Source organism: Anopheles coustani, chromosome 3 (genome assembly GCF_943734705.1).
Source record: "Anopheles coustani chromosome 3, idAnoCousDA_361_x.2, whole genome shotgun sequence".
NCBI classification, from domain to species: Eukaryota; Metazoa; Arthropoda; class Insecta; order Diptera; family Culicidae; genus Anopheles; species Anopheles coustani.
The window spans coordinates 67,817,155-67,939,394 of record NC_071288.1 but is presented as its reverse complement, the minus strand read 5'-3'; the positions used below and the strand labels follow the sequence as shown (position 1 = coordinate 67,939,394).

The following is a 122,240-nucleotide window of genomic DNA, read 5'->3' as shown; positions in this document are numbered from 1 at the left end:
CTCGTTCCTTTCATACAACGGCCCCGAGCAATCACCTCGAAAGGTAAATCGCCGAGTCCCCCAAGGTTAACGAGGCACCACCTCAGGAGTGTAAAAGAATATTTTGGCTCTGTTTGTAGTTCCCCCCGTCAATTACCATTGCACTATGGAGCGAAAAGAGCAAATTGCCGGGATAAAATTCGGAATCATATGTTTTGCAATTTTTTCATTGTAATATCGTGTAATACTATTATATTACACAAAATTATGATGTTTCTGGACAATCCCGCCAGGTGGCGCTGCAAAAATCACACATTTTTGGACTTTTTTATGGGTGCATTATTTTTTCAATCTTTTTTTTATTTTAACTTAAAGATTTTTTTTAGTTTTATGTAAAACAAACTAAATTTACAACAAAATTTTCTTTCAAAATATTGTTATCTGGAAAATAACTGATATTTAAAGCATCTAAAGCGGACATAACGTCTCCCAACAAAGAGATACTATCTGAATATTATGAACTTGTACCATCATCTACTTGGTTTTGAATTGGCAAGGGTCTGTTATTATTTGAGGAGCTGTAATCTACGAACAATGTTTTAACTGCGTCTGGGTATCGGATTTGTTTTATATTTTTCAACGATTTAGCCAGGGATATTGTTGAAATGTATGGATTGGATGATTATAATGCTCTCATAAAAATGTCTTTAACATTTCTACATTTTACGGGCGTGTTCTCTTCTATCCCTTCCCTTCTGTATATTTTATTTCTACATTCTGCTGCTTCCTCTCCTTAGGATACCAATGGTGCTGGGGCATTTAAAATTATTTCACCTACATGCGCAAGAACTTTATGGGCAGTAGAAGGCATTTTGTACCAATTGTAATGATGTTTGTAAAACATGTATGTGTCTTTGCAATATAGACTAATAGTTTTTGGATTTAAAGGCTGTGAACATTTGATGGCTATTAAAATATTTTGAAACCTTTCTATAAGTTCTGTTTCTATTTGCAAAATATCGCTCAATTTTTCTATGCTTGGAAAAGCCCGACGACAAACATTTTCCGTCGTTCTATTTCTACCCATTTGCCTTGTCTCATCTACTTTAACACCAAATTTTTGTACATCTTTTCCAATACAATTTTTTTCGATCATTGTACTTGTTTTTATAATTTTTAGTAACCTTCCATTTTTTAAATTCAAATCTGTACGAAATGTGAAGCAAGCATTCGAAAAATATCACCCAACAGTGCAGTGGAGATATTCCATAAGATAAATTCTCAGGATTTGGAATAAATCCATTTTCTAAGTGCTCTACACTGTTCATTTCTGTTGGTTTTGCACCACATATACAACATGTTTGCATAGACAGAGTGTCGGTTAAATATACCAAAATTTTTACATCAATTAAACTCATGTAATCGGCCCATGAGCGCCGGGGCTCACCACCTCGACGGCGTGGGATCGAATCCCAACCGAGACCGGACCCTCCCGAAAGTCCCGTAAGCCCTTAACCAAGAGGTCGTTACGCCAAGAAGAAGAGAAGAAACTCATAAAATATGAATAGTTTACTGCCGCATAATTTGTTTCATTTAGCTGAATTGTGTAAGGGATCAACCTGGTTATTTGGCTTTTGATTTCGTCTACTGTTTGTATAACTTTATCTTTTGATAACAAACTTTCGCAAACTCGATAACAATTGGCATGCAAATCCTAACAATTTGGTGCATCAAGTTTACCCAGTTGATATCTGAATCGTCACTAATGAACGAAAGACGGAGAGGCGTTAATGCCGATACTAGTAAATCTGTCTGATGCAGTATTTTTGCCGGAACCATGAAACGGTTGATTGTAAATGCTGTGTCCACTAGATCCGTCAATGCCCCACGAGCAAAATAATACGACGCTTAGTGAATCACACAAAGAAGATCAAAGGTGTCGCAAGATTTCTGCTTTTTGTATTTCAATTATTCTACACGCAGTGTGATTGATGCTTACTTTACTTTCAATGAACTCTAACGCATACCTAATGTTTTTCAAAACGTTTATGACATCAAAACGTATATGATGTGTAAGGGTACAAACAGAATAAAGTGTAAGTGTAGGGTACATTATTCCGAGGAGTTTTGGGTATAAAAAGATGGGTTTGTGAGCTGTAGAACAAGTAAAAGCGACCTGATACATTCAAAGCAAACCAAACCAAATTTCATTCTTTGCCAGTGATTTGGCTTGTCTTTCCCCTTTTACGTGATGTTCAACCATTACCCTGCTTCACATTTTTCATTGCATGAGAATTTCAAATATTTCTTACCACACATGATGCTGCATATGGCATGATGGAGACGCCTAGTAGGTGATAAACTATAAGCCTCACATACGAAATTCAAAAAAACAGGTAAAGTTCGCGCGTATATGCAAAAAAAAACAATAATTTATTGTTACAAAACATTCTAGACTATAAGTGGGTATGCAACATATTACAATCTTTTACGATCCTTAGCGATGGCGGAAGGTTAAAAACAGAAAATTGAAAAAATTTCCAGGAGTTTTGCGAAACAATTCTTAATATTTTGTGACATTCAATTTCAATTTACTTAAACTGTCAACAATTTTAAAGCAGGACAATATGTCTTTCCAAAATTGTTCTTGAAATTTGATTCCCGCCATTATTATAGGAGTTACAGACCTTCAAAGTTGATGGATTTTTTTCAATTTTTCACGCAATATTTTCACAAATCTTGACTTTGACGGGCTGTTTCTCAGAATCTGGAAGAACAAAGGCTCTAGTTTTTGGATCATTTCTTAGTTTCATCTTGTAGTCTTGTAAGAAAACATATTTCATTTTTCTGAAATCCAAAAATGAATTTTTGATTTTTATCCCGGCTTCGCTCCATCGTGCATTGGTTGATAATGTGGTGCCACTATCAAGCACAGAAAGGGACCCAACTACAGCGAAATGTGTTGATACTATTAGTTCTTTTCGTACAGCCATGACCACCAATTGTCCTCATTTACACGAGCGTGTCTCAAAACTATGTAGACTCATTCATTCTATTAAGTTAAATTAAATAATAAAAATAATAAGTCCCTGTTCATTTTTTTACTCATCATCATCATAGTCAAAGACCGTGTTGACAAATGCAATACTACGGGCTCAAAAACTACAACATTTACTAAATACATTGCAAGCACAGCGTCAGACTACCCGCTTTACGTATACGGCGCATAGGCGTTTGAACTCCCTAAGATTTCACGCTTGTTTAATCTCTCTCGGCATCCTGTTGTACTATTGTACTCCTTTGCAAAACAACGAATTTCTGGCGTTTCCAGACAGATAGCCGGGAAGTCTTGGCTCACCGGTATTACGAGTGTGAGTCCTAACTACTATCCTTTCTCCCAAATACATTGGTACCAGGCCTTTCAAAATTTTGTACACAAAGACCACAGTTCCAAAGGAACACTATCCGCTGCTTGGACCGACTGTTTCTTGGATTGGATTCGGATTTGGGGATTCGGTGTACCCACCACTAGAATAATACTGCAGCGCGCCAACAATTGCTTAAGCTTCAAAAAGGTCACGGCTTGAAATAATAACTGAAATAGCCAAATTGCTAATAACTTTTTAGTGCCTTGGTCAATTTCACCAACATACACCTCAAATGAAAGGTCTTTTGAAGGCAAACAACTTGATACAACAAATATTTTACCTCGATTCTTATTTTATGAAATAAACATTTGAATGGAATTTAGATACAGATACCTTCAAGGTATTTTCTGCTGAAATAACAAATTTGTAAATAATGTTTGATTCTTTCCACCGATTTGTACATGTAACTCCATAAATGAAAAGGATGGACAATCGGAACATTAGGCTGATGAACATTTTTTCCATACTTACAGGCCTGGCAGCGATGGCAGTTAACATCCAAAGAAGGACCTGAAGATCGTGTATGTCGGTCCATAAGAACTTTGCGGAACCAATGTACGTAATCGTAGTAACATAGTTTCATGAAGTAAGGAAATGTTTCTGCATTTGGATTTCTATCTTTGATCGCCCCGGAAGGGTTTGAAACAAAATTGTCGAAAATCGAAGCTTGTTCAACCAGGCCAGCTCAAAATGGTGACCAAGCCCCGTAAATCAGCCAATCGTAAAGCGGTCAGCAAAAGAACGAATTCCAGCCGAAAAACAGTTTCTTTTAAATCAAAATCTATAAATGCTCGACAACCGAAACGAATTAAGTTCTCTGGTAGGAAAAAAACAATAACAGTTGCGGAGGCAAACCAGCCTTCGACATCCGGCCTCACGCGAAATCCCGTTCCAACACGCCTCGACATCACGGCTATCAACATACCGCCAGAGGAGCGCCGGCCAGTCATAATAGATGGTGAAAACTTGGCGTACGATCACGTCTATAAACAATTCACTTTAGCAAGAATTAAATCAGCCATTCGATGGTTTAAAAATATCGGGCATCTGGGCAAAGTACTCTGTCCGGAGTACATGGTCCAAAAACTACCGGACCTTTCCAATTTCTCGGACGTTGTGGAGCTAGTGCCGAATTGTTCAGAAAATCCTACAGAAAACTACGATTTTGAAATCGTACTACTGCAACGAGCAAAAGAAATGGAGGCAGCAATCGTTTCGGAGCGAACATTTCAGAACAGTTATTCGATGTATCACGACATTGTAACCCAAAGAATCATTGGATTCACGGTGTTTATGGACACCATTTTCATACCCGTTGATCCCTACGGACGAGCTGGCCCTTGGTTGCGCACCATTTTGCGTAAATAAATTTTTTCGTTTAACCGCTCAACGATTATGTTAGCGAATAAATAAATAAATCAAACGTAGGAAGCACCAACCGACAATTCGTTTTATTTTTACTCTACCACTATATGTTCACATTCCTGGAGAAGGTCACATGAATTAATAATTTCCTTGTCCACATTGCCCACTGTTGCTGTAGCTTTTTCCATCCCACCTGGGTACATCCTTTGCCCGGTTTCTTCTAATGCCACACTGAAACAAAACACTGTGTTATAGTTGTTTTGAGTACTAATTTCTCTACTTATTACCACTTTTTCGGACTAACATACAAAGAAAGATACATTGAGGTGTGGTTCACAGTGGAGGAGCCTGTTAGAAGAGTGTAGCCTGTAAATCAATCCACCCGTCTAGGATCACATACCTTCCGTAAAAATGCTACCAAAATAAGAAATACAAAAATACGTAGTTTCTATCAGGTGTTATATGTGTCTGTTCAGATACACCTGCGTATAAGGATCCGGTATAATGCCAAGGGGATGTCTGACGGAAAGAAAAATGTAAAGGATGGAAGTTCTCAGTTCCCAGTAGCCACCACTTCTAAGCTGTATTCAATAAACGATAAACATTTAGTATAATTTGCAAAACGGACGTTAGACAAAGAGTCATGCTTGACGCTTTCGGCAGTATACTACCGCTTGATAGCATAGAAAGCTTTAAATTCGTTATTTCAAGTAATAATATCTAGCTTCTTTTCGTTCCACTCACTATCTTGCTTTTGCTCTTTTTTCACTTTTGTTCTGATGACGCTTAGCGCCTAAAGGTCGTCATCTCCGATCCACTCAAACGCCTCATTGTGCACAGAATCCTTGCCATTCTTGAAACGGACTGTCGTGTTAAACTCCTTCAGTTTGCGCCGGATAAAGGAAGACCCATTGGTAGTGGTATGTTGACTCGATGGTTGGTTCGATGTACCGTTGTTGCTACTAATATCATTCTAGGGATTGCAGATAGAAGAAAAGATTATACCACATGTGTTCGCCAAGTTCACATTCAGTGTGTCACTTACATTTACTAGATTGCAAAGAGTATCGGTTGAGCTGGAATCTGTAATGCAATGGTTGGAGCCATCACGTCGGATATAGGAAAGAGGCGTATATTCCACATGCTGCACACTCTGCAAAACAAAACCAAACGATTAATAGAAACGGTCATTGAGTAAAAAAATACCAAACATACCTGTAAATGGACTGGATCGGAACCGTTCTTCTGATTCAGCAGTTCGTCGACGATCGACTGAAGGCACACGGACATAAGCATCGACTGCTCGCTGTAGATGGTAATCCACTTGAGTTGGTTCTTCGCCATCAAGTACTCGAACGATAGCTCCAGGCTGATCTTGGATTGATGTGATGTTTGCGGCTCCATCGAGGAGTGTTCATCGTTCTAACAGAAATTTTGCGTAATTGAAAAATAACTGATGTTTAGTACCTCAATTCCCACCACTAGCCTCACGCATACTTACAATATGAATAGGAGTGACGCGCCAGCAGCGAATACGAGTCACCTTGAACTTGATCTCCTGCATCTCCTTCCCGTCGAAGGTGAGCAGATTCAGCTCCTTATTGCCCAGCACTACCGTTGCGACGGTGTTCGGTTCGGGATAGTCGACGCTGGCCCGGGGAAACTGTAGGCACCCGTACAGAGGCAGCTTCCGTACGATCTCCAGATACTCTGTTTTGTTGCCGCGTGCCTGTAGGTTCGTTAGCTGCTCGCTTAGGTCGCGCGTCGTCACGATCCAGCCACGATCGACGTCGCTCAGTGCTTGGATGTAGAGCAGATTGAGCGCGATCCGGTCACGCATCAGCTCCAGATCGTGGCAAGCATCCCAGTAGCCGGTGCGCAGGACAAGCTTGCACTCGTCCCAGCGTTTCTGCGAGATGTACGGAGCTTCAAAGTCCATCAAACGCTTCACGATCGTCAGCACACCGGACGCCTCCTTTCGCATCAGGTAAAGCGCAAAGTAGCCGACCCGCTCCTTGGACAGTTCGATTAAGGCGCATGCCTTCTCCAGCACCTTACTCGTGCAGTCCGTCGTATAAACGTTGGCCACTATTCGGTAGCCATTCATAAGATACACGTCCAGCGAAACCTCACTCGATTCGGTGAACGAGGACTCCTGCTGTGCATTCAGTAGAAACGCACGCAACAGCTCCGAACGACATAGTACCGGATCTTGGCCCACTAAAATGTACGCGGTAGGAAAAAGAATATATTCAGTTGCAGACACCATAAAAAAAACAACAGATGTCCACTCACCCAACTGAATGTATCGTTCTAAGCTCAAACGTCTTTGCTCGATTTGGTTCGGAGTAAGTGAGAGTAGTTTTTTTGGCGGAAAGCTTGGCAGTGCAATCGACGGCAGGGACCGCTTCAGCTGCTCGTGCAGGCTGTGCAACTGTTTGTACCGAAGGCAACAGTGAAAGCTGCCATTGATGTGGATGTTGAAGCCCTGCAAAAATAATCGAATGAAAATTAATTAACCGATGGAATTAATTAAGTATTATTTGCAATAGTATAAAAAGTAGTATTAGTACACTCATGAAGCAATGAAAGTATACACCTAAAGCACAATTGGTTTTTCTATCGTAACTCGAGGAAACATTGAAATATTGCAATATTTTAAAATTACTTGTGTAGTAATGACATAAGTGACAAACGAAATGTACATATTGCCTTATTTAACTCGCTTAATTTATTTTATCTCAGCTTAGCATGACTTGAACAAGTTGGATAAAAAAAGTAGAAACAAATGGACAAGTTAAAAAATGAAGTTATTGCTAACATTAACCGGTGAATTTCTTACACGAACAATCTGTGAGGTCTTATTGCCTCAAACAAGCCTATCTTTTCAAAATTACAATTTTTTATATCACAATATATTACATATTACAATTCGATATGCAAAGGAGTATGTTGTGAAATCAAAAGTGTTCTGAAATAATGTTTTGTTCGTCTAATAATACTGAATTGATCTATTTGAGTCTCACAGACGGTGGAAACCTGATTCTATGCCGGAGATTCACCATTTTTTCCACACCAGTCAATTGCGCTGAAGGATATCTACGATACATCGACGATTGTAACAAGTGGTAAAGTGTATAACGTGGAAATATAATAAAGAATTATGTTTGATTCAATTTGACACCACCTTGCACAAAAGAGAAGAACATACAAACTAACTGTTTTCTCAATTTTGCACTTTTTTCATATTAAAATATCGCGTCTGGTTTTGCTGTGTAATTATTGGTAGAAGTAATCAACTTGCATTAAACTTTCAGATGCCAAATGAAAACATAAATGTGATATTCCAAAATCCGTAAGTTTTGCAATGGTTTGTTTGTTTTCTCCACATAAACTAAAACTCGTGAAAAAGTTGTAGTCCTACGCTCGATTTTTTGGCCAAGTGTATAAATAAAGCAATCAACAAATAATGCAGCAAATAGCAAGAGTGACGATTTTATCATATCCAAGGAAACTGAAGGCTTGTACATGACGAATGCTTCTCTTTAAAAAAACCCACGAGCGATGGCTTCTATAACAACTACAAAAATCTAAAAAGTGATATGTCAACTCGTTGTATAAGGAGCATTTGACGGAATCCCCGGTGATTCAAATGATAGAATCCACTCGAATGCCCTCACATGTATTTTTGGATAGGCTGATAAGATGCACACACATATTGAAGTTAGTCTTGTAACAGAATATGCTGATGGAACAGATCTTGTTCAATATGGTCCGGCGTACAAACTTATTCATGAAAATTAATCATCACGAAAATACGAACAAACCGCCGCGTGCTCAAAGGGTAAGCTAAGGTAAGATTATACTCATACAACGAGTATTTAGCTTTGATTCCGGGTGTCTGGGTGCTCTTTGTTTCTCGTTGGGTGTTCTTATCAACGAAAATTAAATCCTACACGTACTCCAAGGGGAAGCCGCTATAGCTAGGGTTTACTCATCGGGGTACCAGTTTTAGAGTAATCCTAATCGAACCCGTGAACCGCACGAGTCGCGGATCATGCTGGTCGTTCCAACGAAGAACTGGGTGTTAGAATTGTCTCAAAGGGGAAGGCAATGCTGCCTGACGACAGCAGCAAAGCAAAGCGGCGCCAACTAGGATCTTGCAATGTATTATTTAGTCATGTCTATTTATTTCATACTAACAGCGATGATTCTTATCGCAAAGGCTGGAGTCATTGGCCGATTCAAGAAAAGTTTACTCTATTTCTATGTATGAAAGCTTTAATCAATACCCGTGGAGTTGCAAGGCTACCAAATGAGGGCATCATAGAGAGAGTTTGCATTGAAAATAAGAATAGAAATTGAATAGTTATAACCGTAAGCTAATTTTATCCATTAAACGCCTGATTAAGTACAATTTCCATGCATAGCTATGGTTGAGCCAAAGCCATGCAACAGCATATCCAAAAGCATAATTTATCGAAAATATGGGAGAAGGGCAGACGAGCGCGACCAGCTGAAAGATTGAAATGAAATGAAAAAAAAAGTGGAGATCGATTTATGTTCATTAAAGATTCGGTGCGCCATTGCGTGAGGTGCGGTGCTATCTGGACCGTTGTTTATTCATTTCTACTTCGCTCCAAAGTCGGTCCGAAAATAGAACACAGTGTATGCTATATGATACGGGACCGGCGAACTGTTGCCGGCCCGTTCGAACCATCGAACAAACAAACGTCGACTGTTGGGAAAAAGTGTTTTAAAAAATCAACCTGGCAGTCAAAGAGGGGCTTGTCTACTCGCAGTGCACGGGAGCATAAAAGCATTTTGTATTGTTATCTTTGTCGAACTGTATTATTTTTATCGAAAAGAACGCCTAAAACCGCCAGATGTCATGTTTAGTATGCAGCTAAACGTACATTTTTATGGTATGTTTAAATATCCCCCGCAAATATCCCTGTCTAGCATACTTTGATCCAGTTATGATATTGTGTACCACCAGCGAATAAACAGCAAACCAAAAGGAAACCGAAACATATGGAAATAAAAGGCCGTGAACTGATTCTGCTCACGAGAGCTTGTCCATTTGCCCATGCCAACACACTTCTGTTTGAAGCATGTGCTGCATGAAGTATGTGGTTCCGTGGTGCGATCTGAAGGAGATTTGTCTGTGGTGCAATTTATCGCCACTTGCTTGCACCATTACACTTCTTGGCGTACCGAGAGGGTCATTTAATGAACGATCACTTGAACGTTGGAAGAGGGTGATATACGCCGCTGGGTGGGGGGATGCGACGGAGTAACAAACAGTGTTGATGACCGATATGCCTGCACTAGATGCTGACGAAAACGCAAAATATATCGCACGCCGGTACTGGACGTTCGCATTCTTGCAGTAGGAAGGAGGTGAGGAGCTTTTCAAGAGGACACGCTCCATCGGTCCATTTCTTTGCGTATGATGGACAGAAAACGCAAAATCCGTACGCTCCCCTGTACGGTGATACCGGCGCCCCACAGCAGTTCCGCACAAGGAAGCAAGCAGACCAAATGATGATCAATTGTGGAGCGTTTGTATGCTATGTGGGGAAATTTAATTGGATAAACCTCGATACACGCTTGGCGTTATACTGACTGAGGCACGATCCGAGGTATGCTACGGGCGACTTGGTGCGATCTCGGTGCGGATCGGTGGGAACATCTTCAAGATAAAAACGCAATTAGGCTGCAAAACTGAAGAGCAACACTCACCGTAAACGATGATCCGCTGCCATCGGAACCGAACTCTTGCGTGCTCGGTATGGAAAAGTGCATTCTTTCCAGCGAACTTTGGCCGTCCGTAGGTTGGAAGGCCGAGACTTTTTAACTCCTGCACACGCAGAGACAAACTTGACGAACGCACCACCGCTGTACGACCCTGGAAGATTGCTGTGGCTCGTTCCGATGTATGCTAACCTTTCGCGTTTGTCATCGAATTACCACTCGGTCGGAGCGCTGGTGGGGTCAACAGTCGCCTTTGGTCGGTGCCTCTGCTTTTAATGCTGACTTAATGCCTATTAGTGCAGAGTGGTGTAATGTTGTCAGCAGCGGCTTACGAATGCTATTCATTACGGGTTTCTCTGTTTCTTGCGAGCGTTTGAGCTGGAGCTCCAGTATGCGTCGGAAGTTGATCACTTTGGTTGTTTTTCGACGAAATAAGCTGCACTAGTTGGGTTACACTACGGTTTTGTACGACTGCACCGGGTGGTGATGACGAGAATAATATTGCAAACCTTGTTTACAACATATTCATACAGTATTCAAACATTTCAACTAAACTAGTTACACATCTGGGGATAGTGACCATACTATCTCATTCCCGTCTTCCTACGCACAAACTTAAACGACTAGAAAAATCCGACTCCTCCTAAAGTCGCTAGGGGATACAGGCAAAAAAACAGGCCTGTATGCTGTAGCACTGTTGCACTTGCACTACGGTTTCTTGTGGACGTTGCGGGAGAAGCAGGCAAAAGTTGCGATCTTGGGCGCCCCCTTCCGAATGATTTGCAAGTAAGCAGGAAGAATTCTGTGAGCATGAAACGCCCAGCTGTGCGGTGTGTCTGTACAACAAATTCCAGACTTGGGTTGCAAATTTAACCCAAACTACGCTCACTTTCCCCGAGGACTTGCATCGTCTGCAAGAAAAAATCAACTGAGGCTATAATTTTCATCAAAGTCAGAAGTTCATAACAAAATTTGACAATTGCCGATTTCGAATATCGAACCCGAATGGTTAAGCACGACCCTGAATTCGAAAGCCAAATCGGGTGTTCCATACTGGTGACCGATTTGTAATGCGTTTTAGTAATGTGTTTATTACATAAATTGCATGTTAATTTCAGGAAAACTTTCTGAACCACATTAATTTTTCGTTAGGGCCTCTTCGGTGTCGGTCAGAAATTGATTTGACAGTCCCCTTTACATCCATTCAATATGGTGGTTTAGTGCGCAACCTTGTGATATAAAGATCTTTGGTGTTTTGGATGCTCCGCTCTCGGCTGTCATACGGGAAAGTTCGTCGATGCATTTACTGTGCAATTTTGTGTAGTTTTTTGACATGTGCGGAGCATTTCTCGAAGCATTACAATTGCCGACGCGTTTAGTTTAGAGAAAACATAAACATTCATGCGAAAAATCATGAAACTAGTATGAGCATAGGAAAGTGTTCCGGTGTACGAGTTGGCAAGCGTCATTCGAGCTAGTACTATTTGATCCGTACGCACAGTTTGCTGGGGGACGTTTTGTTTCTTGACACACACAGAGCAGCACCTAGTGGAACGAACACCCGTCATGGAACCGGACCGGATGCTGGCCGCCGACATGGGGCCCTCCTCCGGGGCGGTGCTGGTCGTCGAGGAGGAAGGTGACGAAGCGGTCGAAATACCGCTCGAGGACGACGGTACGCTGCTGCTGTCGACACTGCAGGCCCAGTTCTATGGTGCGTGCGGGCTGAAATATCGCAATCCGGAGACGAAGGCGATCCGCGGCGTGCGGCTCAGTGACAACAAGCTGCACCCATTTTCACCGGATTTTGGCTGGGGAAATTTTGTGTACATCTGCGTGTTCCCCAAGGAGAACAAGCGTAAGAGCGACGACAAGCTGGAAAACTCTACTCCCAAGACGAAGCGCATCGAGAGCCGCAACCGCACGACGACGGATCTGATCGTGCTGGGACTGCCGTGGAAAACGTCCGAGGAGGGACTGCGTGAGTACTTCGAGACGTTCGGTGAGCTGCTGGTGGTGCAGATCAAGAAGGACGCCAAAACGGGCCAATCGAAGGGCTACGGGTTTATCCGCTTCGCACGGTTCGAGTGCCAGATGAAGGCACTCTCCAAGCGGCACCTGATCGATAGCCGCTGGTGTGACGTGAAGGTACCGAGCAGCAAGGACCAGATGCAGCACCAGATGCCGAGCAAGATCTTTCTGGGGCGCGTAACCGAAAACATCGGCGCAGAGGACATCCGGGACTACTTCAGCAAGTACGGCGAGGTGACGGACGTGTTCATACCGAAGCCGTTCCGGGCGTTCGCGTTCGTCACGTTCATCGACCCGCACGTGGCGCAGAGTTTGTGCGGGGAGGACCATCTGATCAAGGGCACGTCGGTGTACGTGTCGACGGCCTCGCCCCGGCCGGAGCACGGAAGGCACCACAGTAAGGCGCAGCAAATGAGTGGCAACTTCGCAAACTACGATGGCCGTGGCCGGGGTGCCGGCGGTGCTGGTGGTGGTGCGGTTGGTGTCGGCGGCGTTCCAGGCGGAGGTGTTGGTAACGGGAATGGTCCCGTTGGTGGAGCCAACGAGTATTGCGGTGGTGGACCACCAGTTGGACCGCATTCGAATGCCGGCTATCATCACGGCGGGGGCGGTGGGGGTGGACCCAGTGGCTACAATATGCCCACGGGAGCCGGTGGAAACCAGCAGCCGATCTGGAACTACAACGAGTACACCGCCCAGAACCGTCAGAACAGCAATAGCATTGATTCGATGCCGAATCTGCAAGCACTCGGACTCAACTCGAATGGCCCGAATGGCCCGAACGGTGGCGGCGGAGGAAGCATGCACGGCGGTGCCGGCCATCATGCGGGGATGGGAAATCATCTCAGTGGCAGCGGGGCCGCGGCAGCAGCAGCAGCAGCGGCAGCCGCCGCCGGATCGGGTAATAATGGGGCGGGCGTCATCGGAGGAGCGCACGGTGGACCAGGGGCAGGCAACATGAACCTCAACCAGATGCCCATCAATCCGGCCATCATAGCGGCCGCTTTGAGCCAGTGGAGTCTTATCGGCAATCAGATGCACAATGCCGTCCCGGGCGGTCCAGGTGGTCCCGGTGGTCCCGGTGTACCCGGAGGGCCAGGACAGGCCAATCCGGGTGTTCCCGGGGGACCGAACGGCGGTCCGCCCGGTGGTCCCGGTGGAGCGCCCAGTGGAGGGCCAGGACCGGGGGGTGCCGGGCCGACTGGTCAGGAGTATCTGGCTTGGAATGGGACTGGCAATGGAGCGCCTGGAGCTGGCGGACCTGGAGCAGGACGAGGTGTTGAACCGAATCGACAGTAAAAGAGATTAATGATGCTCCAATAAGGAGCAAGAAGATTGACCCTCCACCCCTTCACCAAAGACAGATTGAGGAACGCCACCTCCAGGCCGAACGGGAAGCGGTGGCGACACACGAACTATCTTAATCTGCCACAAGGACTCCTTGTAAACTCTACGAAGATCCTTCTATCTTTTTTTTTTTGATCTTCAAAAAGTGGTTTGTCAGTGGAGGAGGGGGTGGAGACGATGTGGAAAGCGAGGAACAGGGAGAGAACCGAGTTAGATGGTTTGCTTGTGACACAATAACAATTTCTATTTTGTTATTATTTTATTTTGTAAATTAATATAAAGCAGACTTCGGTTCTCAACGCTCTCCCTCCTCCCGCGTGCTCGTTTTGTGTTTTTGCGTGTGTGTGTGTGTGTGTGTGTTAGTGTGCGTGTGCGAGTGTGTATGTGTGTGCGCGTGTGTGCCTGCGACGGAACAGTTGGAACGCGAGGTCCTTTGGCGAGAAACTAAATTCGAAACAAATCGGTTCCAGCTGGAAAGCTGTAGGGGTTTTAGGTTCAACTCCCGCGTCGCCAGCGCCGCCGCCGGAAAGTAGTAGGGAAGTGGTCGGACCGGACGACTACAGCAGGACTAGGTACGGTTGCGTAAATTTACAATGGATAAAGAATGCGTACGAAAGTGTGGAACAGCGGATATTGTAACGCTAATAAATATAAGTAATAATAATTATGATACGAGCAGTGTATTTCTTTTCCTTGCGAAATGTCCTTCATGACACATACTCCTTTTTCCTTTGCTTCATGTCAACTTGCTTTTCAGACCGACCTCATTTTGATAAAAAATTGCTCTTCTACACAATCGTTGCACTCGCTATAGTATTGCACATCTTATGCACATCGAAGTTAAATAAGTGGCAGTATATTGGTTTAATTCAGCATATTTAACGATTATTAGCGGTTAATCATATAATTATATTGATTGGAACAAAATGCCTTGCGATAGGATAAATATCCGCTCTAGAAGAAAAGGATAACCAAAAACAATCATCATCTTAATACAATTTATTTAAATCGTTTTAAAAAAAAACTCTGAGAAACACTTTAAAAACATTTTCTATACTTTATAATACACAACAGAGCCTCCGTATATCGGTATGCCACAACTACCGGTGCCTTCGGCTGGTCGACGCCCTTGTGCATAACAAGGTGGCAAGCGTGAGACCGCCAAGAATTGCTGCCAATCCGCACCCGTACGACAGCACACCCCGATAGTACTCGGGACATTCGGTTCGATCACGGCATTTGCTAGGGAAAGGAAGGAAAATCAATTATTATTTCATGATGTATTTTTGCATTTCGATTCGAGAATCTATGGGCATGAACTTACACCGACTCGATGATTACCACGACCACCCCGGTGATGAGCTTGTCCGCGAACGTGACGGCCGAGTAGATGAAGCCGCCTTGCTCGGCATGCTTCCCGATCATGTCGGCCGTAATGCAAAGGCTGCTGATCATGGTGATGGAACTTCCGGCCCCGAACAGTGAAGCGATCACGTACAGGGACACCGTACTGAAGGTGCCCGCCTGTGGCGTCAGAGCGATCCAAAGACACACGCTGATACTGATGACGGACCCGACGAAGTATACCAGACTATTGCCCACGAAACGGTTGCCGTACTTCAGGGCCAGCGAGGCCACGAACGAGGCCAGAAAGGATACGAGCGGGACGGTTGCGAGATGCTCCACGCTGGCATCACTTGCTGGTTGGCCGTCGGCACCGTTCGGCTGGTAAGATCGTTCGTCCAGCCAGAGGGGCATGTAAACGAGCGAGGTCGTCATGAAGAGCCTGGAAAAAACGTACCTACGGCGACAAGGAAAAAAGGAGATCTTAAAGTTCAAACTAATCGACGAATCAAACCCCTTTTCCCTGGACTTACAACAACGCGTTCTGGTAAAGCAGTGGAGATTTGAAGAAGTTTTTCTTTGGTTTGCGCATAACCGTCGTCACCGCATCGAGGTCAGCCAATGGACCGCCATTTCTGTGTTCGGAACCGAGCAAACTCTCCCGCTCGATATCCGTCTCGGCCGGGGCGCTCAAAGACGGTCGGATGATGTTGTGCTGCAGGGCCGTATTTCGACGATTCTCGTAGCCGCTAAATGTGAGTGAAAAATTGAACAGCACCGACATGGAGACACCCACTAGGGTTAGAATGAGGGAAATGTCCTACAAAAAAGGAAACAAATTGATTAAGTTATAAAAACAATGGCACTCGGGTGGCACTTACCCGAAACCGGTACGCATCGGTTGGGCCAATTTGATTTTCGGCCGTGGAACGATTCGCCCTCAGGACGGCCCACGTCACGATGTACACGATCACGTTGGACACGATCGAGACGGAGTAGCGGACGGCGGTCAGATCGGACCGATCCTTTTGCGTGCGCGACAACTCCGGTATCATGGCGAGGTGGGTCACCTGCACGATCGGCCATCCGAACTGGAACGCCAGTATCACAGCCGTGAAGTATACAATCTCCCACCAGTGTGGCGCAACCGAGCACCACGGGCAGAGCGAGAAGATCATCGGAAAGGTGAGGAATACTATAAAGGTACCTAAAGTAACCAAAAAGCAACATTATTTTTCAGCACAAATACCAAAACAAAAATGATGTTTATCAAACAAAAGGAAACTTCTTGGTGAATTCAGCATTTCTTTACGCTATCTTTAATTCATCTCTAATTTACCTTTTTTTGCGCAAATACTTCCCCGCAAATTTAAGCTGGAATGTTTCATGACCGAAGGAGGTGATGAAAGGCTCCAAAAAGATTTCCGGTGCCAGGAATTCACTGCACGCTAAATTCCCTCATCATTTTCCACTAATCTCATTTTCCACTAATATTCCGCCGGGCTTTGCAAAAAAAAAAACCCCGATGTTCCCTCCGGGACCCGTTTTCATAATCACCCTCGATTATTGCTTCGAAAACATTGGTGGGTGTTATACTCGGAATTTTTTAAGTTTTTTGAAAAAAAAAACTGCATTTCCATCGCTGCAAACTTATGCTTCAAAAATTTGAAGTGGTAAGAAGAGAGTTGCAAAATATTTTAAATAAATTATATGATGTGATCGAAACCATCCATTGTGCAACTAGTAGCGATAAGGATAATGGATGTCTTTTATTTTTCACAATTAAATTTAAATTCAACCTAACGCGTAAATCAACCATTGTTCTACATTTTAAAACTCTTTAAAAAGAATAATTGTGATTAAAAACTCGTTTTGACTACCACCCCGGGTCAAAAGCACTATGACGATAATTTTATACAGGCAAATATGCAATAATGGCCTACAAACAAGTATTAAAGGGATGAATCAGCCACAGTGAAAGTACAACACATTTTCTATGCTCAGATGTATAATCATGGAATTATTGCTATTCAAAATTTGCTTTATAATCAAAAAGCAGCTTATTGCAAAAAGATAGAAACGATATGGTGACTTTTTACAATTGATCTAACTCAACGTGTTGTTATTTTTGTAAAGTTAAAACTCCCAAGGAGTGTAATGGTAACGACATTCCTTACCTACAATATGCCACTGGCGTTTGGTGCCGTATCGATCGGTCAGAAGACCCACAATCGGCGTCGCGATGGCATCACCGACCTGCCCAAGCATGACCATGGCACCGGCTTCCGCCGCCGGCATCCCCAGGGCGCCCTGCATGAACAGCAGCGTATAGCTGAACCACACGCCGGCGCACAGATCGTTGTACACGTGGCCGAGTCCGTAACCGATCTTCTCGCACAGTTTCAGCGTGGAGCGTTTGTCGAGCTGCTCGCGCTCTTCATCGACCGTCGTCGTCTGGCCGGGTACTGCACCGTTTCCCGCTGGCGTCACCGTATGGTCGTACGGTTCGCCGATGTTTCCATTCACCGCCGCCACCACAGCCGCCCGTGTCTCCGTCGTCGCTCCATAGCGATGGTGGGCGGTGGTCCTTCCGTTTGCCAGCGGCGTTCTACTTCCCGTGCCGGCCATTTTACAATCCGCGTGCTCACTCACGCTGTATCACGAAGTGACTGGCTATGCGGGCGCTGTTCAGACGCATGTAAACCGTTTGATCACAGAAGGCAAAATTTATCTAAAAAGATCACAAAAAAACGATAATTGAATAATAATACCAACCCAACAAATTGTACCGGTTGAGTTTCTATGTGGAAAAACGTGCGCCCAATTAAATGAAGTAATTTTTATTTCTTTTTCCTTAACAAATACAATCTAGTATTGCAAAACTTGTTCTCGTCTATTCGTGGGAATTACCTTTACTTGTGTAGGCAAGTTTTACGATAACTATAGCGATAAAAGATCATGCCAACGTTCAGTACCAAGTTCCTAGCAATATTGTACTTATTTTAAAATTGTTGTGGGCTACATTTTAGACCAAAGTATGGGTTTTGGTTTATACAAAATCAAACGAAACATTTTTTTACAATTTTAATATCTTCAATATTTTTTAAAGAAGGGGTTGTTACCCCTTGTCTACGTTCGTAATCACTGCCAACAGACAGTCCCGTCAGTAAGGCCATATAAAAACTGGGAAATCTTGGGAACAACTCAAGCGTTCTATTCTCGTAGCCTTTGTTTGAGCTGACGCATGTTTTTCCTTTAGTACGCCAAAATCGCAAGATGCAGTTTCTTTTGTTCGTATTCAAAACCATTGGCCAAAAATTTGGCGCGTGTCGTCCGCTATTCTTGATAAGGCTTACTACAAAAACTTTGTGATGATTAGCGAAAACATGATTTGCATACAAAACAATTAAAAGAGAGCAATCCATTAATCATACAAATGGTGACTTAATTGAAATCCCCACGAGAAAATGATACACTGAAAATTTGATTTTTTTTTTAGTTTTCTGCTTAAGTTGTGAAATGAAAAGCGCTAATTTAAAAGGCAAAACACTTAATCCGTCGTTTATACAACTGACTTCAAAATGAAAATTCCTCGTCATCAACGACGTTCTTTTCGTATTTTACTTACACTCGATGTTGGTTTATTTTTCGGCTAATAATGTTGTGCTTTATGCATACTGAACTTTTAAACGGGACGATTTGTTTCACGTTCGCGCACAACACCGTGCACAACGAGCGATTCTATGAAACCGCTCTGCTACTTTCGTCGTACACAAACAGCTGATAAACACAAATTCAATATGTAAACAACTAATCGGTTCGTGCCGCTGCTAGGTGGATAACGCAATTTTCTTTCCGATGACGATATGAGTAATATGGGGCTTATAAGCTCTAATGGAGCACTTGAGTAAACACACAGTTTTAAGCACACGTGTACCGCCGAGGATGGAAAATCTGTTGCGAACCGATTTACTGTAGTTCCGTAGCCAAAACGGTGAAACAAAAACAAAACCAGCTGTTACTTATCCACGCACACTACTGTTGCTAAACAGTCGAGAAAGCCAAGTTGGTGGGTGGATATTTTGCCACAAATCTGCTGATGCTGGCAATGCCGGGATTTACGTGTCGCGTCGTTTCCTATCCATTACATCAAACTACGATTAGACATCGTTAAAAGCACTGACACTAGTAGAGATTTTCCCACGAAATTCACGCGAACTCTATTGCGCCAAGCTGCGTTTTGTGTGGTTTGAAGAGGAAGTTGTCTCCAATGGGCGACAAAGATCGTAGCATGCACTGAGGAGGGGGGATATCTACCACACCGATTATGGAACAAACTGTCACTGCACGGAATGTTTATCAATACTGATAGGAAGTTAAAGCGTAACTGGCCCCAACAAGCCAAGCTGCGCCACACTCGCCCCAGAGATGTTTATCCGACGGAACGATGGGGGATGATGGGAAGCGATACAACTACATCCAACTGCCACGATTACTCAGCGCGTCGAAGGCAGACAAAAGCACGACAAATCTCTCACGCTCACTACGTTTCGGTACACTCTCTTTGTCAGTAGGATATAGCAGCAGCTTTTGTACGGGCCACTGTGATTCGACTTGAAGTCTCCACCACAGCAAAGTTTTGGAGCTTTCAACTAAAACGTGGTACGCACCCCCTAAGAACAGGCAATAGAACAAGTTTGGGGTTTCGCGAAATTGCCCCACTTGATGAAATCTGTACAACGTGAACCGGTTTTACGGAAGAAGCTCCGAGGTTTATACGTGTATCGAAACAGCAACGTCTTTCCACGACGGCGATCCAACGGTAACTGATCGCGTTCGCTTGCAGCATGTGCAATGCTGCCATTAAGCTGCCACCCCGGAGTCGGCCGGTGTCCGGATCTTAATCACATGGTGGCGCATATATGGCTTCAAACCGATGTTCATCGACCTCGTGCCGGAATGGACGAAGGGAGGCTTCAGAACGCAACTCAACTCATGCATGCCCTAGGACAACGCTTCACTTTGCGGGATGGTCGCGACATCGGGCCGTTTGATGTACCTACCCTCTGCTGTATCTTTTTTTGCGTGACACTAATCATAAGGTCACCCCCCCGGGTGCATTTGTCTCTCGTTTGAAAGGTTTTTTAATTTCCATAATTTTTAATTTGTCTTATCAAATGTACCGTCTGGACCGGCGGTGGCTCAAGTTGAAAGCTAGCACTAGATTAATGTTGAAAAATAGGAAAAGTCACAATGCCATTTCCGGGCATTTGGAAGGATTCTTTTGTCGGTGTCTGATTCCACTAACCGAACCCGCCGATTTTAGTTCGTAATGCTTTTGTCTATTGGGCACGTGTTGATAATGCACCGCAAAAAGTTCCCGCCGATACCAGTTGAATAGGTCACACATGTTAATTATAAATTATAACAAAATAACGTTAATCATTCTTAATCATGGAGCAGCTGCATTATAAATCATTTGAATCGAGAAAATTACTCTGCAACCAAACCGGTAGAATGAACTGTGAAAAAACTGGGGTTTTTCTTCATGGGATTTGAGCCCACGCGGTATGTTTTTCAGCCCCAACGCGGTTTGTCCGTTTGCCGGCGTGAAGAAGTTGTAATCGACACTGTAACGAATTTTGAAACTAATGACATTTATGGGACAAGCGAAAGCCGTAGAAGTGTTTCATGTTGCTGCCTGTACCATGTTCTAAACAGAGGATAAGAGAAAACAGTTTGGTTAATGATAAGGAAAGGAATTAGCTTTCTTACTGCAAAGGTGACACAAATAAATTGTCCTGACACAAATCATATCTTCATGAAACTGCGACCAAAAGAACTGCTGGTGGAAAAATGTGTACAAACGTGAAAAAGTGTATGCTAAAGAAACCATTCACCGGCTTTACTAAGTCATCCTTTGAGGGTACCGGCCGGAGTATTTTGGTTATGCAACGTGCCGTAACGTGCGCCGCTTCGTGGCACAGAACTGCACCAGACACAACAGCAAGGGCTGATGCAGGCGCTTGCCGTAAAACCTGATTGTCGTACGAGGCCAAACGGCCGATCTTTGGAACTTTCATTTTCCTTCTTCCGTAATAGGCCCTTTGGGTAGCAGTGAAACGGTGGAAAGTACAACCACGTGGGTATTACTTTTCTTCCTCGAGGTGTATGAAAAAGCGTCCCGAGAAAATGTGTTAAAACGACGTAATCTTCTGAAAGATTAAGCCTCAGATAGATTCTAACCAACATAGTCTCCAGCACAGCTGTACCGCCCATAAACCTTTCGCTGTACGCGTCACTACTAAATGCACGTTGAACTTTTGACGCTTCAGCCTCGTTTAAGTAGATCAATAGCTGATGATGGTGGTCATAGGGAAACGGATTCTATAGCGGCATCGGAAGGAAGTTGTTCGGTTATCAAGTGTTTTTGTTTACACTAGGGCAGCACGTTCCTTCCCGGCGTTATCATCAGGAGGCGTTAAATGGTTCATAAGAACTGATTGGCGAAGGGTTGAGGAAAGTCCATCATCCTTCGATGCGCAAATACAATTCCCACGGGTGGGTGATGAGGGGAAGTCTTCAAAAGTTCGTTAATAACATTCTACAAAATTGAAAAAAATGAGTTGAAAGGAATCTTCCGGAGTTTATTTTTACAAAGCCTTGTTCCCTGACGACGGTAGCTAGTTGTTTTTAAACCAAGTTAGAACTGAGGTGTAAGCTACAAACATAAAAAAAAAATTTAAATTCAGTATTTTTTCTTTGTGGCACAATTAATTAGCCCTACGTAGCAGACAGGTATCCTACGATTTGTTTGTTATGCTGTCAGTAGGCTGTCAGAAGCTCGAATGTCTGAAATATTTCCACCTTCCCGCTTGACAGCTGTTTATTTATATATACGGCATTTTGTGTTTCACTCTTGCGGCCATCGGGACGCACTTGTGTTGTTTGCGTGTTTTGCCGTCTAAAATGAGTTGCCAACGAGTACAAATAGACACGAAACTGTTACCCAATATCGGCCTTGACCATAGAACAAGTTTTCAATCCCATTCATCATTACTTTTAGAAACGAGTTTTAGCTAGCCCGTGTTAGTGTACTTTATCTATCGTTGGACCCGCCACGAGACAGTGTTCCTGTTCCGCTCCACCGTATTCCTTGCCAGCACCCCCCTCTGTACTGCCACAACGAAGGGAGTGACTTTCATCTTTACAATCATCAAATATTGACCAGCACAAAGCACGCTGGCAATGATTAGCTAAAACGAGACGGGCCGCGTAAAAAGGCACACCAGCACACAACCCGCAAATCACGATGACCGTAACTGATACCATTGCGTCCTCCTCGGAATATTCGTTGCCGGTCCGCCGTTCCGAGCGTGTGTGCATTGGAGCAGCCGCGAAGATTTCGCTGTGATCATTGCCTCCCCGTTTGTCTCGTGGTGGTTAAGTGTTTCGGCGCAAGCTCGCTGCAAAGGAACGCGGAACAGTCGACGTAGCGGCTAGCGGCCACCAAACTGGTTTCGGTTTTCGGGCCCCACAAAAAAAGAAATAGAGAAAAAGGTAAAAGCTGCTTCAAGAAACAAAGCGAGCAGCAGAAGGGAAAGGTGTCCAAGGTGTTGGCATTCGAGTTGCGGTTTTCTTACCCCGGTCTCTCATTCCATCGGCACGAACGTAGTGTGACAGGTGCGTGCCGGAGCCGACCAGCGCGAGTAGATAAACGCTGAACTTGATATTGAAACGCCTGCCGCGATCATTGCGAGGTCCGAAAGTTCGAAGCGCAGCAGTATTACTAGAAGCGGTGCAAAAGTGATTTAACTCCACCTCTGGCCAACCAAGGGCCAGGAAGAAGATACGTTATTTCTCTTACTATACGGAGTACACGGTGTCAGCGGCCACGATGGTTAACATGAAGGCCGCCCTGGCCATAGTGATGGTGTTCGTCGGTTGCTGTAGCAACGTGGTGTTTCTCGAGCTGCTGGTTAAGTAAGTTTTTGCTGAAATCGGATGGAATTATGTAACGGCCCATCGGGGTTTTCGTTGTTTCTAGTGTGGCGTGGTCGTCTTCGCGAGCTCCGGTAAGCAGGTTAAGGTCAAATTGATATCAAAACGATCCCGCGAACATCGTTGCGTGACTCGCGACACACATGCGTGTATGAGTGTGTGTTTTAGCGCATCGGAAATATCAGCTGTTTTATCCCGAACAACCGAGCATGAAATCGCGACGCGCTTATCATAGTCCGCGATCTTGTTTTCCTTCACTATTTTTTTGCCATCGAAATCAGGTGGAATATACTTCTTTACACACGCACACGCACAAATCACATGAAAAACGTGGTACACTACGAGGTATAATATTTACCAACATCTCATCGTTGTCGTCCTATTGCCACATAGGGCTGCATGGTTGTTCGTTATTTATCTGTTTTCAATACGTCATCAACCGCGCCTAGCACTTCATTTGCCCCGCCAACAGGGGAATATTTTGCGTGAAAAAAAAATTTATTTTTGGATTTTAATGACACGTCGTTTGGGTAACAAGAGTGCGATTGACGGTCTCGTTTTCTGCAAAAGGCTGGAGTAATTCGCCGCATCCATTCTTATCAAAGAAGGCTTTTATTCGATGCTGCCAACAAACAGAAGGACTGTTGTCATCAGATTGAAATAATGTTGATAAAGTTAATACTTTGAACGATTTTCCTATAAGAAAATGGTGCATCAATCCCTTTAACTTTAAATTTAATGACGAACGTGAACGTTACGTTCGTTTCCGATTTTTAATTGACCTGCCACCTTGCGGTATGTTACCTTCAACCTGTATGTTTTTTTTTACCAGCTGTCGACTTAATGGTCACATCAGTTCTTTGGACAATTTTTGTTGTGAGCCTTCCAAGCGATTGTGGATTTCCTTTTTGCGATAAGTGGGTAAAGCGTGAAATAGTTTTTGAACCAGACATGCGTATCACTACAACTATTCATACTTGAAAGATATCGTTTCACATCAAGCACACATTTCAGCTTCGGGATGGCAACCTTTTCTTAAAAAAGGTTTAATGCCGTTTTTAAAATTATTTATAGATTTTTAGATAAAAAAGACACATAAAATAGACAGAATAAGACAGGGAACATCTCTGTCTTACAAGGCTAAATGTAATATTAGTCATTTGGTATCAGATAGAAATCATTGTTGGTAATCGCCATCTGACACGTGCTTGTAACATGACTTAATGAGGATGATAATGCAATAAAACGAACGAACCGAGCACATGTGTTTGTTTGAAGAACTGAGCACCATTTACCACTGGATTCTTTGATGTTTTTAGTACACAAACAAAATGTGTGAATTTAAAATTGTTTACCCATCCACTACAAAACGGGTTATTGGCGCATAATGTGTAGTCAAATAACCGGGGTAGGGACGATAAAGACTGAGGTGGTTTTTGATATGGCGGACCTCATTAACATGGAAAACGCCAAAATGGTGTAACTCGACCTACTTTTTTTGAGCAATAAACAACCTTCGCTAATTAACATATGGATTAAATTACCGGCAATTAATTATGTCCCTGCTAAGACCAGTATGAGCCATAACAAATATTCCAGCTCAAGAACTAAACACAGAAAAAAAGATTGTAACAAGAGCAGTTTTTGTAACAAGAAACAGTTATTTAAAATAGAAATTAAAATAGAATTTCCTTTGGTTCGTTGAACATTGCGCGGCATTAAAGTGTAATTGAACTGAAACTGTAAAGCAAGTATATAAGAAGGCACAAAGGAATAGAAAAAGTGATTGCAAAAAGTGAAGAATTGAGTGATTGATGTGATAAGAGTGATAAGATATGAACGAATTCCCTCTGCTGGACAGTGCACATTATTCTTACCATACCCGTTTGTATTTTCTCCCCCTGTAGGATTGATCCCGGCTCTGGCAACCTCATTACCTTCCTACAGTTTCTGCTGATCGCGCTCGAGGGTTTCCTGTTCACGTCGAAATGCGGCACGGTGCGGCCTCGGATCGGGCTGAAGGACTACACCATCCTTGTGGTGATGTTTTTCGTCGCCAGCGTGTGCAACAACTACGCGTTCGACTTCAACATTCCCATGCCGCTGCACATGATCTTCCGCGCCGGCTCGCTGATCGCGAACATGGTCATGGGCATACTGATTCTGAAGAAGCGCTACGATTTCTCCAAGTACCTCTCCGTCGGCATGATCACGCTCGGTATCGTCATCTGCACGATCGTGTCCGGCACGAAGGTCCAGAGCACGCAGGTGCTGAAGAACGCCGCCGACGAGGACCCGGTGGCGGTGTTCTTCTGGTGGACACTCGGTATCGCCCTTCTGACACTGGCGCTCTTCGTGTCCGCCCGGATGGGCCTGTACCAGGAGGTGCTCTACAAGCGGTACGGCAAGTATCCGAAGGAGGCCCTCTTCTACACGCACCTGTTGCCCCTGCCCTTCTTTGCGCTGCTCGCCGGCAATATCTGGGAACACATTCAGCTGGCTAATGCCAGCGAACCGCACCATATCGCCGCACTGGGCGTTTCCGTGCCCATCACCTGGCTGTACCTGTTGGGCAACGTGCTGACGCAGTACGTGTGCATCAGCTCCGTGTACGTGCTGACGACCGAGTGCTCCTCGCTGACGGTGACGCTCGTCGTGACGCTGCGCAAGTTCGTCTCGCTGCTGTTCTCGATCGTGTACTTCAGCAATCCGTTCACCGTGCAGCACTGGATCGGCACGCTGCTGGTGTTCGTCGGTACGATCATCTTCACCGAGGTGGTGGGTAAGGTGCGGACAGCCCTCAGTCCCGCCGTCACCACCGAGAAGCAGAAGAAAGTGAACTGAATCTTTCGCGAGGTGCCGGTTTGCTATAAAACCATTAGATTTGTGTAGCGAGTGTTCCTACCTTCAAAGACTCGACGACGAATTTTAAGCTTCAGCTCCGACTGCGCGGAAAGAAAATACAAAGTGTGTGTGTTTATGACAAAAGTCGAGTTCAAGGTGTTAAAAGTTGTTAGGGCCTAACTCAGACCGGTAGCTAGACTAGTTTAGTTTGTAAACTGGATACTTTCACTTCCTTCAGTATTTTTGGAGAAGGTAGAGGAGAGTCATCGATAAGACGTGTTTGTGCAGGATGCGTACATGTGACACCTTACGAACCCAATCGACACGTGTGCTGCTCTGAAACGATCAAATCAATCCAGAGAGATGCCCGTTAAGTATACAATTGATTACATTTGGAGAAAGATTTCGCGTGCAATTAAGAGAAAGATAAGCGATGGTGAATTTTGTGTAAATTACGATATTTTTTTAAATTAGAGATCGACGCAACGTTTGGCTTGTTCAGCTTTTTTTTTTAAATTGACCTTTTTCTTTACAATAAATAAACATGAAAAATACAATCGTGTTTTTTGTAGCTACGGAATATTGTTGTTAATTTCAGCAACTGTGGTTTCCGAGCCAACCCGTAATCCACCGAATTTGTTTGTACCGTCGGAAGTTCGGAATACATACTTGCTTCCATTACTATTCCATAAATATTCCACTAGATATTTTCAAATAGATCATTTTGGTTTTGAAATCGTTTGAAATTACGACATAATGTTAAATCATTTTAGCTCTTGCATTTTGTAATTAAATTTCTTGAATTTCATATTTTCTATCATGAATAAATTTAATAACTTGTGAATAACGAACATGTATTGAACATGAAACAAACCATGGAATTATTTCAATGAGACTGAATCAAATTGCAAGCAGCACTGAATAGCCAACAGGTATAACAGTTTTCGCCTGTTTTGCTGTCAGTTGGCCGTCAATATCACCCAAATGACATACTTTGTTGTTGTTTTGAACGTGCGGCGTCTATTTCAGTGCATCATTTGTGAAGAAAATACTACATTTTCACGTAAATAAACTATAATGCCCAAACGTAAAGCGGAGTACGTAGTGGAGGAGGATAATTATCTCGACGATTTGGTTCAAGACAAGCAGAACAATCAACCTTCCACCAGTAAGCACACACTCGATTCGGACGAGGAAGACGACAGCGGCGACGATGCACCGTGAGTTATAAAATGCTGCCCCTCTTTGGAGAAGCATCTTATAGGTCGTATAGAAAATGATGTTTTATTTTACCATCCCCCACTCCTATGAAGATACAACGTTCTGGATGACAACGAAATCGATGGCGAGGAGGATGGAATCGCACGCACGGACGGTGAAGTTAAGATAACGCCGTTCAACATGAAGGAGGAGATGGAGGAAGGCCACTTCGATGTCGACGGTCACTATCTGTGGAAGAAGACGGCCGAAGTGAAGGACCACTGGCTGGACAACATCGATTGGGTGAAGCTGAAGAACGATCCGACCTACAAGGAGCGTCCGTCGGGTTCGGGCGAGGGTGAGCGCGGACTGGCGGATTCCGACTCGGACGACGAGGACGGAGAGCCGGGCGCAAAGTTTGACGATATTGGCACCTACCGGCAGATGCTGGAGCTGATGGAACCGAAGGAAACGGTCAAGCGGGCCCTCCAACGGTTGGGTAAGGGTACGGCGAGGTTAACCACGGCCCAGCGGTGGAAGCTGAAAAAGGAAGGCAAATCGCCGGAGGAAGCGAGCGGTAAGATAACGAAGTTGACCGCGCTATCGAACGACATTCTTACCAACAGTGGCAACATGGACGTGTACGAGGAAACGTTCGAAATGATACAGAAGAAAGTGACCGATGGGGAGCGCAGGCAGGGTCGGTCGGCGGGAGGGGGTGCCGCCAACGAAGAGGAACTCGACATGTACGCCGATGACTTCGATAGCCGGGAAAAGAATAAACTGGGCACCGACGGTAAAGTTCAGCAAGCGGACACTTCTAAAACATCCCCCGGCACCGATGGAGGCGGAAAAACGACTGAACAGAAGACGAAAGAGGAGGAGGAAGAGGATGGTGAGAAACCGAAAGCGCCGCTCATGTGGGAATACAAGGAACAGCAGGACGCGGAAGCGGTGCATGGCCCATTCACGACGGAACAGATGCAAAAGTACGCCGACGAGGGCCGATTTAGCAGTGGTGCTTTCGTTCGCAAGGTTGCCGACGATGACGCACGGTTCTATTCTGCTGCTCGAATCGATTTCGATTTGTACCTGTAATGCAACAAATATAAACATTAATAAACCATTCATCTAAAACATGCCGTTCTTTACTGTGTACCAAAATTATGTCCATCGTCAAACTGCCATAATACGGAGAAGGAAAGGTTTCAAACAAATACCGTATTTTCGCGTTTATTAATACATTACCCAGTTTTAAATTATTAAAAAACATTGCAATTTTATCCGAAAACAGTAAAAAAAGCTTTAAATTATCCAAAAATATTGCATTTTATCCGAAAACAGTGAGTTAGGTAAGTAAAACTGCTTTAGATCCATCGCTTTTGGTAAAAAAAAAAGAAAATTTTCATCCCCAAAAATCGGCCCAAAATTACCAGTTTAGGTCGAAAAATGAATAAAAATTTTGCTTCTGCTACCTCCTGAAAATCCTGCGCTCCTGTTACAAAAGTTGAAATTTTCAGCCCCAAAAATCGACCCAAAATGGGCGAAAAATCGATAAAAATGTTGCTCCTGCTACCTCCTGAAAATCCTGCGCTCCTGTTACAAAAGTTGAAATTTTCAGCCCCAAAAATCGACCCAAAATGGGCGAAAAATCGATAAAAATGTTGCTCCTGCTACCTCCTGAAAATCCTGCGCTCCTGTTACAAAAGTTGAAATTTTCAGCTCGAAAATGTTCGGGCCCGCTCGCAGTGTCGGGCCCAAAAAGTGGCAAAATTTGGCCGAAAAGTAACAGGAGCGAAGGATTCGCAGTTTCGTAGGAGGTAGCATCACCGGTCGAACCGGTACAACTGGTAACCGGTACAAGCGGTAATTTAGCCGAGACACTTGCTCACAAGTCTTGCATACAAGATTTTGAGAAGAGCGCAGGATTTTCAAGAGGTAGCAGGAGCAACATTTTTATCGATTTTTCGACCTAAACTGGTAATTTTCCGCCGATTTTTGGGGATGAAAATTTCCCTTTTTTTACCAAAAGCAATGGATTTAAAGCAGTTTAACTTACCTAACTCACTGTTTTCGGATAAAATGCAGTATTTCCGGATAATTTAAAGCTTTTTTACTGTTTTCGGATAAAATTGCAATGTTTTCGAATAACTAAAAACTGTTTAACTTACCTACATAAATTTTGTTGCATAAAATGATATATTTTCGGATTATTAAAAGTTGTTCTGCTTAACAAAATAACTCTTTTCGGATAATTAAACGTTGGTTAAAAATTGGCACAGAAAAATGATGTAAAACAAATTCCCTCACATAACACCGTCCCTGTGTTGTTTCCGATGGAAAAATCGTAGATAAACACGAAGCCTAGTACACCGTGCGAAAATACAGTATTTTTGCCCAATTGGTCTAACGTTCACTCCACACTTGTATGCGCTTGTTTGGATTCGTAAACAAATAACTTTATTTAAAAAAAATCGTTTATCAAAAACTTCACAATAATGTTTCGGTGATGTGTTCTTATAGTAAAAAGGATATGGGGCGCGTTTCGATCGTTGTCTCGGCAGAGCTACGGCACGAGCACAACCCAAGGGCGGCAAGCCCTGACTTCACTCGACAGTCTTTTTCATAGCTCTATTTTCCTAAAACACCCTTTTCAAAAGAATTCGATTCCGATACTATCCCTAGGTGGCTCCTGATGGTGCTCTGATGGGTTAAAATTGAAAACGGTGGCCGCGGGTGTAGATGTTTCGAACTGCAATTGCAAACGAGCGCAGCCCTTCCCGGGGTTTCTCCTACCCTAATCTATCCTATTATGTCGACCTTCTCAGTCACCCTCTTTACCCTTGAGGAGGAGGTATTTACGCAATCGAATAGGCAAGAGGAAAATTTACTGGTCGTTGAGCATATGTTCAGGGCGTTTAGAGATACGTTAAGAGTGGCTACCAAAATGCCATAAGACTTGCGAGCCATTTAACACTACCGTTATAATACTAAAAAAAAGTCGTAGTCATGATCGTCTGAATCTCAATTATACCCGGGTGATCCGATGATCGGTCTTACGTCGCTATCATTTTCCTGTTCTCTTCACACACACACACGCGCACACCGCAATTTTCCGTCACAACACATTTTTCCAACCTTTCCTCAATTTTCTACGTTTTCCCTGCCAATCTAGCTATCCTAGCATGCCATTTATTACTTTTTTTTATTAAATCATACGTTCAGTGCTTCCTTTGATGTACTCTACTCCTACAGCAGCTTTGTCAAACCATTACAATTACTCGCAAAGAAAAAGTTGATAAGCTGTAGAGATACTCTAGAGAGCGAGACGGAGTGAACAAACGATGAAAAATGATAGAAATTAAGAAGAAACACTTACACGAAAAAGTTGATATGATACTTGTAATACATACTAAGAAATAGAACGCATATAAATGGTAGTAGAAAATAAAGCCACATTAAAACGTACATAGATTCGAACGGAACTGGAATGACTGGAATCATTTTCCGGCGCGCGCACGCTTATAACTAACTACTGAGAGGTACTGGGGTATGCTTGTCACTGTAACGGTAGGATTTCCACACGTCCCGCACGGAATGAGCCTGCCATCGGATTTGCTTTTGTGTGTTTGCCTTAAATCAAGAGAAAAACGCCCACTGGTGGCCAAGGATAACAATTAAGGTGCCATTGCTTGGTGTCTACGACCTTTTGCACAAACGCTGCAGCGAACGGCGGCTCTGGCGACTACAGGCAACATTCCGCTGGCCGCGTTCCTCCTCCTTGCTCGGCGAGTTCGGTGCCAGATCGAGACATACCGTGTCCGGGTGGAACTGGCACCGACATTTGATGCAGAAATGAAACTCGCAGCTGCTACAGATGGCATAGTCGCACTTGGATTGCAGTAGGTCGACCGAGTTCGCTCCACTAACCGGGACGCTGCTCGGAACCGTCACATAATCGACGCTTTTTGTACCATTGCGCAGCTTCCTAGGGTTGTTGTCTCGCCCTGTGCCAACGAGAGGCGTCGTTTCGGCCGTCGGTTTCGTTACCGACGCAGATCTAATCAGTTGTCCACGACTGCTGTTGCTGCTGCTGCCGCCGTTGATGCTGTCCTTGAACAGATTCTTCCTCACACGGTCTGGCGAATCATTTGTCGGCTTGTGGCCACTGGCGTTCGCTGAATAATCATTGTTGTTCCGGCTGGCTTCACCGAAACCAGCCAAAGGAAGAGTATTTTGTTTCGACCCGGTAAATTCGTTGTTGATGTCCGGGTCCGGCAGTGTGTACGATTTCTCTAGGCGAGCAGCGACGGCGGCACCACGGGCGCGAGTTTTGTTTTGCCCGTTTTTGGAACTGGTCGCAAAAATCACTCGGCTCGGTTTGCCGCAGCGTGGGCACGACCGTATCTGCTCCGATGGTTTCAAAAGCGATGCAACCTAAAATAAGGAAAATTCATTTTAATAATGGTTCAACGTTCGAAACACAATGTTTTTGTTAAAACATATAAAGCATCCCATAACGGGTTTTGCAAAGAAAAACAAATCATTTGAATTTATGCTGGCAGTTAGCTGTCAAACCAAACTGCGACTGTAGTGGTGCGAGCGATCGCACGCGTTGAATGTTTTTCGATTCCAAACAGATCTTCGTTTCGAGATAAATCATAATGCAGCATCATTTTAAATATTTTGATTGCAAACAGAAGGAATATTGGTATAATTTCGATGGGCTACACAATGTTGTTTGAAATTATCGATAGGCAAATACATAATTTCAATTTTCCCAGATAAACCTGTCTTGGAGAACTGAACCCAGCTTTCGTAAACGAAAGTGCGCAGTCACAACTACCGGCATTTTGAACTGCATTTTCGTTCGCAGTAGGCAAGAGCGTCGCCGTGTGGCGTTTTTTAAACAACCAAAGCATATTTTAGCTGTCGTATCGTTATTTGTTGTCTGTTTTCAAACCCCCAATTGATGTGTGACTCGGTGGAAGTAAAAGTGTAGTAATTAGCAACATCTTTACAGTGATACCTTCTTGCCAATGTCACGGACCGAACTGTACCTGGCGTTGTGTTTGATCGATGCAATCGAAGATGCAAGTCTGGACGCCATGCGCCTGTTGCTTACAAAACACAAGGCGAACCCTAATACGATGCTGGTGGAGAAGGACGTCGCACCGATGCACCTCGTCGTTGGAGCCGAGGAGCTTGTTTTTGCGGAAAAAGCCACGGATCTAATGCTGCAACATGGTGGTGATCCCAATTTGCCGACGGTGGATCAGCTGCTGACGCCATTGCATGCAGCGGCCAGTATAGGGCGAGTCGGGGTCGTTCGGTTGCTGCTGAAGGCCGGTGGCAATGTCGAACAGTTGGACGAGGACGATAGGACACCGATTCAGCATGCGATCGAGGAGGGCCATTTCGCCGTGGTTCGGTTGATACAGGATCATGTGTTTGAGAGAAAGATTGAAAAAAAGCGAAAACAATTGTTGCTCGAACAGCAGCAGCAGCAGAACAACCACAACTCGGGACATACGGTTCTATCACCAAGTGTGCTACACATGAAATCTTTCGGTGGATTTCTTCCCAATACGCAATCGACCCGGTTGCAAGCAAGCACCGTTTCCGCTCTACAGATGCTCGAGGAACGTTCGTTAACTCCGAACAAAATACACTACAATTTCGATGTGACCAGTCCGTATTACGTGAACATAACGCACAGGCGAAAAGATCGACACAAACCGCTTAAAAACAGTCCCGTTTCCCAAGAACTTTTCCCGGTTGAACCTGATGCCCCGGATCAAGAGAACGTTTGCCCATCGTTGGTGGAAACGGTCCAGCAGGAGGAAGCGTTGGAAAAGGAGGAAGAAACGGTGATCGAGAAACGGACAAATCTGTTCGAACTTACCGAGCGTAATTTGGAAAATTTCACTCGAAACGACGAAACGATTGGACGGCGCACTTCGTTCATCGAGAGTTGGCGAGAAAAGATAGCGGACATACGGGACCGGGGTAGTGTCAGCCGGCGGCTCGATGACATCGACCGGATTCTGAACAGTTTTTCAGAGTCCAAGCACGCCTCGTTCGCGGACGAGATGGAGGAAACATTCGTGACGGCCGCGGAAGAGCTGGAGAAGGAAACTGTGATAATACAGCTGAGTGAAGAGTACCTTCACACGGACGACGAGGCGGGCGTTGTGTTTAGAGAGAAGAAAATGACGACGGCTCCGGTATTTGCCGTGCCTGCGGTTCCCATTCCGAAGCTGCAGGTTATTTCCGAGACCGGACAGCTGATCTTCGACCAGTCGCTGGAGGCTAGGAACGGCCGGACCGGACCTCCTCCGTCTGTTGTCATAAATCAATCACTTACGAGCCAATCGACGGCAGTGACCTTGCCACCCATGGACTACGATACCGACGTGCTGCGAGCGGAGCTGACCAACTACGGCGAACCGCCCGGTCCGATTACGAAGCACACGAAAAAGCTTTACCTGAGGAAGCTTATCAAATTTCGTCGCCATCCGGAGCGGTTAGCAGCGGCCAGCGCCAAAGGATCCAACACCGCCATACCCAGTGAGTATAGGAGATTAAACCATGACGACACGAGGTTGACTTAAAATACCATTTTAGATTATTCCGTTGAACTCATGGCTACGGTACGCAAGGAAGAGGCTTTCCAGAACATCGTCGACCAGCAGAGCCTAGAGCACGAGATGACCACCGAGTTCCTGTCGAACAACTCCAAAGCGGTACGCAACTTCCGCGAGGGCCACTTGAAAAAGAGCTTCATCTATCTTCTGCTCGATCCGCGCGTTAGCGATAATTTGCCGGCGCAGCAGAAACATCTGACCCCGCACGATCTTTGGAAGCGCTTTCTGAGCTCGATCTTTTACGTCGGGAAGGGCAAAAGTAGCCGCCCGTACTGTCACCTGTACGATGCAATGAAACTTTACCACCAGCGGGATATCGCCACGACCGGGGAACGTAACAATGTCGAGGGAGAAAATATTTCGGCGGGCGGCAATTTGATGGTGGAGGAGGAGAAGATTATCTTCGAAAGCAGCGAAGAACGGAACCCGCGTGGCGAGCAGCAGCAGCAGCAACAGCACATCCGTCGATACTGCTCGTCGAGGATCGTCAACCGGACGCAGTTGGCAGCGGACAGCCAGAAGCTGAACCGTATCATCGACGTGTGGTGCGCCGGAAAGGGGGTCGTGTGTCTGCACGTGTTCCACAACATCATGCCGGCGGAGGCGTACACGCGCGAGGCGGCCATCATCGATGCGCTCGGTTTGCAGTGTTTGACCAACCTTAAGCGGGGAGACTACTACGGTCAGTGTGTGGCCTGGCCGATGAAGAAGCGTAAACTGTTGGGCATTCTGCTGCTCTACAAAGCGATGCTGATGTTTTTGGCCGAAGGCGAAACTCAGCTACTGCCAAGTGACTTAATTTAGAGACCGGTTCGATGTTGTTCCACCGTTTAGTTTAACGTTTTGTGATAGTTCCTTACATCTTGCGTACTTGCCAAACCTGCCCTTCTCTTTTCGTTTGTCTATTTTACCAAATAAACCAACTAGAAGCTGTAGTCTTTTAAAAGCTCCGAAGTTTTGTTTTTTGGTGGGAAAGAAAATTTCAATTGGGGAAGAAAATCGAAATGCGCGCCAAAAATGAATCAGTTTGTATCGTTTACTTCCCGTCGGCTTCTTCTACATCGGTCGTCGATCAACAATTTCGAAGCCCAAAATAGACCCAACCAAGCGGAACCGTCTCCGGCAAGTACGTACACTTTCACGCCTTCCATCACGCGGAGGAGGATCTTCTTGCTTGCGGTGTGTCGTGTCGCGCGCAATTAGACTCCTTCCTCCATGGGATTCGGTTAGGGGAACCAATCGGAGAGGCACAACACCAATGGACAACAAGAAACACTGCGAGTAACAGAAGAACAACGCGCGGACCGCATTGGTCGCAAGTGAGAGTTCATCGAATCCATATTCCCTCAACCATGCACCGTGACTTTCCACCGGGCCTTGGCAAAGGAGGAGTAGTTATGCGAAAAACAATCCGATCATCCGAGGTTCTACTGGAGGTGTAGGGAATACGTGCGCACTTCAACAACATTTACCCGGGGTTTAATGAGGAAGGACAGGGGGACTGACTTGGAAGTTAGAGCCAAAACCTCCCTTTTTCGTTTATGACACGAGCGATCATAAATCCAGCACAAAACTCTCGGCGTTCGCAACAAGTTCCGAACCATCCCGGGTAGATTTCGGCGCTAAAACCATAGGATGAAAAAGGCCGTTCGCAGGTAGAAGGTAGCACGGATTCAAATGAATGGTTCCCGCGAAGGCGGGAAATCACGCCGCACTTTCGAGCGGGGTTTTGGGATATGAGTGATCCCAATAAATGAACGAACAAGCTTACATGTGGTAATGATTATGAATGCAGTAAATCTAGTTTTATGGACGGGAAAAAGCGCGTTGCTATTGGAGCAAGGTTAAAGGGAATTTGGGAACGCCAAAACCCGGAGGAGAATTCGGTAAAATACTTAGAAGAAGCAAAAGTTAATCGCAAATAATTGTGCAGAGCAACTCAATAATTAACTAACTTGCTAAACGGGTTGTTAAATATCTTAGTAACTTTCCTATTGCCTAAAAGTGTCATATAGGATGCAAATTTACTAGTGATAACTTTTAAACTACACATTTGAAAGCACCAGTTTCAAGGATGCTTTTACAAATAACGTAAAACAACTTGGAATGTCAATCTACCAAGTGTGGGTTAACGCCAGACAATATACATGTCAAATTGAAATTTAAATTTATATACAATTACCCTGAATCAAAACAGTAGTACAAATTCCGGTAAAAGAGTAAATGAGTAAGTTCATTGATTTTTAAGTAATTTTGCAGCAATGGGTCAGGTACAGTATCGCTTCAGCAAAACTGACCACGATGAAGCCCTTTGCTCCATGAAAACCGGTCTGGTGACATACCATAGGTTCGGCTCATGAAACATGCAGGTAACGTCGGCCACAAGGCCTAACGTGGGTGCAAAGCCCAGCTTAAGATTATAGATAAGTGAATAATTTGTCAATAATCAGTAAAGATTAGTACTGCATTCTTTATAAAACGCAGCATAGAAGCAAAGTAGATGATTCTTATGTGCTATCGTACTAACCTTCTGATTGGCGACAAACTTGATCTTCGATGGGCTGACCGGTGGTGAGTGAATCGCAGTTGCGCTTGCCCGTCGGCGCCGTTCTGGCATCGTAACATTTCCATAGCCTTCGGACCCGAACGAGGTGTAAAGAGTGCTACAGTTGCCAATGCTAATGCTGGTGTCCCGCGAGTTGCAGATCTTGAACGGTTGGCGCTTCACGACGGAGGACTCGTCCTGGGGCTGGGCAGCCCCTGGGAGACGCTCGACTAAGGGAGTGAGGTTAACGAGATCGGCGGCTTTGGTTCCATCGCACGATCCCGACCTGTGGCTTGCTATCAACAGTCCCGGTGAGGGCACGCCTAGTTTGACCTGTGGCAAAATCGGTAGACTACACCTGGCCCGATAGTTTTCCTTGTCCTCCGTCTGGAGCGCTTGAAATTTCAGCAGCCGCTGCCAATGCTTCGGTGGTTCGAGGTCCCGAATGATCTTCTTCCAGTTGTTCGAAACCTTGACCACCTGAACCAAATCCTCGTCGGTCAGATAGTCGAGCAGGATGTGCAGGGAGTCCTGATTTTTCTCGTACAGTCGCTTCAGCACGTTCAGGTGCTCCCGGCCGCAGTACATGCCCGGGTAGTAGTTCGGTTGTAAGCTGGTGTTCGGTTTGCTCTGCGCTTCCGGTGAAGCGGCAACGCGGGTGCCCTTCGACAGCGGGGATTTGAGACTTCCACTGCTGCTGTTCGTACCGAGGCGCTTCGGTATGCGACCGGAAGAAGACTTGCAGCTCGACGGAGGTGTTCTGGGGAATTTAGCACCGATGCCACCATCCTGCGCCCGGGTTGGCGATTCTTCCTCTATAATCGAATTCAGCGTCGGCCCGTAGGAGAAGTTGGAGGCACGGCGTGCCACGCAGTCATCGGAAGGGAACGATAGGGACGATTCATCACACGACGACTGTTCCGGATCGTTCAGGTTCACCTTCGCGGGTGTAATGCTAAAGTCTTCGCACGTGGGAACAGTGATAACGGCATGCTCGAGCTGCTCGTCAGCGGGCGGTAGCTGCTGTGTGGTGGGATCCTCCAGTATTGGGCCATTTATTAATCCGGCCAGATTCATCGGAGCTTGCGGGTCGAGTTCAACCAGCACCCGCTGTACCTTCGAGGGTGTAACGTACCCGTCTATCGGGTGGACATCGATTCTTTTCGTCGGGGTTAGTTCGAGCGGTAAATCCTTGCGCATCATCGGGACATCACCCCTGCGCCCTACCAGCCGATTTCCCACGGGCGACCCACGAGCATCCTCTTGTCTTAAGCGGAATGAGGATTTATGACGGTTGTATTGAATCTTACTCGGACTGAAGCTTTGAAACTTTCGAAGGGGCAGCTTGCGTGCGGGTGCAATGTCCCTATTGCCTGGGGCCTCCGAATCAATATTCTCCACCGACAGGGTCCGAGGCTTGGAGCTCGCAGTCTTGGGAGTGCTGGAGCGCATCACATGGCTGATGTGTTCGTTTGGCTTATGGCGCTTCACCTTCGGTATCGGCGAGATGTCCAAGCGCTTGCAGTCGAGAGAATCGTTCAGCTCATTCTCGTTGCGGTTCTCGTCGCTGGCTTCTTCCGGCAACGCGTCGCCATCGGAGTAGAGCTTCCCGCGGTTGCTGGACAGCTTGCGCTTTATCGAGTGGCCACTTTTGGGTTTATGCGGCGTCAGTTGAAGTTGTTGGTTCGAGCGGTTGCCGGTCCGCAGCGGCGTGTCGTTGGACTCGAACGAAACCGACCGGGACAGTGGCAACCGTTCCGGGGTGCATGGAGCCAGGAAAGAACTCTCCGAACTACCGCCCGCCCCTCCGCCCGTGCAATCGCTAAAATCGAATGGCCCACGCCGAAGGCGTCGGTTGGGACGCATCGGAACGCTTTCCGGCGTCGTGAGATGAAAGTTGGAGATCTGATCGATACTGGCGGCCGTCTTCGGCGTGAGAATGTTCGAACCGATCGGTCCCAGCGCGGAGGAGCCACCGCTGTCGTTCATGCTGCAGTCCCCCTCGTTGGCCTCATCGATGGTGGCCAGCGTACCGGAGGCACCATGGCGGGTGGACAGATTGAACGTGTTGTTTGGGGTCGTCGAATGGTACGAGGTGTAACCACTGTCCTGCCCGAACGAGTTTCCTCCTTCGCCACCGCTCGCATTGAAAGGCCACTTCGCCCCAGCCGGGGGAAAAGAGGGCCGTAACGGTTGCTGCTGCGCTTCCTCCATTGGGTGCTGCGATAGATCCTTGCGCCTTTTTGCCTCCTTTCGTCCGTCAACCGTCGTTTCTACGCCAGCTGCGATCTCAGTGTAGCTCTCTTTTTCATTCACTCTCTGCACTTCGCTCGAACTAACTTTCTCCCTCACTCGCTCGAACTGACGGACAAACACATACACAAACTTATACACAATACGCTGCTGAACATAAAACGACGACGACGACGAAGACAAAATTGAGGCAAAATGTCTTTCACAAATAAATGTTTTTCAACCGGTCATTTTTGCTACAAGATACACTAATTTCCTGAATCCTCTGTCACTTGACTAATTTACTGCAAGTGCGCGTAGCTGAGCATCTTGCGCATTGACACTTTCGCTCCGTACGACGCTATTCCATTTCAGTTGTTCGACGATACACACACACGCACACACTCAAACATTTACGCGGAACAAATTGTTGATCGTCAAATTACGAGATTTCATTTCACCGAAATTGCCATCAAATCGTAGAGGCATGCGATTGGAGATTGTTATTTCGCAACACGCGGTGGACAATGGATTACACTAAACATCAAACGAACTGGACATTCTTGCAGCAGCGGACGACGAGCGAAGGCACGACTTTCTGCTTCAAGCCGCTGCAATCCACAAACATTCGTTTCTCGAGGCTCCTATGGTTCATGGGGCGGGAATAAACGGAAGGCGGGAAGGAACGGCGGGGAATGACAAGGAACGAACAACTGTCAAAGGACAAGTTGACAGCATTGTGCTGTCAGTAGCAAGCTGACAGCATCGCTGCGGAATCTGTCGACGAGATATTCGATGTAAACAAACTGTCTTTGAAGTTGTTTTGGTTTTTTAGGACAATTTTGCATTTTTACTAAGTAAGCCGTACGGAACAAATCTAGAATAGTGTAAAGTTTACCGATGGGTGCATTCGAGTGGCCATGGCAATATTCGTTTCCTCCGTTTTTCACGTAGGTTGTGGGGTTTTCGGGATGGGTTAATTACATACTGATCGAGAAACCATTGCGATGTGTTTTCAGGGTGCAGGTGCACGCGAAAACCAAAGAACAACAGCTAGCCACATGGAAGGAACTGGTGTTAAACTATCAGAAGCACATGTGCCAGGCGCTGCTGAACATTGCCGAAGATACACCACTGTTTGACAACAAGGAAATATCGCGCAAGCTTTCCCCGGACGGTCGACTATGGGTGATGGAGGAGCTGGCTAAAACGGGTCACGCGGCCACCGTCGATAAGCGGAAGCAGCAGTGGGAAGTGTACTGGCACACGCTGGACGAGTGGAGCAACATCCTGTACGATTGGGCCGTCGCGAACGGAATGACCAATACGGTTTGCACAACGTTTGAGCTGGTAGCGGGAGACACTACGGTTGGCGAAGAGTTCCACGGTCTGGACGAGGGGGTGTTGACGAAAGCGCTGAAGGTGCTCGAATCACGGGGAAAGTGCGAAATTATCGTGCTGGATGACGGTTCAGGGGTAAAGTTTTTCTAAGAGGAGTTCTAAAACACGCAGCTTCAGGGAGACAACGTGAAATGTGATTACAATACAACCGCAATACGTTCGGAATCTAACCAACATATAATGGGCAGATGCATTTACTCAAGTTGGGAAAGAAAAACAAACGGACAACATTTCAAATTCCAAATTTTATTAATCTCTTTCTCTTGGTAGATGTTCGAATTTGCTTTCTCCTTGGGTTTGATAAGTTGAGCTCAATCCTTTTTTTCGGTGTCAGCGTTTCCCTTTTCCCTTCAGGCGTTCCTCAAGAAGGTTCCTTCTACGCTCGACGTTCACCGTGTCCTTCCTTTTCCCGTTTGCTTCGGATACAGGATTACACTTCTCGTCAGGATTAGCCTGCACGCCTGCCGCTTTCACTTGGGAGAAGTTATAATATCGCCTTAATGCTCCCGGCCAAGTTGAATATCGGTATCGATCTTATTCTATCCGTTGCGGTCCTATGTAAGGATGGTACATTACGTGTTTGCTATGCTGTAGTTTTTGTTTTGGTTTTGTTGCAACACCAATCTAAGAAACGGTTTCGAGAAATTTTGTTGTGGTGTTATACTGAGTTTTACTTGTATGAGTTTGGTTTTCCCCTTTGTTTTTTGTTGTTTTGTTTTATTAGATACACAATTCTACAACGGTTGTGAATATTATTTGTTTGGTTAATCATTCGTTTTGCATTTGGTTGCTCGTTTGTTACTTTTTGTTTGTTTGTGTTTTTTTTTCGTTTCGTCGCGTTAGATTGCGCCTCTCCTAAACTAAACATGCTTGCCAGCATTAGAAATAGAATGTATCGAAAGATAGACCTTTACCGTCCTCTGAACTATGGTTGTCTACTTGTTATCTCTTTCATTTTACTCCAGTTGAAACAGAGCACGTTTGCCGGTCGTTTGTTGGTTTTGTTCTACTTGCTATTGTGCATCGTTTTCGTTCATATGTTTTTGCGTGTGTATTGTGTGTGGTTGCAGATTTGTAACTATTTTCAATTCATCTATTCTTTGCGTTTCGACTGGCTCACGGGCTAGTTTCCAGCCCACGTGCCATCATGTCGATTAATGATTGTATTGAATGTCGGAAAACAGGCAGAATGTATCCGTTTTTGCTGTGGACTGTCCTACTACTTCCGGTCTGTTTCTCGAACTGGTCAGCAGAGGATTCCGTAGGAATAAAACCGAACCGTCGCTGGGAAATAAATCCGAATCTACCGATTTGTGTTACCATTTCACATCCAACCCGCCCTCTTCCAATCGCTTAAAGCGCATTGGCTGTAACGTTTTACATCCGTTTTGACGCCATCGTCCGGTAACGGAAATAAATAGATCGCTCAACCTGGCGCTCGATTGCCTGTCTCTACTTTACTGGTTACAATAGTTATAGTAGAAAAAATAAAATCTGCTTTGCATTTTCACAATAAATATGGAAATAATAGTATATCAATCATTGCATCATCATTTAACAACAACAAAGTGCGTCATTAGCTCATATTTATAAATTACTCTGATTCTCAAAGGTTTTTGTTTGTTTGTTTGTTTAATGTTTCAACCCAGCTCCGGGCTTTCACTAACTTATAGCTTGTGAATCGTTGCTGTAGTGTGTGTTGTTGGCGGCTTTTAGTCACTGCCCTACTACGTTGAGTTGGTTTCTGCATTATATAGAATTTGCCTATCGACCTGAAGTTAGACTCGATCGTAATAACAATTATACACTACGCATGTGTTACTGAAGGTCTTCGCTTTGCATTTTAGCTCAGGTTTGTTTATGTTTGATTACGGGTTGCTTCCTAGTTCTCTGTCACGTGTTCACACACGTGGTCGAATGTTGCCGCTGCAGCTGGCAGGATGCGCTTGGTGCAACGGAAATTGATGCAGGACGCAGTGAGGTTCATTTTTTTCGCATAACAACCCAACAAGGAATATCATTCTTTTTAATTGCACAGCGCGAAAGTCGTATGAAGTCGCTCAGCTTTCGTAATTGGAAGTAGCTTAGAAAAGAATCAACAAATAAAAACAAATGAAGTTACAAATGCTTTATATACTTTCCCCTCGTTTTATGGTTAAATTAGCTCGATCGTTATATTGAATTTATTTGATCGTGTGAGATTAAGGTTTTCGTTGGGCGAATGATTTTAGACAATAAAGCTCACGTCTTCCATTTCCTGCTCGAAGAAAAAAACGGTTCTTTTCGGCTCGATTGATTCATATTTCCAGAGGGTCTTGTGCCGGCAGAACTACATTTTATGTATGGCATGTGTTTTAAAAGGTACATATGTTTTAGTCCCGCCCATTCCATGGTGCAAAGTCACGTTCTTTTAAGTTCATCGCATCGAGCGGAAAACGCAAATCGATCGGCTAAAGCGCACCGAAAATTTACTAATGATTGGATAAAGTAACCGAGAAAACAAAATTAGTTAGAAATCGGCAGTGTTTAGGCCCAACCTTTTTTATCGGAAGGCTCGAGAAAAGCACGTACAATGCATGTATACGATGCAGAATAAAGCCAAATACACTAATCTATGTGATTTTTAAGTCAAATTAGCTAGAAGATTTTTCATACGCTTAACGTAAACTAACGCAAAAAAAATATAGCAAACTTCATAAATATAAAAAACAACGATGTGATGAATTGATAAGAAAAATAGAACATACAAAACAAATTATATACATTGAACATCTTCTGACCTAACGGACACTACTGCCCGGGAAAACTACCACACTATTCGTTTCGGTGCGCACAGTGTTCGGTCAGTAATTGTCCACTCCGGTTAGCAGCTCTTCTCTCAGTTTGCTCATTTAGTTCACTTGTTTTGCCATCAGTTTGTCTGTTGCGTCCTAAAACCTACTACTATAATTTGACTTTATCATTTTCACCATTGTTTGTAGTTTCTTGTTTCTATTTTGTATCTGTTTTGTTTTTCGCGTCGCATTATCCATCCGTTCCTTGCTATGCAGGGTTATTTTTTCTATTTCAAAATTTCTGTTTTCCAACCCAGCAAATGGAAATTTGCAGGGCGATGTGTGAGTGTGTGCGTTTTTTTGCTACCGTCCGTCGTTAATGTCTGCTTGTCCTCTATTCCGGAAGGTTTCACAATTGGTTTTCCTTTATACTTCTGTTCAGCTACCGATCCTTAATGGTTTTGATTAGCATTTTGCCTATCCTCCGTACATCAGACCACCTTTTCTTTGACTGTTCGTTAACATTTTACCTACGTGTTTTTCTTTTATTGCTTTAAGAGATTTCATGCAGTTTCGGTGTAGAGTGTCGGTGTTGCTCATGTGGGGATGTGTTTGTTTTTCGTGTTCATTTGTCCCGTGTGCTGGCACTAAAATCGGTGCCGTAGGTTGGTGTTGGGCGTAAAGAAACGAGGGTGTTTGTTCACCCGGTTTCGGTGGAAAATGTTTATGCGTTACATGCGGTCTATAACTGGTTTAAAACGGGTATTTGCAATACGGAGGGCCCGCAGTGGTTGGCATTGAAGACTACTCTTCTAGCCTTTTTCTTGCCCACCAGGGAGACCATAAATACTTGTGTTTTTCTCACCTCGTTTCAAAAACGGATTAGAGATAGAGAGTGTTTTCGTTAGATATAAAAAGAGTTAGCTTGGATTAAGAAGTTGATTCTAGTAGGATGAAGGATTAATAGTAGGGTCCGGCAAAAACGATGTAATTTTGCTCCGGTCTGGTTTGGTAATTGCTGCCTGCGTTTAGTTGGCCAGTTCCTTGTTGTTTTGATAAAGAGTGGCATCTTCGAGTGTAATATACCCTCGAGAAGGTAGGAAGGAGCGATGTGTTGGAAATTAGTCGGATGCTGCATTCCATCCGGTACACTAAAGTTTTCCGTTTGCACCGGAAATATGGCAATTAGTACCAGTTGGACCTTCGTGAGTGCAATTGCAGATATCCTGATGTTTTCGAGTTCGAATCTATTCGAGTTAAATGCTACTTGTTTTTTCGTGCCACTTTCTCCCGTTACTTCTAATGTTGTCTTGTGTTTTTTTTCTTCTCTTTGCTAATCAGCTATGCTTACAGTGGATAAGGTTGCTGAAGTGTGGATAGACTCTAGACACATTAACCTACATATTAAATAGCACTTCCTCCTTCCTCTTTCACTTTCTCTAGGTTTTTTTCCGATATCATCTCAAGCTACCGGGACCGTTGTATTTCTCATTTCTTTTTGTAACTTTCAGATTTTTTCCTCTATCTCTTGACTCTGATGCTTTTTATCGTTTTTTTCCTTTGAATTATAATTTGATTTCAATGTTTGTTTGTCTTGTTTCACAGTAAATGAGCTATAACTTCCCATACATCCCATGCACCGCTGAAGGTATCCCGAAAGGCGCCAAACGTGTCCTTTGGCAAAGACTTTCTCGTTTTTCCTTCCCATAATTTGTCCTGCGTAGTTTCAATTCAATTCAATTTACCATTCGTGTTTTCCAATGCTACACTTAGCCTAACGCTAGCGCCCTCGGGATACCTGCGAGCGTTCTGGAGTGGAACAGTTTGGTTTTTGTATTTTTCTCCCTCTCTTTCCATTTACTCCAGCTTTTTCATATGAATTATCCTTTTCATGGTTGTTTTACCTGTTTTAACGTCTTCACGTGTTGATTTTCTTTTTTCTGTATGTTCTCTTTTCATCCGAGAAGTGAACAGAGAGAGAGGGAACAATTTACTACTACCTTTTCTAACTTTAATATAAACAGTTACAATTATCTAAAAATGGGAGCGTGTAAGTGTGTTTACTTAGTTATGTGTATTTTCGTTTTTCTTCCTTTTCTTTTACTGTATTTCTCCTAACGCACAACTTTATTACTTCAGTTACTAGGGTTGTTGGTTGTTTTTTTATACTTATCTTATATAAAGGTTATTTTCTCCTTTCTTCCGACACTGGGCTCCTCGTCCTTCCTTCCAGCGTGTTTTCCATTCCACTCCATCGTCCTGGCCGCTTTGCGTTTCTTGGCACGCACCGACGCACGCCCACACCTTCACTTGTTAGTGGCTTTCCATTGTATCTTTTTCCCCCTTTTTGGCGGTACCTTTCCCGGTCCATCTGACTACAGTTTTGCTGCGCGCTTCCGAAAATTAACCTATGCAATAAAATTATGTTAATTTCATGAGTGTGTCCTTGCCCTTCCTGACCACCATCGCGATCGTTACAATCGCGCATGGCTCGGAAAGAGATTTGTTTGTTTAAATTTAGTTTAGAAGTTATCATTTTCATAGGTTACAATCTACGATACACCCTACGGTAGGATTAATTTTCATCGCCCCATGCCATGAGCTGATTTCTCCCACACGACTTTGCGCCATGCCTGCTGTGATCTCGCTGCCTCCACACGTTTTACGTACACGAAGCCTTGTCAGCATACAATATCATTTATCGGATGACAGATAAAGTGGTAAATATATCGAAACAAATCTGAAGATCCATACAAAATGGGTTTTTTACGTTTTGGATGAAAGAGAAATTGCACAAATTTGTTGCAAATTCTAAAAAGAAGAAAAACAATGTTTTAGGTTAAAATAAAACAGAAGAAAAATGTAAGACGTAAAAATAATCAAAGGCCATGCACAGACTTTCGTAAACTTTGAAAGATTTCCGATGTAAGGTGTCCCTCTGCGAATGTCTTCTGCATCGGATCGCTCGCTCCCTAGTTCGCTTCTATGTTTTTAGTTACTCTTAAATACATTGTGGTTTACTTGGTAAGTGTATCCTAGATGTATGCATGTATATGTATATATATGTATATATGAAATTCAAGAAGTTGAGATTTGTATATTATTGTTGTTCTGTTTTGTTTGTTCGCCCGCACTCGCCACTTTTCACGCCGTTTGCCAAAGAGAAGCACCGGCATGTGCAAACTTTTTCCAAGTTTTCCCAGTTCGGCACCGACCGGCAACCTACCGTCAATATTACTATAGTTATTATTATAATATCCGCAAAGTTGGTAAATGTTAAACTGTTACTCGCCAGTCCTCCGTTCGGTGTGTCTGTGTGTGTTTTTTTTTGTGGATGTGGGTGTAGGGGTGGAGGATTTGGCTTTTTCTTTTTTTTGTTCTTTTTCAAATTTGTTGGAGCTCGCATAAACTCTCTTCGTAGGCTCATAATGTATAAATGGAGAGTAAAATAAAACAATAACTATAAACCCAGTCTCAAATATGTTAATATCATTTCTGTTTGGTTTTTTTGTTGTCGTCGATACTCCACTTCATACTGTTCCGCACCAAGATTAGCCTGAGCGTGTTATAGAAACAATTTTAACGGTGCTCCAATATTTCTGTTCTACTAACTGCTAACAGTGTTTGTTCACTTCTAGTACCGATGGTTGCATTTACTATTTTACCCTTTTTTCTAAGGTTTTCTTACCATTATTTCTTTTGTGTTTATCGAATTTCCGTTAAACTAACATAGAGAGATTGCTGCTAGTTGTCCTTTCTTTAACCAACCGTTAAGTAGAAGTGTTTCCTGGTTTTATGATTCATTTCATTATTCGCATAAGGGAATGTGTTTGCTCGTGGGTTTGTTCGTAGGCCGAGGAATCTTGCACTATTCACCCTCCGATGAGATTCAGATTCAGCGTCGACCTTCTTGGTGGCAAGCTGGTCTCAAGACGGAAAGTGTAAAGTACGAAAAGGAAACGTAGGGAGAAAAAAAAACCTAAGCGAGTAGAATTGCGTCCTTACCTGCATGTTGCGCCACGTGCTACTAAACCGATGGGCATGCAACAACGTCCGGTTCGTTTCTTTCAACACAATCTATCAACCAATAAAAGAAAGAAAAGTAAACTTCAACCGGTGGCACCAGCGCGCTGGCACGGAAAAAAAATATCTATAACTCATTCGCTATAACAAAATAATAACACTAACTTAATTGTAATTATTCAAGTTAAAAAATCGAACAAAAAATTTACCAACGTAAATCTGGGATTGACAAACACAACGATGTCCGGGTTTGTGTTTTTTGGCGAGAGGAGACGTTTTCCTCAGGGAACAAGAAGGGCGCTCTGCGTGGTTTTCCTTTTGTCGCGATGTACGCATAATTTCCTCCGTGTCAACATTTTAAGTCTTTCTATTTGGTATCGATTGGGGAATAGTTTTTGCTCATCTTCTTTTGCATTACTCTTTTTCTCTCTCTTTGTCTCTTTCGCTTTCTGTTTTGTTTTGTTTCTATGCGTTTGCTTTTGGTTCGAGTTAACAGACTATAGGCACATAAGAGTTCTACTATACTGTATGGTTGACAGAAAGCAAACGATTTTTCTTTCCATTCATTTCCACCTTCCACCTGACTTTCGCTGCATTTAACATTCCTTCCTCTGCTTCTTTTAAGATATAACGCTAGTCTCCGGTTGCCTTAGTGAAGACCGTGTGTGCCACCGTTGGGCGGGATGCTGTTGTACCGTTCGCCACCGCCACATCCTTACAGCGAGCGGAAAATTCAACCATGCACCGCCGCCAGCCGGAGCGAGCGAGCTATAATTTATTTGATTGCGTGTGTGTGCTATTCGCATCTTCGAAACGGTTCGCGTTCGAAAGAAATAGAACACTTAAACGAGCTGAACTTATCACATCGAATGTAAATCTATCGCTCACTTTTGGCCCTCCTTAAGGTGTTGGACCTTGGCGGATTTTCGATACACTACACGGTACCAGTTTCGGTCACGTGTGCTTTTTTGTTTTTTAGTTTGCTTCCATTTCCATTAATCCTCTCTCTGTTCGCACTTCGTGAAGCCGGCTCGATCTTTCGGGTGTAGCATTAACATTTGATAAGGTTTTGTCTTTATTTGTCATGCGTGTGAGTAGTTTGCTGGTTTACCTCTTCGCGCCCCTTTCTTTTCGGGGTTGCTTATACTTGATGGTGAATGGGATCAATTTTGTACTTTGCTTACATACAGTAACACCAGCCGGTTAAATCTGCATGCCTTAACTCATCCTCTAACAACTCAAATCAGAATACAGTACAACAATAGCTTGGCGCATCTGGTTTCGCGGAGGAGCGCTTTTCTCATTTTCAGAAAACAGGCAGAAGAACAAACAAACCCGAAAACAATTGTATAATGATAATACAAAACAACAAAATACGGACATGACGACAATTTTCGTGTCGATCGAATTGGCCTAAGGTAATACTATCCGTTGTCGTGGACGCACCATGCGGAGTGTTGGTTTTGTTTTACTGTATGGGGGGGTGTTTCGCTTACTTTGCTGGTTCGTTTGTTCGGGGATTTTAAAGTCGGTGGTTCGAACGCCGATGTACAGTGTTTTCTTCTCATTATAAATTAGTTAACCAAAGTGTAACATTCACTCAGGACGTGGCGTAGGAGAGCAAGACGTTGACCTAAAACCTTTGCAATCATCGCAGGAAAATAGTATCAAAGGGAACCGCACGTCAATTAATAAAAAAAATCATCATCTAATTCTTCTGTTTTCCGACACGTTTCGCGTTTGTCGAAGTTTCGAGCGCATGCATGTTAACGATATATTTATATTTATATATATATTCTCTCTTCTCCGAAATGTTCTCATGTGTCGCGATGCGGGCTCTAGGGCCCGGTGGAAACTTTGGTGGAAATTCAATGTACTTAGGCTACAAGATGACGCCCTTTCGACGCTAGATCGACGGCTTACGCAGACCGAATGGCTCCCCGGGATGCGTCCGTAATATCGGTTTCGTTTAAGCGTACTTTCTGGGGAGCTGCCGTCGTCCCGGGTGAAGGGGGAAAACTGGGTTGGCTGGAAAAATTGATTGCGTAGCGTACGGGCCGTCCGCAAATGAACTGTTGTCCGTTTGTATGTGTAGGTGTATGTATGTATGTTCGGTTTGTTTCGCCAGCTTAAGAGTAGATCGTGATGACTTCCCGTCCGCCGCCCCGTACCATCAGGACACGCTCCAGACCCTCGGTTAGTACCTCCAAGAACTCCATATCTGTGTGGCGCAGGTAGGTGGGGTTCCGTAGTTAAGGAAATTTGCGAAAAGATTTGCTGAATTGTGAGTAATAAAATCAATAACATTAAAATAATAACTGGTGTGACAATGCAACATGTGAATGCTATCATAATTACATTGCATTCCTAAAGGCGAAAAACTTCAACTCCACCAAGGCTCAATGTAAAGAAACATTGGTGAATTCAAAGCTTTAAGACTTTACACAAACAGAACTTTAAGAAACACAGACAAAAATAGTTTGAGGAAATGATAAGGTTTTGCTAAAAGGATACAGTTACTCTCCCGCTCCAGGTACGTTTCCTTCGGTGGGCCGGGCAAGTTGAGTATGACCAGTTGAGCATCGTGCGATTTGTTGACTATAACTTCGTTCAATTTCACAGCCGTGTGCATCCGCCTGACGTTGCCCTCGTCTCTGCAAAAGCAACGGAAATCATTATGAAGGGAAACCAGTATGGCTTAACGTCCGTTTTTAATGCTGTGAAACTTACGGCCTGAAGGCAGACTTCACGTCGTCCGCCGCCTTCGATCCGTCACCGCCGGCCTTCTTGTCTGCGGCCGGCGGGAGGGTGACGTTGTTGCCCAGCTTCTCGGCGCTGTCCCCTTCCTTGCCGTTCTCGGTGGCTTCTTTGGTGTCCTTGTCCTTCTCGGATTCAGTCTGGAAGCAGAGAGCATGGAAAGTATCGTTGCATAAGCATCAAAAGCACATTTTTTTTATTATTTTCATTATAAAAAAGATCCTCAGAGGGTTTTTACTTATTAATGGGTTTTCTTTCACATTTATTAAGGTGTTTCAAATTTAATTGATTCTATATATCATCAGTAAAGAAAGTATTACTGAAATAAAGGCATTTCTTCTTTTTTGTAAAAAGTTTAAAGTTAGTTTTCTTTACAGTACAACAATACCACTGCACAATCATGAAGATAAACAGAACATAAAAAAACAACTATATCACTTGTACAGAAATTTAAACTATTTAACATTAACCATCTTGAGATTCCTTCCGTTTATTTTTGTACCAAAAGGTTTCTAATTTGCTTTTGTATTTCAAAGTGAAAGAAGAAGCAAAAGTAAATTTTTCTTCTTTTCAAGTAGTGATTCAATTGTTGTTGTAGGCTATTTTCACTCAAGTGTAAACTCTAATAAATGGCAATTGGCATTTTTTCACAAACAGTTGTCACCAAAACCAACAAGAAAGCCAGACTTAATCCAGTAACGTTAGGAGCTAAATCAGTCCTTTGAACTTTTTTTCGTTTCGCTGAGGATGTTCAGTTAAGGTCTATAAATTGCAAAATATACAAGGAATAATACTGGCACGATAAGATCAACAGTCTAGTTTGTTTGCGTGACAAAAAAACACATTTAAATCACAAGTTAGGGAATTTTTTTGATAAGATGCATGTTTAATAACTAAAATGCAAGTAGACTTTCTAAACCAAAGAAAAACAAAACCAGCAAAATAGGAGGATGCAACGAATGTACAACACGTTACCTCATGCTTTTCCTCCCGGTCACCGTCCTCGTTGCCATTTTCCTTGTTCTCCGCTGGGTCGGCGAATCGCACCTTGGATGCTGTCTTGGTATTGTTGTCGTTGTGGTGGTGATGGTCGACGATGGCTTGCACCTGATGGCGAGAGCGTTCCGGATTGGGAAAGAAGATAACGGATAACCAAACAATGCGAAAGGCGCAGAAAGAGAAAGAGACAGAGAGTGTGTGTTAATAAAATTATCAGCTTCTCAAGAACGAATCGCAGATTCGTCGGTAGTTAAAAATAAAGATATCTTAGCAAACACTAGGTCGTCATTTTGAAAATTGCGTGCAGTGATTTGTGGCGTTGGGACTGAAACTGAATGTTTCTATCGAACTGGACGAAAGAAAATAATGTGTCAACACAATGCCACAAAACCCCACAGCAGAAACAAAATGACCGACAGTCTAGCGCTGAGAGGAGGTAAGATGAGCAACAGCTAAACATATTAGAAAAGAGCTTTAAAGGGTAACCAAAAAGGACACTGGTAAATAAACAAGCACACCCTCACACGCACACACACACACACGGAAATTCATACAATAACACAGTTCCAGAAGTGCACATGTGAGCCGCTTTTTTCGCCTTCTTCTGATACCGTCCAATGTTTATTTGAAGCATAAATCATCGCTAATAGCAATAAATGGCTTTGCGTGATGGCAATGATGATGGCGTAGCATATTTGCATGTGCATGTGGCTTGTGTGTGTGTGTAGAGAGAGATGTGCCGCCCAACATGAAATAACATCAAATATGAATGGAATGATTATTATTTATATCTAAGCGGCGGATGATGATGGATTTCTTTTAGTGTTTTTGTTTTTGTACACACGCGAGAGTTCGAGATCGTACCAAAGCGAACAGATCGTAAATGATAATGTTGACTTGATAATGATAAACTGTTCACTGCCGATGGAATGGAATGGAAAAATCGTTCCCCTATTGAAAACGGGGTGATTATGGACGATGCAACGAACAAGGCTGATGCTTGCGATCGATATGACGAATGGGTCGTGCATGTTTTGCAAATGGCGATGCGACCGATGGAAAATGATAAAAAAGGTGAGAGTTGTCAGGAAGAAACCAATTTAAAATTATTATTTGCATGCGTTTGTTTGCGTTTAACAGGTATCCTATGATATGGAGGGATTACAATGATTGCGTGAAAATGAAACGCACACCGTCTACGGTTTATTTAAATGTGAAAAAATGATTGATGTGCCGTTCATCCACGAAAAAGAAGCAAGCCCTACAACAGTTGAATATTAAACACTTTAAAAACGTGAATTTAAAATGTCCAACAAACAGCAAAGCATTTACGAAAGTGGAAAAAAGTAGTAAAAAACAGAGTAGCAAAAATCGGTTGCAAGTAAAAAACACAGGGAAAGGGAGAAAAACGAAAGACCAACAGCAAACAGCTAGTCTGCGGGGGGTTTTGGTTTTTCTACGGCAACAGGGCAATAGAATGAGAGAAAAATAAAAATTAAAAAAACAACACTCAATGTGGGAACACAATCGGCTTTTTTTTGTTGTTCTAAACATCAGCATCACAATCATCGTCATTACCAGCGGCGTTCGATCCTCTCCGTTAGCGGTAGCCTGAGAGAACTCCACCATATTCTCCACCTTTATAGTGTTTTGGTTTTGTTGTTGAGTGTTTGTGTGCGAATTTGGAGTTTTTTTTACAACAGACAAATTTCGTTTTACATTTGGAACGTTACATTGTTGTTTTATTTTACACGAGAGCAAAAAAAGGGAGAGTTGCCATAACAGTTTCGTTATGCATGTTGTTTACGGGTGCATCGGTTAACATTCCGTTTTGTTATGGTTGATTTTTGGGGAGGGAGTGATAAGAAAGAGAAGAAAAAAGGATTCGTTTTAGTTTCCGTTGAACAAAACGTTGCAGGCGATCGCTTTGTCGACTGATGGTAAAAACTGCTTGTGTTGTAGATTTGTATCTAGTTTTAGATTCATTTGTTTGGGAAGCAATCATCAAAAATTAGTTCCCGTACCGTTATGTAGTTAAAACGTTTCAAAATTGACCCTGTGCTGAAAAAATACGGTACAAACGACTAGGCGCCTCCATCACACAATTGTGCGCTCATCCCAAACCTATTTTCAAAGCTAACGTTACGATGAGAATTTGGTTCCTGTTGCAAAATTTTCAAGCTGTAAAATTTCTCTAACTGACTGGAAAGCCTCTGGCGGTCGTTTTGTTAACACTTTCCAATTTTTCCGAACTGGGTCACGTACGGTGAGAACAATTTGAACCCTCCACCAACAACACCAGCACCACCAGCACCGTTCACCCGTCACCGAAATAACCTTACCTCCCGAGAGGCAAGGTGCTGCCCACCGTTAAACGAAAATAATAACCATTTGCCCGATACGTACCACATTTTCCTGCTCGCGTTTGTTCAAGCGAAGTTTTCTCAGCATCTGGTTGCGCTGCTCCATCATGAGCGTCCGCTCGTAGGTGTACGCCGAAATATCGCTGTCCATCTGGGGGGGAAAGGAAAAGAAAACGGCGGTGGCCGATGGCAGAATCAGTCAAATCAAGCGAGTTGCGGGAGAAGAAAATATTTATGTTTCAATATGCACACCCCAAGCGCGTTTGGGTGGAAAAGGGCTTTCGCCGACGAAAAGGTTCGTCGGTTGTGTGTTGTAATGAAAACATATTTCAAATCGTTCACGCCCCCCTCGCCCTCTCCATTTGATTTTAGTCCCTTAAAGGAAAGTAAAACGAACGCTTTCGATGCACAGGTTCCACGAAGGGAAGGACCCAACTTTATCCGTGACCGCGTTACGCCGATTTGTTGAGTTTCGTGTGTGAAACGTGTAGCAAGGGTGGTGAAAAATTTAGATTCCTTCCAAATACACACGGACGGAGCACGTACCTTAAGGGTGGATGAGAAAATTAAAAAAGTTTACGTTGAGGGTAATTCGAACTTAAATTATAGCCCATTTGGATTGACATTACATTTAATGCACATCTGAGCAATAATCTGACAAAAAGAGTAAAAAACTCTTCGAAGAAGTATTAAACTCTTGACTCGTGTTAAAGAGAAGCCCAATAACCGGGGAACAGTCGATTCCACAAAATAATGCAACAAAATCGTTTAAATAAATACTTGGCAAAGATGAAAATTAAAACAATGAGTTCAAAGAATCTCTTTTAAGTTTAAAAGAAAATAAGAATGATTTTGAAACCGTATTTGCAATAGGAAAGCATACGGAATTGGAAAAATGAGGTAAAGCTGTACGATTCGCGCTTAATCGCGGAAACATTCGTTGTTACTAACTAACCCACCAATGTTTAAAATAGTGGCAATGTTTTTGTCTTTAATCTCGACATCTGTGTTTTAAATAACCTATCAACTTCTTTCTCTAAGGTATCGATTTTTGCCTCTAAGTTATAGTTTTTGTTCATTAATTTCGATGTCGTTCCTATGTAAAATTTTAATAAGAAGTTTAAATGTTTATTGTTTTATCTTTAATACTTATAAAAACCAAAATTCTATCATGACGGGGAAACAGATGGCGTAAAGGTAAAAATAAATATGCAATTTCAAAAAGAGAATTCTTAAAGACAATAAAACTGAATTTCGATGGTAAATTAAATGGTAACAGTTGTAAACAAAAATTTATTATATTTAACATCAATTTCTTTCATCGAAACCCTTTTCCAACAGTCCAAAAATTGTTTTAAATGTTTTGATTTTCTTTCGTACATTGCAACGAACATTTTGTATGATTAAACACCCAACCTTTGCTTCAGGTGCAAAGATTGTTATCCAACGGGGTGGATTAAAATATGTACAAAATGGGTATATCTTGAGAATTCCTTCCACCATCCGATCTGGAGGAATGAAATGGAATGATTTACGGCAGGTCGAGAGTATGATTTATGAAAGCATATTCATGTTTAAATCCCACCAGAGCTGATGCAACATTTTCCCCTCCGAGAGCGGAAATGGAAAGACTTCGACTAGAAGAGTCCATCTCCTCCACCGTATCGGAGGTCCGTATGGGGGTAGGGAGTTGGATCATAATCGTACCCGTCGTCCCGATTGCCGGACGGGATAACTGGACCGGTGACCTTCGGCCAAAGGCCTCCGCCTTCTGCCGATTGAATGTGCTCGGGAGGGTTTTAATCGCTACATTCGCCATCCGCAGCGAAGGTCCAGCGAAGCGAACCGCAGAAAGCGAATGTAAAAAAAAACCGGAGCGTTCCTTCGTTAGCGACTGCTGAACGGACACGTGCGCATAAACACGTGAGCAAATATAAAAGAGTGAAACAAATAAATTATCTTTAAAACACGCTCACGGCCCGGCTGGCCAGCGTTTTCTCCCCCCCCGGGTGGGGGGCGAATTGGAGCCTGCCCGGGCGAGCACCACCGACGCAAAACACAACTACAAAATAGGGCGCATGCATAGCAAAACAATGGGGGTTTGCAGATTTCCTGGGTGAAAAGCTCGCCGCTTTTCTATGAATGGAATAGCAGAGCGGAGGAGAAAAAGTACGAATGATTAAAGTTCCTCTCGGTTCGCCTTAGCTGTGTGTGGGGGGATATACGAAACAAAAACCGTTGCAGATGATGTTTTGGAGCTGAGAGGGAGGGGGGGCTGCTTGGGATGAGGAGCGGATGAAAACGCAATCCGAGAAAAATCTTTTAGCAGTAAAACAAACAAAGTGTGATACAGCGCAACGATGCAAACCGTTCTCATTTCGCTTCCACTTTAACTCCCTTCCGGAAAAGGGGGTGAGGCCGACGTGAGATGCTGGCCCGGAAAAACGAGGTCAGAGAGTCGGTTGTTCACGGCAGGTCACCGTAGCGTGGTATCATAAAATAGAGACATAAAACGTTTAAAGCGCCATTTTATAATGAATCTATTCGTTCGTTTCACTCTGCAGGCGAATCGAGCTGCGCCTGAGGGGGTGAAGTGGATAAAGTGAACAACGATATGATTACCAGAGAACGACATGTGAACTTAGGGCGAGACTCGCAAAGCTCTCAAGACTTTCGAAAAGATCCTATCGCAAAACGCTTAACTTCATACAGTTGAATGTGACGTTTTCCGAGATATCTTAACGAAGAAAGAATATCGAAAAAGTTGTTAAAAATTATCTAAATCTGACAACTTTTCTCCGAGAAGCTTCTCAGATTGTTCTCCACGGGGTTAACGTACCATTTCAACGACCTCCACCTCCGCTTCGATACGCAGATGGTACAGGAACATCTTGAGATCCTTCTTAATCTGGATGGAGTTGTCCTCCATCTGGGCGACGGTGAAGATGCGCATCTTGCAGTTCTTCCACGAGCGGTGCTGCTTCAGCAGGAACGGCAGCAGCATCAGCAGGCCTCCGTCGTGCACGATCCACCAGATGTCAATGTTGCCGGCAATCTGGGACAGGTGTAAAAACAAAAAATGGGAGTCAGAAAACATTCACCACATCCTTCACCGGTGAACGGCTTGCGCTACTCACCTTGTCACCCACGGCTGGGAAGAAGTTGATTCCTTTCGGGACGAGCAGGGCCATGCGGGCGGCACTGACGTGGCGTACCGTCTGCAGGAACACGTGCCAGGTGCGGTCGTCCTCGCTCTGACGCCATCCGTACGGCCAGCCGATGATAACGGTGTTCGGCTTCATGCCTCCCAGACCGATGGTTTGTACACTGCGAGGATGAAAGAATTGAGAAAATCGTTTTTTGGTGAGATTAAAATTGAAATAGTTCTCAGTTGTTAACATTACAAAGTTAAAAAATAACCCTTTGATGGATAATGTTTATCTTCAAATTAATTTAAGGAAAACAAGGCTGTACACGGAATTTAAATCTCTTCAGCTAATATTTGTCTTATTGTTTGGTATGAGTTCTTGAAAAATCTTATGATCATATTGATAAACTTAGTTTGTTTGCTAGTAGTTATCTGATATACTCGTAAACCCTTTGTTATTTTATATTTAAAAAAGAACTGGATTCATTTAATTATTAAATGTTCTTTTGAGAACATAAAAACTTTCATTTTCATTCTTTTTTGTTGCTTTTTTTCAATCTTCTCTTCAGAGAACAATTCTTTTTTCCTCTTCTTATAAGTGTCTGTCTTCAATGATAAAATAAACATTTTACTATTCACATTAGCCTGACACGGGCAAGCGGATGGAATTTGTACTGCTTTACCCAGTTTTTTGTCGCATTGTCGTGTTGTTTTTACTTTCATTGCGCATCGTTTATTTCGAGTGCACCTTCAAAAACACGTTCTTATGTGTTTGTAAACTTTTAATTCGTATATTTGCCAAACCAAATGTTTGCTTATTATCGGCAAATCATTACTGATCACAATCACAAATAACACGTATGCAAACTGACCATCACTTAATCAATAAATTCCTAACATCCATAACGAACAGGAAAAAAATATTTTTTCTTCTGCTCCACACAAAAAAATGTTTAAAAATCAGTGTGACAACTTTTGGAGTCATTTTCCCAACTTGGCAGGACTGTTCTCTAAAATAAAGTAAGAAGAGATAAGTTTAAATTCGGAAAGCTCTTTGATATGAACATATGACCAACAATTATATATCAGCAAAATAACTCTCTAAGTTTCTCAGTGTTAAGCTGGTGTACTTTAATCTAGTAGATTTAAATCAAAGGACGTCAGTATTTGTCATGAAGGCAATAGACAACAGTTAACATTGCTGCCATCTTGATCATGCAATGTAGCAGAAAGGATATTAAGCAACGAAACTTTGCACATAATCCATCCTAACGGGACGATCAGCAGAGACCAACCCAGCACGACCGACGCCAAAACTTGGCTAGCGCACGTGGGCCAAGAAGTTTACTTTATTTATCGCCCCCATCTGTATCGTATTTCGCTCAAGTTTAGCGTGTAATTCCTTTCGTATTCCCAGCCCGGTGGATGATGCTTGCCAAATCCCGCCATTTGCTCGGGCGTGGAATTGATTGAACCGTCCTCGGCTCTCCTGAGGGAAATCGTTCGCCATCGACCGTGAGAAGCGATAAGCTTGGGGGGCTTAGTGGCACGGGAGGGTATGGAAAATTGATAAATTATGATGAAATAACGGACCGCACGAAGAACAAAGTGAAAGGAATAACTCCTCTCGGGCGAGAAAGGATCATTTTGAAGGTCGCCAGAAGAAACTAATCCGAAGTGGTGTTGAAGTTTTGAATCCCCAAAACGGTTCCCCGTATCCTAACCTTCTCTTTAGGGAATTGAAAAGGTCTGCAGTGTAAGGTTGTAGTGCGAATACTTACGCGTGTGACAGACCGTCAGCAATGTTGGACGCGACCAGCACATCGCAGAAACCCTTCACCTTCTCGTCGTCCATGACCTTGCGGAGCGCTTGCTTGGCGGCGGCGGCCTCCCCGGCCCGCTTGGTGAAGTCGCCCGGAATGAGCGACACCACCACGGCCAACCCCTTGCCCGCCTTCAGCTGCGACACGAACGCGAACAGCTTGCGGTACTTGGGCGTGAAATCGTCGTTCAGCTTGGCCAGCATCAGGATCTGCGGGCGCCAGTTCTTCGTGTGCGGCGGTCCCTCCTCGAGGCGGAGCAGCGAGTAGCGGGCGGCGGACAGGGCAATACCACGGATACCGTCACCCCATTCCTTCTCGGCCCTGTACGTGATGAAGAGAGAGCGAGAGGTAGTGAAGTGGTTAGACAGCGATGTGGAACAGAGCGTTATTGGCGTGTTCTACTTACCCTCGGTACTCGATGTACTTGTATATTACGATAGCCATTCCCATGGCCAGCAGGGCAAAGTACCACGAAGTCATGAACATGATCGAGATGCAGAGCGTCAGGCCAATCAGCGACAGACACCTGGGAAATAGAGGAATAACATAGCACACGGATTTGAGGTTAGTTCCCGCGAATTTTATTGCGAGTTCTGCTCGTTCTCGAACCTACCAGTGATAGTACTTGAAGCGCGGACGCCAGTTGGGCGTACGCAGCAGGGTCTGGAGGGCGCAGGCCAGATTGACGAAGCCGTAGCACATCAGGAAGAACATGGACAGCAGCGGGGCGAGCAGATCGACGTTGCCGAGCAGGATGCCGCACTGGCAGATCAGCAGCGTGAGGATGAGGGCGCGCGTAGGTTCGCCACGCTTTGACGAGACGGCGAACGGTTCGAGGAACGGAATGATGCCGTCCTTCGCAATGGCCTGCAGCAGTCGCGGAGCGCCGGTCAAACTTTGCAGTCCCGCGCCGAGCGTCGACAGGAAGGACCCGATCAGGATGACCCACTGGTTCGGCCAGGCCATGTTCGCCACCACCAGCTTACCACCGATGGACTGTCCGAATCTGATGGACGGGCGGGAGTTAGAGAGCGTGACCTTTTGACCCGAATTGACCGGTGACTTACTTGTCTCGCAGCAGCAGGTTGTCGACGGTGCCCGCGAACAGCAGCACACAGGACAGGTACACGGTCGACGTCGTCAGGATGGCTCCGATCGTACCGATGGGAATGCTCTTTTGTGCGTCCGCCAAATCACCGGAACGGTTCGAGCCGGCCATAATACCTGCGGACGATGAGTGATTCGGAGTTGGGATTAGCTATATCTGACGTTCCTAAGCCATGCACAGAGTGATGCGGTTATTTCGAGTATCAGAAAACATATTCAGTCCTTCTGGATTAAAGTGTTCGTTCTAGTGTTGTGCCTTATGCATCTTTAGGCGACATTCATTCACATGAATCTTTTTTACCTAAAATTAATTCAGATTGATTTATGAATCTTTTAGGATTCGGCTCTCCAAACTTTGATAAATCTTCATGAATCTTTCATGGATCTTTGGATAAAAAGGAGATCTCACTACCTATTTTGCGGCCGTTAGTTTTCAGTTCTTTTAACATTAATCAATCTTTGGGATTCATGAATCTCTCATTGAAATATTCACGAATCTCTATAACGACACAAAGATTCGTGAATCTGAATCGGAATTACACAAACCTAGTTCGTTCCCAAGAGCTTTATATGCAGCTTCTCGTCATTGATTCAAGACATTGTCGGTGTACTTGACTTTAAGACAAAATATGGGGTCTCAAAAATGCTCGTTTTTCTAATCTGCTAAAACCAAAACAAGATAAGTAGCGGCGAAACATTTCAAGAATTGAAAATCGATAGAAGTGGAATTTTATCGTCATTTTCTTTGGACTCATCTGGTTTCTGGGATAAATGTTCTTGGCAAAAAGTGACCGTTGTTTATTGAACGATGAAAAAAGCACTTTAAAGCCACACCGGCGGAACGGAACGGCAGCATTCCCGGTCCACTACAAGCATTAATCCTTTCTTTTTTCTTCTCTTACAAAGCCAAGGTGGCGCTGGTATTGGTAACCTTCGCAGAAGGAACGGGTCGTGATGCTTTTAGGAAAAACTGGAAAAACTTATTCAGTTCCGTCACTCAATCACGCCGAGGAGAATCGAAAGAAAAGAATTAGAAGCACGGGGACATTCCCGAGTGGCGTAACGACTTTTGCAATTATCTTCCATCGCGCCACTATAGGTATTGCGTGCCCTTTTTCGTCCGGATTCATCCACCTGATGACCTGATCCTCCGGATGACTGTTCTGCACCGCCGAGCGCTAGTTTGAAGTGGCTTCTCGCCCCGGTTTCACGTTCCACCCCTTTTAAACCTTCATCAAAATGACTTGCCGATGGGTAACACCACCGAAACATTATGGCACACATACACGCCGCATAGCCTAGTCTCGGTGATGATGCTAGCGGGAGGCAAGCTTATCTACGCGAACGCGAATCATGCCAAACGCGAGTCAGCAGTTTTCCACGATGACCAGCAGCTGGTTACCGGTTGTTTGAAAAACGTGGAATCAAGTTTTTGCCTTTAAAATGATTGTCCTCAAGCTGTCACGTCTGAACCATAATTCGACAGATATGACGGATCGCTTGCCTGCTTAATGGCATGGGTAGCGAAACAAAAGCTGGTAAATGGTAAATTGTTTTTAAGCACAAACAGCAAAAGGATGAGGAAGGTCCTCCCGCCTGAGAGATAGGGTTTGTTAAAGGATTAACCATTGTCCATTCTATAAAATAAGTAAAATAAATTAAAACTTGAACCAAAAACAGAAGTATGTAATTTAATTTTACGTCTAATGCAGACACCGAATAAGAAAATAAAAAAAAAATATCCTAAACACGAATGCTAATTATTCAAACTATTTTATAACTTTCCTGTTTCTTTAATTGTTTGGAGAAGATAAATCGTCTGCTTATAATACGTTTGGTAATGTGCATTTCTTCCTCTCAACACATTTATTATTTATTTTCGTTGAAATGAAGTTCTTTTATCATTTGAAGTGAGCGTAAATTAATGTCTTCTGATAGAAACATGACTATGATTTATCTTTTTTTTATTTTTAAATCAAAATAGTTATTTGAATGATTTTTCCCAGCTTTACGAATTGAAAGCCATTTGTTTTGTTGTTTTTCGAGCCTAATCAATAATGAGCTTTAGTCAGTTGTTTTTCGAGCTTAAAATTAAAAAAAAATCTCATGACCTTAAGTACGTTTAAGTAATTTTGAATGAAAGTTGTTAGAATATTGAGTGTAAGCTAAAAAAGTCGGTTTATACTATGCTGTTTTTTCTTTTAATACTTCGAAAACCTTATGTCATTTTTAAAACATCAATTTCAATTGATCCATAAAAAGATGGAATCAATTACTACTCTTACTTTTTCACTCCACAGACGTTAATTGCTTTAAATGGCATACACATGAAGATATTTGAAACCCTATTGGCGTTTTTTCTCTTCAGGCAACTTGCACATGTTTTCAAAGTCGAAGAAAATGCTTTCAATTCTGTTCAATCGATCCTTCAATGCTTACCGGTTACCGACGGGAAGAAGATACCGATCAGAATCGTGAAGGCAGTCGTAAGGTCAGCATACACCTGGTTGTACGATGGACGGTCGAGCGGTTCGATGTGGTCCGGATCCATGCCGTACGCAATGTACTGTCCTTGCTGTGAGTGAAATAAAAAATGAACAAAAACGAATTAGTCTCCAGCAGGCATTCGACTGAGTGCACATGTACGAAAAAAAGGGCAGATGCAATCGATAGCTCACCTGCAGGAACGATGGGAACAAGTTGTCGAAGAAAACACCACTCTTCAAACCTTTGATGCCACGGACCAGCGATACGTTTTGCTCTGCAACGATACGGGAGGGGGAAGAAGAAGAAGGAAGGATGTCAATCAAGCGGCCAGGGGTGGGTCGATGCGGGTGTGTGAAGCACCTTTGAAGTACGGATCACATTCGCCGGCCTCGCAGAAGTAGTTCCACAGCACGCCACCCTCGTCCTTGGTGCAGTTCGGGACGGCTACATCCTTCAGGAGTCGTTTTCCGAGTACGCACATGCTGGTTGGGGGATGTGAAATGGAAGGATACACGTAAGTAAAATGAAGGTACAGGAGGGAGGTGACGAGACCTGACCCACACCGGAGCGGTACTCACAATAGCTTGTCGTTGCCGTCGATGTTATCGAAAATGCCAGCGTAGACCGCGATGATCGAGAAGATGACACAAGCCAGGGCGACGGTGGCGAATTTGTTCACGAACTTCACGCCGACGTACACAATCAGGCCTGCGTGGAGAAGGTAGGAAACATAATGTAGCGTTAGTGGCATCGAAATTACATCATCAGGTGCATCGGAAGTGCAGCGCGTATGGTCAAGGCGAGCCAAAATCCGTGCCAATGCAAACCACGAATGGTCCTATGCGGATGGCTTCGGTTACTCTAGTCTTTGGAGGCCTGGATAGAGAAGAGGAGCTCTACCAGAGGAGCACTCGGAACAAATTGGACGAATTGGACGTGATTTATCACTGACTTTTCACTGGCCAACCAGTTCGCTGGTTCGTTTCAAGGCCGGGCGAGCTGGTTGGATAGAAAGCATTCCAGGGCGAATGATTTACGACCAGAAGCGTTTATCACCGGCGTGGGTCTGGCCGTGGTGTGTTTTTCAAAACAAAGCACGAGCAATAGAAAGTCCAAAAGGTGCAATTTGTCTTGCATACATCCTTCATATATTATTTAGAAGAAGTGTGATAAATAAGTTCACCTAAAAGATTCCTTATATTCAATAAAGAATGCTTTAAGTAAGCCTAAAAGATTTTAAACCAACTTCTATTGAATTTCAATGGAATCTTTGAGGGGCTTTAAAATACTTCATTTTCAACAAGAACTAATGAAAGAAGATCCCCAAAAGGTAATCTTCGAAACCGTCTAATATAACTAAGGCAGACTTTGCGTTATCGTTTGCATTAAAAAATAGACAAATTTTAACAACTCTTCATACGAAAACGGAAAACGTTAGTAACCTTCCTTCTTTTAATTTCTTTTAAGTTCAGGTCAAGTTTGACAACTTTATCATTTAAATTGAATCCGCTGTGGCCAAAATATTAAACCAACTAAGTTTAATTATATGTTAAAACTTCCAGCTTTATATTACAACGAATAAAGTTTATTATAATTGTTTATTGTTGTGAGACATTTCCTGTACGACAAACTCAACTGATTTGGATTTTTGACTATTAAGTCACTTAGGAGCTCTAGGACCCCAAATTAAAGCAGAGGCCTTAAAGACAGGTAGAATGAAAAATGACTTTTTTATAGTTAATAAAAACTTAGACAAGATAGACATTGTTATACAGATGTGTCGATCGAGGCCAGTTACTCAAACAAAACGACCCAAAGGTCCTATCAAACGTGTTTTCGGAAAATCGCGACAACGTGACCATCATGGATGTTGTAGTTTTTTTTCAAGCCAGACTTGCTTGCTTTGTTGGCTGTCGGAATATTTTTTTAAGATATTTAAGTAATGTAACTTTACAATAAAATTTATTTCATTCAATTAGCTTGGTTAACTCTTTTCTTATGGCCGATGAAAATTTGTCCATTTTTTATCCAATACATTATTTATTGTGAAACCACTATGGAGTTGTAAGCATGCAATTTTCATCGTCCGTTTATTGGAAAATAAGATAAAACACTGTCACGGAAGAAAATCTACCGTGGTACTCACCCATAACGCACAGCAGACCGGTACCGTAGACGCGGAAGTTGTTGTACATCGCCGACGCGTCCTTGGTGAAGTCACCGAATATCGAAAGCCAGGGCGCCATGTACGTCTGCAAAAGGGGTAAAAGAGTGGCGTGAGAGAGCGGGGCGAGGGAAAAACCATGTGGACATGTGAACAGCAACGCGTCAGACAAAATCAAAAATGGTAGCACCGGCAACATATGCAAACGCATCTGCCGAACCGAGTGTGCCGATTCGGATTGGAAATTAATCAATCTCAATTACCGTCGGCCGACGCCGCCACATCGCGTGCGGACATGGCTGTCATCCGCGGCGTGTTTCGGGGCGGGCGGACGAAAAACGATTTGGAAGTGTCGCGCGAGTGGCGGACGATGAACGGGGTTGGACATCGGACATCGATCATGGATTGATTTCAAGTGTCAAGATTGTCTTGTTGAGTTAGCCTGTAATGTAATATGTCGCTCACGGTATCAGCTGACCCGATGGGGTTGGTTCCGCTGATTGCGATTTGAACGATCTATGATAAGATCATGTTGATAGGTTTGACAAAAATTTGAGTGTTTCAATTATTAAAACAGAATACATGACACTGATAAAATATATATTGATGCTTTTATATTGATGCAAACATTTGGAGTTGCATAAGTCAATCAATTTGTTCGTTAAAAGTGTGTAGCTTTTTCTCGAATGATGGTAAAGTTTTTTAACGAGAACCCTGTTTCATCCTTACCGAACCATGTAAGAGTTAAATCAGAAGTCAAATTAAGAGTATGAGCAAAAGGAAAAGTTGTAACACTTCTTTGTAAAAGAATTACAAGAATTTACTTTTCCCTTATTTCCCAAACAATCTTTTCCGTGTTTGTGCTTTTGTTTGTGGAGCGTGCAACTATAATTGCTATTAAAACAAACAAAATTGCGATAAACTGACTGACATGAAGTTTTAATTTTAAAGTGTTTTGTCATTTTTTATGTCCTTTAATTGCGCCCGACTTTCATTCTTTTAATTTTGAATCATTTAGTGTTCTTTTTGTCAACTTTATCTACTCAATTTTCATATTGCATATTTCATATGTTTTGTTTGTTAATTCATCGAACACAAGTTATACATTAATGTTGTAGTGTAAATTTTAATAGCAGCCACCAGTTCTGGAAGTTATTACAATCAATGACATAAAATACATCCATTTTGATATAATTGTTGACTAGTTGTTCGATTTTCTGGATAGCAAATGAAATCTTTTGTTTCGAAAGCCTAAATTTGTTAATATACTAGACACGATTAATTGGTAGATAGTATCTTTAAAATAAAAAAGGTTTACCGAAATTCTTAGTGAAAAAGCTTTTGTTTTTCATTTGTCTCAGCCGTCCATATAGTTAGAGCTAAAAACCTAGCGTACGGAAAGCAAACCGAGTACAGAATCATCCATTTGTAAAATGGCAAAACTCTCGTCCGAGCGTGGAAAAGGTCCTCGGAGGTGCGTTTAAGCCTATGTCAATCCACCAGCTGCTACACTTTACCGGGAAGCGGGTTCGTTGTGCGCAATCATCTTCCGGGGCCCGATGACGGATCGGTCGTCGGAAGAAGTGTCAAAAGTCTCACGTAATTGCGTGCTGCAAAACCATGGCAAATCCGAAGGAGCTCGCATTCCTGTGAAAATTCCCTTTTCTCGGAACCCTCGAAAAGGGCAAAGGTCTTCCAAGTGGTTCGGGGATCGAAACAACCACCTCCCAAAAGGTTGCCGTTTATGCCCATTTTACTACCCCCTCCGGTGGATGGAGGCTGGAACCTTCGGTGCTCATCAAAAACCGGTACCCAACTCCACCCGACGTCCGCTCGGAGTCGGGTTTGTGGGTGGAAAAAAGCATAAGGTAAATTAAGCAGTTCGTGTGAACCCTTCTTCGATTCCCTTTTTTTGGCCCGGTGAACATTATTAGAAAATAAAAGAATAAAGGGCGAGACGCGAGTGGCCTTTCTTGCAACAAACTTCAATTAACGGAAGGACTCCGACTCGACGTCCACCCTGAGAGGACGTGGCGCTTCCCAGGGGGTTGTTTCGGGTGATTTAAAAATGACATTTCCCGGGGCAACATTCCGAAGCGTGGGAGCTGTTGAAGAAATGAAAACAACAACGAACCGGGTGGACCGCAAACCGAAACTACCTGGCACTCCATTATCCCCGTCGTGCTGGGAACGGTTTGAACCGTTGAGGAGTAAAGTAAAGTACTCGCAAAACGATGAAGCCGAGGGCTTAGCGAAAGAAGTTAAAATTTTAATAACAGTTACCCACTCCGACGTTCGGATGATTTTTCTTGCATTTGCGAGGCGAAGATCCGTGGCTGGCAATGGCGGCGATCTGTCCCCGAGGGGTCCGTAATGCTTATTAGTATTGTTTCCTGTCGGCCATCGCTGTGCGCGATGTGAAGTGTAATTTCAACCGTAGCGTGTGGAAGGGCTTTTCCCGCGGAACGCGAAGAAAGCGTTGCAGTTATGGCGGTTAATGATGTGGGCTAATTTTTCTCCTCCTTCGGCGCGTTGACGAACTTTTTATTTGGTTTTTCCCGTCTGCTCCATTTCAATCCTGATTTCCTGTTTTTTCCTTTCACCGTATGGCTCTGGGAAACATGTTATTATCTAATACGCAATTTTCGAGGCTCATTTTCCGGTCGACGGCACCAACTTTGGGATGGGATGGAGAAGGAGCAAACGGATGACACACCGCAGCACCGAAACCAAACACTGCCGACGCAACATTTGGTATCGTGATTTCCATGCGTTGGTTGGAGAGAAAATTCGGAAAAAAGACAAACAATTTCCAGCCAACGGAGCTCATTAGCGAAAAAATGTTTGCGAGGAGTGTATGCAGTTTCGCGGTGGTTTTATTTTACAGATTTCTATTTTCTGATTTCAACCATTTTCAATCATCAACCAGCACACGCATGCAGCTTCGACGAGAAAGCTGGGAGATGTATGTAATCGGAAAATTATTTATTAAACCGCCGTTCATTTAACGGCGAAAAGGTTGTTTTGCTCTCCCCCCCCCCCCCCCCCTTTCCTTAGCACTCGGTTTGCACACAAACGCACCAACATTTGGGTTTTACTGGCAGAATGAAAAGACAAAAAGTCGGGCTGTATTTTCCGGAATACGGTAGCGAGCGATGAAAAGCCCCGATCATGGCGATGAAGTACATCCTTTCCGGCGCATGGTCTTGTTGGGCCGGGAAAAAAGGGCCGCCGCCATCGCCTTTTTCCTTTCGCAACGCCAAAAAAAGACGGCGAAGCAGTTAAGATTTCCGTCGGTAATCGGATTAACTTTTGGGGCGAGGGTGACGGCTTACCCGGGACGTTCGAAAATACGAGTGAAGGAAGAAAATATAAAACCGGTGAAAGTAAGCGGGTGGGAAAATACGCCCGTTCACAATTGCGCTCTTTCAACGAGGCGTCCAGGGTGGGAGAAAAACGGGTGCACCACACCACCCCCTTGCAGGGCGTTTAACTGCTCCGTAGCCTTTTTCCCAGGCGGGGTGAATTTGTCAGAATTTCTACCGGTTTGTTTTTCGCGGCAGAAAACGCAGACGCTTTAACGGTAGCGATAATTGAGTGGATGAGTTTATCAAAAGCGGGTGAAGGAAGGCGGAAAGTGACGACGCAGTTGGAACGAGACGCTGAACGCCAAACGACGATTTGTTAAGTTGACAGGGAAATCGTAGACAGTACGACGAGGCATTGGAAATATAAGAACAAAAAGAAAACCCCATGAAATATAAGCAGACAGGATAAACGCCACAGGAAGTAAACGTTCTTCGTTCAGCTGGAAAAAAGAGGTTTTACAAACGGTTGTGGAACAACATTCCTCCAAAGCGATGGGAAGATGCTTTGCCGCTTCCGATCGGGGCGGAAGAAGCATCCTCGTCATTGTTTATGAGGCACATTTTTCGTGCATGTCGGAAGGATATTCGCGTTGTTTATTGTTGAGCTAATAGAGAAATTACTCTCCTAGCACATACAGACAACCACTTGATGAGGGTTCGTAGGACAGTGTGGGACTACTGTGATAAACAATTTAAAATGCAAATCGTATGGCCTGAACACACAATGGTCACAAATGACGATACAATGGTCACACAAACAATACAACAAAACTCAGACATACATAAATTATAGTAGATTGTTTTTCACCACAAACTACTGCAATTCTTCTGTTTTCTTCTCTGTTTTGGTTGTTCCCTTGTAGTTGATAGAGTTTTAAATCCAATTCTCACAATTGTGTTTCATATTTTTTAATTTGGTTTTTAATACCTCATATTGTTGAACCTAATACAATTAGCAAAATTATGTTTCTGGAGTTATGTCACAATTTTTTCGAAACGGCGTCATTTTTGATTTATACGTTTTAAATGATAATATACAGACTCCAAAAGACAACAATTCAAACAATTTTTTGAATTTTTCATGAAACGTTGGTTGGTTGACGGTTTATTCCCAGACAGATCATAATAACTGTAAATGATTACTCATTTAATTAGGTAAATAATTCAATTAGTAAATTAGGTAAATAAATCAATAAAGAAATAAAAACTAATGAAATAGAAAACATACACTTTACTTTACATTATTAAATTATAACGAAAAACAACAACCACCGTTTCGAACTTCTTAAGAGTGTTGTTTTGTAAAAAAGTGTGTGCCCTCAAGGGCTGGAGCACTTGTTTGAAGCTTACCGCGTGTAGCTTAATTAGTTGAGGAGATGTTTCACCTCCCAACACGTTTTCTGAAACGAAACGTTTGAAGCAACGAGCCTTCATACTTGGAAATCAATTTGCAATTTTTCTTTCGCCCATTGGAATGAGGTTGTACTGCGATAGGATAATAAAATACTTCATGCTAATTTATTTACACTTCGCAAATTCCCAGTTAAATGTTAAGGAAAACTCGTAACACCCCTCCCGTCCCCAAAAAAGCGATACCGTTCAGTGCGAGCGGACATGATAATTAATTCGGGAGGCTCAACTTGGCGCAAAACAAACACTTTCCGCCTGGCTCCTGTCTCACGGTCGTAGTTAGTTCTCAAAACCCATCCTCCCACAATGGGCAAGATCGTCTGGTCCGCTTGGCATTAGTGCTTGAGTTGTTTGTCCTGCCGGAAAGGTCAGCCGAAGCAGCCGACCGGGTCGGAAAAACGTTTGCGAAACCGGTCTCCCTTTCGGTGCGGTGGAGACGAAAAGCGCAACCGGGTGGTGGTCCCGATGGGGGGGGAGTTTAGATTGCTTCATATTTTTGTGTGCGTAGCCTACATTATTTAATGAATGCTCCAAAGCTCTGTTCTTACGCTTCTGGCGAGCTGCTGCGCGATGTGTAAATATAATTTTGAATTTGTTTTGAACTACTATCTTCTGATCATCGGCTTGTGTTAAACATTTTCAAACGCACAGTTGGAATTTACTATAAAACATTCAGGATGAAATTCATTAATATTTTGGTAGGTATAAAGTTATGAATTATGATATTGCTTCGATTAGGAAAAATACGATTGAAAAAATTGTGCAAAATTGCAAGAGAATGTTTTAATATCTCCGAACAAGTTTGCAAAATTTATGATATGCGTCATAGTGACCGGTGCTTTTAGGTTTAAATGAAACAAATTAAGCTCTTTTAACATACTCACAGTATGTGTTATACTTTGCCTTTTAATACAAAAAAAAATGCAAGACTTACTATGTTTTTTAGATAAAGTTATCACTTAATTTTCGAGGGGTTCGCGAATTTTGGCTTAAATTTGAGGCTGTTTTTGTTTGGGTTTGCTTCAAAATTGGCTTAAGAGGCGCACTAAGCACTCCTGATATTTTATGTTCCAGATTCATCCAAACTCAATCCCTACTGTGCGTAGGGGATAACGAACCGTTATCCTTTTAACATTATAGGATGTGTACGGAAGCCTGCGGGTGCTTTGTGGTCAGTCTAAAATGTAATTTAAATTTCACCCCATCGAGGCCAGAAGGTTGTGCAGGCAGACCGCCATAAGTACGGGTGGTGCCGTTGTTCGTTCCGGGCGAAATGATTGCGTGGATTACGGAGAAAAGTGGTATCCTGCCTGCCCGAAGAATCTGCAAAACTAGATGAAAGTGCTTCGGTTCAGGAGCGCGCAAAAAAAAGAAAAAGAAAAACAACTCGGATACAAAGGTCCTTCAAAAGGACGCTCAATGTCAAACACGGGAAGAGGAACCCGAAACCCGGGGATGAAACCGACAATCACAAGGCGACCAGTGTAGCCGGACCACTTTCGCTGGCGGGCCGCAATAAAGTACAAAACCACAGAGGACCCGACGAAGGACCAAACCAGCAATCTCACACCCACTCCCTCACATACACACACAAGGTATGTGTGCCGTGGTCTCCGTTGTCTTGGTTCGTTTGCATTTGCATTTCACGGTGGGCGTCTCCGGCGAGCAATCTGTCCCGGGAAAAAAGAATGGAAAAGCATAAACAACCGGTTCCGGATGCTGCAATGGCCGATCAAAGTGGTTGCATAAGTTGTCAGGCCCGTCATTACGAGGCGTTAGCTGCTCCATATCGACAATCGGCACCGGCGATAGGCGCCCAAGGATCAAGGCGTGAAATCCGAGGCCAGGATGGTTTTGAGGTTACGCGAGACGTAACTGGGAACGTGTCAAAACCGGTGTCAAAACAAGGTGGCGCAAGTCGATGAAGCAATAAAACCGGGCAACGGGTTGGTTTTCTTTTTTACGTTTGCCGCAAAACTGATGGAGATGAAAATTGGATTGGTGACAGCTATCGAGAATCATGCGCGATTCGTATGACAATTCGCGAATACATGAATATTCGATGCGGGCACAGGGTGTACATTTTCGGTAAATCCCGTTTCGTCGAGCTCGAGCCGAACATTTTGCGGTGTGCGGGAATGTTGATCTCTTTTGCTCCTTTTTTTTGGCGTTTCTAGCACCAAGGAACGCCATCTCAAGGCTACTCAGGATGAATTGGAAGTGGTAAAAGGATGAGGCAACGAGCCGGTACCGAAAGGACGATTCAGCCTTCCGGTGCAGGCGCGACATCCGGTGGGAATATAGCCGTAGCAGGGTCACAGTGAGCACACCGAGAGACCGGCGTCGATATTGGCTATTATTGCGTACTTTAATGACATTATAGCTGCTGGGAAGCTTCCGTTCATTCGATTATTTACGGCTCGTCCGGCTCGAAACAACCCCCGAAATGGATCGATAGTACGCAAAAGTGCTTAAAAAGGATTTGTGTGGGGCTTTTTATATACAAGTTCCATCGTCTGTTTTTTAGTTTCAACTAAATGCCTAATTATTGTCTTAAAGTTTACGTTTTAGATTTTAAAACAACATCTTTAACACGTTGACTGCCATGTTACCCAAAAGTGGGTGACAGCAGAAATAAGTTCTGAAAAGCTTTTGACCCATAAATAAATGAAAATGCAACATAAAAATTATAGTAATATTTAATATCAATTCTTTGGGAAGCTAAGTTTTTGCTTAGCCTTCAACAATCGTTGGTTTAATAAATGTTATAAACACATTTTATTAAACAAAATTGTACCAAAAATTTGTGCGAAAAACGCTTGGCAGTTAACGTGTTAAAAGCTGTTTTAATTTAAGAGTTTTCTTGATTTAACAAACGTTATTTGTTATCTAACTGTGTAGACAAAAAAGTAAGTTGTTTTTCATCTCACGAGTGATATTGAAAGTGTCTGTACAAAATCAAGTAATTGGCAAAAAATTAAATCCGATAGGCAGACCCGCTGGAAGTTTGGAAAAACAGTATCCCGCCAAGCGGAGATAATTGAGTAAATATCATTAGAGCTATCCCAGCTGGCCCGTGCCCGATCGATGGCCGATGACGGATGCCAAGGCAGGCCTAGAGAGTGATAGTGAAGTGAAACTTAATTAAGAAAATTTTCAAAACAATCCAGCTGCTGCTGCTGAGCCTCACTGATGGTCGCAAAAAAGAAGCAAACATGCGCTATTTTTCAGCAAATTTCAGTCTCTTATTTTACATCAAACGGACGGTTTTGACGTCGGTAAAAGAAAGAAAACTAAAGTGGAGTACATTACAACAATAAGAGGCTGAAGCGAATGGTGGTTGGACGGAGGAAGATAAAACACATCAGCAGCGTCAGGTAAAATATTTTCTGCTATGTAATTGACATTCACCTCCGTTGACGCAGGGTGGGTCGGTCCTTTTTAATTTATCTCGAGTGTGTTCTGGACCCGGCGGTTGAGTGTATTCTGCAGACATTTGTTTTTATTTGGTGTCTTTTTGTTTCCCCGTTCGTTTCCGGCGCGCCGGGCAGGACGTTCGAGGAGACAGATAGGTTTTAATTAGGCTACCACACATAACCGCAGCCCGGCCTTTTGGCTGAGAACCCGCACCGCACCCGGGGCATGCAGTTGTAAATAACGACGTTAGGTTAATTAAACCTGATTGTCTTTGGGCCTGAGGTGGGTGTGTACCGGTTCCGCAAAGTTATGGCCGTGTCGAGATTTTTGTGTGGTTCGCGACAGGAGAACTAATGAGGGAGGGATCCAAAACCACTTGAAAGTAATGCCGATTGTCGACACGACAGAAACGCAGCGGTGAAAACGTTTTTCTGAAGAGTGAATTTATCAACACAATGTTGTGTTTGAGTAAAAGAGGGAAATAAATTAATTCATGTCAAGAAAAGAAAATTTAAAAAATCAACTCTATATTATTGTTTAAAAAATTACATGATATTTAAATTAAATGTATTTGTAATACAAGGTTTTCTAAACCAATTTTATTATTCTCTTTCAAAACAACATCGATACTCAAAATTTCCCAAAATAATTCTGTGATGATTATTATACAACTGATCCTAGAATTTTCGTTAGATTTTACTGGTATTCTTTGATAGAGATGTAATTTAAGTATATCAAACCTATTCGTTGCTGATCAGTACTCTCTATTATTTTTGCTTTATAAACTCTTTATTAACTCTTGCATTCATGTACAAGTGACATGTAAAATACCTATCTATCGATTGATTGGGGATTTGATACTTTTCTCCTGACACTACTTCGCCGTCTTAGCACTTCAGGGACGGCAGAGTTCTTGAACATGCGTCGTCCAAGAGTTTTATTTTGAGACAACGAAGAAGGACGCTTCAAATGTACTCGAGACATCGATTTTTGAGCCTCGGGCGAAGATTTGATCTTTCGCTCGAGACGCCCTCCACCGGATTCATTCTTTTCGCCGAGCCGAAATTTGTGAAACCAATCGAGTATTAATAAACGTCGATCACGGTGCAAACGACACCCGCCTCAACCCTTCTCCACTCCACGCCTCTCATCCTGAGTCATTGAGCCAATCGAACAAACTCCCGGATGAATCCGGATCGATACCCCGCTTCGGACGACCGAGCGACGCCGGGTTCCGGTGGCTGGCGCAAGTGAGGTGGAAAACTTTGTGCCCCGCCGATCAGCATCAGCGAAATTGGAGTTGGTTAGTGGGCTGTTTCTGTTGTTTTTTTTGTTGTTTTTGGGGTGCTGCTGGAGCCTTTTGGCTTGTTGAACACGTTTTCTGTCCGAATGCCTAGTTCCTAATTCAATTAAATATTCCCAACAGGCACCGGATTTCCGCCGGCACTGGCGCAGAACCGAACGAAACGGTGGTTGAGGGGGGTGAAGAAGAGGCAGTTAGTGCCGCACTATTGCTGTTTGATGTTTGCCCTCGCTGCGGTTAATGTTTTGTCCTTGCCTGGCGCAGCTTTTAGGCCGAATTGGATTGCGCCTCGCCAAACAGCGCAACCGGGACACAATTTTCCGGCAATGAAATTAACTTTTGACCTTGCGAAACACTTCTGATTTTTAGTACTGGTTCTACCAAACTTGCTAGTATGCTTTTGAAACAGAGCAATGATGAATGAAAAAATGTTAAAGTTGATACTCTTGACCAACATAAACATAATGTGAAAAAACTACTAAATAAGATGCATAAAAAGCTAACTGTTACGTGATTTTAGAAGCTATAATGTGGAAACTTTCAACATTAAATTAAAGCAAACATATGCTGTTAAACTTTAATCTAACATCTTTTAATGAAAAATAGGAAACGAACAGATGATGCTTAGGAACGCTTGTGGGCTTTCTTTTAGCATATGATAAGCTCTCAATATGCGTTCATATTGATCGGCGTGGAACGGGTTTTCCTTTTCCTTTTTCCAAGGATAAAGAAATATCTCCAAGGCCAAGGATTTTACCACGTACCCGGGTTTCATCACGTAACCCCTTTTTCCACCGCGTCTCGATGAAACGATGCGTGAGAGTTCTTTGTTTCGCGCAACGGAAGGTAAAACCGCGAGCTTAAGGCTGAAAGAATTGGCGAAGATTACCGAAGCGAGGTTTGCCACACGCCTCGGTTCCATGGCATCCAGAAATTGATTTGTTTTCTTCTGATTGAAACTCGGGAATGCAAGATGCTCGAGGTATTTCGAAGAAACTTTAGTTTTGTTTCTTTGTTTCTGTTTTTATCCAAACCTCGGTGCGGCATCGATCAACTTCTTCAGGAGACCGCGGCTAGACCGGGTCTTGCATTTTTGGTGAAAATACACAAACACACACGTAAAAAGACCTAAAAACACTTCAAGCCACCCCCCGCAAGAGCTCGAGAGATTTTAATTAAAAGTGGCAAAAAAGTAAAAGTTGCCGTCGGCGGGTTTCATGCCAACACGTTATCCTTGGTTGCAACACCTCGGTATCGGTGTTGTTTTTTTTTTGCTTCCACCTTGGGAAAAACCCGGCCAGCGTGAGTTGGGGGAGAAAGCTTGTCTGCCGCACCGAGAGCAGCACTCTGGCCCGGGAGGCATGTCAAGCAGCACCGTGCACCGTCCGAAGGGTGTTTTTAAGTGAAAGCTTGCGTGGCGCTTACAGCGTATCTGGGCGGGTTAGAAAGTGAGTCCCGGAAAAAATCGTTAAGGATAAAGCAAAGATAGCAAAAGAGAAGACAAACGCTGGCGCGGGCTTCAGATTCATCCCGCTCCGGAATGTGCTTTGCGAAGCTGAATCACCACGACGAAGCGTATGTAAACCATCATAGATGTTAAACCATCTGAACGCTCCGCTTCGTGCGAACGTGCTCTGCTGGGTCATGGGTAGTCGTCCTTGGACCACATCGCAGCGTGGAAAGCTCGGAACGAGTTAGGACGTCAGTTCGGTTTGCTTCTCCCTTTTAGTTATCTTTTTTCTTCCCCTTCAAATGTCCCGTTCTTAATCCGTTTGAGCCATGTTCTATGGAGCATAGTTTTCCATAACGCATTCGTTGTGAAAGAAGATGCTTTCTTTCGTTGTAGAAGATGCTATTTATTGATGAAGTAGATATTGTTTTGACAAATGAACTATCGAAAAATAAGTTCAATCTTTTGCAGGCAAGATATAAAAATCGTTTAAAATATAGACGAGAGTGGAACAAAAGTAAGAAACTTTAAACACATTCATTGAATAGTCAAACGACCTGGTAAGAGATATTGATTTGTTTTAAATTGATTGCTTGGTAAGATATCAGTAGTGGTTGATATTCTATGCAAGTTTTTAGATGAGACTGATCTTAGTTCAATTATAATAAAAGTAGATCATTAGAAAGCTACAACTTCATGATGTTTTAGCATTTGTTCATTATTATTAAAAATTAATTTACAATATACCAAATGAAATACAGAAACGAGTCTGCATGAAATAAGTATGCCAATACAGGTTTACTCCAATGCGAATTCATGAAACGAAGCTTATAAAAAAACTTTACAAGTGCGCGTATTCAGATTACCATTAACGAATCAACAACTGCAAACAACTTTACTGCTCGCTAAATTTGCAGTTATTTTCCTGTTCGGGAAATACCCAACGGCGGGAAAGGCAAACCATAACTTGGTTTATGGAAGTCGTTAAGGGACAAAACTCCATTTTTGTGCTTCTCATTTTCCGTCGCTCTCGAACGAACGAACTACCCCCCGGGAGCGACGTTTTTCGGGCACCTGTTGTTGTTGTTGTAGCGGTTAGGTTACCGACGCCATAAAACATGGAAATTAATTGAACGGCCTGGGCAGTAGCTCATACTGGTCCCACTTGCGAAGCTAACTCACTCGGGGCGGGGTGGGAAGGAAAAGCAAGTTTGCTTTTCCCGGTGGTCACCAATCAGCCAAACATGACAAACAACATGGAGACCAAACGTGCACGCCGTTCTTCGGTGGTTAAGTTTTGCACATAAAGGAAAAAAACACCCGCCAGATGATGGCAAAAGAAATGGCCTAACGAACAGTTCAATGAAGGCGAGCCCAGCCAAGGGGGGTGAAAAACTAGGGAAGAAAAATTATGAAGACGCACAAGGATTCGGGGTGGAACAAGAAAAGGAAAATTATCGAACGGAATGGTTACTTACCAGCACGATTTCCACCGCACCGACTATGTACATGGCGGCCGCTAAAGTTGTTCCAGTGTAGAACAACATCCCGACAGCTCCACCGAATTCGGGCCCCAGCGATCTGCGCAGCGGGAGGAGGCAACGAACGGAAAGGGAATTGATTAGTAAACTTTGACGCCAACTTTTGTTCACATTTTTGTTTCTCGAGGTCCGCCGAGGCTTAGAAGCTAGAAAAGTATTCATAGCGAAACATAGGGGCCGCGGATCAGGCGGGCAAAAGTTGATCAAACATTAGCTTTTTCTTCACGATTGTTGCTCTCCTGGTTTATGTGAATGTTTTTAAAATGTTTCTGTAGTTTTGTTGCGTTTTTCCATATCTTTCATCAACACTGATGAGCATTCTTTCTACAACTTCCGACGATGAGTTTCAAAGATCCGGGTCTTAATTTCAAAATTACTCTTTGTGCTGAAATGATTGATAAAAAAAATAATATAAGCGATGGAACTGATTGATCAGAGTAATAAAAATCTTTACCAAAAAGCCTTTACCATCTGTTTCATTTCCTTCAAGCTTTCAGGCGGAATCGATCGTTAGGCAAAAATCACAGTAGAAATTCTATTTATTCAACTTTACGCTTCAATAGCTGACCTTCCCCACTCAGTGCTTCCTTTTGGGACTTTTCTTCTGACCCTCCGGGATGGTAATAAAAACGCATTGACACCGTTATGACAACCGGGGCAGCATATTTTATGCTGCGAATTATTTATAGTCACTTCAACGGGATAGGTTTTCCTTCCGGGTGGCTTTCTTCTGCTCCCCCAGAGGAGTCAATTGAAGGTTACACCCCACCGCAGTACACACCCAGAGCTTGTTTGGGTCAAGTGTTCCGGGGGTGGAATCCGTTTTTCGAAGCTCGAGCAAAGTCGATTCTGTGCGTTCGGGTCGGAAATGAAAAATTCCTCCCTTGTTGGGGCCAGCTTTCCGGACCCGTCCTCGTTTGCAAGGAGGCGTAACATTACGGGGCTTTGCTCAACGTTAGAAATTGATGAGGAGAATTTTCATCAATAGATGGAAGTAAAGTGAGAAAAGAAAGTAGAACAGAACGAGCTTTAAGCTGAAGCAATTGCGCAGTAACGAATGCTGAACCTTTCCATCAAGAAGTTAAATAAACTAAAACCAAACTAGGGCATATTCAAGTTTTATCTCAGCCCGGGAACCATTCTTCCCGACAGAAAACGTACAAGCTAATTTACTGCCTCAATGCAGCCTGGTTCTCAGTCTGTTTCCGCCCTATTGCGCCTGCAGGAGTTATTGGAAGACATTCATCAAGATAGTGTTTAGCCCGAAACGACGGAAAAGACCATCCGAAAACCCAAGACAGCCAAAGCAAACGCCCCAAACGTTGGCCTCTTTAACGCCCAGTCCGGACCAGGGTTAGCGGCCTTTATCAGAACCGAAAGGGGCCGAAAAGTTCTCGGTTGACAGTTTCGGGTCGGGAACGCAAAAGTTTAACTTCTTATCGACGAAGCGGCAGCGCGCGCTCCTTTTGCCAGCGGATCGGTTACATCTTCTCGGCGTCCATGGTTGTTGTTGTTGGCACCTATCCAAAGGCCCACTTTCATCCCCGAGGGGGAAGTGTATGGAGGGAGAAAGAGAGAGAGGGTTAGAGGAGTGCGTGCTGAGTGCCAAACTTACCTCGATATCATGAAATAGCTGCCGCCCGCCGGTACCACCCCGTTCGTGGCGATGGCGGACATGGAAATGGCAGTCAGCATGGTCTGCGCCGCGCGAAGTTCCATGTTGGCGATGGCGATGGGTGGTTTCGAGAAGTGGTTTCATACCGGCCGACGGCGCCCCGGGAACAGGAAGGCGGTGAGATCGTTACGGCCGGAAGGGTAGAACATGATTAGCATAGTTTTGGAAGTTGCCTGTTAAACTTTAACCTGAAACTGAGCAACGCCCTACTGGCAAGCATGATCATGCCGGCGATTACGATTACGATGATGATGATGATGATGGTTGTGGTGATAGTTGTACTGATTCTACTGATACTGATACTGATACTGGCAATGATTTGAATTCGGTTCTCGATTCGATTAGATGAAGAAATGAGTCAGTTGTAGGTCAGGGTATCGTCTTAGTACTATTGTTAGAAGGATCCTCGTTGTACCAGGGAAGGAGTTATTACCCTTATGTGAACAGTCCATATGGTTGTACAACCATTACTATAACACACTGTTTACTGGCAGTATTTTTCATATCTTGTAGAGCTATGTTGGAGCCGTCAATAGATTTACAGTTTAGACCCTTAAAAGAATCTCCTAACACATTTTTATTCGTTGTTACTAAACTACTTTAAGGGTTACTATTTTGAAAACCAGAGATTAGGCAAAATTACTATCAAAGAAATAATTCTGGGTCAATTCCCCAAGTTTTGATATGAGTTAACACACTTACAATGGTTCAATTTCGCTATGTCGCGTTTGTCGACTGCATGTAGTTCGATGATCGCATTCGAGTTCGAGAACCCTAACAAATTAAGCTTTACTGATGGAACACCATCGTCATGTTGGAATCGACCATTACTGCTCGAACCATATTTATGGCCATCCCTCCAGATGCTCTCATGGATTGAAATTTATTTATGACGAGCTTTCCTTTTCGCCAGCCACGTTCACCCGCACTAGAATGTGTCAGTCTTTACGGTCGACTGGTTAGAGGGATGGGTCCAAGCAGCTGGCTTTTTTATGACCTCTCGACAAGATCTTGAGTTTTTCGTACATGAAGGAACGTCAGAAGGACGTGGAGTATCTTGGTAATTGTTCTGCTACGTCTCTTCGGCTTGAGTGTAGTTTTCGACGTGGTCACCAACATTTTCCGACGATGCCTTGGTTCTGTCACCAAATCATGAGAGCGAAGGCATACGACTTCAGCGGTCGAATCGGGTCAAATAAATTACGCATTTCTGGCGGAAATCATTCACGGAATGAACGATCAAAAACGTATGCTGTGCGCATTAGAATTGTCTCGAAATTCTCCTCCCCATACCAACGAGTTGCGAAGGAACCGTTCAATCGCAACCCGGGAAGAGACCGGTGCGTGTTCTCCGTACGTCGAAAGGAAATCATCGGAAAATATGCTCTCGGTAACGAAGTAAATTGAGTTCTCGACCCCATTACGCTCGCCTGGCCAGACAAAGCGAAGTGGCGTCCTCATCGAGAAAACCCGAGGAGTTCGTGAGTTCGTTTTCGTCGAAACATGTCGACGACTTTCATCCGCCCACATCGCCCGTCGTCCAGCGGGAAAGTGAAGTAGCCTACCATTCCAAGAAGCTGGCAAGTCAACATTTTTCCCCTTTGTCCCGATGGAAGGCGATGGCATTGTGTGTCGGTGTGCGGATTGGTAAATGATGTGTAATAGGATTATACTCCGCACGCAGATACTGGCCGATAGGGCTGCAAGTTCCGTCGGCATTGTTGTCGCAAACCTTTTCATCGGGATCATTAGGAAGCACGCGGTTCAAGCAGTTCGGTTCGTTTCAATCGAGCATAACCATGGCGCAAGGGAGTAGGCTACTCCGAAGTCGTCGCTGTTTATTGAGGGGAATCGGACCGACTAATTCGGCGTGATGTAGTGCTGATCGCATGTATATTGGTTGTTATCTGCGCTGATAGTACGGATTTGGAAATTAGTGAAATTTGGTTATTTGCAGAAACTGCGAAATCCATCAATAGCATGACTTTGGAAACTGTTATTAGCATCATCCGGTCGAACCCTTCGTCCGCTGTAGATCATTATAGCAGATACATTAAGGTTAATGAGAGTTCCTAGCATCGAGTCATACCTAGCATCCGCGTTCCAGATTTACCAGATTTTGCTGATCGTTGGCTGACGAAACGGACGCTATCATTAATTATCGCTAATTTAACCGCTTCTTTCTTCCCGACCGTTGGCGTATTCCTTCCCCCCCAAGAGACTGGAGCCGGGAGTCCGGGGTGAAACTTCTCCAATCGAACCGGGGGCGGGGATGCTTTGATTTAAATGCGAAAATGTAGGTCACTGCGCAGCAAAGCCGCAGAATTCCTTCAATCCCATGAGGTAGGCTACAAGGAAACACACCATCTTCCAGCTCTATGACGCAAAGGTTTAGCTTTAGGCGAGGAGACTACAGGCTACACACGAAACATCGTCCTTCGAGCAGCCGAGAATAATTATGAACAGGCACGCCGCCGGTGTGAAAAGAGCCCCTAGTCTGAAGCCAAGGCCATCGCTGGGAAACTCTGATTGCCTTTGATTGATAGTGCTCAATCAGTGGGGATGAGATTAATTCGATTCATTCAAACCGTTCGGATGAACGGTTATCTTGGGTGTTCCGACGCCGGTTCCTCTCCCTCCCGACGCCTTAGTTCCACTAGTGTTGCCCGCAATTACCCTTCCATTGACAAGGGTTGCTCATTTGTGCGGCCATTCTCACCCCCCCCCCCCTTTACACTCGCGAGCCTTCCCTGTCCGGTTCAGGTTTAGCGCCTGGAAAAGTACTCCAAATGGAGGTCGCATGGGACGAAAATGAAACAAAAAAAGAAAAGACACACCAACAGCCTACGCCGGTTCGAGCCCACACGTGGGTCGACAAACTGCGGACCGAGCATTAATTAGATTAGAGCCTGTCCGAACCCTGGACGTCCGGAGGGGTGGGAGGCGGCTCTTGATTATGTAGCACATTGGGCCAGGGCAGCAAACACACGCACACCCCATTTCGGTGGTTTTTGGCACATTGCGGAAAATCGGCACTTCGTTAGCGCACGCACCACAACATGATTAAACCTTCGTCATGCCGTTGTCGATTCGCTTGTCGACACGGGCGAGAACCGTTCTCCGACCGAAGGAAAAATAGCAGAATGTTCCAAGCGATGCACCGAATGACGATTAAATTTATATCGATTGAATGGGGAAAACTAAAAGCAAAGTTGCATCGAACGGCGGACGAGTATTTCGAACAAAATATCGAACCTCCACCGGATCATGCAAACAACCCGGCTTGGGCGAGTGGCTTCCATGTTTAAATGGCTCGGGTGTTCATTAATTACTACGACTGCGGCAAAGAGAGAGGGAGAGACAGGAAGGGAGCGGGAAGAAAAATAGGTATAATTTCAAACCGATCCAATCCCGGGATGGTACGATGTTTCTCCCGATTCCGCACATATATGCAAATGAATGTTTGATTAAGTCCATACATAAAACATGACCAGCATTCCCCTAGATATGACCCACTTTTTATATTCTATCTTGACTCCCACGCTCCCGATCCCACACAGTGAAACACATGCCACACAAACACGGAATTTGCTCGAATGGCATAATGTGGAAGCTCCTCGATTTTTCCCAGGACCCAAAACTGACAAACGGCGTCCACGAACGGATTTTTGCGTGCGTGGGCCTTTTGGTAAATTTAACACCAAGTGTATGTGTGTGTCTATCTGGGTGTGTTCGATTTACTGGAGCCTAGAGAATAATTTAACCAACTTTGAGCAGCTTTCGGGATAGGCAGAACCCGCTGGGATGCCGTGCTCGGATCGGTGTGCCTCAACATGTTTTGCATTTCAATAGAGTATTCTGGATTTACTGTGTTCATGCGGGGTGTTGGTGAAGTGGTATGGTGTGGGCACAGGGTAATTCCAACATTTTTGTATCGGGACTTAAATCTTATGGCACGATTTGAACGATGCCACCTTAATAAAGCCATACAAGGGGTAATAAATCAAACGACGGTAAGCGTCTATCTATCCGTCCATCATGATTTATGAGTTGCTTTGGAAAGGAACGAGTATGCCTAGGAGCACGTCTTAACCAGTCGTTTGTTTAACCGAAGGACTCGTCCGATCTACGGTTCTGGAATGATATTGTCACGTTCCAATTTTTAATGACTTCGATAGCATAAAACAAAAGAAAAGTGAATGAAACGAAGAATGAGAAAGCCTTAACCATACGGTGCTGCGTTATGCGTGCAATGGAGATAATGAAACCTACTACTGACGGGTGTAAATAGTTAGTACTTAGGCTACGGGAACACCTACCACACAGCAACAGCATAGTACGATTAAAAACCCGAATATGGCACCGGCCGTACCGACAACCCAGGTTAAACGGATGAATAAAATGACACCGAAAATGTTCTGTATGCACGGCAGATAGACACCGATGAGTGTGCCTGTTTCGCGGGGTCGGAAGGAAGGGTAGAGCGCGTTAGGTTTAGTTCCAGTGTCGGTCGGTTCCGGGATGTTGGTTTGCGGTGGTGTGTTCATCGATAGTGATAAGTTTTTACGAGCGATGCATAGCACCGGAAAACGTAGTATAAGTTTTAGTACCGATAAGAGAAGAAAGAGATAGAGAGAAAGAAAAAGGAAAGAGATATAGGGTATCAGAATACAAGTCAAAAGTGGAATAAAAGTTTCAGTAGTAGAGAAATGTAAAAGAAAATACACCAAGATATGGAATTAGTACAACTGATCTAAGTTTTATTAGTACAGGTTTAGGAGTTTGAACTACTAAAGACCACAGAAGTTGGGTGTACTTTAACATTACGAGGAACCTCCAGCTTCTGCTGTCTAAAAAAAGGTCTGCAATCAGCTTAACGAGTACCTTACGCCTCAGAATTGATGCTGTAACCATCGTTAAACAGTACGAACGGTTTAATGTAACCACATGGTACTCGACCTTTAACGGCCATACTGTTGACAGCGGAGCTTATCCCGAAGTGACAGTTAAAGTTTAAACGGGCCGGAAAGGTTCTAAATAAATTTTACAACGTCCACAGAGTGAACACAGATAGCGAGTAAGTACGAGAGAGAATCGCGACTATTCCCTCTGAGGGCGTGTGTTTTTTGAGTCGGATAAGGTACTCCGACGGTTATGGAGTAATGTGTCCCTCGGGGGGCATGTGTGTGTGACGCTTGTACTTACCCATTCGGGCGGCGGCAGGTGCTGGTTTGGCATCGGGATCGGTCGGTGCCGGAATCGTATTCGAGTAGTTCGCCAGGGACGAGATGAGCGTAGTGACATGTGGACGTTCTTGGATATCATCCTGCGGGAGAACAGAACGGAGCTCGTTAAGGACGGTGTAGAAGTAGATGAAGCAAAAGGACACCGCGAACGAAAATGAAGTCGGCAACATATTAATCATTTTTGGTGACCGCTAACGATGCGCGGCACGTCCAGCGCTTTCCATGAACTAGTGCCATCTACCGGGGGGAGGATGAGTGTATGCTTCAACGACATCCGACCTCCTATGTCTGAAGCTCATCGCGATGAAGATGACCGCGCCTCGGATGTTGGAAGACGACTCGCAAAACAACAACACCAAGAGAGGCGGACCAAATGGTGGATGACAGGGACCCGGGATCCTTTGACACCGTTTTTAATATTTTATGAACCCTATTAACTCGTGTAACCTCGCCAGGGATCGCGTCCCGCCGCGAGCTTGCTTCGGCAACGCCACCGGACCTCATGCCGGGACCGGATGTGCTTACGGTGGAGAAAAGTATGATAAATGATTTACAGCTCGACCCATCCTAGCATACACCGCAGCCACCTCAGTCTAGGAAGCATCTAGCCATAATTATTCCTCCAGCTCCGGCGACTAGGACAATGTTGTCGTAGTCCATCGAAGCGGCGGTACGTGGTGGGCACGCAAAACAGTGCTGACAGCCAAGTGGCCTTCGCCAAGGTGAATGAGGGCAATTTAGCTGCTGGAACTGGAATTGAACATCACATCGCACCCGGCGACGATGGAAGCGGTGTATCCGGTGCTGCCCTTTGACGTCCTGTCAGCAACTAAGAAGACGATTCTAATGAGTTCATAGATTATACACTATAATGTTGTGTTTTTCGCAACACCTGTGTTTTATGAAGAAAATCCTTATAGAAACAGGTTTTGTAAACCAGATTCAGATACTTATATCGCAATAAAACGTCGGATTGAATCAATGGTTATGACCATCTTTTTTGAAGTTCTCTTCTAAGATACTGGAAATCGCATGAAACAAATTTGATGTAAAAACTACTTCTAGTTGCTATAAAAACTCCTAAACTTATAAAAACACAATATTTTGCAGAAAAAACAATATCGATTGGATCTTATGTGATTCAGTAGCAAAGAACCTTATATATTGTTTTTGTTTTGTATCAAACAACATTAAAGTCAGAATGTTTATGGAAAAATACTCCTTTTTATGTTAGGTTGGAAAAAACAACTTACAGTTGACATTAGTTACATGTCTTGTCATATTATTTTTTAACAAAATCGAAGCACTTTAACTGAGTCAATCTTTCAGATTTGCCCATTTTCGCAACTTCATATCATTACAATTACTCAAGAATAGTTGGGAATCTACTTAAAACAAATACCGTGTTATAGCAACTGAACAAATAAAATAAAATTGCCAATTTGGTAGCACAAGACTGTTTGCTGTACAAATTAGTTAGTTAATTAGGTTAATGAACGTGAGTCATAGATTCACTTACACTTACAAAAAGTTAAGTAACAGGTGAACAGAGTAAACCCTTTTTCAAAATATTCGCAAAACTTATAATCAACCACAGTAGTATTGTACATATTTATATTATGGAGATTGTTGAAAACGGTTCCAACTTACCGAGTAAAGGAACAGGTTTGTATCGATTTTATCTTTCGATACGAAGGGTTGATCATCGGTGGGTTCTCCTGAAAATAGAAATAAAAAATAGAAGGATAAACGTTAACGTTGAGAAGATAGAAAATATGTGTAACATTTAATAGAAGCTTTCCAAGTTTCTGTTATTATTGTGTTGGTCTAGATTTACTTCCTTCTCGACCAATCAATCGCTTTGAATATATGTCGACAGCACCGATCCGAAGAGCCGTTAATTAACATTTTGTGTAGCACTCGACCAGGGTGGCTCGACAGGACCTTATGGTTCGGAGTAGGCCTAAGTGCACTTGTACTGACGGGTAATAATGTAGTGCTGGTTCTTGTAATTTCCTTGCGCGCGCGCCCAACCTCTCCAGGCGGGCAGGCGATACGATACGTGCTCAAGTGTAGCTACTTCAAGGATTGTGTGTGAACGATTCAATTAATTGGAAATGTTTGCCACCGCCACCTACTTCGGGGAGGGGGGAGCCTGACCCTGGAGTGAGGTAATTTATTTGAATGTTTATGGAAAAATCCTGTTCGAGCAGACCATTGGAGATAATTAGTTTCGTAAGTTTCGGCGTATGCTGGCGGTATTTCCTTAACCGCAAGTAAAGGAAAACACGAACATTTGCGTCCCGCAAACCCCTTTTCGATCCCCCGTAGCTGATTCCAAACATATGCCGGGACCAAGATTCCCCATTCTCCCCCCCTCTCCCGGAAACCGCTCGATCGGGTTATTGAAATGGGTTCGCCGCAAATAATCGGTAGTTAATGTGCGAAACTCATAAAACACGTTATGCAAGCTATTATGCTGGCGCCTGGCGGGTCAGATCGGGTCAGCAGTCTGGCAACATATTTCAATGAACACGTCTCTCACCCCCCCACCGTCTCGTCTCGCGGTTTCCAACACACACAAAATACCCTTCGACAGTGGAACGTTGACTGCGTCTGCGGACGAAAACAGCTTAGAAGTAGGAGCATTTTTCTTCCCCTTCGGTAAGATGAACCAAAGTTTGGAGCGAAAGAAAAATTGAGAATTGATGATTTCACATAAACCCCTAATCGATTCGATCGTTGTCCGGGATTTGGTCCGGGGCCCGATACCGGATGGACATTACGTCTCGCTAATCGGAGCTGGGACTCGTCCGAAAAGGTAGCCGAGGCTGAGCCAAACAACTTTACTGTCCATAAATAACCGCCGGCCTGTGGACAGTTTGTGATCTTCCGGTAATAGGGTTCACCCGGAAGACATATTGGCAAGGCCGAGCCGGGGGGCGCTCGACGACGCGTACAATGGTTTGGGCGGCAGAGGCGAAGAAGAAGGACGGAATCCGATAAGATGTGGAGTGTGTTTTCGGGAAGACTGCTTGACAGGCTCGGACGTTGGTGTACGCGTGGAGTCTCTTATAAGAGTCCTCGGCGAGGCTCCTAGCGACAGTTTTCTTCGCCGCTTCACGCTTCACCAAAAATAACAACCCGGTTCTCCTTTTCGATACGCAAAAACGACAGTAATGAGAAATGACTTTTCATTATCTAGCAAGCAAAACAAAACCGCTTCGGGTGCGTGCTTTTGTGTGGCCTTGGAAAAGCCTCGTCTGGCAAAAAAAAGAAAACAACGAATCGCTGCGGCAAAGTGGTTCACTGAGGGAAACTAGGCCAACAAGCAAAATGGCCGGCGACATCGGAAAGATTCCGAACCGGTACGCTTCCTGCTCGCAGTTAGCAAAGGCGCTGTAGCGAATACTACTGACCGGAAAATCTATTTTCGCTACCCCCTCCCTTAGTTCTAACCTCACCGGTCAGCTCCACGTTCACTCGACTGGGAGATAAATTTTCCCATAAATATGTATGTGCACAGTACGGCGATAAATCATCGATGAGCACATATTGGGCAACCGTTCGGATACGTCGGATTCCACCGTTAGGAAGCGGCCGGGTTTGGCCGAATGGTTTCTATGAACGAATCGTGCAGCCATTCATGGACCGGCATTGACATACTGGAGCGGACTTCTGTGCCGAAGGGTGCCAGGCTAGCAGGCTTTATCGATTTTGCGAAAGCTCAGAAGGACGAACGGGAATATCCGTCTAATAAAATCTAATTCGATCCCCGATGAATAGTTTTTTCGGTACGAAATAATGTTTATAACATCAGTGTTAGGGGAAGGAAACAATTAAATTAACGGAACATACCAACAACAGGTCAATTTTCAACAACAATCATTTCAATTAATTGATCAATAGATCAGCAAACTATCGCGAAAAAATTTTGGATCGTGGAGAGAATGTATCTGATTGTGTTAATAAAACTCAAACTCAAACTTTAACTTTGAAACTCAATATATCTAAAGTTTGCTGGAGTTGGTCGCATCAGTAAATCACGATAACACAAGTTCAAAAATCAAATCAAATGAAATTTTTAAAATATTATTTGTATCGATTTTGAACTGCTCCTTTACGGTTAATATTAATAAATTTATTAGCTTATTTGTTCAATTTTACTGTTTTGAGCTAAATTTATCACTTTTTAAAAACTCCACGGTGCAATGCTGGATGTTATCATTTTTGTTTACTTAAATCAGCTTCCAGAGTTCTAAAAATATACCACTCGGGTGCAGGTGAATCAAACTTTTATAACTTTTATAAATATTCGCTGAAAGAAATGGGTGCAAACAGCATAAAACTGAGGTTTTCAAACTGATGGGATGTATTTGTCAACTGATGGAAGGTACAATATTCCATCTTTTAACTATCTGTTGTTTGTTTTCAGCATTTGTTTGTCTTTTATTTGTTGTGCACCCCTTTAGGATAAAGGGAATGTTTGCGAGAATGCTTCAGCAAATATGTATATACGTTGGTTCCATTGTGGGGTTTGGCGAACGAAATCGCAAAGGTATACCAGCAGTTCTGAATATTCATTTTCAACTCCTTTTTTTACTCGATATTGTGTAACGATCAATCTACACGCAGAGGACTTGCATTGCGTAGGCAAACGAGCTTCCTTTATGGATTTGATCGCTGCCACCGGCGTTGACCATTGTTTGGCACACAAACACTTACACACACACGTACACTCCTGGTTTTATTCGTTTCGTTCGGTTGATGTTGTAGAGTGGTTTTTGAAGTGCATTCAATCGTGCAAACATGTTACCTTGCACGGCACATGACCAGCACCGTGCAACGTTCGATATTTCGATTACATTTATTTTTTGTGTGTTTTTGAACGCTTTAATTGCAGCTCGTGACGGTGGAGGATGTGCTTGCGGCTTTCTGAGGGTGGATTAATGTCATGTTCGTCGTTTGGCGTCGGGTGTCGGTGTCCGATGCGCTGGGATGACATGTTTACGGAAAAAACCACCGGAATGTACATGAGCGTAATGACGCAAGTGTTTGATATCTACTTGCACATGAAAAAAGGCTCAATAGTTTTATCTTTTTTATTTAACTGTTTGCAAGTGTAGTGTATGTTATCCCGAAGTGAAATTAAAATTGAAATCGTTCATTATCCAATTTAAATTTCCGTTTTGCTTACAAATTTTAAAATGATTGGCAAATCGATTGGTTAAAGCTACTTCAGTAGAACGTTTCAACTCGCATCATAGATGCTTGCTCATCTTCGAAGCGAGGATCTGCAAAGACCAATTGATAATCAACCCCAAAATATTTTCTCTTTAGACAGCTCTCACGAGGACCATTTTTGCCTTCTTCTCGGTTGTTATTTTTAACCCACGCCACCCTTTATGGTTATTAAAAGTTGAACTAAAATGTTATAAATTATTCTAGCCACCCCGGCTAGGTAAATGGGCGGACGTGTTGTACTTTCCGGTGGCTTAGGTCAGTCCCTTCGGTCCTTCGCCTTTTGTTGGGCGAAACTTCTCCGTGGTGGGTCATTTTCTTAACTCTTTCCTTCCTTCTTTAGTCAAGGAATTTTTCCCCCGGTCAAAGACTCGCCGGATTGTTAATTTTAGTTTGGAGGATCCGTCTAGAACGAAAAACAATGTTTCGTGACGAAGGGAAACGCAAGGATGATCAGTCCTGGGGCCTAAAGAAGGAACATCTAGCTTTTTTGCTTGCATCCGACATTGAAATAAAATTTTGAAACAAAAATAATAAATGATCCGGCGCTCCCGGGCACGTCGAGGGTTCCCAGAGCCAGTCCGTCAACCGCCCGCAGGTCGGCTGTTCCGGTCGGTGCTGGGGATATAACCATCCAGGAGCAAACCCGGACGCTTTGTGTACATAACTTTTAATGGCATCGTGTTAGACGACGGCGGCCCGCTTCTCCCTGACCTTGGGGAAAATTGTTCGATTAGAATGCAAACATGTAACGGACCTTTTCCGGAGTGCGTGAGGTTGGTTTTAAGTTTGCCTTAACAATCGAGAAAGGCCCACGGGCTGCGAGTGAGCTCCCTAAGAAAATTCCCCCGAAGGTAGAAAAACCTCACTAAGATTTTTCGTGCAAGGCTTAGTCAGCTCTGAGGAAGGATTCGGTTTTCTTTATTCTTCTTCTTCGCTTGATACAGAGTGTCATAAAATCGTGTCAACTGTGCCGGAATCCGGAACAAACGGTCGCGTCCCCACGCAAGATCATCTTTGTGGCGACCTGACTTTACTTCCTCATCTACATAAAAGCTTTCGGAAAAGGGAGGAAGAAATTGAAGGCCGCTTTACGGGGCACGGTGTGTTCGCTTTGGGTCGGAGGGAAGTCGGAAAAATGCTTCACATTTTTCCTTCCGCCCGTGTCAAGGGTCAAAACAAAATCGGGGACAAAACGATTCCAAGCGGAGAAGGGGCCCCGGGGGGGATGGTGAAGCCGACGCCGAATCAAAAGCGGGCAAAAAGAACATCTAGGAATTTTTCTGAAGCGAGAACATTATGTAGCCGACGCATTTCATGCATACGATATAAGGTGCTGCCAGCCGTTTGAACCGTCGCCGCACACCAAGACGAAAAGGAAAGCATCAAATCGGAGAAGGTAAAAGAATCCGATGGGAAATTTTTCCTCTCCGACGCTTTGATCTGCTCGTCACTTGCACGCGCTCTACCGACGGTGTGCCGGAGGTTTTTCCGCCAACTTTCGGTTCAAGATTCCACCACTCGGTGCTTATTTTTTCCGACCTCAGCAACGTTGATGAGCAAGCTTTGCCTTTGCAAAAGCGAGCGAAAGGGATAGATGGTTGGTTCCAGGACTTTATTTTGCGTGAGGAAAAACGGGCGACGCTGGGAAATCGTGGGAAACCAGGGACGATGCTTCCACCAGAGAATTCGTACAACTGTTCGATGCTGCACGTGTTTGAAATTCATATCATTCGCACCCAAAGTGACTGCTTGATCGAAACCGATAATAGTTACGCAGAACCATCTCCGCATCTGAATAGCGTTGTGTTGTTGGTGCATGTGTGTGCGAACTTTTTATGCTTTGCCGAGCGAAGATTATGACATTTTGCATGCCTGGTCGATGGGCCAGCGAAGTGTGTTTTGTAAAATCAATAGCCATTTGATGGCCGGATCGTTGTGGCATGGACTGGATCAATGTTTTTTCGAATTGGAAAACTTCAATCAAGTGTTTATGCTTTACATAGTTGATAAAATTAATCAAATCTTTATATCTGCATGTATCGCTAAACTATTTCGTATTATATACGTAATACTACTGTATTGTACCTATTTTGTTTGTTGACTTCTAACAAGATGTTGTATAAATATTGGGATTTTTATATTTGTGTATATTCAGTTTGAATTGATAAAACCATTACTACCCAACAATGAACTGAACGTTCACAGAAAATTCAAATGCAAAATGTTATACAAATACGAATTAAAAGGAAAAGGGAAAATTAAGTAGACAAAATTAATAAAAATAGAGCACACAGCCAAACTTAACATTTTTAATTCGTAACAAAATATTGTTTGGAGCATTAAACTAACAAAGAACATAAAGTAAAGAACAATAAATTAACAAAGAACATAAAAAAACACTAAATTATCAAAGAACATAAACATTTACAAAGAACATAAAATCAAAATTTATTGGAGTTCACACTAACGGTAAATTTAATCAAAAACGTGGACCATACAATGTTCAAGACAAATGAATTTGTAATAAATATATCTTTAAATGAATGGGTGAAATATTAAATCAGAAACTAAAATTTTCACATGTAAATTATCTTTAATTAAAACATTGTAGGGCAACAAGTATTATGCACACCTAAGGTAACTGAATTTAAATCTGCAGATAGGAAGATAACTCTTAATCTTCGCAAAATTATTACAAGCATGATTAGCTAGCGTGTAAGCTGTTTAGTAGCACTAATGTAATGATTATGGGGTGATTTTTTGTGGCCGTACAAAGTACTTGCGGAAAAGATAAATTGCCAACAAACACTTTCCCCTTACCGCCCGTCACCAGGCGGAACAGTTTCGTGGAAAAGTAATCATGAAAGGAAGCTCCCGGTACGAAGCTTTCCAGCCCGATGGCGTAAGCCAACACATTGACAAATGAAGCAAACAGCGCGACCCACAATACGGTCGCCTATTTCGTCCCCGGCCAATCGGTGGAGGCGGGATAAGTCTCTTATTTATCAAAACAGTCAAATCTTTTCGGCAACACTCCGAAGGCGTACGCTTCGACGAATGCTGGGAGGAAGGAAACATCCTACGGGGTGTCGGGAAGAGTCAATTACAATGGGATCAACTACGAGACACCGTCTTAACCATGCCACAGCACAATGTCCGGGACAAAGAGGTTCCGCATCCCGCTTCCTTTGTTGGTGGCTTCGTAAGGAGTGCAACAAAGAATCCTTTGGAAAGGTAACAGCGTCGTCGGTCGAGCTTGATGGCTTCCACCGTCACAAAGTACCTTTAATTGAAGGATATCACCAATCCGTCCTTAAATGCCCAAGCTGGCGTGAAATGTTGCACTCGAGCTGAAGAGGAGGGGTGAGTTGTTTTTCTCATGCAGTTGTGCGAAACATAATCCGCCGCAGAAAAGAGTATCTTCCGCAAATTTGCATCGTTAGGAAAAATAAAATTCATCGAGCAGAGCAAAACCGACAGCGGATTGAACGATCGATCGCTAGCGGGCGAGGTTTGCTGACGGATTAATAAAAATATTTTGCTACTCCAAGAAGAGCGCGGGTTCAAAAGGGTTCGCATTCGGTCGAGCACTAATCGCCCTCGACTCGTTCTGGTCTATTATTAGTCGATTGTGTTCGTCAACATTCTCCGAATTTCTGTTTTGGTTATCCACTCACGAAAGGATCATCAAAGGCTCGGTGTTTCGTTTGGCATGGGGTTGGAAGAATTTGCATAAAATATGTGTCTATTCATTCACTTTCGCGTAGCTTTCACGCCGGAAAAGTATCGCTGAACCGGCCCGAGGCCTGTTTTGAGATGAAAGGATGAGTGTAGCGACCAGTGGATCGCTATGTTTATTTTCATTTCATACTGGATTAAATCAAGACTTGTTTTGATCCCCATCCTAATGTTATGGACTTGTATCAGTTTTCCCGTTTTTAATCGATTTTTAAACGAAACTATTTTTTGTTCGAATCGATATGATCCAAGCGAAGTGAAAAAAAGAATTAAAATCGCATCGCTTTAGCATAATTAATTTCCGTTTCGAAAAATATGAACATCAATTTTCAATTATTGAACCAACGAACCGGGAGCAGTCAATCAAGCATAAACTATCTCGTCCATGCCTGGTCTAACCTTGTCTTAATTTTTCCCACAGCTGAAATCTGTGTGCGGTACGCAGAAAGCACCTTTTCATCTCGTCTCCACTCGGGCCAAACCCGAGGAATGCACGAGGCTGGGGCGGCTCATTAAGAAAATTGTTCCCGGGAACGGGAAGTTGGACTAGTTGGACAGTTTGTCATTCATCATCGCTTTCTTCGAAACGGTCTGGCCATTCTCACCAGCTTCCTATTTTGTTTGCTAGCAAACCTCGTGCTGTGAACCTTCTCGTACCCACCCAAACCCATCTTGCAAGACACTTTGGACATCTTTCTCGCATTTTCAGCTTTCTTTTCGAAAGGAGAATGCAAAATTGTCCGACAGTTTGTTTTACTTTGCAACCGAGTGCAGCAGTTTGGGGTGTTTGAAGGAAAGTTGCCGGGTTTTGGGCAAACAGATAGTGCTGCCGCAGCTGCAGAAAGTTGCGATGACCTGGGTGTGGTGCAATGTTTGCACAGGTCAGCTGGTAATTAAGCGAGGCGCCAACTGGAACGCAGGATCGGACGACTTTGCCAGCAGTTTTCCGGTGGAAAACGGAACCCAGCCCAGCCGGGCTAAATTGGTGTGTAACGTGAGTTTAAAATGTTCGCAAACAAGTGAACTTTAATGTGGTCGCATCATATCGATTGCAGTTTGAACCAGTTTACTACGGCTTAAAATTAAGTTTTCAACATCGGGAAGTTCGTTTAATGTTTATTGATTAGAGCGACAACTGCCTCAGTCGTCTAAAGGTGACGTTTATTATTATGTTGTATTTTTTAAACAATAACTTACTTACTTACTTATGTGGCGCTACAACCGCTGAGCGGTCTTGGCCTGACGAAGCTCCATCCGAAACCGCTCACGGTCGCTCGCCACGCTGGTCCAATTCCGTATCCCGGCTTTATTGGCGGCTTCGTCTACGCCATCCTTCCATCTCAATTTAGGCCTACCACGCCTCCTCTGTCCTTGGGGACAGCCTAAAAGGACTTTACGGGCTGGGTCGTCCGGTGCCATTCTCATGACATGACCAGCCCACCGGAGCCTGGCGAGTCTAATTCGCTGTACGACAGAAAGGTCACCGTACAGCTCGTAGAGCTCGTCGTTATAGCGGCTCCTCCATTGTCCCTCCTCACATACGGGGGCAAAAATCCTCCTGAGCATCTTCCTCTCGAACACGGCTAAGAGGGTTTCGTCAGATTTGGACAGAGTCCATGTCTCGGAGGCGTATGTGAGCACTGGTACTATGAATGTTCGGTATAGTCCCAGCTTCGACTGTCTTGACAGGTATCGTGAGTGGAAGAGATTTCTCAGACTGTAATATGACCGGTTGGCTGCCAGCACCCTAGCGCGGATTTCATCTTCAATGTTGTTGTCGGTGCTGACCTTTGACCCAAGATAGGTGAAATTTTGGACGACTTCGAAAGTGCGTTCACCTACTTGTACGTCACCCCCACGTAGGCTTTCGGCAATTGTTGGCAGGGCCGCTGATGGTGCCACCATCATCTTGGTTTTCCCCTCGTTTATCTGCAGCCCGAGGTTATTCGCCGCTTGCTCGATCCTTTGGTATGCTTCTGCTACATAGGAGAGCCTTCTACCAATAATATCAATATCATCAGCGTATGCCAGGATCTGGATTGACTTATAGAAGATGGTCCCCGAAGTTTCCACCTCCGAGTCTCGGATGGCCCTCTCTAGCGCTAGGTTGAAGAGTATGCAGGCAAGCCCATCCCCTTGGCGCAGTCCCTTGGTGGTAGCAAAGGGACTTGAGAGTTTTCCATCCACCTTCACCTGACAAGTGACGTTGGTCATGGTCATTCTTACAAGTCTGATTAATTTAGCAAACAATAACACTGTTACGAAAATATGACATTCTTCTACTCTTTCTGCATAAACATTGGCTAATCACATCAATAGATTTTTCGTCTCTAGTTGGAGAAAGGCTTTGATGGTGTGGGCAGTTGACCCAAAACGCATTAAACCATTCCTAAATGTATATACTAATTGTTTTTATCACATTCTATTAAATTTACTTCTATTTGAACACTTCAGAACAAAAAATTTATATCAAAATTAATTGCTGTTTACACAAACTGTAAATTTAATTAAAAACGTGGAGTATCCAAGGGTTTTGAAGTCAAAAGAATTTGTCGTTTTATATTTTTGAATTATTGGGTGAAATATTTAGTCTGCAACTAAAATTATTACAAGCATGTTTAATATTTATTTATTAAAGCGACAATTTCCATAGTCGTCCAAAGATTAGACGTTTATTATTATGCTGTATTAAATTTAGATCCTCTTTTAACTTCTCTAGATCTAATGAAATTGAATCTAAGAAATTTACAAAATGTCATGAATTATTAACATTGTGTAATTAGTATTGTAGTATGAATAAGTAAAACTTTGTGAACTAACCCATTGTCGGCAAGATTGTTTGATTTGTTTGGTTCCTAAACCGAACACTAATAATGACATACAACACCAACGATGGTTGCGTGAATTTGAAGCTCTGTTAGGCAATGCTTTTCAGAGCAAAGTGTCTTCTGGAACTCTTGAAAATATCAGAAGTCATGATCGTGCATCGCTTCTTGTGCATTTCTTATTCGCACGGTTGTTGCCATGAAGGTTCAGGTAGGAAAATCTGGAATGGAACCTGAAGAAGCCGTTGCAGCACGACCGGTGAGAACACTGGGTAATGATGAAGCTGTTAGCGCACTCGGTTGCGTGGGCTGGCGTGGAGAAGTATGACGGATAAACAATTTTAATGAGACGACATTTGTTTTAATTTTGTAACGGTCTGTCCCCCCCGACTGTACGTCGAGCACGGTGATAACGAGCGCCGTTGGCTGAGTGATGGCGTGTTTCCGGTCGCACTTTTCCGCACAGCCAGTCATTCATGCTCCGAGGTGCTCTCGGATGTTCCCGTCGATATGCGCGAGGTTTTTCACGAAACTGACTCGTTGCTGGTGTGACGTTGTTGTTTGGGAAAATTGAGGCACGCGGGAGGGTTTGGCACAAGTGGCACAACAGATTGGTGGCGACGATGAGCATAACCTCGTCGTGACTAATGAAGTGCAAATTTGTTTTAATTATGTGCAGCACTTCCATATCTTGCTCTTCCGTGAGCTGTTTTCTCCTCCTCGGATTGTACGGATTTTCCCTTTCGGAATTCTTGTGTCAGGTAGGTGATGGAGTGTGTTTTGAAAAAATCGCATGTATGAAGCGTTAAAGTATGCTTAACTGGAATAACCACATGTGCGGGTCAGCTGTTGCGATTTAATTTGAAACTAAACCAGTCAAACAAAGTAGGGCTATTTCGAAGAATGCCTAAATAAATAAAAATAAAATGTTATAGCCTTCGAGAACAAATCAAATAGATTTATTCATACTTTATTTATGTTCGTTCGACTCCATAAATTAAACCACCGTTGAATGCACCGACATCAAATCTCTTGTTCGGGAAACGTCTCGCAATCGAGAACAGCGCTGAACCTTTCTGCACCATAAATTGAACCGACATTATTTTCATTTTATATTTTCGGCACGTTTACGGCCAATCGATCGTCCGCGATAATAACTCTCTCAACATGACGTTGTTCTGCCAGCCGGCCGACGGACGCAATTGTTCGCGCACTTCCTGTTCCGCATTTAACAGCATATTTCTGGTGTCGTACGCTTTTACGAACTGTTGATTTTATTTGCTATGTGTTTCGCGTCCGGGATCAGGTCGTGGCGCGCGTTTTATTTGCTCGTTAGAGTGGCGTTCGTACAGGTTGACCTTTGACCTCATTGAAGGGGAAAGGCTTTTTTCCGCTTGGTTGCACTGAGAAAAAACATCCCTGTCATCTTGTTAAACCATCTGTTCATCGCGGGGTTTTGGCTTTGTGGATGAACTAATTTCTATTAGGCATCGACCCAATGTGCAGAGAGTAGAAGCGTTTGTGAGAAAAACAAGTTGATGAAATTCTCGTTATCGTTGAGCTCATGTTAAGCCGGCGCGGAACAAGTTCTCCGCGGAATGACATTTTCTTGTACACCGCGAAGTCGTTTAGTTTCGAAGGTCTTCTTGAAAATGAAACGTTTGAACATGAGTGCACATTGGCGTAATAATTTTCTTCCACCGTGTTGCCCCGGAGCGCCAAGAGTTGGTCTCCCTTTTGCACCGTGCCTTCTCGCTTGGTTTGGTGCTGTCGAAAAAGTAATTTTGTGGTGATCCGAACTTCCGGAACTAAGGCTGTTACCACCTACGCCGTCGAGCGCGTGGTTTTCTACGCATAATGTCAGACCCCGGCCATCGGATGAGACAGTACAAAACGCCAGCCCGGCCCGGCCCGGGGTCCTTGAGGAGTCAGAAACCATTAACGGCGTCAAATTTGCATAATCACATAATCAACAGTGCCACCCGACTTTGAATTAGTAATCAACGACGTCACTCGAGTGCTGTACACTTCCTTCGCCACGCTTCGCGCAACCGTTGCCAGCTTCACTCATCGTCGCCATTTTGAAAATGAAAACAGCATTTTGGGAAAAGAATACCAGTAATGAGGTCTGAGTTAAGGGGAATAAGAAAAAAATATAATGCGTAATGTAAATCGCACAAATTGAGGCAGACGCTCGTTTCAATCAACTTTAAATGTCCATTTGTGCTTTAGAGATTGTAACGCAAAAATTTATTGATCCCAAGATAACGATTTTGGTGAACATAATGAGAAGAAAGATGGCGAAGAAAAATTTTCAATTCTATTTTTCTTAACAATTCTAGTTTGATTGTTTGCTCTGTTTAAAAAACATCCACCTTGATAGGTCACAACACGCCGGTTGCAAAAACATGATGTACGGTCTGCTGTTTTTCTTTTACGTCCAACAAAAGCCCACAGTGACAGGTTTGAAGGCGGAAGGACAAAGGAATGACCATTATTACCTCATTCACCCAGTTGCTAGCAGTTGACGGGCGGGGGAATGGGGGTACATCCGGATGCCAGCTGGTGCTGAAATTTAATATTTTTCGTCACCTTTGTTTCCGTTCCGGCCAGATTGACCAAAATTAGTTTATACGCCTGACACATGCAACTTTTTTGTTTGACAGGACAAGGCAGCAGCTCCTAGAAGCCATTTTGCCGACAAATGGAACTGTTATCGGAGCTGGGTTTCGTCAACATCTTGACAGGTATTGTGCGTTTAGTTTGATATCATTCTGGCTTTTACTGATCAATAGATTAGTAAAAAGGTTAAAGGTTTCATTTTTTTTCTAGCTTTGCTGATCAAAAGTTCATACAACTATTTACCAGAAGAAAATAAATTAAACATGAAAAATAACACACTTGAATTCATAGTATATTTTATTTTCTTCATTATCCTGACTTGGTTTGTTTTTAACATATGAATTGATCAGTTTAGTTTTATTGTCTGTTGTTTCTCTTCTTCTTCTTTTTCTTCTTCAATGGCCCGCTCACAGTTGAGCACGTCGTACTTACATGGCCTGGTCACCAATCGTTCTCCAGGTAGCTCGGTCCATGGCTGCAGCCCTGTCTGTTGTTTATTAGTTTTATAAAATGCTGATTAATTTAGCATTTGCAATCATTTTTATATTCAAAATTAAATTTCTTATTTCGTTCTCCTATTCGCATTCTATTACACTTTGCTTATCAAATTTGTTTGCAAAATTTAAATTCAATGTTATTGTATAACTCAAAATGTAGCGAATCTACGGTCGGGTTGACCAATCTTTTTCGCCTCGCATATGCTTCAAACGGGCAGCTTCACCCACAGTTTGGGACAAAAGAAGAGCAGAACCATCTAATCATAAGAAATAACGGCTACACCCTGCCGTCAGGACTTCATCTCTGCTATGGAAGTCCACATGGGTGGGGCGCTTCGGCCGTTGACTTGGATGAGATCTTTGCGTCTGTGACTGAATTCGTACGATATGCTTGCTGGTGTGCTCGGCGAGCCGGTCGGAAACGATCGGTCATTATTATTTTTTATATACCTTCAGGATGCTCTATCTTTGCACCCAGCGTCCACCGGAACTGGGCTCGGTACCTTTGGGGTCGTCCAAAAGAAAAAAAAAGAAGTAAAAGTAATGGATGGTTGCCCAGGACTACGATTATGGCTTGGATGGGTGTAAGTGAAGTGAACCAATCCAGATGAAATGAGCTCCGGAGAAAAAAACGGCTGTATCGGTGCGGTCATCTTGTTCGGGCCGCCCGTGTGATTACTGCGAGCCAGTGAACAAGTGAAAATCTCGGACCTCGTCGTGGTGTGATTTTTTCGTGTGAGTCGGAGAACGGAAAAAACAAGACGCTCCAAGTTCGTAGGAGGAGTCGCACAGAAGCAAAATGAAAGAGAGCGACAAACAAGTCCGAGCTTGATGAACTGCTAATGTGAAAGCTCTTTTTTCAATAATAGAAATTGAGATGAAATGGGAACGACGAGGCGAGGAAGGTGTAACATGTAATCAAAAATCCCATTCGTTTGAACAAGCGAAAGGTTTAACAAAACTTTGGCTTTGTCTTTTAGAAACGACTCGCTCAGTGATGGGGATGACTTTATGAGCTTGTTTTTATCTGGAAAAACAGTTTAGTAGTTTCGGGATCAAAGATGAACTATTTTCGTCTTGAAAGGGAGGATTCATTTTGGGACGTTTTTGTATTGCTTTATTGTATTGTGTATTTTATTATTCTTGGATTTAAGTTTGACACTCAGAATGTGTTTTCTGGTTTTGTAAATGATATTAATTTTTACTAGCTTTACTATGTTTACTATTTCAAAGTTGTACGTTCCCCGAGGATTTGATGTTTCATAACAGCATTCATAATTTTTTATTACAAATAGCTTTGCAATGTTAATGATAATCTGTGTTGAATCTTCTCAAAACATGTTTTCTATTAATTTTGTTTTGTTTTTCAAGAAACTTTTCAAATGTTGCTTTTGCCAAAAATTTCTAACGTTATTCAATTTATACCCTACGGTTCGTTTCACCACAAGGTGCTGGGGTGGTTTCACAGGGGGAAAACTTTACAAGAATTCGCGCACGCCTCAACATATCGCGGATAATTTATCATCCGGCGTCGGTCGGAATCGCTGGAACATGGCAACCGTACCGGGACGGAACGAAATGTTGGAACAAAAATAAATGAAATCAAATAGAAAACGCCCACGAATTCGCACGAATCTGGTGGTGGATAAACTTTTCCGATCAACGCAGCACCGGCTGTTGGGCGGCAGCTGGAACTATCATTGAAGGCACCATGTTTTTTGTTTGTCACAATGGAAAATTAAAAAAGAAAAACCCCAAAGCGAGCACACATCCGTCAAAGTCGACATATAAACATCCACACCCGCACGTTGAGACACACGCACACAGACACAAGCACGTACATTATTAAACTGAGTGCGCATGGGGAGCTGTAGAAAATTTATGACACGTTACGATCGTCCCTTTTCGCTCGCAAGGACGTGCTTTCGCGGTGTTTTGTAGTTGTTTTCGGGCCCGTCTGCTGCAGGATCGTGGCACAGCATTTCGCGGATTTTATCGCGTGCCGGTAGCGAGTAGCATAAAATGGGAGAAAAACTCGATTTCAGCGGGATCATAAATTGTGGCTGTGGAGGCAGCGGAAAAGCTGGTGAGCGTAGCAGCAAATAACTCACGTGAGAACATCGATGGCAAAAACATAGGACCTCAATTCCCCATGCCCTTTTCGAAGTCCTCGGGACTATGCGCACACAACGTAAGGCGTAAGGCGAACAAGAAGTGGGCAAAAACCCGCTTGTGTCGCCTGGAGTAAAACACCCAAACGGGCTGACTTTCCACCATCACCACGAGAGTGGAAAGCGGCTGAAAGAAGGCATCAGCTTTTCGTGGCCATCTTGTGTGCGAAGGATAAAATCAACCCCGGCAGCATCGGCTTCAGGCTCTTCCGGACCCTCCGTTTACCTCCAATCAGCTCTCCTTCGCTGGGAGCCATTGCAAAAGGTTGGATTTCCACTGTCGTTGCTACTTTCTTTTACACACTCATCAGCATTTACTTGACCTATTATTCCGCGCGCTGTACGTGTTCGGTGGGAATGGGTTCTTTTTCCCGCCAGGTTTTTTGTCCAACGCAAACGGGGTGCATACCCGGTTTCCGGGCTTTTAACAAACGCTCCTCCAACTGCCAAGAGATGGTGCTCGGTAAAGAATCACTCGGGCTCTTACTTGCTGCGTCAGTCGTCAAGAGGCGAAAGTGGGGAAGCTTTTGACTGATTTTGTTCTATTTTGCCAGATACATTGTTAGGTTTATTTCCAAATGGCATCTTATGCACCCTTCCGTTAAGGGTTGATGAATCTGTGTCCTTCTTACGTAGCTTTCCTTATTGTTCATCCTCAGCAAATACATTCCCTGTGGTTTATTTAAAATTCGCATATCACCATTTGTTACTTAAACTCTAGCAAAGTCACAACGTTCCAAATCCCTCTCACTTAACCTTGTCGTGCAAATTAAAAATAATTCGACAAAACATCGTGCGTTTGGCGTTTTCCCACTTGCTAGAGAGTTGTTTCTAGCTTAATTTTGGAAGAAAAAAAATGGTTCACCGATTAACCGCAACACCTGCCGGCAACGGTTGCTGTGCGGATGACTTGTGAAAAGACTTGCCATAAATTAAGCACGCATGACATTGAACTTTTCTAGCCTTTGTGACGGTACCGCATAACGCGGTCGGGGTGGGAAAAGTTTGATCGAGCTCGTTAGGGAAAGCGTTTGGATGTCGAGAAGCGTAACAAGAAACATAACGCTCTTTGTTCTGCGTCCCCCAAACCAGGAACATTCCTGGTTTACGTTGCCGTTCTTATTCACCTTTTTTTCTCACGTTATGCCTGTTTTGGAGGTTGTTCTAGAATGGTCAAGAAAGCTTTGGAAACAAAATCAATAAGCGGAAACATGACGATTATTTTTCTGTTCCTACGCAGAATTGAATAAACCAACCGAAAAGTCCTCGAGGGGTTTTGGTTTGTCGTAAAATCGGAATCGGTCCCGGAATAAATGCGTGAGCTATTTTTACAACGTACTAGTCAGACAGAAGGAGAGGGGAGTGTGGGGGGGGGGGGGGGGGGGGGCAAAAACGATGCCATGCCCTAAAATGTTTGATGATTTTTAAGACTCACCGCTCGAGTGAACAAACGCTGCCTGGACCTGGGGCGTATAAGCCAAACATTACGACCTGCTTGTCGTTGCGAGTGAACGACCAGGCGCCTCCATTGTTTACGGAGCTGGTAAACTTTTATTTTTGTTTGTTATGCCACATTGAAGCTCGCAGTGTTGAGCATGTCGTAATGAACGTTTCGTCAGAGCGCTTCTAAATTGTACAACATACAAAGCAAACAAATCAATATAGCCGTGTTGATATTCACGGGAATATTGAGGATCTTGTTGATCATGTTTTCCATATAATACAGTGTTTGATTAGATTCGGGAAATCGGATGTAATTAAGTGATATTGTTTCAAAATGGAATAAATGTTATTTTACTTTTTAAGTGTTCGGGAATGCTTGTAAAATGCAAACACCTGATTGGGCCAAACAAATAATAATAATAACAATAACACAATGCAATAACAAATCCATGGCCAGAAAATGATTATTCAGTTTCAACGTTTAAAATAAAACCTCTTTGGCACACATTTTCTCTAACTTGATTGGAAAACGATTTAAAAAGATGCAAGTCTAGCGATAAAATATTGAAAAACATTTACCTCAAGGCATGTCGCACAAAATTCTAGAATTTTCTATACAAATAACACTTGGTAAGAAGAAAATCTATAGAGTGAAAACTTCTTTTAAGTTATTTGGTATTTGTTATTATAGTATTTGCTATTTTGTTATTGGTTATTTATTATCTGTTATTTGTTATTTTATTATTTTTTATTTTGTCATTTTTTATTTTGTTATTTGTATTGAATTATGTCTTCGAATTATTTCTCTTACTTGATGTAGATACACGTTAACAAATCAAATATTGCCAGTACATCAACTTTCCCACGGATAATTTATGTGTTTTGAATGAAAATATCACTGAGTAAGCAACAAACTCGGTGTTTATTGCGCGCATACTTCTTTTAAGTTGTTTCGTCTAAAGGCGGCAGGCGCAGATATCGATTTAAATATCAGCGTTTCATTGTGTGCCTCCTTGGAAAATGTCATTTCCTCGCAATATAATTGACATTCCTTGAAGCGGAACAGCTTTACTTATCTTAACTTTACTTATCACCGCATCGGTAACTAATCTGTGGCATTTCGCGGCGCGAAAAGAAAGGACCCGCTCGCAGTATCAACTGCTTTCACTTCTTTATCCGACCGTGGCCATCAACTGGCGATATTCTTCGGTCGGGATCTATTACATTCCCGTTCCGATAGTGCTTTTGCGGTAATCGCCACCTTCCTTTCCCTTGTGCCAGCGAAAGCGAGTGCGCCAGCTTGAAACCATTGGGCCATTCGTTTATCTTCCCAATGCCAATTAGCGTCAGATGTAGGCGGCCGACCCAGCGAAAACCGGTGCCATCTCGGCGTAGGCTATAAATCGCGGCGCGAGCGCTCTTTACTTCATCAGCACGCATTCCCCCCATCGGCGAAGGACAAGATAAAGACCCGTTCTGGCGAAAGGATAATCCATTTCGTGGTGCTTATGGACACCGGAAAGCATGGTGGAAGTATTAAAATACTTCTAAGCCACACATTTCTCCCACCGGGTGTCCTCCTCTTTCTCTCTTTCTCTTTTCCCACCGGCTGATGAAATTCAAATCATAACGCCCCACCATAATAACGCTGCGTGTGTTAAAGTTGGTGAAATAAGAAAAAACAAGAGACGAGGCATCTAAAATCATGCTTAAACTTTACGGCTCCCAGTGGGAGATTTGACTTGATTTAAACGGAATAGTTTTCAACCACCAGCACCAAACGTTCGACTGCCATCAGCGTCATCATCGCCGTCATCACCATTATCATCGTCGCCGGTAGCGCTGTTCGAGATCTTACATTTGTCGAAATGAGCCGAACAGCTAAAGCCAGCTCCCTTCGTAAGCTTTCGCCGACGCTTGTTGCGAGGGTGGAACATAAAAATAACAGGCTCGCCAGCCCGCCCGCTTTCTGGTGCGCTATAAACGAAATGCAAATACATTCGCTGTTGAGTGTACCGGTGGATCGTTGCCTACACCACGTCTTTTCCCCCTGGGGCTGCTCGTTTCGCTTCGAAGAGCCTCGATTCGAAACTGTTTGGGTGTGGTTCTGGCTTTTCGGCTTAGACTTCATGCACCGAGGACGACCGAAGCGCCCAATTCGAATGCTTCCTTCCGGAGTGTATGCTCGTTCTTTTTTTTTCTTGTTTCCTTCTAACGGATAGATCCCCTCTGGAGCTTGACGAAGGAACTTGTTTCGTCGCAAAACTTGCTCGCCTTGGCTTCGTCGGGTACAGACTCGTTGGCGGCGAATTGGGTGCTTCCGGTCGCTTCCGAAGTTCAATCGCTAGACCACCCCGGGGCCGGATTTTGGACAAAGTTTTATGTCTTTGCCATGGTCGCAGGTTCTAGTATCGTATATGCTGCTCCCCAGGTATCCGAGCAGGCACCGCGATATGTGCTTTCCACTTGAGCGAGGTTTTTCAAGGACCTCTTCCCGGTCCGAAGGTCCTTGGTGCGTTGCTGTTCCCCGTTCTTTTCCCCTTTCCTCCAGCTGCCCGTAATATTCATAACCGTCCACTGCGTAGGGCGAATTTTATCGATGTATAAGACACACAAAAATGTTCGCAAGAAGAAACTTGAACGAAAGTTTTCACCAAAAAAAAACGTCGTTTGAAGTCATAAGTTACATGTTCTGGCGGCCGGGTTATCGAAAATAATATCCGACCCATATATTACAACGTTATCGTATGTGCAGGATATTTTCATTCACATCCTTCAACCGGCGCGCTTTTACCAAAGTAAATTTCTTGGGATACGCGAAACGAATGGAAGGATAACAAAACGATGTGGAGGGTTGTAAGAAAACTCACCGTTAGAGTAATGTTGGTAATATGTTTGCATTTATCTGGCGAATCAAACCCCTTTTTCAGAAGTGGGTAAGTAACGGTCGTGAATATTTTTACATATTAGTAAACGGCAACAACAGGAATATCAAGTCTTTGGTTGATAAAAAATCAGATTGTATTAAGTCTTATTATATTATATATGAATTTCTATTTTTTGAAGAGTATGATCTTTATGTGACAGAAAATTCAGACATCGCCTAGAAACTAATAAAGTATTGCAATATTATAGTGATAACCTATCGAAATCCCAAATATTTAGCCTTTATGAAGCCTTGCCTATTTGTTACTTGTTAATAAACAAGCATAGGTATTTGGTTCATAAATATATTTTATCAAAAGTAATTGTTCTATTCTAAAGAATTCATCAAACTTCTTAATGATCGACAGGTAATAGATTGGAACTAGGCCAGTCTAACATTAGTGAGTAACTTACTGTTAATAATACAATATGAAAATTAACACGAAGAACCAAAACAAACTAATAAAAGGAAAGTCCAGCAAATAAACAGAGTCGAAGAGTAAAAACAGAAAAATGTTTTAAAGTAAATCAATTGGAACAATTAGTATTTGCATCCTAACAACAAAACTTGGCAGTATATCAAGCATAGGGTTTAAATAAACCGTTGAAAAACTTAAATAATTGCATCCAATTGATATCGAACAATGCATTTTGACATATCCTGTTAGATGTTGCTATATATTTGAAAAGCTGCATACCATTCAAATTAAAAGTCGTTATTCCTTCTAAAACGAGTTACATGTTTAATCCAATACTTCATGCGGATCGTAAAGGGAGAAGAAAAATCATATAATTTTTCCACTCTGTTGATTGAATAAGAATTGTTAGACAAAACTGATAAAATCGAACTACGAGGGGTCCGCCAGAAAACTTTTCGATTGTAGGATAAAAGTAATAGATAACATTGATTTTGTTGAAAAGTATACAAACTACACTGCAAAAAAGCTTAGCAGTCAAAGTGTTAAGGTAGAAAGAGTTGGCAAACAAAAGAAAAAGGATTATTAAACAAGATGCATATATATTTTCTCAAGTGCAGAAAAAGGATTCAGAATCGTCAACAAGAAAGACATTGCCGAGACTCAGATGTTGTGTCATATTTAAATACCGTGACGAATGTGCTGGTGTTCACATCCGGGCTGGTACAACAATCGCTCCCAACTAAGGGCGGAAATGAGGGTGCGAAGGAAATGCCAGAACAAGTGCACAGACACAGGCACGGTTACGGAAATACAAACTCCGGTTCCGTTCCATTTGTGCGCGTGAACTTCTCCGGGAAAAAAGGGCGAACGGTTGAGGAGAGCGGGCGAACGTTGCAGAAGTGTAAATTAAAATTGAGTGTCCTCACTTTGGCTCGCCCGTCCCCTCCCCACACGCCTGGGTGCGGAGTTGCCGTTGTCGCTTTTGATTTTCGTCGCCATCGGACGCGACAGTGCGGTGTGGTTCCGCCCGAGCGCACCGGATTAACGGAACGGCACGAACCGACACTCATCCGGCCGAAGGTAAAGCCGCACGTGTAAAATGTCCCGTCCCGGAAACCGGCAAAGTTGTCACGTCCCCTCCCGCGCTGTTGCCGCCGCACACGACATGCACGACAGCGAACTGCGTGCGCCTTGTGCGGTCGGGCACTTGAGGGAAGAGTTTTGTGGCGACACGGTTTTGCGTCTCCGGCCGAAAAGGATCAGCCGGGTGTAAGTCCTCGTTCCGCGCGTGCTGATTTACATACAGCAAAAGTCCTACGTCCTCCTTCCATCGGGGTACCTTTTTTTTCAAATGATCTGCCTTTTAAATACTCTTGCCGTCGATCGCTACAATTACAAAACCGGATGGAATTGGGGTTGCCGAAAATCCGCTTAGGATCGATATCGCCAGCTGATCCGCGATTTTCGATCCTTTCTTTGCTGGTCCACCTTTTTTTTGGGGAGGAAAAACCTTGATCCTTTTCGTGTTTCTGAAGGCCGATCGACGTGTGGCACGGATGCTAGCGGCTTGTGGAAGTTTTATCCTTACCTGGAATCAGAAATGGAATGGAAAATATATGCGTTAGATGGATTTCGTCTAGAATAAAGAATGGCAATATGATGAAATTGATATGAATCACATTTGTTATATTTAGAAGTCTATTAACAACACACCTGTAACTACTTTGGGATAAATTATAAATAAGTTTTTGCAGAAAATGGTAACATTACGATCCGAAACGATATCAAGTGGTAAAATATGTGTCCTCATTAAAATAAATCTCCCAAACATTCTCCGCAAAGCTGATGAGTGTTCGGATGTACAAAGGTTACGATTTACCCGACATTTTTTTTCCCGTCTATTACCCTCCATTGCCGGGAAAGTGAGACCGGTTATTAAAAACGACCTTTGACCGTGGCATTATGGAGACCCGGTGTGCGACCACAAACCCGGTCCTGACGTGTGGCCGTTGTTGGTGTGGTGTGTCCCTTTCAGCGAAGCGATGATAATCGTACTCGTTTGCCATTGCGCTGCTAAACGTCCCGAGATCGTTTATTCACCGAACGAAGGAAAAATCGGGGAGGATGAACACTTCGGGGCGGTAGATAAGGAGCCGGGAGACAAATGTTACGGTTGCGGTTGCAAATTCTGATGGCATTTGGCATCGTGTCCCTTTTTTGGGGCTGCCAGGGTACGGTGGAACGAAAATGATGAAGGTGATGATTTTGCCTACGGAGACCGAAAGTTCGTAACGAAACTAACCTCAAACGAGTTACCTGCAGTTGGGCAAGCTTAAAAGTTTCAGTCATGATAATATTTTTTTGTATTGCATAAGACAGCAACGAAATTTTCTAATTTATCATATTTAAAATCAATGTTGAAACAAATCACGAAATAAATTGTTAATTTAAGACATTTGTAGCTACTAAGCATATAAATCTACATATATATATAAAATTCTTGTGTCTCGGTGTTAGTGGTTAAACTCCTCCTAAACGGCTGTACCATTTTTTACCAAACTTTGCACACATATTTCTTGGGTATGAGAATAGATTTTCAACTATATCTCACGTCTGGAAACTTTATACCTTTTTAATTAATTACGATTTTCTATCATCATACATTGGTTTGTTTGTTTACATTCAGCAATGACATATAAAATGTAACCTCAACTCGCAGGTATAAACGGTCACAACAGGAGAGCACAGATCGTGGTATTAAAAATGTGTTATAGAATAAAGAAAATAACTACATGCACATAGAAATCAATGTTATACCATAATTGTTTATCCGAACTACATCTTACAATATAAATCTAACATATTTACCGTTACGCACAGCAATGAGTTGTGATATGATACTTGCTTTCATATTTTTGACTGAGAATAAAACCACTCTCTCCGTTGGGAGGGAACGAAAGGTATTCATCATGTCTGTGCGACGATTGTCGTTCCGGTAATTTTAACGAAGGGACATTTTCATAAGCCTGTCAGAACGGATCAGCCTTAACAGGCGTGTGTTTGTGTTAGTTTTGTTTTCCTTCCCTAACTCAACTTTCACTCGATCGCCTACGCTCGAGTACCCTCCATCACGACCAGCGACATTTGGGCTGTCGAGGAGTTGGGCATGGCGGGGAGCGGCAGGGGGGGATGGGCAAAAACACACAGTTCCAAACATCAGCAAAAGTGTCAAAAGCAGCATAAAATATTCAATTGGGCCCGAAACGGACCGGGGTGGTTCGCGAGGCACTTTGATCCACAGCCGGCAGAGGATGAGCTCAGGCTCCCGGACTACTGGCAAGTGACTCACCAAGACAAGTCGGTTAATGATGGGGACCATGTTCGGGAGGTGCTCGGACCAGCTGGAGCTCGCTTTTCTCGGAAGCAAGAAAGGAAACGTACCGCGCTTCAGCTCCATTACGTTGAATCGGAGTTTTTTTTTTACCCCGGCTCAAAGAAAAAAACGAACGGTGGACGGCTTAGAGTTTTCACGACGGTGGTCCGCTCGGCAGTTTCATGTATAATTCAGGGCGCCGAAGATGGAAAAAAGTGCTTAAGAAATCCGGATGGGAAGGGGAATAAAAAGGCAAAGGCTCTACCACCACCGAGCGGCGAAAGGAGAAAGTCGTTGCCAAATTGCAGCTGGTAGTAAATTTTCCTTTTTACGAAGACTTCGTGGGACGGTAGTGTGGTCAAAAAGTCTACGCAACGGTGCAAAAGTAGGGCTACTTGGACTTTCCGTCCAAACGTAGAGTTGGACGAAAAAAACCTCTTGGCCACTAACTTCGAGCTTGTGAGTGCTAGCTAGCTCTTTTCAACTTCTTTTATGTCTGTCTATTTACTAGGTTTGTCGTGGATATGAGGGCAGGAATAATCATAAAGATCCTCTCGTACATTATCTAAAATCATATAGTATTAACTTGCTTAATCCCTATGATCTTCCTTTTCATGTACAATTTTATGTATACTGATAAATTGACTTATACCTGAGCGATATTTGATAATACAAGTAATTGAATGAAATGAAGATTGAAGAAGATTGAAAGTTTCCAATTTCGATGAAAATTTCCAATATTTTTATGTACGGAAAACTGCATTCAAATCGACTTGGCCATGAGACTTAGAGATTAGTTTAATGAATCAAAGTAGTCTGAAATTGAAAAGTTTAACGGTATAGCAGCAAACATTGAAATAGGAAAATATTTTACAAACCTCATAAAATCGTTTTTAATTTTTAATACTTTTTAAAATTGGCTGCTGTTGCAGTTTGATCCATTATCGGCTCCATTTCAGATCGTTTAAGATTTTCAGCGAGAAAACGCATCTGGAGAAAAATACCTTTCACCAGAACAGTGGTATTTGCTTCATCGTGCGCCTCGAAGCAAACGATGGGAAAAAAGCGCTTCAGCGCGAAAATGTTGGCATGTCAGAAGGCACGAAAACACTCGAGCAGCGCACCGAGGCGTCGTTCTGCGAGTGGCCGTGGCGCTCCGAGAGGCTGTAAATATCCATTTTTACTGGCGTTCATAAATTCCGGGGGTTCCAAAATCCTGCTGCCGGGGCGTCGCTTTTCAATCTGGCGGGGATCGTTGCGTGTTTTTCTCCGGTAAAAGGCGAGCACGAAACATGCGAGATAGAAACGCGCAGGGAAAAAATGGGCGCATTTTATGCTTGGTTTTTTTTTTTGGTTTTGGTTTAGCTACCTCCAGTATTACTTTGAACTCCAGGCCCAACAACTCCGAGGGTGGGGAAATATTTCTCGGATTCTCGGCGGACGCTCGCCAAGTTGGCAAAACAATTTGAAAGGTAGAAATTGCAGGCGAGAGAAAAAAAAACAAGATAAAAACAGGCGCCAAAAGCTTGCTGAACCGAACAAATATCGAACGTCATGAAATATTGAAATGTTAAAATTTTTACACCACCGTCACGTACCAATTTACGTGAAACAGGAAAAATGTATCCCCTGAAAAGGGACGAAATGATCCGAAAATGGTGCGTTATCTGAGATTTAAGGTACGTTTCATAAATAATTTGTTGGCTGCGGAGGGCCACATGGGATGTAACGCGGGGGGATTATATTTGAAACAAAAAGCAAACAATAAATTACTTTTCCGAATTATGATAACGCTTCCGTTGAACGCTTGATTTGTTTGCTTTTTTGTGATTTATGTTCTCATTTTCAGTACACATTATAAACTTATAGTCGATGGAAACGTTGGTTGATTACTTTAATATGAAATTGTACAATATGTAAAGTAAACATTGCACAGTATTGCCGTACACATAATTGCAAAATGATTGTTTGAGACAAAATGAAACACACATTATCAAATGGATGAAAACAACATAACTTTTAACACCGATAGAGAAACAAAAGTCATTACATAATAGAGACATTATTCACTAGCAAAAAATAAGTTTTACTTTTTCTCTTCGGTTGCACTGCTTGGGAGCAGTTCGTTGTACTTTGGAGACCGACAGTGTGCGGACTTACTTATTATTCCACTCGATTGTTGTAAAAAGTGAATACCGTGACTTGAAAAGAACTACAGTTTTTATGAATAAATTTTGTAAATTATACCTTGTGTAATATCCGCCCCCGTTTTCGCAAGTCTATCTTCGTTTGTTTGTTTTGAGTTTTCTTGTTCAATTTATTTTGGCACAAAGCTTTGCACGATCCAAAATAGGAACGAGAGGTTAGAGAGAAACAAAAACGAAACAAAATCCAAATGTTCGGAACCTCCAAACTTGGCAGAATCTGGTGGCATTCAAGCAACGAAAGTTGAGATTTTCTTGACTCAATCAGCATGCGGAGAACTGAAAGATACAGATCTGTCAAAATTTCTTTTCAAATCACAATTCTTCTCTTTTCCATTGTTACACAACTGGTATTATAGGCAAGAGTTCCTAAAATATTACCTTTCGATGACTTTAGCTTCATTGCTTATCGCAACATAATGTAGATTGACATAAAGCGTCAAAATGAAGAGTTTGTGAGTGAAGCGCAAAGGAAAGCAAATTAAATGGGACTTTTGCGGAAAGCCGCATTTCAGCGAACTTTACAATCCAACCCAGGGCACTCCGGTAAGCTCCGGGCAGATCCATCGGTGGGAATTCAATTAAAATTCAGTATTATCGAGAAACTTTTACTCCCACCGGAGCTCGGCGTGGAACGTGCGTGGAACTTTTAGCACTGTTGTTTTGCGAAGCACGGCAAACTCGATTCGGTTGCGGTTCGCTTCGTGGTGGAAGACGGTAAATATTTGAACAGCCGCTGGTGAAGTTACCGGAGGTCTTATTTTACCGATAGATAAAGACACTGCCAGAATCGGGTTCGATTGTAATTCAATAGAAGGGTTCTGTTTGCACATTCCGATCGATGTTTGGTGTGCGAGCGTTGGAACGGATCAGCTTATCGAAAGATTTTCTCCTGCCGGTAAAATTGGACAATGAATAACTTAACATTTGTAATGCAATTATTCATTTAGTTGGTAGCAAACGAAGCAAGTAATAATGCCTAAAATAGAATCATACCAAGCTATCACTAGCAAGAATTAAGAATTACCACGTTAAGTACCACGTCAACTAAAAGTGGGTGACAGCAGCAACTAGTTCTAAAAAGTTTGTGACCCATAAATAAATGAAAATGCAACATAAAAACTATAGTAATATTAAAAATAAGTTATTTGGGAAGCTAAGTTTTTGCTTGGCCTTCGAAAACCATCGGTTTGACAAATATTATAAAAAACTTTAATAAAAAAGATTGTACTTAAAATTATACTAAAACGCTTGGTACGCAACGGGTTAACAAATATTATAAGAAATAATAAAAAAGATTGTACTAAAAATTGTGCTAAAAACGCTTGGTACGCAAAGGTTTAAGTAAAAAAGAAAGCCATTTACGATATTAATACAACAGGTCGAAAAAAGGGGATCAGGGTAAATGGGATTCTTATGTAACACACACGCGGATGAACAAAAAACGAAAACGTTTAAGGTACGTTTAATCACGGGAAAATGTGTACCGACGACAGCGATCGTGAAAATGGCGAATCACGTTCGGGGTGAATGTTTACTTAGTGCTGTCCATTTGCAACGGGACTCTATTTATAGTGGCGTCCATGATACGCTGACGCAATCAAACACCGTATGCCATAGGGACCATTTCCTTACTGCGTGTGCTTCCCCCGGCATGTCCCCCGTCCCGGCCGATCTGCTGGAAGCGACGAGGACACGAGATTTATTCAATTATTTGTGTTTACACTAGCACCTCAGCCTCGTTTCCTCAGGAAACGGGGAAATTATATGAACTAGAAACAGGAGAATACTGAGCCTATCACTCAACAGGAGTAAGGTTTCGGTGTACAATTCGCTTCTGATAGGAGATGGACCTTTTTGTGTACGAAAATCAGCCATTTGGTGCCCGGTCCGTTTGATGCTTGTCGGTTCTTTGTGCACTTAAACCACCCTTTAGGTTTATTTGAATGTCGGAATCATCACGTATTTTATTTCTCCGTGAGAAAACCAAACCAAATGGCAACTCTTTCATTTTTCCTCCGATTTGCCAGAGGAAATCCGTAATCCAATACGCTCGGGAGGACACACTCGAGCGTAACTGAACGGCTACAGGGAAATGTGAAACGTGACCAACCCTTCGCTTCCTCCGGGAGACAAAAGCATCGGCCCATTTCAACAAAGTAAAAGTCGAGGAGACCGGAAGAAATCCGCACATGTTCCTTAAGGAAAACAACTCGAAGAATAGCGACAGATATGTAGATGTTACACAAAGGAAGAACCAAATTACCCTGCAATGCGCCTTGAAGATTGAAATTGCGTCCCATCTTTCGGGGTACAGAAATTCACTTCCGCTTCAAGCAAGTTCCGATTGATTTCCGTTTGATGTTGTGCCTTGATTGTTATGGGGGTTACTAAAATGCGTTAGCAAGATAAATGGCGCGAAAGGGGAAAAATCGACGGAGGATTGAACCATTTTCGTGCAAAACGTGAATAGATTTTAAGTTTTTTTCAGAATGGTTCAAAGTTGGAGCATTGGAAAATAGATCTTGATAATAGTTTTCAAAAGTTGTTTATCATTAAGCACTCTTTTTTATTATTTTTGTTTACATTTCACAGTTTTTTTGCGTTATTCCTATTACTGAATTTTTTTTATTACGTTTCAATACTGATTTTGGTAGAAACAAAACCATTTTCAACGACATTAAGGCATGTGTTTTTATATTTATTTAGTATGGTTTTACGGGCATGAATACTTATAGTATAAAATTAAGGTATGAATACTATTAGTATAAAATGCACAACTCTTGTTAACGTGGACTCAAATATAAAGTCATTTATCCTTGCTACGTTATACAACGAGTGCCAATTACATTACGAGAACCGTTGTACTTCCCTATTTGTAAATACAATACCCTTATGCTGCCAATCGCAGAGTTTCCGGAGAAAACCACAAAAACCACCGATTTTCTTCTCGACTACTCCACTCGGCTTACAACTCACCAACATTAGCCTTGCTTTGACCAACAGCAATCGAGGCCACCCCCCCCAAACAGCTATCGTTATCACCAGCGGCCGAGATTTGCGCCCGATTATTGCATCCTTACTTAACAATACGAGAAAACCCCGATTCACTACACGCTTATAAGATAGCTTCCGCTGCAAAGCTTCCGCTTTTCTACCAGCACTGCAGCTATCGTGTCAATCATGGTGTTAATTTTCCGGTTCGTCGAATCGGCAACCGAGTTGTCAATAGTGGTTAAAGGCGGGGGTTCCTGTTTTTGCCATCAGTGTGCGAAAGCATCCAGGGAAATGCAGCACACCGCAAGGGAACGGCTTAAAAAGGGGGTCACCTAGCACTGGGATTATAGGACGCGAACAATACATATCTCCAGCTATCGAAGGCGGCACAAGCACATGGACCGATTTCAAGTGAAATGGAAATTATGATACTTTCCAGTAGAGCCTGAGCAGCCACTCATCTGTGGCAAAGTTAGTGATAATATGCGGCATATGGGTGACATGAATTACTTAAGCACATCGGCCACTCGTACCACTCGAGCGATATTTGCGGTTCCTCCGAAAGGGGATTTACGGGATTGTGCTGTGACATCAGTAGTTAAGGCGATATAGGTCTTGGAGTTTGAAGAAATTATTTTCTAATCCCTTTGATCGTCTTTTTAGCGGAAAGCTATTTACATTTTCATTAAGATTTAATTTAATATTTCATCAAGTAACTGTCAACAGTAGCGAGCGAAATTAATATCAACTAAGCTTAATGCGCATAATTTACGTTCACTTTACCAATAATATCGGCTAAAATTCATTAGAACACAGAAGAAGGACGGCACAGTGCATATTTCTACACAAGTCACACACTACAGATCCACAATACATAGCACTAGTGACCCTTTAACCCTAATGATGAATTCTATAAGTAATCTAGTTGATATGAATATGACGGTTAACCAGGTTAAAAATTGCTTAAGACAACTTGTTTGACGATCCCTAGGTTTACTTTACCACGATTTATTTATATTTATGTTTTGCTATGAAGGCAGACTTTGCCAGATAACGCGAACTAATAAATAAATAATAATGAAAATAATACTAGAAATTGAACTTAATGTCGTGCGATATTTACTTGTTTCTCATTTCGCCAGAGCATGAGTTTTTGCATTAATAAATAGAATTCACTTTTTAATTAAATAACATTTGCATTAGTAAATAATATTTTCTATTGCTTTTATTTATACATTTTGTATTCAATTAGCAATCGCAAAATCTATTATCAAAAGGGGATTAAAAATGAGAAATCTTCCGGCAAATCTAAGCACATAGACCTTTTCATTTCCAAACTTCGATCCAAAATAGTTGTTTGTTTTTGAGTAAAGTTTTTATTTTTTACTATCACACTTTGCTCTCACATACTAAAGTAGGGCATTAAAGTTGTTTGATCTAAATTAAGGTTGGATTAAATAAACACTTCATTTAATTAACTTTAGGATCAAATCTGTTTCCAACTCTTTGTTCCATTTAACATTAGAAGCCACAAATCTCAAAATTAAAAAGGTACGTTGATGTTACGATAATAATTGTTATATGTAAAAATAATTGATCAATTTTTTATATTGTTAAAGATTCGTCAAATTCATTAAAGTAACAGAGTTCATTCACTAGTATTCTATACTAGTTTAAGTATAATAGAGTAGTTAAAGTAAATAAACCAAAATAGTACAGAAACGAAAAACCACAAATCTATCGTCGCGAAATTTACCTTTCCCTGCCGCCTTGTTAGGCGAGGCACCCTTGCTGCCCGCATTCTTCTGCTGCGGGGCCGGGCTGGCCTGCTTCCCGACCGACTTCTCCGCGTCGCCCCCGCTGGCCGCCGGAGCTTTGTCGCAATCCTCCGCCATACTGCTTGCCTGACCCACCGTGACGCTCACTTACACTCACTCACTCCAAAGTCACTCCGGAAACGGAGCTGGCAGCGGTTCAGCGAAGGGTTCACAAATTTCCCGAGCACGGACACGAAACCCCCTCGACCGAAACCCCTCCGGGGATCAATCAGAATAGACCGATTTTTATTTCCCCCACTCGACCTGTGACCTTTCCTCGTTGGACACTTCGACACGGCAAACACGCACACTGTTAGTCAGTACATACAACCAGCAGCCTCGCGGGTGGTACCTGCCAATGTTTCTGCCGAAGCAAACACTCTCGTTAACTGGAAATGGGTGAACGATTTACGGTGAGTATTTTATGACAAAACGTATTCCTTAAACTATCAACTCAAACATGTTATCATCTCTGTCCGCAAGAATCATTAAACTGTTTCTTCAAGTCAAGAACATTTTCCCGTTTCATGCCAGCTCGAAAAAAAACAGGTTGGTACTTAATTAGCAATTCATGATGATTCGATACCGAGCACACCAACAGCACACCACTAACAACACTCACACACGCACGTTCGATCGTTTTGATAAATTTTTATTTATGTCACGAAACGGGTTCCATTAACGAATTCATTCGGTTCCAATTTTTATCTACATCTGACCGTTTGCAAATTAGCTCCAAGCACGAATTTTCCAAGCCGCCTTTTTTTCCCACACTCGAGAAACGGTTCGATTAGCTTCCTTTTTTTATATATATAAACTACACGACCCTAACTCTTGGCGTGCTGCTCCCGTTGCGATCGACCGACGGGAACGATCTACGATCGTCGACCGCGAAAAGTCGGAAAAACTAGAGCCAAGCGCGATTCGACGGTTTTGTTCATTACATACGGATTTGTTTTTGTGTTTTTTTTTCTTATATTACAGAATAATGTAGGAAAAAGAAACGGGGTTCATCTCACACCAGTTTAAAGAGGCGCAGGGAAAAAAAGGTTCATTTCCTTTCGGCCAGGTCTGGCTACCGAAACGTGACCCCCACCTGTTTTCCCAAAAGCGTACGTCACAAACTTCACCTAAACAACTAATTGGGAGGGAGTAGTAACGTATGCTAAAACACACACACAGAAATCCAAATGTACAAGGGTGGTTTTTTTGCAATTTATTTTCGAAAAACCGGCCGAAAGCAGATCGTTCGGTGAAACACGCGAATGATTAGCCAGTGACACGCTGGCCAAGACGGTGTTCGACTTCGCGCGGGATCTTCTCGTACAGATCATAAAAATAATTCCCGCTTCGATGAAGCGCAAGGTGGAAACAGAAGCTGGTGTGTGCCAAAAAATTCCGTAAAATCTGGGTTTGATCTGCGCGAAAAGGAAGGCAGTGCCAGATCGCGACAGGTTCGGTTTCGGGAATGCACCAAATTCTTTTCGCGAACGACGCGAATTGAAACGATGTGAACGAAAGGATGCCGTACCGTTGGGTTGATTGTTGGGTAATTTTCAATTTTCCCAACGACCCCCGGGCGACCTCGTAGCGAAGGCAAAATATGGAAGGAGGGGAGGGGTTTGTTGCAAAATAGTTTCCTGCCAACATTTTGTGAACACAAACACACTCACGTTAAACCATACAGCATCAGCACTTCACGGCGTACGAGATTTATGAGTTTCATGGGTTCCATTTTTCGATCTCACCAAACGAACCCGGGGAGGGCGGGAAGGGGTCGTATAATGGGAAGTAGTGGTGGAGAAAATGTCGCCGGTTAAGAATCTGTCCATCTCGAGCGCACACCACCAATGTCAACGTGTCTGTGTGGATGTGTGAGAGTTTGAAGATTTATTTATTTGCTCATCGGTTTGTTTATTTATTTACTTATTTCGTTCTATTTACTTTTCGTGCAAACGGATTCGGGGGTACGGGTCGCACTTTGCACCCGCTTCTATTATTTGCCAAAGGAAACGGTAGGAGAGGAGGACAATTGTGTCGGTCGACGCTCGAGTTTTCCTCGGCATTTTTGATAGCTTGAGTTTAATTTTTGCCTCCGTTTCTATCGAATCGCAACTTGCTGCGAATGATGATGGATCGACACGCGCGTGAGGACGAATCTGTCACATAACGGCTCCATGTTGGAGGTAAACTTGCGCAAACAGTTTGCGAACTCGGCGGTGGAAAATGGGAGGAGGCTCTCGAGGAAAACAGAAAACCTGTCTGTCACTCGAGAGGGACTCGTTGCGGTGAAGCACGCTTTCGATGAAATGGGACTCTAATCTTGAGAATTTCTTCCACTCGCCCACACAACAACTCACACACACGCACACACACGCGTGCATGATCGTATCGCTTGTCATCCTCACACATCGCCGCACCTTTCCCCCCGCTTAAAGGGCGGCAGGTGCGACAAAATTATCTAATGATTTTCCACTTCAATCACCTTCGTGATCGAATCTGGCGTGCGAAAATTCGTTCTCGGAAGCGGAAAATCTGTGATCCCTCCTGAGTGGAGCCAGAGGGTGGGGGGTGGGTGTCGTATGGGTAGTATCCAAGGAAGCGAGCAGTTTTGTCATCCGCGAAAAATACAGGCACGGACGGGGTCCCTCTTTGTGTGACCTTCGTTTGCCCTCCAGTTTTCTTTGGAGTTGATAGACAACCCTTGAAAGGTTTGCTACCGAGTGTTGGATTCATTTGAAATTTCAGTAAGCGCTTCTATCAGATTGCAAACACGATGTTTGGAAGATTATGTAACACCCTTGCGTGTGAGCAAAGCATGTGTTTCGAAGAATTGTTTACAAATCTCTCAGTTTAGGTTCAAGCAAGCATCACTTGAATTCAAGGCACAGAACTAAACTTTCCACTTTCAACATAATTTAAGCGAGTTGTCTGAAGTCTTGGTAATCACTTGAATGTTGAACACTTCTATCTCTCTATTAATAGTATTTTCACAAGTTTTATCAATTTTACACGAGACAGAGTTTACTTTAAACCTTACTAGAGCTACAACACCGCTTCAGGTCAAAACCTGAGCCCGCACTACACAACATCAGGTTCAATTGGTCAAGACGAACCTCCGATCGTCAGGTCGTTCCGTTGCAGCCCATCTTATCGCAATTGTTTCGCTTGCAAATAGTTCTAGGTTGACATTTCCGCGGTTTTTCACCGCAGCGAGAGGCCAGGTGAGTGGAAAACAGATCAATCTTGACGCCACGTTCAAGAACACACACTCCCATCGTACCCGCACACGCAATCAAAGGCCGTCGTAGATAAATAGAAACCGATGCTGGATGTCGCAAGAGCCAGGGTGGTGGTGAGAAAAAAATTATTCATTCTGTGGTTGTGCCGTGTTTTGCAGTTCTCGTTTTGCTCGAAACGACTTTTCCAAATTGCGATGGACACCGACCGGGTTGGAACGTGCCGCACGGTTAACAATGCCACTAGCAATTTCCCACGAACCAAGATTCATGTGGGTGGGTGTCTACGAAAAGCGTCGCTTTATGGAACGAATCGCGACACCGGGTTTCTATCGTTACGGGCGAGACATAACCTTGCATTTTGTTTTACTACAAAAAATATTAAACTAATGAACAACTGATTGCTTTTCGTCCAAATAGAAAAAAAAACAATATTTAAATCTACATTTCATTTTATAAAACCTGGTTACATTCACATCCGGGCGAAAGAAAATGAAAACCAATTCGTTGACAACCACAACAATGAAGATTAAAATTCATCAAAATAAAAGTTTGCGGACGGAAAGGCAAACGTTTTGGTGGATGAAACTTATTTTAAAATTCTCAAAAGAATATTCAGATTCACAATGGAAAAATATAAATAGTATGTGCAAAAAATATTAAACTAATGGAAAACTGATTGCTTTTCGTTCATATAGAAAAGACAATATTTAAAACAAAAATTCATTTAAAAAAAACCTGGTTCCATTCGCATCTGGCGAAAGAAAGGGAGAACCAATTCGTCGGCAACCACAACAATGAAGATTAAAACTGATTAAAATAAAAGTCGCGCACGGAAACGTTTTGGTAGATGAAACTAATTTTAAAATTCTCAAAAGAAAACTTGAACATTTTTTCAAGAAAAACATGATGAGAAAAATAAGAATTGGCGTGTATTGTCCGTGAAAGAAAATCCTCTCCGCTGCAATAGAAAATGAATCACAAAGCGCAATGAAGACAATTGTGTCCAAGGGATATTTTTCTTCCCTCGCGAAACGTCAAGTGTCCACCGATATGAAATGTGAGTGGAGATTTCTTTCATATTTTTCTACGCCCCAAACCGAGGTCGATCTTTTTGTCCTCGCGCGGAAAAACTTTCCTTTCCACGCCAAGCATTTCCAAACACCCGGCCCGGTAATATTCAAGAAAGCTTAATTCCTGCTCCGATTGCACGCCGTCAAGGCCGGAACCGGATTCCCTGAACTTTTTTTTGTCTCATCCAGTTCTCCATTGGCCGAGAAACGGATCCGAACCGGGCCTGGAAAGTTTGCCATTCTTGTTGCCTGATCTTGTTTGGAGAGGCTGGGGGGAAAACTTTTGCGAAAGCAATTTTAGGAAGCTGCTTTGCCTGACAGAAATAAGGATTTTGAGCTCACGAACGCGCCAGTTTGTTCGTTTTGTTTCTTACCGACATGTAGCGCCCAAGGGAGACTCGTTGGACGTGAATTGGGAGAGTAATTAAATTAATTTGATACCGGTGGCCGTAACTGGACGAAGGGGCACAGCAAAAAACCAAGGTATAACGTTGTTACCAAGTCCAGAACCATTCGGTTGAACGTCTCTCTTGCAGTTGAGCTATATATTTTATACTATCGTTTTCTATTTTTATTTCCTATTCTAACAGCTTCCTATCTATTCCACCTTCCAAACACACGTGCACGTCATGTAAAGAAGTCTATATTCCTCTCGAAAACACGTACGGGTCCACATGGGAGTTTGACCAAATGTGTCAGGCACCGGAAGAAACTTTCCTCCCCCGTCGACTTTCATAAACAGAGCGAAGAAATAAAAGTTTGTTAATTGCTCCTGTGAAGGAGAAAAGAAAAAACGACAAAAAATTCCAGGAAGTCTTCCTCCGTTGAGAGAACATTTCCATTGCTTGCTTCTTCCCCGCTATAAGACGATAGTCCACTACCTACGTAACCCTATTCCCGAACGCTTCCCTTCGGCACAAAATGGACGCTCGTTCGTTCCGTTGTATGAAAAATTAAAGCACCGGCAGCTTGGGAAAGGCAATTACAGAAGGCTCGCTTTTGGCGGTCGCCAGCGATGATGGACCGCGGGACGGGGGCGTGGAAGCATTTATTCCGTTTTATGGCATACAGTTTGGCGGCAAATTATCCTCCATTACTATATTGATGGTCGCATAAAAGCGCGGATAGCACTACCGGAACCGGGCACTTGCGGGAACTTTAATGGAAGTCTCCTTCCTCCTGCGAATGAAAACTATTCCCGAAAGCAATGGCAAATTGCACTACTTTCACAATTATATAGCTCAGGTACCAAAAGTAAGCCATTAAAGAGGGGAGATTAAAAGCTACGAGGTTTTATTCATTTCCTTTCAAATAAGTTTTAGAACGTTAGGGAATCATAACGCTTTCCAACGTCCTTGTCCTATGCGGAATAAATTAACGTCTCGCGATAGGCAAAATCTCTCCGAATCGATAAAGGTCATCGGAGGCAGCACCGAACTACACAACACGTGTGAGCCACTAGAAATCGTCTGTGGGGTTGACTTCGCTTCCACTCATGACCAAATTCATTATAGAAAGATGGGACCATCGGCTCCCGACCTGCTCCACGCCGCTCGGACATCGCGGTTTCCTAGAACTAATCGGATTGCCGTTGGAACTACAAAGCATCCCACCCGATGGGGGCCGATGGTCTATACTCCGGTTCCTCCGACCTCATTCGCAAAACGCCCATAGTGAAACCCCAGCAAAGGCAATCATTTACGGTGACGATAAGTACGGTACAATGTCATCGCCGACTGTCAATTAATGGCTGACGACCGTGGGGAGTCCTCCCGCTACAGCATGTGTACGCGCTGGAATTACGCAATTTTCTTGCCATAGACACACGCACACACTCACACAGGCCTTTTCGAATGGCTTCGGATGTCCGGAGGTCAGAACGGCATCGGTTTCACCCTTAACTCCGTGCGGTTTTGAGTGTATTCGTGCATGCGCACCGTACTACTTCCACGCAGCGTTCCAAGTTCCGCCGACGGAACGAATGCCCGAAGTTCCTGCGACCGGAAGGAACATTTAGCCGCAGCACTGGCACGTGTTCGAACGCACACGGGCGTGTTGCATCCGACCACACCTACGAGGCACGGAGCTCGCCAGCCGAAGAGGGAGAGATTATCGGATATGGGACGCATTGTGCAACGACCCAGTTCGGCGGACATCCGTGCCCGTGTGGCCGGTGCCGAGGGGACCGAGCGAGCTAATCGGCCGCTGCGCACCAAGTGCTTCGGTGAGCTTAGTGCTGAAATGTACGCGGTCGTCCGAGCACACACATTACCGTGCCGTGACGTGACCACAAGAGACACCGTGTGGCTCGGGATGCAATCGCTCGAGCAAGCACGAATCGTGTTGGCGATCGTTCAGCTAAGTTTTTCGAAGAAATATCGAACTTTTACGTAGTACAGCTTGTATTTGTCTTAGTGCAAGATACAAAGGAGTAGTGTGTAAATTTCATTTTGATTTAGACACAATGAAAAGTATCT

General features: G+C 43.4%; 9 protein-coding genes across 9 annotated transcripts; 5 read left to right on the top strand and 4 right to left on the bottom strand.

Moving 5' to 3' along the window:
- Positions 1 to 4,832: 4,832 nt before the first annotated feature.
- LOC131259033 (sorting nexin-17) lies at positions 4,833 to 11,436 on the bottom strand. Its single transcript, XM_058260446.1, has 6 exons — positions 10,518 to 11,436; positions 7,068 to 7,260; positions 6,274 to 6,992; positions 5,988 to 6,194; positions 5,818 to 5,925; positions 4,833 to 5,745 (listed from the first exon to the last, which is right to left on the bottom strand). The coding sequence occupies exons 1-6, from the start codon at positions 10,578 to 10,580 to the stop codon at positions 5,566 to 5,568; spliced, it is 1,470 nt and encodes a 489-aa protein (XP_058116429.1). The 5' UTR covers positions 10,581 to 11,436; the 3' UTR covers positions 4,833 to 5,565.
- Positions 11,437 to 11,819: 383 nt separating this feature from the next.
- On the top strand, positions 11,820 to 14,574 carry LOC131261349 (TAR DNA-binding protein 43-like). Its single transcript, XM_058263359.1, has 2 exons — positions 11,820 to 13,020; positions 13,060 to 14,574. The coding sequence occupies exons 1-2, from the start codon at positions 12,096 to 12,098 to the stop codon at positions 13,857 to 13,859; spliced, it is 1,725 nt and encodes a 574-aa protein (XP_058119342.1). The 5' UTR covers positions 11,820 to 12,095; the 3' UTR covers positions 13,860 to 14,574.
- A 317-nt stretch (positions 14,575 to 14,891) lies between these two features.
- Positions 14,892 to 17,957, bottom strand: LOC131272727 (major facilitator superfamily domain-containing protein 12-like). The gene is made up of 5 exons (XM_058274561.1): positions 17,429 to 17,957; positions 16,133 to 16,458; positions 15,785 to 16,071; positions 15,232 to 15,708; positions 14,892 to 15,149 (listed from the first exon to the last, which is right to left on the bottom strand). Exons 1-5 carry the CDS (start codon positions 17,877 to 17,879, stop codon positions 15,008 to 15,010), a joined length of 1,683 nt encoding a protein of 560 aa, XP_058130544.1. The 5' UTR covers positions 17,880 to 17,957; the 3' UTR covers positions 14,892 to 15,007.
- A 4,249-nt stretch (positions 17,958 to 22,206) lies between these two features.
- LOC131271380 (UDP-xylose and UDP-N-acetylglucosamine transporter) lies at positions 22,207 to 26,647 on the top strand. Its single transcript, XM_058272794.1, has 2 exons — positions 22,207 to 23,234; positions 25,160 to 26,647. Exons 1-2 carry the CDS (start codon positions 23,149 to 23,151, stop codon positions 26,094 to 26,096), a joined length of 1,023 nt encoding a protein of 340 aa, XP_058128777.1. The 5' UTR covers positions 22,207 to 23,148; the 3' UTR covers positions 26,097 to 26,647.
- A 472-nt stretch (positions 26,648 to 27,119) lies between these two features.
- Positions 27,120 to 28,444, top strand: LOC131258541 (CD2 antigen cytoplasmic tail-binding protein 2 homolog). Its single transcript, XM_058259876.1, has 2 exons — positions 27,120 to 27,316; positions 27,410 to 28,444. The coding sequence occupies exons 1-2, from the start codon at positions 27,174 to 27,176 to the stop codon at positions 28,392 to 28,394; spliced, it is 1,128 nt and encodes a 375-aa protein (XP_058115859.1). The 5' UTR covers positions 27,120 to 27,173; the 3' UTR covers positions 28,395 to 28,444.
- A 2,240-nt stretch (positions 28,445 to 30,684) lies between these two features.
- LOC131260334 (uncharacterized) lies at positions 30,685 to 39,317 on the bottom strand. The gene is made up of 2 exons (XM_058262419.1): positions 36,471 to 39,317; positions 30,685 to 31,733 (listed from the first exon to the last, which is right to left on the bottom strand). The coding sequence occupies exons 1-2, from the start codon at positions 38,700 to 38,702 to the stop codon at positions 30,996 to 30,998; spliced, it is 2,970 nt and encodes a 989-aa protein (XP_058118402.1). The 5' UTR covers positions 38,703 to 39,317; the 3' UTR covers positions 30,685 to 30,995.
- Positions 32,184 to 34,869, top strand: LOC131261240 (uncharacterized). Its single transcript, XM_058263619.1, has 2 exons — positions 32,184 to 33,866; positions 33,924 to 34,869. Exons 1-2 carry the CDS (start codon positions 32,336 to 32,338, stop codon positions 34,745 to 34,747), a joined length of 2,355 nt encoding a protein of 784 aa, XP_058119602.1. The 5' UTR covers positions 32,184 to 32,335; the 3' UTR covers positions 34,748 to 34,869.
- Positions 39,318 to 39,516: 199 nt separating the features above from the next.
- LOC131258689 (vacuolar protein-sorting-associated protein 25) lies at positions 39,517 to 40,288 on the top strand. Its single transcript, XM_058260059.1, has 2 exons — positions 39,517 to 39,670; positions 39,740 to 40,288. The coding sequence occupies exons 1-2, from the start codon at positions 39,621 to 39,623 to the stop codon at positions 40,209 to 40,211; spliced, it is 522 nt and encodes a 173-aa protein (XP_058116042.1). The 5' UTR covers positions 39,517 to 39,620; the 3' UTR covers positions 40,212 to 40,288.
- Positions 40,289 to 48,726: 8,438 nt separating this feature from the next.
- On the bottom strand, positions 48,727 to 115,529 carry LOC131271385 (solute carrier family 12 member 4). Its single transcript, XM_058272799.1, has 23 exons — positions 115,391 to 115,529; positions 84,827 to 84,894; positions 83,136 to 83,256; positions 82,250 to 82,383; positions 77,871 to 77,953; positions 76,193 to 76,295; positions 63,749 to 63,854; positions 62,181 to 62,310; positions 61,963 to 62,084; positions 61,794 to 61,876; positions 61,555 to 61,690; positions 59,076 to 59,232; positions 58,622 to 59,014; positions 58,415 to 58,534; positions 57,967 to 58,329; positions 56,175 to 56,364; positions 55,877 to 56,092; positions 53,081 to 53,188; positions 52,253 to 52,312; positions 50,651 to 50,782; positions 49,649 to 49,815; positions 49,433 to 49,572; positions 48,727 to 49,139 (listed from the first exon to the last, which is right to left on the bottom strand). Exons 1-23 carry the CDS (start codon positions 115,527 to 115,529, stop codon positions 49,048 to 49,050), a joined length of 3,363 nt encoding a protein of 1,120 aa, XP_058128782.1. The 3' UTR covers positions 48,727 to 49,047.
- Between the last annotated feature and the right edge of the window lie 6,711 nt (positions 115,530 to 122,240).

Bases quoted from the DNA above. Each gene is read 5' to 3' on its own strand.
- LOC131259033 (XM_058260446.1), bottom strand. From the start codon at position 10,580: ATGCACTTTTCCATACCGAGCACGCAAGAGTTCGGTTCCGATGGCAGC. The intron at 7,261-10,517 runs GTGAGTGTTGCT...TTATTTTTGCAG, and splicing joins GCAGCGGATCATCGTTTACG to GGCTTCAACATCCACATCAA. The intron at 6,993-7,067 runs GTGAGTGGACAT...CGTACATTTTAG, and splicing joins AGAACGATACATTCAGTTGG to TGGGCCAAGATCCGGTACTA.
- LOC131261349 (XM_058263359.1), top strand. From the start codon at position 12,096: ATGGAACCGGACCGGATGCTGGCCGCCGACATGGGGCCCTCCTCCGGG. The intron at 13,021-13,059 runs GTGCTGGTGGTG...GCGGCGTTCCAG, and splicing joins CCGTGGCCGGGGTGCCGGCG to GCGGAGGTGTTGGTAACGGG.
- LOC131272727 (XM_058274561.1), bottom strand. From the start codon at position 17,879: ATGGCCGGCACGGGAAGTAGAACGCCGCTGGCAAACGGAAGGACCACC. The intron at 16,072-16,132 runs GTAAGTGCCACC...CCTTTTTTGTAG, and splicing joins CCGATGCGTACCGGTTTCGG to GACATTTCCCTCATTCTAAC. The intron at 15,709-15,784 runs GTAAGTCCAGGG...TTGTCGCCGTAG, and splicing joins CTTTACCAGAACGCGTTGTT to GTACGTTTTTTCCAGGCTCT.
- LOC131271380 (XM_058272794.1), top strand. From the start codon at position 23,149: ATGGTTAACATGAAGGCCGCCCTGGCCATAGTGATGGTGTTCGTCGGT. The intron at 23,235-25,159 runs GTAAGTTTTTGC...CTCCCCCTGTAG, and splicing joins TTTCTCGAGCTGCTGGTTAA to GATTGATCCCGGCTCTGGCA.
- LOC131258541 (XM_058259876.1), top strand. From the start codon at position 27,174: ATGCCCAAACGTAAAGCGGAGTACGTAGTGGAGGAGGATAATTATCTC. The intron at 27,317-27,409 runs GTGAGTTATAAA...ACTCCTATGAAG, and splicing joins GACAGCGGCGACGATGCACC to ATACAACGTTCTGGATGACA.
- LOC131261240 (XM_058263619.1), top strand. From the start codon at position 32,336: ATGTCACGGACCGAACTGTACCTGGCGTTGTGTTTGATCGATGCAATC. The intron at 33,867-33,923 runs GTGAGTATAGGA...ATACCATTTTAG, and splicing joins ATCCAACACCGCCATACCCA to ATTATTCCGTTGAACTCATG.
- LOC131260334 (XM_058262419.1), bottom strand. From the start codon at position 38,702: ATGGAGGAAGCGCAGCAGCAACCGTTACGGCCCTCTTTTCCCCCGGCT. The intron at 31,734-36,470 runs GTTAGTACGATA...TCCTTATTTTAG, and splicing joins AGTTTGTCGCCAATCAGAAG to GTTGCATCGCTTTTGAAACC.
- LOC131258689 (XM_058260059.1), top strand. From the start codon at position 39,621: ATGGGTGCATTCGAGTGGCCATGGCAATATTCGTTTCCTCCGTTTTTC. The intron at 39,671-39,739 runs GTAGGTTGTGGG...ATGTGTTTTCAG, and splicing joins TCGTTTCCTCCGTTTTTCAC to GGTGCAGGTGCACGCGAAAA.
- LOC131271385 (XM_058272799.1), bottom strand. From the start codon at position 115,529: ATGGCGGAGGATTGCGACAAAGCTCCGGCGGCCAGCGGGGGCGACGCG. The intron at 63,855-76,192 runs GTAAGTAACCAT...CCCCTTTTGCAG, and splicing joins GTGCGGTGGAAATCGTGCTG to ACGTACATGGCGCCCTGGCT. The intron at 62,311-63,748 runs GTGAGTACCACG...TTCTCCACGCAG, and splicing joins CGGTCTGCTGTGCGTTATGG to GCCTGATTGTGTACGTCGGC.